At 36.9% G+C, this 142,818-nt stretch overlaps 14 protein-coding genes, 1 non-coding gene and 1 pseudogene across 19 annotated transcripts; 10 read left to right on the forward strand and 6 right to left on the reverse strand.

The window, feature by feature from the left end:
* Positions 1-2,827: 2,827 nt before the first annotated feature.
* On the forward strand, positions 2,828-4,378 carry LOC106373353. Its single transcript, XM_013813538.1, has one exon. It carries the CDS (start codon positions 2,828-2,830, stop codon positions 4,376-4,378), a length of 1,551 nt encoding a protein of 516 aa, XP_013668992.1.
* A 571-nt stretch (positions 4,379-4,949) lies between these two features.
* On the forward strand, positions 4,950-5,773 carry LOC106431144 (RING-H2 finger protein ATL80-like). Its single transcript, XM_013871958.3, has one exon. It carries the CDS (start codon positions 5,033-5,035, stop codon positions 5,624-5,626), a length of 594 nt encoding a protein of 197 aa, XP_013727412.2. The 5' UTR covers positions 4,950-5,032; the 3' UTR covers positions 5,627-5,773.
* A 14,261-nt stretch (positions 5,774-20,034) lies between these two features.
* TRNAW-CCA lies at positions 20,035-20,106 on the reverse strand. Its single transcript has one exon. It is a non-coding gene; the product is annotated as a tRNA-Trp (tRNA).
* Positions 20,107-20,618: 512 nt separating this feature from the next.
* Positions 20,619-21,275, forward strand: LOC106448355 (annotated as a pseudogene).
* A 55-nt stretch (positions 21,276-21,330) lies between these two features.
* LOC106446231 (monosaccharide-sensing protein 1) lies at positions 21,331-24,950 on the reverse strand. Of its 2 annotated transcripts, none has more exons than XM_013887938.3 (5): positions 24,393-24,950; positions 24,094-24,180; positions 23,449-24,009; positions 22,023-23,115; positions 21,331-21,927 (listed from the first exon to the last, which is right to left on the reverse strand). In XM_013887938.3, the coding sequence occupies exons 2-5, from the start codon at positions 24,170-24,172 to the stop codon at positions 21,477-21,479; spliced, it is 2,184 nt and encodes a 727-aa protein (XP_013743392.1). In that variant the 5' UTR covers positions 24,173-24,180; positions 24,393-24,950; the 3' UTR covers positions 21,331-21,476. The 2 variants fall into 2 exon arrangements, with proteins under 2 accessions (XP_013743392.1, XP_013743391.1); XM_013887937.3 differs by having other exon boundaries at positions 24,094-24,184.
* Positions 24,951-28,716: 3,766 nt separating this feature from the next.
* Positions 28,717-30,172, forward strand: LOC106446232 (cysteine protease XCP2). Its single transcript, XM_013887939.3, has 3 exons — positions 28,717-29,247; positions 29,333-29,709; positions 29,790-30,172. Exons 1-3 carry the CDS (start codon positions 28,764-28,766, stop codon positions 30,003-30,005), a joined length of 1,077 nt encoding a protein of 358 aa, XP_013743393.1. The 5' UTR covers positions 28,717-28,763; the 3' UTR covers positions 30,006-30,172.
* A 157-nt stretch (positions 30,173-30,329) lies between these two features.
* Positions 30,330-33,706, reverse strand: LOC106449663 (probable inorganic phosphate transporter 1-8). The gene is made up of 2 exons (XM_013891394.3): positions 32,619-33,706; positions 30,330-31,294 (listed from the first exon to the last, which is right to left on the reverse strand). Exons 1-2 carry the CDS (start codon positions 33,305-33,307, stop codon positions 30,370-30,372), a joined length of 1,614 nt encoding a protein of 537 aa, XP_013746848.2. The 5' UTR covers positions 33,308-33,706; the 3' UTR covers positions 30,330-30,369.
* Positions 33,707-33,894: 188 nt separating this feature from the next.
* LOC106446233 (RNA-binding protein 24) lies at positions 33,895-36,047 on the reverse strand. Its single transcript, XM_013887940.3, has 5 exons — positions 35,390-36,047; positions 35,027-35,159; positions 34,819-34,936; positions 34,597-34,639; positions 33,895-34,489 (listed from the first exon to the last, which is right to left on the reverse strand). The coding sequence occupies exons 1-5, from the start codon at positions 35,597-35,599 to the stop codon at positions 34,232-34,234; spliced, it is 762 nt and encodes a 253-aa protein (XP_013743394.1). The 5' UTR covers positions 35,600-36,047; the 3' UTR covers positions 33,895-34,231.
* A 13,486-nt stretch (positions 36,048-49,533) lies between these two features.
* Positions 49,534-51,505, forward strand: LOC106448357 (glutathione S-transferase T3-like). The gene is made up of 3 exons (XM_013890253.1): positions 49,534-49,709; positions 49,814-49,861; positions 50,773-51,505. Exons 1-3 carry the CDS (start codon positions 49,534-49,536, stop codon positions 51,503-51,505), a joined length of 957 nt encoding a protein of 318 aa, XP_013745707.1.
* A 20,906-nt stretch (positions 51,506-72,411) lies between these two features.
* LOC106421316 (AT-hook motif nuclear-localized protein 27-like) lies at positions 72,412-74,079 on the forward strand. Its single transcript, XM_013862156.3, has one exon. It carries the CDS (start codon positions 72,959-72,961, stop codon positions 73,907-73,909), a length of 951 nt encoding a protein of 316 aa, XP_013717610.2. The 5' UTR covers positions 72,412-72,958; the 3' UTR covers positions 73,910-74,079.
* Positions 74,080-83,191: 9,112 nt separating this feature from the next.
* On the reverse strand, positions 83,192-86,990 carry LOC111212451 (AT-rich interactive domain-containing protein 6). Of its 3 annotated transcripts, XM_048766484.1 has the most exons (15): positions 86,842-86,990; positions 86,406-86,711; positions 86,138-86,271; positions 86,016-86,055; positions 85,564-85,616; positions 85,430-85,475; positions 85,158-85,250; positions 84,772-84,873; positions 84,617-84,665; positions 84,475-84,538; positions 84,221-84,287; positions 84,021-84,071; positions 83,811-83,903; positions 83,647-83,707; positions 83,192-83,575 (listed from the first exon to the last, which is right to left on the reverse strand). In XM_048766484.1, exons 2-15 carry the CDS (start codon positions 86,688-86,690, stop codon positions 83,568-83,570), a joined length of 1,146 nt encoding a protein of 381 aa, XP_048622441.1. In that variant the 5' UTR covers positions 86,691-86,711; positions 86,842-86,990; the 3' UTR covers positions 83,192-83,567. The 3 variants fall into 3 exon arrangements, with proteins under 3 accessions (XP_048622441.1, XP_022569715.1, XP_022569714.1); XM_022713994.2 differs by having other exon boundaries at positions 83,192-83,707; XM_022713993.2 differs by having other exon boundaries at positions 83,192-83,707; positions 86,406-86,758.
* Positions 86,991-87,132: 142 nt separating this feature from the next.
* Positions 87,133-91,036, reverse strand: LOC111212453 (pyrophosphate--fructose 6-phosphate 1-phosphotransferase subunit alpha 1). The gene is made up of 18 exons (XM_022713997.2): positions 90,780-91,036; positions 90,166-90,451; positions 90,000-90,074; positions 89,812-89,925; positions 89,641-89,708; positions 89,458-89,541; positions 89,327-89,380; positions 89,146-89,226; positions 88,955-89,048; positions 88,801-88,874; positions 88,625-88,735; positions 88,501-88,545; positions 88,339-88,395; positions 88,159-88,263; positions 87,967-88,083; positions 87,790-87,899; positions 87,529-87,694; positions 87,133-87,447 (listed from the first exon to the last, which is right to left on the reverse strand). Exons 1-18 carry the CDS (start codon positions 90,867-90,869, stop codon positions 87,319-87,321), a joined length of 1,860 nt encoding a protein of 619 aa, XP_022569718.1. The 5' UTR covers positions 90,870-91,036; the 3' UTR covers positions 87,133-87,318.
* A 3,314-nt stretch (positions 91,037-94,350) lies between these two features.
* Positions 94,351-95,973, forward strand: LOC111212448 (protein RGF1 INDUCIBLE TRANSCRIPTION FACTOR 1). The gene is made up of 4 exons (XM_022713990.2): positions 94,351-94,520; positions 94,593-94,796; positions 94,888-95,103; positions 95,233-95,973. The coding sequence occupies exons 1-4, from the start codon at positions 94,518-94,520 to the stop codon at positions 95,548-95,550; spliced, it is 741 nt and encodes a 246-aa protein (XP_022569711.1). The 5' UTR covers positions 94,351-94,517; the 3' UTR covers positions 95,551-95,973.
* A 5,695-nt stretch (positions 95,974-101,668) lies between these two features.
* On the forward strand, positions 101,669-106,533 carry LOC111212449. 2 transcript variants are annotated; one of them, XM_048766485.1, is made up of 3 exons: positions 101,669-102,159; positions 104,047-104,296; positions 104,377-106,533. In XM_048766485.1, the coding sequence occupies exons 2-3, from the start codon at positions 104,059-104,061 to the stop codon at positions 104,655-104,657; spliced, it is 519 nt and encodes a 172-aa protein (XP_048622442.1). In that variant the 5' UTR covers positions 101,669-102,159; positions 104,047-104,058; the 3' UTR covers positions 104,658-106,533. The 2 variants fall into 2 exon arrangements, with proteins under 2 accessions (XP_048622442.1, XP_022569712.1); XM_022713991.2 differs by having other exon boundaries at positions 101,920-102,159.
* Positions 102,945-103,798, forward strand: LOC111212452 (glutathione S-transferase T3-like). The gene is made up of 3 exons (XM_022713996.1): positions 102,945-103,006; positions 103,060-103,504; positions 103,559-103,798. The coding sequence occupies exons 1-3, from the start codon at positions 102,945-102,947 to the stop codon at positions 103,796-103,798; spliced, it is 747 nt and encodes a 248-aa protein (XP_022569717.1).
* Positions 106,534-126,477: 19,944 nt separating the features above from the next.
* LOC111212075 lies at positions 126,478-127,453 on the forward strand. Its single transcript, XM_022713483.2, has one exon. It carries the CDS (start codon positions 126,561-126,563, stop codon positions 127,182-127,184), a length of 624 nt encoding a protein of 207 aa, XP_022569204.1. The 5' UTR covers positions 126,478-126,560; the 3' UTR covers positions 127,185-127,453.
* Positions 127,454-142,818: the final 15,365 nt, after the last annotated feature.

The following is a 142,818-nucleotide window of genomic DNA, read 5'->3' on the forward strand; positions in this document are numbered from 1 at the left end:
CGACGAAACACATTTTTCTCGGAAAAACCACGTCAACTTACGACGATTTTACGAGGAAACGCATTACTCGGTATTTTACAAGGCCGTTACGAGGAAACTTTATTTCCTCGCAATTTCATCGTTAAGTCAACGTAATTTCACGAGGATTAGTTTTCATCGTTAAATTTCCTTGCTAAAATTGTGTTTTCTTGTAGTGGAAGACCGTTACACGGTGAGCCACATGGTGACGCCCTGGCAGCGTCCATGCTCATTTCGGTCTCTAGTCTGAACCACTTCGGTGGGGCCAGGATACTCAGTTAAAAAAAAAAAAAAAAAAAAATCAACTTTCTTTTTGGACATCAGACTCTATTATTAAACTTTTAATTAGTATTTTTCATTGTTGCATGCATTTTACAACCATCCATGGATTTTTATTTATTTTTCGGTCAAGAGAACAATCACCTTTTCAGTTTGAATGGACCATGTGAAGAGAAAAAATATATACCCAAATTCGGTCTTAATAAATATAAATGAGGTGTTTCCATATATTATAACTGTCTAAGCTTAGTTTAGTTCAAAAAGCAATGAACAAAATACACTTAAGTTACGTTTAACTTAATCAAACGCGATAATTAACAATTACTTTGTCACGTTTCTCTGTGACAATATGAGTGTTTCTACGAGTAAAAGGCAGGAAATTATAGAAATTAGAGAAATTGACTAAAGAATCTTCGGACGTTATTGTTCCTGTGCGCCATCATCCATGAACCGAACTTGTTACAATAAACATGGGTTACACACCACATGCATACGGTATCTAGTACAAAGAAAATCCGTACAGCATTTTTCTGAGACCTTCGAAAACATTTACTTATGTCAAATATTTCATTTTCTGTTCTACAAAAGATTATGATATAATATTTAAAACGAACATTCACGACCAAATTCAGTAATTCACCATTCGTTCGAATTAATGGATTTGAGCTTAATTAATTAATACAGTTAATAATCATAAATGATCAACTTATCAGTACGGATAAGTAGATTATGAAAAAGATTTCAAAGCCAAAAATAAATAAACACTAACTATATTCATTAAACTTGAACAGAACGTAACAAATGTAAACTATCAAAGTAATAATTATTTTAAATAAAAAAAAGAGAAAAAGACAAAAATAGCACTAAATCAAGTTTTTGTTCCCAAACTAGCACTCAAGGTCAAAAGTCATAAAAATAACACTTAATGTTTTATCCAAAGTCACAAACTTAGGGTTTAGAGTTAAAGGGTGGAGTTTAGGATTTAAGATTTAGGGTTTAGGGTTTAGGGTTTAAAGTTTAGGGTTTAGGGTTTAGGGTTTCGGGTTTAGGGTTTAGGGTTTAGAGTTTAGAGTTTAGGGTTTAGGGTTTAGAGTTTAGGGTTTAGAGTTGAGAAATGAGGTTTTGGGGATAAGATTTCAAATTTTGAAAAATAAAAAAATTAAAATTTTCAAAAGATAAAATGTTATTTTGGTCATTTTAGTTTTTGAGTGCTATTTTTGTGATATAAACTTAGAAATGTACTATTTTAGAGATTTGCCCTAAAAAAAAGGCTCTATTGTATTGTAAACTACCGAAATAACCTTACCCGGTCGCTCTATAAAGCTATGGGCCTCTTGGCCTCTCCAAAAACCTCTCAGACTCAAATCAAATCTTTCTTTTTTTTCAAAATTCTAATTTTTAAACAACGAAACTAAACAAAACAAAAAAATGGCGCGCCTTCTCTTCCGTCTACTCGGAGAATCTAATACTCCGTCGTCCGTGGCGGACACCTCCACCATCACGTTGAATTCCGATCTCGTCATCATCCTCGCTGCTCTCCTCTGCGCCCTGATCTGCGTTCTCGGTCTAATCGCTGTTTCTCGATGCGTCTGGCTCTGTCGTCTCGCCGCCGGTAACAGATTCTCCTCCGGCGGTTCCGGTCAATCTCCGGGTAGAGCGATATCAGATAATGTGCTCATCACACATGAAACATTACACTATCTCAAGACCTCCAATGCCATAAAGAACTGTTCAATGGCGGTGAAGACAGATATGAGCAAGGCTTATGATCGCTTGGAATGGAACTTCATCCAACTTGTACTCGAGAGATTGGGTTTTCATTATGTATGGGTGGCGAGGATCATGACATGTATCCGGACAGTGTCATACTCCTACCTAGTGAATGACTCCGTCCAAGGTTCAGTACTGCCATCTCGAGGAATTAGGCAGGGAGACCCGCTTTCACCGTACCTCTTTATCCTCTGTAGTGAGGTCCTATCGGGCCTGTGCAAGAGAGCTCAGCAAGCGGGGCTGTTATCCGGTATTAGAGTGGCTAGAGGATCTCCTCGAGTCAATCATCTTTTGTTTGCTGATGATACGATGTTCTTCATAAGGACGGATGAGTTGAGCTGCAGCACACTGCACCGGATATTACAGCAGTACAAGACTGCATCGGGACAGACTATCAACACGACTAAATCCGCTATTACCTTCTCTGCGAAAATAACCCAAGAGACTCGAACTAGAGTCAAATCTCACCTTGGTATAGCAAAAGAATGAGGAGTTGGAAATTATCTTGGACTCCCCGAGCACTTCGGCCGGAAGAAGAGAGACCTCTTCGCTTCAATCGTGGATAGGATCAGACAACAAGCTAGCTGCTGGACGAACCGTTTTCTGTCGAGTGCTGGGAAAATGACGATGCTGAAGGCGGTTCTGTCCGCCTCTCCAACACACGCTATGTCCTGTTTTGAGCTCCTGGTGAGCTTATGCAAGCGGATACAGTCAATGCTAACACGTTTTTTGGTGGGATGGAAATGATAACAAGAAAAAGATGTGCATGACATCTTGGGCAAAACTCTCAAAACCGAAGAAGCTTGGAGGGTTAGGTTTTCGCGATATACAACTCTTCAACAAAGCCCTCCTAGCAAAGCAATCTTGGCGGGTCCTCACAAACCCGGACTGTCTCCTCTCACGAGTGTTGCGTGGTAAATATTGCCACAACGCTTCTTTCCTCACTGTCAAAGCACAGGCTTCATGCTCCCATGGTTGGAGGGGGATTCTACATGGCCGAGACCTACTTGCTCCGAATATAGGCAAAGCTATAGGTGATGGTATGTGCACGAGAGTCTGGAAGGATGCTTGGATCAGAACAGACACCCTCAGTTGCCCAATGGGACCAGCTAATGAGGAAGTAATTGACCTCTTTGTCTCTGACTTGTTATTGCGGGGCTCTGGTGAATGGAATAAACCGAAGATCAGACAGCTACTCCCAGGATACGCGGAGACCATCTTATGTATGAGACCAAGCCGGTTAGGCGCTGAGGACAAGTGGGTGTGGACACTTAACAACTCAGGAGCCTACTCAACAAAGTCTGGATACTATGAGGCTGTTAAACAACAAAACCAAGAGGGAGAACAACATGGCATAATCCAAGGCAATCAACAAAACCGACTACACAACTTCAACTGGAACAAGCATATCTGGTCGGTAAAAACGGCGCCAAAAATACAGGTCTTTCTTTGGAAGATTATACAGGATGCATTACCTTTAGGAATGGCGCTGCAGAGGAGGGGAATCTTAACACATCCAGTGACTTGTGCGCGATGTGGAGCTCCGGAGTCAGCCGATCACTTGTTCTTACACTGTAGGTTTGCGAGACAAGTTTGGGATAATATCCCACTCACGAGAACTATAGACATCGGAACGAACTCCACTTTTGACCAATGCCTGGCAGCCTCACATGATCTGGTATGCCTCCCTCCGACGGGAGTGTCGGGCAACATTTTCTCTTGGGTATGCTGGTGCATATGGACAGCAAGGAACCTCCTGGTCTTCGAGGACAGAACACTAGACGCTAAGGACATCAGCTGCACCTCCATTAAACTTGCGCGAGAATGGCAGGAGGCCCAAGCACACAAACCTCTCCCGGCACACAACTTAGGAGGCAACAACTCTCATATACGGGAGCTCACATCGATGACTGTTTCTACTCTGTTCACAGACGCGGCATGGAAAGCCCAAGATAGAACTGCAGGATGCGGCTGGATTATACATAATCCACAAGAGAGAGAAACAACGAGTGGCACATCGACTGAACTCTGTGTCGCATCACCTTTGATGGCGGAAGCCTTGGCTGTTCGCGAAGCCCTGCTGCACGCAAAGGCCCTCCATCTCTCCAATATCTGCCTTAAATCAGATAACCAAGTGCTTGTCAAAGCACTAAACTCGAAGCAACATCCGGTGGAACTCTACGGAATCAACTTGGATATCGAGAACCTATCCTCCTCGTTTTGTTCTATTTCTTTTGTCCATGTCTCTAGGAATTTGAATTCTGCTGCAGATGCTTTAGCAAAGTCTGCCATGTACTACTTGAACCCTTAGCTTTGAGCTTTTATGAAATATTTGGTTGAACAAAAAAAAAAAAAAGAGAAATTGACTAAAGAATCTTCGGACGTTATTGTTCCAGTGCGCCATCATCCATGAACCGAACTTGTTACAATAAACATGGGTTACACACCACATGCATACGGTATCTAGTACAAAGAAAATCCGTACAGCATTTTTCTGAGACCTTCGAAAACATTTACTTATGTCAAATATTTCATTTTCTGTTCTACAAAAGATTATGATATAATATTTAAAATGAACACTCACGACCAAATTCAGTAATTCACCATTCGTTCGAATTAATGGATTTGAGGTTAATTAATTAATACAGTTAATAATCATAAATGATCAACTTATCAGTACGTATAAGTAGATTATGAAAAAGATTTCAAAGCCAAAAATAAATAAACACTAACTATATTCATTAAACTTGGACAGAACGTAACAAATGTAAACTATCAAAGTAATAATTATTTTAAATCAAAAAAAGGCTCTATTGTATTGTAAATTATCGAAATAACCTTACCCGGTCGCTCTATAAAGCTATGGGCCTCTTGGCCTCTCCAAAAACCTCTCAGACTCAAATCAAATCTTTCTTTTTTTTCAAAATTCTAATTTTTAAACAACGAAACTAAACAAAACAAAAAAATGGTGCGCCTTCTCTTCCGTCTACTCGGAGAATCTAATACTCCGTCGTCCGTGGCGGCCACCTCCACCGTCACGTTGAATTCCGATCTCGTCATCATCCTCGCTGCTCTCCTCTGCGCCCTGATCTGTGTTCTCGGTCTAATCGCTGTTTCTCGATGCGTCTGGCTCCGTCGTCTCGCCGCCGGTAACAGATCCTCCTCCGGCGGTTCCGGTCAATCTCCACCACCGCAGGTAGCAGCGGCGAACAAAGGACTGAAGAAGAAAGTGCTCCAGTCTCTCCCCAAGCTGACTTTCTCGCCGGAATCACCCTCGTCGGAGAAATTCGCCGAGTGCGCGATCTGTCTGACGGAGTTCACCGCCGGCGACGAGCTCCGGGTTTTGCCGCAGTGTGGTCACGGGTTCCACTTGTCTTGCATTGACACGTGGCTCGGGTCTCACTCGTCTTGCCCTTCTTGCCGTCAGATCTTGGTGGTTGCCAGGTGTCATAAGTGTGGCGGTTTGCCCGGTAGCTCTAGCTCCCGACCTGAACCCGAACCCGAAATTGTGATCCGAATTAAGCAAGGCGAAGATGATCCTAACTCCTCCTTGCCCTAAATTTCTTTTTAGTTTCTTCGTGTGTTAGATAACTCCATAATTTAAAGCAGGTCATTTTTAGTGGACACTGTTTACTCCCTTAATGTATAATGTTTATTGTAACTTGTAAATGTTGTATGAAATTAAAATTTTACGATTTGAATTTAACATTTTTATTTAAGAGTTTGATTGGTTGGATACAAATACAAGTGATTAAACATTTGATAACGATCACACAATATGTTTCTACTCTTTTTGTATCGTTTTAAACTTTTCAAAATCACAAGATTTTCAAAAAAGTCATGTCTCCCTTTATAAATAACCTTCGAGCGTTTCTTCCTAACTATGGGAGTATACCCTGAAAATGGGAAAGAAAATCTGGCCAATATGCATGATACAAATGGTATGTAATGTTTTGGCTAAGTTTCACCTCCATGCTATTATAAAGCAGAAATCAAATAACTATCGTATTTCTTTAACTTTTTCAAAAGTTTTAGGGGTTATATAGTCTTATGAAATTTCGGGAGCACGAGCCTGTGATCCACTAAATAAGATGAATCTTATAAATTGTGTATTACTGCAGTGAATTTTGAACAAGAAAAACGTTAAAAATGTAAATCCAAACCATCCCTCATACTTGACGTCTCCTTGCTTCTACAACTATATCGTATTATAGAATTAGTCAAAATGACAATTGAAATATAATACAACTGAATATACTTAACTATAAGGATAGTATATATAACTGAAAGAATCAATATGACTCCAAGAAATCCTTTTATTTGTCTTCTAGCTTTTTGAATTCTGACCTAACAAATAGATTGCAATATTATCCCACATATATTTAGAGTTTAGGTATAATGCTTAAAATTTTTGTAGATTTATAAATTGATGGTTTAGTTTACATTATTTTTTGTAACACTGATTCAATTACTTAGATTGAATATTATTCGTTTCTTATGTGAGCCATTGAATTAAATACGGCAAATGGTCCACCATGTAATCCCATCACAAGCATTTCCACTACGGAAAAAGTGCGCCCTTGTGCTTGGTGCTGTTAACCATATTATATACATATTTATATTGTAATTTAATCCATTTTTATTTCAACAAAAACTACGACCATTAACCAGAGGTGCAACAAAAATTTACGACCATTAACCTAAAGTTCAATTTATAGTGGAAACTGAGAAAAATATATTTTATTGAATAGTCATGCATGAGAATAATTAATTAAATTTACTAAAAATCATACGTTATCACAAACATAAAATAATCAGTATAATAAACAAATTATTGACATGGCCATTTTTTGTAGGGGATTAGAAATTGGGCTTTTTGCAAAAGTGACTCAAAACTTGGAGTCAAACAGAAAACTAACATTTTCTTTTGACTCCTTTTTTTTTTGAGATTTTAACCCCACACCTGTATTTTATCTACGAAAATGCCATTAACATTTTTTTTTTTTTTTCGAAAATGGCTTCTTTACTGTCTCAACCTCATCTTCTTCAAGTATTTACAATATTGCCACTGCAATGAATAGTGACAACAACCTTGTACGAACTGTTTGGAGCTTTTAATGCCCTTTAATGCACGTAAATCTCTTTACACTCTCTCTGTTTCAATTGTTATGAACTAAAAACAACATTTCTTTCACTTTCTCTCTATATTCATCCAAAAAACTCAAGCTTTTGATTCAAAATATGGGCTATGGTTGACAGAGCCATATTTCTTTCGTTTTTACTTACGGTTGCTTTCGTTTGAGGTTCTGGGTGGTTGGAGAAGACCCTGTGTGCAAACGAAGTCATCTCACCTAGTTTAAGGTACGAATTTGAATTTTTTTTCAAGATCTGTTCGCGTAGAAGACTTACTAGTAAGTCATCTGTATGTAGAAGACTTACTGATGAGTCTTCTGGTCAAACGGACGACTTAAATTAAGTCGTCCAGCTTTGTTTGTTAAAAAAAACACTCCAGACGACTTATATATACGTCGTCTACGAGAAACGGGCTAGTTTTGCATTTGACCGAATCGTGTCAGATCTTTGACTATTTCTGGACGACTTATAATTCAGTCGTCTCTGGGAAAGTTAAAATTTTAATATTTTATGAAAACTTGACGACTTACGTGTAAGTCGTCCTAGGTTAGTTTTGTAATTGAAAAATAAAACTTCATAATTTAACTTTAACCAGACGACTTAATATAAAGTCGTCCCTCCAGAAGACTTAATTTAAAGTCGTCCGGGGAAAGCAAAGTCGTCCAGAATTTTTCCCAATTTTCTGGTCAAACCTTGCTTATCCCGGACGACCTTAAATTAAGTCGTTTAGCTGGACGACTTTCATCTAAGTCGTCTGGAGAAAGTTAAATTTCAAGTTTTATTTTTCAATTACAAAACTAACCTAGGACGACTTACACGTAAGTCGTCAAGTTTTCATAAAATATTGAAATTTTAACTTTCCCAGAGACGACTGAATTATAAGTCGTCCAGAAATAGTCAAAGATCTGACACGATTCGGTCAAATGCAAAACTAGCCCGTTTCTCGTAGACGACTTATATATAAGTCGTCTGAAGTTTTTTTTTTAACAAACAAAGCCGGACGACTTAGAATTAAGTCGTCCCTTTTAATTTTCAATTGCAAAAGTGACCTCTTTAGACGACTTACCTTTAAGTCTTCTGGACGACTTAATGCTAAGTCGTCTGCGGCAATGTTTATTGAACTTCTTCATTTTCTCTATGTTTACTAATGTGTTTTATTTTGAATATTTGCAGATGATTTTTCAGTTACATGCAGTGTATGGAGAATGGTTGTTGAGAGATTTCCGTTGGGATTTTGTGGTTGATGATCTCAAAGGAGCAAGATTGTTTTTATTGAATGAAGATTCAACACATGCTGAACTTGTTGCAATGGCTCAAGAAGATTATAACCTGGACATGAGAACAGTGAGTGTGGAGATTAGCTACTCATTACCAGCAGAAATGATGATGGCTCCAGGCAGTCTTCCCATTCATGTTACAAGTGATAGACAAGTTCGAAACTTGCTGGAGATACTCAAAACCCATAGAGTATGTCTTTGTGTATCAAGCCGCAGCAAGGTCGAAACGGTTTCAGAGAAAAGGGATATTGATGAAGCTGGTGAATGGGAAAAAGATGTTGGTGATAATGATGAAGCTGGTGAATGGGAAGAAGATGTTGGTGGTGATGATGAAGATGTTGGTGATAATGAGTTTGTTGAAGATGAAAATCAAGATGGGGAGGAGGAAAATGGGGAGGAGGATGCTGATAATTCTATTGTTGGTGAAACGGATCAGAATGGTGGGGATTACAGTCTTTATGGAAAGGTTCCAGATGAGGACGAGGAAGATGATGATAATATTTGTTTTGAAGAAATCCAAAAGGCATATGCTAAGACAAATGCTATTGAAGGAGGAAAATCGAATGGTACCATCTATGTCAACCATAGTTTTGTTAGCAAGGGTGCACTGCTTTCAGAGCTGCGGTTGGCAGCAGTGAGGGGTAAGTTTTCTTTCAGATTATACAAATCAACGAAAACTCTCGTTGTGGCAACATGTCCGGTTAGCTATTGTGGATGGAAGGTCAGAGCGAGTGTCAAACATGGGACAAACACGTTTTGGGTAACAAAGTATGTGGAAAACATTTATGCTCAGCGGGAGACCGAATCGCTCAGCGGAGACACTGTACTCCGAAGTATGTAGGTAGTCTTTTCATTGATCGTGTTGGAATCATTGATGGGATAACTCCGCAGCATATCACTGATGCAATGAGGAACATGTTTGGCATGGCGCTTGATTACACCACTTCATACAGAGCACTGTTATATGCACAAAGATTGGTGAGAGGATCAGCAGAAGAAGGGTATTCGCGTCTGGCATCATATCTCGAGCAAATCTCCATTGCAAATCCTGATTCTATCACGGCGATAGAACTTGATTCTATGAAAAGATTTAAGTATCTATTTCTCTCTTTTGGAGCTTCTATCAAAGGTTTTAAGTATCAGAGAAGGGTCATTGTGGTGGATGGAACTCACCTAAGTGGAAAGTATGGAGGAACTATGTTAGTTGCAGCCGCACAAGATGGCAATTTTCAGATATTCCCATTGGCTTTTGGGATCGTGGATGAGGAAGATATACCTTCTTGGGAATGGTTTTTCACAAAATTGGCTAGTTGTATATCTCATGACAAGCCTCTGGTGATAGTCTCCGACCGGCACAAGGCCATTAAAAGTGCGTGTGATAAGGTGTTTCCTTGGGCAACCCGAGGAATATGTTATTATCACCTTCAAGATAACATTGTCAAAAAGTTTAAAGGGAAACATCTCATGTACTTGGTGAAAGGGGCTGCTTATGCTCACACGGTTTACGATTTTGACCGGTACATGGCTGAGATACGGAGTGCAAACCCGGAACTTGCAACGTATTTGGAGAAAGCCGACGTCAGGCTATGGTCAAGGGTTTATTGTAAGGGGAACAGGTTCAACATAAAAACAAGCAACATTGCTGAATCTATTAATTCCGCACTGAAGCGAGCAAGAGGATTTCCGATTACGTTCCTGCTGGAGTTCATAAGGCAGAAGTTAGGAAAATGGTATTGGAAAAGGAGACAAGATGCTTTGAGTCTCACAACTGAACATAGCCGGGCTGTTGAATACTTGCTTGCTGTTCGAGAAGAGATAGCGGGTATGATGACGGTCGAACCAATTGATGGATGGCATTTCTTTGTCAAAGGTGGCAAAATGGACTGTGTGGTTGATTTGGAACATGCAAAGTGTGATTGTGGTGTCTATGGAGTGGAGAAAATACCTTGCTCTCATGCTATAGCTGCTGGAATACATGCTGGTTTGCATATCTCCACACTTGTATGTCCACTGTACTCAAAGAATTATCTGTATGCAGGATACTCAGAGAATATATATCCTATCGTGTCACAACATATTGAGGAACGAGAATGCTTTCCTCCAGAACTAAAGCGTGGTCGGGGGAGACCGAAGAAATCAAGATGGCAATCTTGGTTGGAGCTATCTAGGATGAGAGGACACAAACCCAGGAAGAAACACAGGGCACGGAGATGCTCAAACTGCAAGGAAACTGGCCATACGAAACCACAATGTACACAACCAGTTGACTAGTTGTCCAGACGACCTAAATTTAAGTCGTCCCGTCTTGATTACCCGTCCAGACGACTAAATATTTAGTCGTCCAGTGTATTTTATTTTTAGACGACCTTCTACTAAGTCGTCCAGTGTATTTTATTTTTAGACGACCTTCTACTATCCCTTCAAGTGTATTTTATTTTTAGACGACCTTCTACTAAGTCGTCCAGTGTATTTTATTTTTAGACGACCTTCTACTATCCCTTCAAGTGTATTTTATTTTTAGACTACCTTCTACTATCCCTTCAAGTCGTCCAAACCTTCTAGACGACTTATTTGTAAGTCGTCCAGTTGGAAAACCTTCCAGACGACTTATAATAAGTCGTCCAAACCTTCTAGACGACTTATTTGTAAGTCGTCCAGTTGGAAAACCTTCCAGACGACTTATAATAAGTCGTCCAAACCTTCTAGACGACTTATTTGTAAGTCGTCCAGTTGGAAAACCTTCCAGACGACTTATTTGTAAGTCGTCCAGTTGGAAAACCTTCCAGACGACTTATTTCTTCCAGACAACTTATATCATGTTCAAATACAAAAATCATGTTAAAAAATCATGTTCAAATACAAAAATCATGTTAAAAAATCATGTTCAAATACAAAAATCATGTTAAAAAATCATGTTCAAATACAAATCTAATCATACATGCCCACGAACTTATCACCATCCACATTTTCTTTCAGATGCTGATCAACAAGCTCCTTCCATATATCCACCGCCATATTATCCCTCATTTTCTTCGCGTTGCACCTAGCAAAGTCTTTAGGGTCAAAGGAGCCCCCGAGCGCATGACATTCAATGTACTTTACAGTGTACACGCCACAATCACCATTGTTGGCCGTGGGTACACCTTTCAGCGGTCTCTCATATGTGTATGGCTCCAACCCGTATTTGACCCGCATTTCGTCGGTGGCTGCGCACTCAACAAGCAGATAAGGGACCATCTGGAGAAAAGGCTCCATTATCGCATCCCATGCGTCTGGTACACTAGATGAAGGTATGCTGTCCCAGACGACTATGTGCCTCTTAGGGATCGATATCCAAATAGCAACCCAATGCTTGTCGTCCAAGTTCACTGGCGCATAGATATCATCAATGTCCTCCCCCCACTTCTTGTTTGATTGGCAAAATGAAGGTATTGATCCGTCATAAAAATACGACGCCCCACCAGGTAGAACTCTTCCTAAACCTTTGTGATCAGGTTCCGATGTTTTGAAGAGCTGATACTGCTCTCTCCAAGACTGAGAAAAGTTGTGATCCAGGAAGCACATTCGCTCGCTCCTGAAAGCTTGTGGGTTCTCCTGATACCTCTGCCTTAGCACATTAATCCAAGCATCTATATGCTGCATATTAAATATAACAAGTTAGAAGTTACCAGACGAAGACGACTTATATTTAAGTCGTCTACGTGGTCGTCCAAGTAGACGACTTTCCAGACGATTTATCTTTAAGTCGTCTGGAAAGTAGTCTACTTGGACGACTTTGTAGACGACTTAAATCGTGTGCAGAAGACTTACGCAGTCTTCCAGCCATCCTCTGGCTGTCCGGAGGAAGTGGTACCACCTTGTTGGTGATGTACGTGGTTTGTCCTCGATCTTAGTTAAATAATGACTGCAAACAAAAAAGCAATCAGTTTTGGACGACTAAATCAAGCTATTATGGGTAAAGCAATCACTTACGGATCAGTTTTCAACCAATCAGCGAGTTCCTTCAACTTTTCTTTGTTTACTGGCGGAAATGGATTATAGGCTGCCACTTTATCTTTTTTTTTCTCTGCCATATAAGGAGATCTCACAGTAGGAGCAGGTTTCTTCGCTCGTTTACTCTTTGCACGCTTGTCCAATACAACCAGGCTCGGTTGTGAAACTGGATCGCTTGGCTCGGTGGAAGCGAGGCTCGGTTGTTGATCTGTGGAAGCGAGGCTCGGTTGGTGATCGGTGGAAGTGACAGCAACAATCTCTTTGGAGGTGACACCATCTGCTTTATTTACCGAGTTCGCCTCGGTTGCTGTATCCTCCGGCAACCATCTCTGCAATAAAAGTTGCACACAAGTTAACCCTGGACGACTTAAATAAAAGTTGTCTGGACGACTAGTTGACCCTGGACGACTTAAATAAAAGTTGTCTGGACGACTAGTTGACCCTGGACGACTTAAAATTAAGTCTTCCGTGGTCAACTAGTCGTCCAGACAACTTACGTTTAAGTCGTCCAGGGTCAACTAGTCGTCCAGACAACTTTTACAGTCGTCTGGACAACTAGTTAACCCTGGATTTGATACTAACATCTTTGATTTGAGGAGGCTGTTTCTTTTGAGGAGGAGGCTGTTTCTTTTGAAGAGGAGGAGGCTGCTGCTGTTTCTTTTGAGGAGGAGGAGGCTGCTGTTTGGTTTGATGAGGAGGAGGCTGGTTACTAACCACGGTTTCATTGGCATGAGGGGTAGCCTGTTTGTTTCTACCCCCGGTTTCTTTGGCAAGAGGGGTAGGCTGTTTATCTTGAGGGGTAGCCTGATTGGTTAGAGGTGGAGGGGTAGCCTGATTGGTGACACCAACCTTCTTCTCCACAGCTTCCAATCTATCAGACAACTTCCTAAACTCCCTCATGCACTTATTAAACCCTTTTTTCATAGCCTCAGCTACGCCCTTGAACATAATTTCCAACTCCTCTCTGGTCACCCCTCTAGCCTCTTCTCTAGCCTCTTCTCTAGCCTCTTCAGGAGCCTCTTTACGAGCTTTCTTCCGAGGTCTTGGATTGTCTTCCTCCTCCTCCTCCTCCTCCAACACAACCATCTCTTTGGCCTTCTTCGATGGAGTCACAACCTTAGGTTTTGTATTGACCTTAGTACCAGTGACTTCCCAGCAATCCATGGTCCACTTCCACGGTCTCCGCTCATACATGACTTTAATGATGTTCTCCGCGGGCAGGTCCTCAACCTCAGAGTCCCATTTTGGCCACATTTCACTAATGTCCTTCTCAACAAAGTTGATCACGCGGGTCTGCAGTAAATAGAAGAATCGAGTTAGATATTTGAAAAAAAATACTAAATAGACGACTTAATTATAAGTCGTCTACTAAGTCGTCCAGCTGGAAGACCTTCCAGACGACTTATAATAAGTCGTCTAATAAGTCGTCCAGATGGAAGACTTTCCAGACGACTTAATTAAGTCGTCCGATAAGTCGTCCAGCTGGGAAGACTTTCCAGACGCCTTATTATAAGTCGTCTAATAAGTCGTCCAGATGGAAGACCTTCCAGACGACTTATAATAAGTCGTCTAATAAGTCGTCCAGATGGAAGACTTTCCAGACGACTTAATTAAGTCGTCCGATAAGTCGTCCAGCTGGGAAGACTTTCCAGACGCCTTATTATAAGTCGTCTAATAAGTCGTCCAGATGGAAGACTTTCCAGACGACTTAATTAAGTCGTCCGATAAGTCGTCCAGCTGGGAAGACTTTCCAGACGACTTATTATAAGTCGTCCGATAAGTCGTCAAGCTGGACGACCTTCCAGACGACTTATAATAAGTCGTCTGCGCAGTCTTTTGGATTGAAGTAAATACCTGACTCAAGATAGCAGCTTTCATTGATCTGCGGCCTCTGCTGCCCTCGTAAGCCAGTATCGGTGGAGACGGACTGTCTGCTCTGGGACCACCAATACTAGCACCCAATTCCGGCATAGCTGTGTACGTCCAGACTTGAAGAACTTGTATAAACCCATCCACGGTGTAACAGCCAGCAATTTCTTTGTTCCACAAAGAGTCCATCAGCACCTTAAACGCGACTCTCCCCCATGGATAATTCTCAAACCGTTCTAAATCCATCACTAGCCTTGCCAGAGTAGATCGTGTAGCGGTTGAAAACTTTCTCCCTTCAATGAATCCAGTGAAGATGGAGAGGTACGCGAGCCGCTTGCGATCTTCCCTGGACCAATCCCCGCATCTCTTCAGTGCTGCTATTATCTGATCAGTAGTTGGCCCAGCTTCCAGATGAACTCCCAGCATCCCCCAGAAAGAAACCATCTCTGGGGTAACGTCACATTTTGGTGTCTCAAGGTCCTCGATGTACTCGCAGTTTAGACCAGTGAGGTTTTCAAACTCTAACAGTGAAAACCTCAAAGGTTCTGGACCAACGAGAGACCACATCTCATACTTCTTCTTAATGTCCAGCTTGAAACTGAGCATGTAGTGAACCAGCCTTGAAGCCCAACCAAATCCCTGCTCCTTGAACTTGATGAAAACTCCCAAACTCGACTCCTTGAGCTCTTCAAATTCGTCATCAGTAAGAGCTTTCCTAAGAGCAGTATGCAACTTGCTGTTATCCGTATGATACGAAATGCTATTGTGGGCTTCTGGCTCTTCCCCTGATGTGTATAACCTACGGGGGAGTTCTGGAATATCCATCCTTTTTGTCTGCAAAATAATCAAAGACAACAATATAAGTCCAGACGACTTAGTAGACGACTTATAATTAAGTCGTCTGGAAAGTCTTCCAAATGGACGACTTATATTTAAGTCATCTACTAAGTCGTCCAGTTGGAAGACAAAGCCGGACGACTTAAATTACTTACAAGTCTTCCAGTCGCAGAAGGAGTTGGAGTACTCGTCATTGCGGTTATAGATCTGAAAAAATAAACGTGAAACGGTGAGAATGAGTAAATTGATAGAGACAACGTTTTATGTTCATCTTTTCCTCGAGATTGATGACTTAGCGGCGTTAGGGTTTACAGAGAAACGGCGCTAAGGTTTACAGAGAAGAAGCGGCGGCGCTAGGGTTTAGAAGAAGCGGCGGCGCTAGTGTTTAGAGGAAGCGGCGGTGAGAACGTTGGTGACCACGGTGGCGAGGGCGACGGTTTGTTCGGAAATAGTGGAAGCGGCGGCGCTAGGGTTTAGAGGAATCGGCGGCGCTAGGGTTTAGAGGAATCGGCGGCGCTAGGGTTAGAAGAAGCTGCGGCGACAACGGTGAGAATGAAGTGAGATAGATAGCCGACGTTGAGAACGATGGTTTGTTCGGAAATCGTGGGAATTCGAAATCGCCTTTGAGAGAGAACTGTTAGGGTTTTGAGAGAGAACTGTTAGGGTTTCTGAATTTCGCGAAAAATGAAAAAAAAAAAAAATCACCTTATATATTGGGTAAATAATCCGGTTAGCTTTAAAAGTACATTGGTAAACTTTAAGGTTTGGTCCGGTTTAGACGACTTATTCTGGCTGATAATGTACAACAGACGACTTAATATTTAGTCGTCTGTTTTCAGACGACAAAATATTAAGTCGTCCTAGACCCTAAAATGAACCCCTAAACTAAAATGACTAGATTAACTAACTAACCACGTTATAAAATCAAATTATACTTAAATAGTGTTTACTATACACAGAAATGAACACGCATAAGTAATTTTAAAAATTTTCAAAAACGGTTTTAATGCTTTCCAAAATCTAACCCTAAGAACACATACAATACTACAACATATGTTGATGAAACATAAACTAAAGAATATCATGACTCACTACTTTCACTCATAAAACAATTGAAATTTGTTATATCTTAATTTATACCTCCTAAGACATATGTTAATTACATAATTCCCATTTTTCACTTATCAAAATATTTTTTACAAAATTTTTAAATTATATTTAAGACTAACTGTCCAGACGACTTTCAGTTAAGTCGTCTGGACGACTTATTTTCAAGTCGTCTAAACAGACGACTTGCGAGGGGTAGAAACGTAAAAAAAATTCCGTTTTTTTGTTTGGTCACAAGGGGATAGTTGTAATTTCAATAGCCTTTTAGGTTACTTTTGACTTTGACCCAAGTTGGGGTATTGTTTTGGGTTTGACTCCAAGTTTTGAGTCACACTTGGCAATTCTCCCTTAGAAATTACACTCTTCTCACTGTTTTATTTCTAGCATTATAAAGTATAACTAATGTGTTAGAAGTGACATGAAAGTGTAATCTCATCGTCTGGAGGCTTTCAGCTGTACCAATGCCACAAAGAGTCGCAACAAATTTAAAATGATCTCATGACCAACAAAGAGAAGTAGAAACTGTAAAGTGAAGAGGAGGTGTGCTTTTTGTTTTGTTGAAGGACTATAAATTCGCAGACTAAAATGATGAGTGGGAAAGTTCACCAATTAGGCCGAAGATTCCCACATTTATGTTCTGCACTAGTTTGTGCATTACCGAATATTGTGTCTGTTCACTTCTTGAATGATTAATACAACTTTTTAAAATGGGTTTTGCGAAATAAATCTGTGCAAATATTGGAACCGTATTTCATTTTCATGTCTAGCTAATATTCTTATACCATTGATTGCTTGTGAATTTAGGTGTCTTAATTTGCTATAGAAAATATAAAATGTTGCGAAGGGTATAAACTGAATATAAATGTGATTCCTAATTTCATATTCCAAGTGTTAATTATTTACATAATACAATACGTTGTTAATGGATTCAAACATATTATAGCTTATCTATTACTCCATCCGTTTCATGATACTTGATGTTTTGTAGTATGCACAAAGATTAAAAAAAATTACATTTTTCTAAAAACATATTTTAAAGATATAATTTTAAAATCAGTTAACCAATTATAAAAGAGACAGTAAAATCTAATTAGTTGAACAGTTTCTAATAAAGTTAAAGTTAACCTTAAAATCTCAAAACTTCGTGTAAATTGAAAAAAAAATAGTTCTTCTAAAACATTATCTATATTGAAACGGAGGGAGTATAAAATTAGTATGCTTCCTTCCATTTTTTGGAAAATAAACACTAAATCTTTGTAAACTATTATTATTTGGCATGTAAACGCAGTTTGTAAACAATATATATTTTTCTGTTTACACTTATGACTTATCAAACAATTTGTAACAAGCTAAAAATATGTGTATGCGTGTATACAAACATAAATATAAAATAAAAATAGCAAAGACAAAGAATCCATCAAACTTCAGCAGTTTGTACTGAGTGTCGACCTTTTTTAGTACACAACTAGAAGATCCATTCCTAGTGGATGGTTCGACAATTTCGCCATATATACATATACACACTTAATTGATCCCCTATGTATGATTGATTATTAAAGTGCATGTTAAAAAATGATCATAGAAGTTTTTGCGAATATTGATGATAGTGGGGTGAAGCAAAAGCATCAGTGAGAGAATTCGATGTGTCAGGGCATTTTGACTGAGGAATATATTTGGCTCTTAGAATTGAGATTCTCTTAACACCCCAAACCTTTGTAACCAAGTGGACCACTTCCTTTGTTTAATTGGATTCTCCTAACGGCCATGGACACGCGTGCCGTTCTGCGTATTTCTACTCTTCTTCATGCCGTTTCCGTATATTATAAACTACAAAAAGGCCGTTTCCGTTTATTAGTGATGTAAACCTCCAACTATTTTCAAATCGGATGAAAAATCTCCAACTAAAATTTTATGTTTTTCAACCTCCAACTATTAAACCGTTAATACCGTTAACCTTCCGTTAACAAAATCGTTTTTCTTAACTGAGATCCGTTAAATCTAAACGCGGCGTTTCATGTAATCCCGAAAATGACATGAGGTTCGTATAATCAATGGATATTTTAGTGATTTAAACCTCCAACTATTTTAAATCAGATGAAAAACCCACAACTAAAACTGTATATTTTTAAACCTTCAACTATTAAATATTTAATGCTTTTAACCCTCTGTAAACAAAGTCATCTTGTATAAACGGGAACCGTTACATAAACGACACGAAACGCTTAAAACCTCCATATATCAATGGGTAATGATGATAAGATTAAATTAACCCTAGAGTCAACCCTCTCAAATAAGAGATCGGATGTAACACTTGGGAATCGAATCCACAGAGAGCTGAGAACATAATAGAACATATTAAATATAAGATTAAGCTAGGTATGTAATTGGTAAAGACAGTAAATAATGATAAGCAGTAAATAAGATAGATTGGTTGAGTTCACAAAATAAGATATAAGCTAGACTTTCATGCTAAGGGAATCCTAATTATGATGTAGTTGTTAAGTGCATGTGATAATCAATCCTAGAACTCGAATGCTAATGCAAGATGTCCAGCTCTCGCTGCGATTCTACGAGTCTGAATCTATATCCACACTCTCGCGTGTCACATGGAACGAGTGTTGATCGATATACCTATAGGGTGTCTACAGCTCGTGTTTAACAACATAACTCAACAGAATTACTATCAGGTATGAGCATATTCTCGTCGTTGTCAACTCCTAATTCATGATTCTAGTTAGCTATTATAGAATGCAAGCAGTAAGTCGTAACTCTGTGAATGATTCTTAATTAATCACCTTAACAGTTCTAACATCAATAATTCATTAATATCATACAAACCCTAAGTCTAACAAGGTTACTACTCAGCCAATCAAACAAAACACAAAGATAAACTGAATGAATTGCATGATAGATTAGAGATAGATAAACCGGAGTTCTAATATAATACATTGAATGAGTTCTTGATCTTCTCTCTAAAACCTTAAGCTTCTAAATAAACCCTAATATATTGTCTGTGTTTGTTTTGCCTAAATAGTGGCACAAAATATATATCTAGGTAATATATTCTTGTAATGTGGACAGGGATGTAGTCCATCCTATTTTGATATCAATTTAATAGTTCTCTTCAAAAAATATGACTTTATATACACTAACGTGTGTTGTGCACTATTAGTCTATTATTATAAATGTATTTGTTAATGTCACACACTGAAGGTTAGCCAAATAAAAATGTCACACGGTTAAACCATTTTGTAACGGTTTCTCGCTTTTAATGAATAATTATATATATATCATAAGAATCAAAACAATCGGTAATGTTTTGTTTGAATTAATTGTAGGACCAAAATAATAACTAATAATAATAGATAGACCAAACAACTTTTTTAAGTAGATTTATTAAAACTGCTTCTATTTTAATAGTATTTATAGTTAAGGGTTTAAAAACATAAAGTTTTAGTTGAGAGTTTTCCATCCGATTTATAAATAGTTGGAAGTTTAAATCACTAAAATATATATTGATTATAAGAACCTCCTGTCATTTTCGGGATTACATGAAACGCCGCGTTTAGATTTAACAGTTCTCAGTTAAGAAAAACGATTTTGTTAACGGAAGGTTAACGACATTAACGGTTTAATAGTTAGAGGTTTAAAAACATAAAATTTTAGTTGGAGGTTTAAATCACTAATAACCCTATTATAAACTACAAAAAGAATAAAAAAAATTGGAGAATTCCGAAATATTTCGGGAGTTTGAACCCGACGTGAATCGAACACGCAACCTTCTGATCTGGAGTCAGACGCGCTACCATTGCGCCACGGATCCCCATGCTAAATGGTTACACTTATATATATAAATAAAGAATACTAAACCGGTCGAATAAGAACGCGAATGCTGTTGGTTCTTCCCTGAGGCATGAAATGGCTGCATCCATTGATTCTCTCCAATTCAACTCTCTCTGCAATCGCCAGGTATAGTCGATCCATCTCTTCTCCATCCTCACTTTACCGATACTAACTTCTCTTCTTCCATTGATTGAAATCTCAAAGCTCGCAATTAAATGAAAAACCCAAAAAGAGGTAGACTATTCTACCCAAAACTACAATTGTTTACGTTCTTTATTTCATGCTTTGACTGGGAGACCAACAGAAACCAACACAAGGTTCTTGTGCAAATCGATTGCTGATGATTCCTCGTCTCCAGGTGAAGAAACTCAGAACACTCATAACGATGATGATGAAGAAGTTGATGTTACCACGACTCAGAGTAGCACCGCTCGTGATTCCGAGAGTTCGATTTCGAGATTCAGGAGTATGATTACGAACAAAGGCTCTTAACTACGAAGACCCCCATTCAACAACCCTTTTGTTAAACTTGGTAAAGGAAGCTCAACGGTAGAGACGTGTGGGAAAGTTTATAAGTTAGCTCCAGTCACGCTTACAGAGAGAGAACAAAGTGTTCATCAAGAAAAGAAGGTCAAGAGCTTACCAATGAAAAAGACCAACGGTTTTCCTCAGAGAAGGAGACTCAATACCTCCTGATGTTGATCCTGATACAGTCAGATGGATCCCTGCCAATCATCCGTTTGCGACTACAGTCAGCGATATAGATCAAGATCTTGCTCAGAACAATGTGAAGCTATGCAGAAACAGCTTGAAGCTTTACAGAACGTAAGCTCTAACTGTTGTATTTCGAAGGTAATCAACAAGCTCCAAGAAACAATGAGTGTTGGATTGTGTTTCTTACAGGAGGAGAAGTTGAATAATCTGGGTATTGACAGTCAAAATGCCAGAGACTTTCAGAGGCCATACAAGTTCTCAGGAGAATCATACTGGCAGCAATTCATCCTCTGAAGAGACCCACAAGTCCTGAGACACACTGAGCTTTGTAAATATATAGCCTTGAGAATCACACTTGCATCCCAAGAAACTCGAGATAATTTGTAGTGAACCTTCAAAAACCCTAAATCTATCTTTTCATTTGCTTTCAAGAGTTCAAATCACAATTCTCAAAGCTTCAAGATTATCATCATGTTAGGTTTCAAAGAAAGAGAGAAAATTGAGTAATTATTAGATTAATTTCAATAACAAAAACAAAGGAAACAAAAACTAAAGGAAGGTATCTCACAACCAACAAAAAGAGATGAAGAAATCTTTAAGTACATAGAGCAAATGAAGAAGAATCAAGGATACAAACTATATATCTTTGGAAGGAGCAGAAGCTTGAGCTTGAGCACCAAAGGCAAAGTAGTCTGTGATAACCTCCAAGGGCATACCTTTAGTCTCCGGGACCTTCATGTAAACAAAGATCCACGAGATAACGCAAACCGCACCGTAGATGATGAACACACCAACGAGTCCGATCGAGCTGAGAAGAACAGGAAGCGAGTAAGTGACGATAATGTCTCCGATCCAGAACACCATAGCGCAGATAGCAATGCAGAGACCACGGACTCTCGTTGGGAAGATTTCAGAACAGAGGATGTTCGGAATGGGACCGTAACCCATCACGAAGAAGCAGAAGTAGAGTATCACACAGGCCGTGGAGAGCGCTGCGTTTACAACTTTGCTGATGTGGACAAGCTCGCTGATGACCAGGACGATGAGCGAGACGATGAGAACAGGGATTGTCCACAGAAGTAATGCCCTGCAAACAAAAACAGAGTATGGTTTCAGAAAACAGAGGATTAGTTTGAAAACAGAGGATCTTGAGCACAAAGGTTATAGCTTTTTGAGTAGTACCTTCTTCCAGAGACATCCATGAGTCTCATGGCGACGACAATAGATGGAAGCATGAGTAAAGTCGTTAACCCACTGATGAGGAACGACGCGGAGATGGAGCTTAGTCCAAAGCTCGAAAGAAGAATGTCTACACCAGCACGTTCAAGAATCTGAGGAGTGTAGTAAAGAACACCATTGATACCCGAAAACTGCTGAAGTATCTGAATCCCCACACCAACAACCAACGCGCGCTTGACACCAGGCTCAAGAAGAGCAGACCAGAGAGGTCCTGTAGGAGCGGTTTTCTCTGGAGGAACCATGGCTGATCCATGGATTGATTTGGGACCAAGAACTGATTTGCTCACAAGAGCAGAAGCGTGAATGTAGCTGCCGCCTCCATCTTGACCACCAGGAAGAGAAATGATCGAGCCGCGGCGAGACTCTGCATTGTCTTCCTTAAGGTAATACCTTTTGTACTCTCCGTTGTCGTATCTATACCCCATATGCCAACCATTACCAATCCCCATGTTGGTTTCGCCCGTAAGCGTGCTGTGTCGCCTCATGCTGAGCGTGCTTCCCCCTGTGGGGTGAGGGATCATGTCCTTGTCCATGCTCGTCGTCTGGCGAGACATCAACGGGCTGCGAAGATCGTTGTCCGAGTCATCAGCAGCCGCATTATCATCGGTCGCGTAGTCATCGTGGTCTTTGTTGAATTGGCTCTCTACGTCTTTCTCCCAGTGAGGCGGCTTCCCGTCTGCGTTGGTGCTGAACATGCTTCCGAAGTGAGGGAAGATCCCGCTCCTCGTGTTTCCGCCTGCTGCTTCAGGCATCATCTTCTCGTGGAGGCTGTCGAAGAGACCCACGAGGGGGTCTTTGAGGATCATGCTTTGGTTTGCTGCTAAGCTGCCGTGTCGAGAGCGTAGGAACATTGAGCTCTGTTGTTCAGGGACGGGTCGAGCGATGTAGGATTGGTTCTCGTGGGTGCCAATAAGCCTCATCTGTCCGTCTTCGTTAACGGTTTCGAGTGTTTCATGATCGTCTAAAGTTACTAAGAGATCCTCTAGTGTTTTCTCTCCTCCTATGTCTAGTCCTTCGACAAGCAAAGCCATCTCATCTGCAAGAACATATAAACAACATTTAACAGCAGTAACCAAGTGACGAGAACCCAATAAAACATTGACCTGTTATCTAAAAATTTGAAGGTCAGAACACTTCCAAGAAGGTTCTAGTTTATGGGTTCTACAAATATATATATATATATGTATGTAATTGCGAGGTTTTAAACTTTACTAGAAACCCAACCCAACCCAAAATATTTTTGTGGGGTGCTCTTATATATATAGACATAGGTCCTCAAATTATATAAAAAAAATTTATTAAAATTTTTAGTAAATATTTACGGTCCCTAAATCTCAGAGCCCGCCCATATAGTGAGAAGAAACCTTACCGGTAACATCTTCTCTGCCACACAACTGTTGAAGCACCCTCTTAGCCTCATCCATTCTCCCTTTACTAACCAGCCAACGAGGAGACTCAGGCAAATAAAACACAGTGAAAAACAAATACACAAGAGAAGGTATCGAGAGGACACCAAGCATCCCTCTCCAGCTAGGAGCCTCGCTAAGTGACATAGTGAAAACCATACAGTAAGACAAGAACATTCCACCAGAGCCAAGAAACTGAGGAAGAGTGTTGAGCTGTCCTCTGATCTCCGGAGGAGCTGTTTCAGAGATGTAAACAGGGACAAGGGTAACCGCAAGCCCGGCACCAAACCCATCAAGAAGCCTAGCTAAACACAGGACATAGACGTTTGGAGACCACCACATTATCAAACCGCTGAGGAAATACATAACGGATGATAAAATGAGCATGGGGCGTCTCCCGAGCCAGTCAGAGATGGGTCCAGAGCAAGTGGTGATGACCGTTGCACCTATCAATGACATAGCTACCACAAGACCTTGAACAGAGGTTGGTAGATTCATGTCTTTGTTGATATAGACCATAGCTCCTGCAACCAAATCTCAAATGAGAAATTGCTCTGATTGAGACAAACAAACTCAAATCCAGACAAGAGCTAAAAAGAACAACAAACCAGCAATGGTGGCATTGTCCCATCCTTGCAAGAAATTGCCGATAGTGGCGGCGAGAGCAACAAGCGTCGCTCCCTTCATTGTTCAACCTACCTTAAACACCAAATCAACATTCAAAGTTTCAAACTTTTAGTCAAAATTTTAGATCTAAACCACAAATATGATAAACCCACAAGATTCAGTTCGAGAAAACTAAAAGACCCTTCATCAGTGGAGGTGAAAAGGATTGATTTTTAGCTAAACAGAGTAAAGGAAGCTTATGTGAAAGCAGAGAGATAAGAACCCAAAAGGTGTTTTTTACCTTTTTCTTCTACAATTCTCCGACAGTAACGAGGAACTGGAGCTCTTTCTTTTTGCTTTGCCTTTTCGCTTCTGATTTTATAAAGCAAAGAGGCGTTGAAATAGGGATGAACGATTTGGACTCCTTTGATATTTTCCGAGTTTAGAGATTTAATTTTTATGTACAAACAGAGAGGCACCGGTGATGGAATCTACAAATACGGACAAGAGGTAATGGTTTATTGCTACAAAATGAAGTTAAAATTATTGATTTTTTTTTTTGGTGAAAATGAATTGAAATTATTGCTACCAAACAAAAGTTTTGTTACTCTTTTCTTTTTGTTCCCAAGAGAATATTCTCACCGCCGGGATCTAACTTTTATGTTCTTGGGAAAGTGAAAGAAAGACAATAATTGAATTTACATCACAAGTTCTTCTGGTGGCTAAACGTCTGTGGGGGTGAGAGCTATTTAAGAGGATTCTGTAATGTTTTCAAAACTAATGATAAAGTACATAAAATAGATTGAAAGTGCAGGATGGTTCAAAAAATATATATTTTTAGAGTCTTATTTGTATTTTTTTTTTCAAAAAATTTGTGGGCTTGAAACGAATGTTTCATCCAGCTTGGTCCAAGATCGGTCATGGTTATATATACAGAAAAACACAAGAAATTTGAAATTTTTTAGTTAGACTGTAAATGATAATAATAAAATTAAATTAATGGAATGAATATGGATAGAATAAGATGAATAACATTGGTAAAAAATGGAAATACAATCATTCCATTTATTCCTTATCAAAATTATAAATGAGTATTTATAAATAGTTTTATTTGTATTATTTTGAAATAATTGTAGAATTGATTAAATGATTATTCCATTACATTCATGTTAATGGTAAAAAAATTTTATGGAATAATAGAATTAATCATTTCACATCATTTTATTCCAAATTAACAATCCAGTTGGAACATTAGCTAAAGTGACTTTGATATAAAGCACATATTTAATTGATAAAATGTAGTTACAGTAAATAGATGATAAATATAGTGATCACAAATATTTACTTTATTATATCACTAAAATTAAGTAACAAATCATGTTTATGTTAAAATTCAGTATCATTTTTAAAGTAACAAATCATATTTGTGTGGAGTCTATATCTCCCAATTACTTTGGCTTTATATCCTCTTTATGACCCTGTATTTATTTCAACAAACATTACTTCATAAATAACCTTTATCAAAACGTTATGACCAATAATTTAAAAAATTTATTAGTCATTTGTTTGCTAAATAATTCATGAACTCATCTATACTATTAAAGGAGGATCATATTGTCATTTTTACCTTAGTCTGCTTTTTTTTACTAACATTGCATGTTTCATTAAGGGCAATCAAGTAATATTAATAACACATCTATATTGGGCCATTTTTTCGGATCCAGCCCACTGTCCACATCAGATCTCTCTTGGGCCATTTGGGCCGATTAAGAAATCAGATCAAATTCTCACATTTTTTTTTCCTTTGGGCCATTTAGTCCAAGTTCAAAAAAAAAAAATTTCAACCATTCTTAATTATTATTTTTTCTTTTCTTAATATAATTTAAGCATTCATAAAAAAAAATTGATTTTTTCATTGAAAAGTATAAATCTTTATTAAAAGTATATAATTATTTTTATTAAAAATATTAACCACATAATAAAATTAATTTATCAGAGTTATACCAATTTAATTCATTAAAAAAATAAAGTTTAATTTTTTTTAACATAAATAGTCATTTAAAATGAAACACGATAAAGAAAGATAAAAAATTTAAGTCTTTTATAAAATAAAACACAAATATACGAAATATGACATTTACTAAATATTTCTCAATTGAAAAAAAAAAAGAAAATAAACCGGCGCTTTGAAAGCGCGGATCAAAATCTAGTACTCATTAATCACAAGACTTATTGATATTATATTTTTATCACATACTATTTTTATTTTAAGCTTATTTTATTCTAATTATTGATTTCCAATTATATAAATATGATATATTATACTGCAGTCCATGTTTACTAGAAAGTACAGAATGTGCTGGATTTTTCTCTAAAATAATTTTTAATTAATAGTTTCGAACTCTAGTAATTATCTGCCAACATTAGTAGTACATTGGTTTATATTACGATTGAAAGTTCAAATCCACATAATGTATATATTGTTAAAGAACAAATTTACTCATCATATAGGTTTCCAGCGTTCAATTCCCATAGAAACAATTCCGATAGTTTACACCAAAAAAAAAAAAACAATTCCGATAGTCAACATACTTATATAGCACCGCTTACAGACTGATTATCACTAATTGGAATCCTTTTCCATATCACGAATTGGAACCTTAAGAAGTTGACACAATTACCTACATATATAATTGAAGTATTATTTTATGCGATCCCAATGGCAGAAGAGACCAAAAATAAACAGCAATGAAGGTGAAAAAAAATTTCTAATACATTACGACCAGATCAATGTGGAACATGCAAATACAGAGGATCCACGTTATAGATCAACGCTTCATTTGTTGTCCAAGTTAAAATCAATACGCAATAAACAAAAAAGATTTACAGCTTTTCTGTCACATCGAATGTAATATTTTAGTTTTCAGATGTCACACTCTGATGAGTCGTACATTGTTGGGAGCTAACAATTCATACAAATAATGATTCTTTAAAAAAATGAATCATTTATCTGTATGAATTGTTCCCCACCAATGTACATGAATTCACAAGTGATCATGTGGCTTAATTATATATTAGCTCATACTTTTTACATAGAACGTACGCACAATGGTTGGATGTACAGCAAAATTGGGGTAATAAGATGAAGACATTTAGGAGAAATTTGCTATAAAATAACGTTAAATCACTATTAAAAAGAAAAAGGGTTATAATCAAGAGACAGATGGGGTAAGTGCAACGGGAGATGAACATGGCGTTGTGAGAGGGCACGTGATAGTTTACTATTAGTGCTTTGTCACTTCCTCACGCATCTTTTTGTGCCCTACCAATTACTTCTCCTCTACTACTACTCCACTGCTCCCTCTGTATTTTAATGTTACATATTCTAGATTTTTCACACATTTTAATAAAACACATTAAATTTGCATATTTTTTTGTGTTTATCTTTGTTTCGTAATTTTAAGCCAATAACAATTCAGTAAATGCAATTAAGTTTTTTGAAATTTGCAATTAGTTAATAAAACATGTCTTGAAAATGTAAAAAATAGATTTTTTTAAAACAATTTTTTTTCCTAAAATATGTAATATTAAGGAACAGGGGGAGTATATTACAAATAAATACTCCATTAATTTTTTTCAAAAATTCAATAATCATTACATTTATCCATGTTTTTTCTAGTTTTGTTACAAGCTGGTAATTTTATTTTTCTTTGCGCAAAGCAAGTTGAGAAATAATATATAACGTTCTTTCTTTTAATACTAATAGATAGATCTATATATAAGACCTAAAGAAACATAGACAACGGTCTTATTCTTGGTAGAGTTCGTGCTCCCAAATCATTCAACATCTCCGACCACGTGTATCCACCTCAAACGGATCTTAAGACATGCTTTTTGTTTTTGTTATTCATTTTTATAGTATTTGTTTTTGTATTTTGTCCCAAGTACAAACTAACTACCAACTATTATTTTTATACCAAGTATTTATTTCGTTTATACAAGTAGCTAGATGTTCTGTAAAGATAGATCCAGTGATTTTTCAATTTGAACTTTCATATGATTCATGTTTTAAATGATCAACTTTATGATATACATGGTGTGTTCATAGTGCTTGGTGGTCATCAAAATAAAGTAAGGTTTAGGTAAGAAGATCTGATCCTCCTGACATTGTTATCAGATATCTTGGTGGATTGACAGGTCAAACTTTGTTCTTTACAGCATAATAATTTTAAAAAGACAAAAGAAACACTTCACTATAATCTCATGTTTTATGAAGTATAGATAGCCTGATTAAATAATTCTTGGGGACCAAATATCATTCCAAAGGCCCATCTCCAAATATGTGGGCATAGAATGGACTTGATTAAGAGCATGACCATTTATCATTCCAAGGGCCTATCTTATTTATTCAACCTCTAGCCCAAGTAGAGGGTTCTGGTGCTGCACAGAACTTGCTAAACAAACATATATACATATTACTTGGAGTCAAAGTTTCTTCAGGGGACACAATACTAAGCTTAAAGACACAGACTGTATACAAGATCCAGATTCAGACAACTTTACTCTAAAGCAAAAAGATCAACATCTATCTATAACTTCAGCCTATATAAACTAAACCCTTCTCTTCCAAATACTCCATCAACTAACAAAGTACAAACTTCTAGTTACCCTAATGGCTCTCTCTTCTCCTACAAGAATCCTCTGTTTTGCTCTTGCCTTATCTGCTGCATCTATCTCCCTCTGTTTCGCTGCTTCCAACGACTTCTCCATCGTTGGATACTCCCCCGAGGATTTGGAGTCTCATGACAAACTCATCGAACTCTTCGAAAACTGGATCTCCAACTTCGAGAAAGCTTACGAGACCGTTGAAGAGAAGTTGCGTAGGTTCGAAGTTTTCAAAGATAACCTGAAGCACATCGATGAGACTAACAAGAAAGCGAAAAGCTATTGGCTTGGTCTCAACGAGTTTGCGGATTTGAGCCACGAAGAATTCAAGAATAAGTACTTGGGGCTCAAGACTGATATAGCGAGACGCCAAGAAGAAAGATCTTACCAAGAGTTTGTTTATAAGGACGTTGACGTTGAGGCTTTTCCTAAATCAGTTGACTGGAGAAAGAAAGGAGCTGTGAGCTATGTCAAGAACCAGGGCTCTTGCGGTAACTCACATCTTGGACTCTGATGTGTTATAGTTTTAAAATTTTCATTTAAATTTTAATATTTTTTTTTTGAATTGTTACGCAGGAAGTTGTTGGGCGTTTTCGACAGTAGCTGCAGTGGAAGGTATAAACAAGATTGTGACAGGGAACTTGACAACATTGTCTGAACAAGAACTCATAGACTGTGACACAACCTACAACAATGGCTGCAACGGTGGTCTCATGGACTATGCTTTTGAATACATTGTCAAGAACGGGGGCCTTCGCAAGGAAGAGGATTATCCTTACTCCATGGAAGAAGGAACTTGCGAGACTCAAAAGGATGAATCTGAAATGGTGACTATCAGTGGGCACCAAGATGTACCTATAAACGATGAGAAAAGTCTCTTGAAGGCATTGGCTCATCAACCTCTCAGTGTGGCCATTGATGCCTCTGGTAGAGAGTTCCAGTTCTACAGCGGTGTAAGTACATTATTAAACACATGATCAAGTAAATAATTAATCTTCTTGATGTTTGAATCATTTTGTTTTGGTATATTAAGGGTGTCTTTGATGGACGGTGCGGGGTTGATTTGGACCACGGTGTGGCTGCGGTTGGGTATGGATCAAGCAAGGGTTCGGATTACATCATTGTCAAGAATTCTTGGGGACCAACATGGGGAGAGAAGGGCTACATCAGGATGAAGAGGAACACTGGTAAACCAGAGGGGCTCTGTGGAATCAACAAGATGGCTTCTTTCCCCACCAAAACTAAGTGATGAAATCATTTTATCTTATCTGCATTTGATCATTATCTTCATATCAATATGAATATTCATTGTCATGAAATTGTCAATTTATTTGTGTTTCCTTTTGAATTATGAATAGAAATGTTGTAAGAACTATGAGAAATAATAAACTGAATATAATAGTATGATTTAAAAAATAGAAACCATAATCAAACTGAAGAAAAACAAAGGAAGACTAGGTTGAACAGTTTCATGGGTAGAAAGTACATAAAGAAAACAAAAGAAACGTACATTAAACAGTTTCCTGGGTCAGAAGTAATTGTAAAAATAAATACAAAAGTGGTTTCCTTTGTCTACTAAACTTGAACCGAACATGAGTTTGGTATCTCGGTCATCATTGTGTCTGAAGCAAAGTGCTTTCCGATGATTGTCCGTCAACAATATGTGGCTCATCTTCACTCTCATCATTGTTAACTTGTTCTTGTTGGTGCTCATTCTCCTCTAACGATCTTCCCATAGTTTCCTTGGTGAAGAAATACGTCACGAATATTCCAGCAATGCAAACTCCACCAAGTATCAAGAAAGCAGCTCTCATACGGTTCATATTATCGCCATCGTCTGCCTTCTCCGTAGCCCACAAGAACCCAACAGTGCCCACAATAGCCCCAAGCTTACCCGCGGCTCCAGATATCCCGTGACATGTCGACCTAAACCTAGCCGGAAAAAGCTCAGCGGGTATGATAAAAGTTGTAGTGTTGGGACCAAAGTTAGAAAAGAAAAAAACCAAACCGTAGAGAACCATAAAGCCTTTCTTTGTCTGCTCATGCTTCGACCAGTACCAAGTGTACGGTATCCCTGCGACCAAATACACAACGGCCATGAAGAAAAACCCCATCATCTGGATTTTAACCCGACCTATCTTGTCGATGAAGTAAACTGTGAACCAATAACCGGGAATGGTGGAGCAAGCGGCTATGATGGCTCCTAGTTCCGCCACTCTGAAGGCTGCGTCGTAGACATTCTCAGCGGTGGAGGAAGAAGGTTTATCCGAGTAGTGACTGAAGATTTGGGAGAGGAGGAGGTTGCTTGTGTAGAAAACAACGTCTACTAGGAACCAATTAACAGATGCGGCAAAGAGGTCGCGGCCGTGGAGGCGGAGGAAGCGAAGGGAGAAGAGTGTGTATGAAGGCGGCAAAGGAGGAGGAGGAGGTGGTGGTGTCTCCGTCGTTGTTTCATCAGAGATATCATCAGTTATTGACATGACTCTTTCCATGTCTTTTGCTGCTTGGACTATGTTGTTTTCCACAAGTGCTGTGTATCTGCATGCATCAGTACAACTTTTAATTAATAACCCATAATTTATGTAAGATTTTCTATACTTTCAAAATCTAGTTTTTGTTATTTTGACTTTTTATTTATTTTCTAATGAATGCCGTAGAGACTAGAGTGTTGGAAGAACTGGAGTACGTGTGGGGATAATTTTAAATACTTGAAATGAAAACTAATCAATGGATTAGCTGGATCTTATACCTGAGGTATATAAAAATATTAGATGAAAGAAATAATAGAGGATTTATAAATAGTGTAAATATATGATTGGTGAAGACTTTTTTAGTTAAAATGATTGGTGGAGACTTGGAATAGCCAATCTTGAATACGCAAGGATAAGATGTATACTAGCTGGTAAGGTATATACCACAGTATTTGGTATCCATCCGAGTATCCCTTGCAAAGTCAATGAATCATTTGAAACAAATCACTAATTTGCAACCTTCTAAATCATTGATCTATCAGTACCCTAGCGGTTAAAATATACATATAGCTACACTTTTTTAAGGAATCTGATATTTTATAGAAAAAATATCTAAAATACCATCAAGCTATGGTTCCAAACCTACCACTTACTCTAACATTTTTTTATAGAATAGAAAACCTTTTCTATCTTCAATTAATTAAAAATCCACTGAAAGCTCTTGAATTCGATCATAAGTCAGGTATATATATCTGTGACTGATCGGAAAACTTGTATAAGAATAGTCAATTACAAGAAAATATTCGTTAATGACAAACAAATGATTTTCTTTTGAAATACAATGTATCTAGCCAGAGAAGCTTTCACAAAAAAGATGATTGGTTCTACTTCTAATAACTCGTATAACAACTCATAAAAATTTATTAGGATAACACTTTTTAAGTTTTTGTTGTAAAATATATATTTTTGTTTTTATATTTTTATTTTTATGGTTAACTAATCTAGATTTAAAGTTTAAAGTTAAAAGGTGGAATTTTGGGATAAGATTTCAAATTAAAAAAATTAAAAAAAAATATTAAAAAAATAAAAATAAAAATAAACTATTTTGGTCATTTTTATAGTTATTTTGTGATAAAAACTTAAAAAGTGTTATTTGAGAGAATTGTTTATAATTTAATCCTACAGAATGATATTAGAAAATCTAGTAGCTTTTAAAATTTTAAATGCGAGTCAAGTAGCCAATAAAAATATATAGTGAGACGAGAACGTTCTGCATTACGTCCATTCTGATTTGTGATTGGATACATAAAATATATTAATGCAAGTAAAAGGAAAATATTGAAAATAATTTAACTAGTTTATTAGTGAAAAAAGATAAGTTCTGGACGGACCTTGCGGTCTCAGGCATCAGCATTCGCCAGTAAAACGTCAATGCAGCGGGAAGAGCACCTATCATTAGTATAAGCCTCCACGCCACGTCAGCTTCAGGCGGAGCCTCCTCCTCGTCCAATGAACCACCGCCGCCACCTCTTTTAAACGCCACACAAACAGCCATCGTCACGGCTGAGCTCACAAGAATCCCCAACCCTTGCATCGAGAACACCGCAGCTATAAACGCGCCACGCGTCCTCTTATTAGCGAACTCGGACATTATAGTAGCCGAGAGCGGGTAATCACCACCGATACCCAAACCGAGAATAAACCGGAAAAAACCGAGACTAACCATAACACAAGACCTCCGAGTGGTGCACACAGAGAAGCCACAACCGAAGGAGCTTATGATCATGATGACGAGACAAAGGCCGTAGACTCGGCGACGACCGACCCGGTCGCCGAGGTAACCGAACACGAGTTGACCCGTCGCTGTCCCGAGGAGAGCGATGGCGTAAGAAGTGGAGAGAACGGCCGTGTTGATGGAGTCGCCGTGGTAGTAAACGTGGCTGATCATTTTCATGACGGGCGCGATGCAGAAGAGGTCGTAAGCGTCGGTGAATAGTCCCATGCCTGCGACTATGATGGCTTTGAAATGGTACCATTGTATTCGAGCTGCGTCTAGGGATGACAATACCTTTATTGGCATCGTCTTTTTCTTGATCTGTGATTCTGAATCCAGAGCTTTTGTTTTATCGTTTTTCTTTTTTGGAGTTTTTTTTGTTGGGAGATGAAAGTGAAGACAGGACAAAGACTACTCTTTATAACAAACATGTTGCTGTCTTTGTTTTGCTGTATTTTTATAACTATGAGCATGGAATATGCTTGTTATTTGACTCCGAGGAAGACTTGGTCAGTTCTTCCTATTGCCTTTTGTGTTGTCACGATGGACACAGCATTACATTACATTACATTGTTTGAAATCTTCCAGCAGATTAAACCGGAGTTAGTCGAGTTCCATTTGGTTTCGGTTTGATTCACTGATGACAAGAAGTAACTAGTAACAGCAAGTAGTGCTTCCGTGAGTTTACTCTCACTTTTAGTAGCATTTATCCAAGCAATTTTTTTTTCTGTAACGTGAATTGATAACTGTATCTTAAAAAATGATTTAAATGATGCTCGGTTTAACTAGTTCTTGAATCTTTAGAAACCAAAACAAGTAGTTAACGAAAATATACAAGAAAGATGGAGTTAACAACAGAGGATGATGGTAAGCAGAAGATGGAACCGGAGACAGAAACAATAAGAAGATCCTGATATAACAATTTATCATTTTAGTAACTGTACAGACGTGTAAAAGAGAAGAGTACAATATATGCAAAGATATGAAGCTAAGTGAGCTCAATACACATTAACAAGGACATTAAAAAAAAGCTACCTAACAATCTTCTTACTAACACACACACTCCTATGCCTTGAGAAAGTGTGAAGTAAGAAGACTACTTTAACTACCAAAAGAATCAGATTTTGTGATTCCACCATTCTATATATGCATCTGTACATCTTTTAAATTTATATACATATATATGCTATATCTTTGTCTACCAAGCTTGTTACGTTGATTGAGTTTTTTTCACCCTGTTGTTTGATCAGAACCGCTACTCTGCATATACTGAGGATGGGACTGCGTTGGGGAAGGACCTGCTACAGCTGAAGGGTAGGGAGATTGCATATGACTTCCTGGAACTGAATAGCCCTGTACCGCTGTATAGCCATGACCAACAGGGATGTTTTGACTCAGTTGCCCGTATTGGTAGCTCGGTGAGTTAATTCCCCCAGGCGCTCCATAAACCTGAAGGTACTGTTGCCCAGTGTAAGGACCATATAAGCCCTAAAACAACATGAAGAGAACGACATGTGTTATATATAACCGAAGTCGAAACAGTTTTAAATGCTTAAATAAACCAAGAAGAGGCTGCAACAACTTTAGAATCCTACCTGAGATTGTGAGTACATGTACTCAGGTCCATATGGTGTAACCCTGAGAGAACACCAAAAGGAAAAAAATAAAATTAGAGACAGGTTAGTAAAGTTTTTGCTAGGTACTCAAAGAGTAGCAGTTACACAACCATGGCTAAAAATACATATCCTAGGAAAAGAAGACACTAAATTTGGAGAAAACTTCAGATCATTTTGTAAACTCCGAAATGTGTAACTCACCCATAAGGGTACATCACTCCTTGCTGGTAGCTATAAGCAGGCGTTTGTTGATACGGATGGCTTCCAAAGAGTGAACCGCGAGGAGCCTGCACACTTCCAACGTACGGAGAAGCAGGTCCTAACAAACAAAAAACCAACGTAATATGAAAAGGTCTAAGCAAGTAATGCAAGAAAAAAGGTACAGATAAAACAGAGAAGCAAGACCAACCAGGAATATTGGGTAGTGGAAGACGAGGAGGCCTCCCAAGAGAAGCGAGATTACAATTCGCACGTCTGCCATCTATAATAGGTGTTGGATCAACACAGGCTCTCCTAGCAGCCTCTGGATCTCGGAAAGTCACCTAAGAAAATCCTCCATACAAATCAATAACAGAGCATTTTTAAGTCATTCAACAATCTTGAAAATGGCGTAACGAAACAGTTTGTAATCTGCAAGCCCCTAAGATGGCATTTACCAAAACTATTAACTCTAAAGCAAAACTCACAACCCATTTATCTCTAAAGCACACTATGGAAGCAGAGGGAACAAATAAAGCAATGAAGGAAATCACACAAAGGATAGGAAACTCACAAAGCCGTAACCTTTGGATCGACCAGTGTTCTTATCGGTAATAACGACGGCCTCGAGGATCTCACCGTAAGGTTCGAAATGACGACGAAGAGTGTGGCTTTGAGTCTCCCAGGCAAGGCCACCAACGAAGACCTTGGTGAAGGTCGTATCACCAAAAGGAGAATTCAAGTAGTGAAACCCCGAGGAGCCCGGAATCGAATGATACGCCATGACTAGAGGTATGCACAAGAACCGATTCTAACTAAGTGGACCCGGTAAACCCTATACGTTAAATTTGTATTCTTGGAGCTTAAGAGAGAGTAAAGGTGAAGAAGAAGAAACAGAATAGATCGAATTGTAATCGGAGATTCTAGGGTTTACTTTGATCATGAGAGAACAAGTGGGGGAGAGAGGGAAGAATCAGTGTGAAAGGAAAGTAAGGTAAGGATTGTTTCTGGGAATTTTACATTGATGATGATGATGATGTTGGTGTGATGATGCGTGATTACGATTCATGAATTGTTATTAGAGAGAGTTTTTAGTTCTTCTTCTTTGCGAATGGGTCCCGCTCAAATCATCTCATTTACGCTATGTAATAATTACTGCAAAGATTGCGTGTTCTGAAATGTGCAATGTACAGCTACTAAACTGTAATGTTTCTCTCCTTGAAATTAACATACGTTTTCACTTTTTCATGTATTTTTGTTTCTGTTTATTACTCCTTCGGTTCCCGAGATTAATACTACCTTCATTCCTAAATATATAATGTTTTAAAGAATTTTGATGTTGTAATATATAAAAGATGTTTTTATTTTTCTAAGTAACATTTTACTTTATTAAAAACTGCGCAACCAATTATATTTGATAATCTATTTTGTAATTGGTTGAATAACATTGATTTTCTATACAAAACAATGATTTTTTTAATATGCGTGTTTTACCTAAATATCTTATATTTAGAAACTGATGGAGTATTTTCTAGAGTATGCACGTTGAACTGATGGAGTATTTTCTAGAGTATGCACGTTTATTAAGAATTTAATCAATGTTTATAATTTAATTTATTCTATACTTTTCAATAACTTTTCACCAATAAAATTTAATCAATTCAAATATTTTTAATTAATGTTCCTTAAAAATATAGAAAATCTATCTTCGTTGAATAAATTTTTTTTAAAAAAAATCTCACTTTCGGAAAAAACGGGAGTAGTTTATTTAAAAATTGTTCAATCTCTTTCTTTTGAATCTCCCAACTCCTTCAAAAGGTTATATACCGTGTTGTACTTTAGAATTTTTATTTTTTTTGCTGGATAGAAACTGAAATGGATAAGCCTTGTGAGACCATCTACCTACTAAATTATAATATACAATCAAATCAATTAAGTTAGGAAAAGGACTTTCCTCGGCAATGGTTATGTGTACCCGTAATTTTTTTTAGATCCTTTACGCTTTTTTGGCATATAGTTGTCGTAGGAGTCTAGACATATACATATATTGTCCAATAGTCAAGTTCGAGAAAAAGAATTACACCAGAGTTTCAAAGAAACATAAATATCCAAAATACCCAACTCAAATTCACATGATACAACTTGATCAAAACCGAACTGGATGAACAAACATCAAGCAGCTAGCAGAGTAACAAAACAGAAATGCGAGAGAAAAAGACATATCTGTTAATAGACCATATGCTTCTTCTTGATATTAACTTGGGAGGGGCCTTTTAACGGCCACGATCAACATCTTTGGTTAGAGGATAAGATGGGAGAAACCGAGGAAGAATCAGCGCGACCACGAGACACAATACTATTACAACCACCCATGACCAGAATGAGCATGAACAAAGCTCGAGACACAATTAAAACCACCAGTTGTGAGCAGCATGAGAGTATGAATCCTTAAATAAACAAAGCTCGCGAAGCCCATGGCCATTTTATTAATAAAGTTGACCCGTAACATTAAGAAGAAGAACAACAATTACGAATGGTGGTTGGAAGGTGGAATATATATTATATAGTTTTTATTGTATTTATTAAGAGCACGATAAGATTATCGCAGGAGATTAGTGGGTTTCTTAACAAACTTTATGGTCTGGGTTCCACAAAAATCTTTAAAATCGGTTCTACAAGTTGTGAAATAAGGATCGACTTTGGTCTGTTTCTTGCACTGTCCGCGGATCTCATTGACACGTGGCGCCCACAAATGGTGCGTTTGTTAATTTTTTTTAATCAAACAAAAAAAAATAAAAAAGTAAATAAAAAAATTGAGTCTTTTTTTTTGTTCAACTAAGGATTTCATTAAACTTAATAAAACGGCAGTTTAGCCCACTAGGGGCCCATTACAAACTGAAAGTAAAGATAAACGGAGAATTCTTTTAGCTAACTCGTCGGCTTCCTGGTTCTGAGTTCGTGGCAGAAACGTGAAGGAGATTGAGTTAAACGCAGAGGAGAGTTGATGGATGTCGGTGATGATTCCATAAATTTCCTATGGTTATAGTGATAATCACGGTCTAAGAGCATGATTATTGAGGGGTTCTTAGAGTGAAGTTCTTAGCGGAATATAAGAATCTGTCTCTTAACTTTTAACTAAAAAAGCTAAGAACCGGTTCTTAAATAAAGATTTCTCATAAAGATTATGAGGTCCAAAAGAGTAAAAGGGTGGGAAAGTGGTTTGCAGTTTTGGTTTCGTACTAGAATTTAAAATTTTTCTAAGGTTGGAGGTTTTAGAAGGTTTATCTCAAATTTAAAGGTATACACTTGATGTAAGAAGGGTTTTTTTTTATGAATAAATTTAGCATTCATTCAAAAAAAAAGATAATGGAAACTTCTGGTTTACCGAGTTTTGACTCTCTCTATCTCTCTGTTCTCTCACTTAAATATTTCACACAGAGAGAAGAGAAAAAATCAAAAGTTTTTCTTTTGGTCTTCTGATCATTAGATCAGATATTTACTTCGGCTTTGTCCATTAGCTTTTCCGGTTGCGGATATAAGTTCGGCTTGTCCAATTTTGTTGTGTTTTTAGCTCTTCTTTTGTTCTTCACTCATAATCCTCTTGATCTAAAAATTTGATTTTCATCTCATTAGATAAGCCCAACTCTTGATACTGAGTTGGAATCAACCTTGCGTATGTGAAGAAGCGAAGTATCCATGACGGTCAAGATTAGAGAGTCAGAATAAACTGGTGAGATTCGATGCATGGATAGAAGAGTCGGAGCTGCCGTATCGGTTTGCGTTCTGACAAATTTCTGTCTCGGTTCTTATTGAAGCTCTTCGCCGGAATAACTCTAGAGGATGGAGAATAATATCTTGTTGATTGGGCGGTGACTGAAGGAGAGTGGAGCGAACAAGCAACTCAAGCGAGCCGGATATGGTGAGCTATGTTCGACCGGCGTGAAGTTTCTGGCCTGGGCTGAATGTATTTTAAGTTTAACTTGAATTGCTTGTACGGTTTAGCATGTGGGCTTAATATAAATGGGTTGACGAAAAAAAACTCCTGGTCTACGCCGATGATTTTGTTTGGACGCCTCGTGTACCCATCAGTGGCAATCTGCTTACTTGCAATATAACTATAGTTTCATATCTATTGAAAAAATATTAGTTAAACACTAATATTAATATAAGACTTTGATCTATACCTCTGCGCGAGTGTTTAGTTATTTTGTAAGGAATATTATTTACGATTGTGGCCAATTTTTAATACTCTATCTTATGGGTGGGTAAATAAAACGAATTCAAAAAACATGTATAGAATCTGACCCAATAAAAATAAATTGAACTGAACTGAATCCAACATAAATATCAAATGGATATAGTTTTATTATATTTTGGATTATGAGTTTTATCTAAACCAAATCTCAATCTGAATAAATATCTTGAAAAACTTTTTTAAAAAAAAGAATCTCAATAGATACTTGTACCATACCTTAATTTAGTCTCCAATAAGTATCTAAAATACTTTAAAATAATAGACAAGTAGTATTGAAGTTGAGTTGCAATATGTATTACAATTTGACGTAACTTGCAATAAAAATTATGAGATAAAAACTATAAATTTATGTGGTAAATTTTGCAGTAGAAATCATACTTACCATTTTAATAAAACTGATGGCTGGTAATCTTTTTGATGTATAAGTTGCAGTATAGCTTTTAATAAAATAAATATAAATGTAAATATAAAAATATAATAATGAATTATTCTTATTAATAACAAAAAATTATTAACCTATTTAAAAATAAAAAAAAAATATTTTTAATATGTATAAAAATAAATTTTAACAAAAAAATAAGTTGCAATATATATTTATCTAAGAACTGTACTTACTAATGATATTGTTTATCCGATGTCAATAACAAAATAATTTATAAATTTCCAATCCAAATAAAATTTACAACTAATAAGATTATGTATAATAATAATGTAAAAATTAATAATTCAAAAATAGGAACAAGAAAGAGAATACAAACATTTGACTAACACAAAATTAAGAGAAGTTGTATAATATTGTTAAAAATATTTCCAGAAATAAGAATAGGATATTGCTATGATGGTTTTGGAAATATAAATAATAGTTTATTTACAAACAAAAAAATTCCATAACGTATAACATAAAGCGTTTCGTCCGTGGAGTGTTTAGGATTTTATTATTTTCACTTGTATTTTTGATAGAAACTTTAATTATAACTATAACTCAAATCTTAAAACATAGGATTGGTCATTATGTTGCATTAAGTTTTGATCTAACAATTTTATGAAGAACGTAAATCAAAATTGTAACTCAACCATAATACATGATAACTCAAACTTAAGATCAAAAAATTAAATTTAATGCATGATTGGTAACATTTTTGAATTATATATGAGTAACACCTTTAACTCAAACTAAATCAATGTTACTACATCTTACCAATCAATGCCTAAAGTATTTATTACATAAATAATTAACACATATACTTAATTTAATATATATATTTTGGTATTTGGTCAAAGATTAAAGTTTATATATTTTGACATGTTTATAGTTTCATTAAAGTTATTTTCATCCTATTAAGTATTAATTGGTCTCAAAATAATAAACCTTTAACTATTACTTAAGTAAAAAGATAGTCTTATTAAAATTATGTAATGAAATAATTTCATAAATATTATTGAATTCTATTATAAATTAGTATTAATTTAATTTTTATTGATATTAAAAAGAAATATTATAATAAATATTATCGTACATAGTAATTAATATTGTTAATAACTTAATATTTTTTGGGGAAGTTTACTTTTGCTGTCAACTTGAAGAGGTGAGAAGGCTCTCTACACCCATTCGATCTCATAAAACATATTTGCAAAGGAATTTTTGTGGCTTCTTCTCCTCTCTATGGCGTCGAGAATCTTTCTTCACCTTCATGGTACCTTTTCTTCAAACATAAAGGCTCCACCATTCGCACTCTTCTCTCTTGCCCATTTTTTTACTTGAGTTTCCATAATCAATTTGTTTATTTACTATTGGTTTCTCAGGCCCACAACAATGTCTTCCTAGGGTTCCCCAAGTTTCTTCTCTTACTCATCTTTCTCCAGGTTATGTTATTTCTCAATAAACTCTTCTTTGAGTTAACTCGTGTACACTTATGAAGTTTCAGTAGAAGGAAACAATGATACCATCGCTCCTTTTGTTAGAAAAATAACAAAGAGAGTGACTTTGGGGGTTAATATGTTTTTTACTCTGCAAATTTCTCGCCTTTACTATAGGGGGTTTGCTTGTGTTCTTCCGGATGGCTCTTAGTTCTTGTGGGTTTTCTTATGTTAATTCGGAGGGCTAAAGCAATAATTAATTGTATTGTGTTGGTGGATGCATGCAGGTGTGTATGTTGTGAGAACGATTGATCTTCTATTAAAAGGAAGACGCATAGAAGGAGAACGTTCTTGGTTCCTGCAAAAAAAGGTTTGGATGTATTAAAACAGTGGATGTTCCAGCCCACACCCCTTTCAGTTGACAGTGTAGAAAATAGAGAACAGTTAACATAAAGCTATGGATTCAAACGAATTGGATAAGATCTTCCTGATAATGCCTCTTTAATGGATACACTACCCAAAGAGGTATATAGATTTTTAATAAGTATTGACATTTAACTTCTTCTTTTTGTTACTCACTATTTTAAACATGATTCTTCTTCAGGTGTTTGAGATTGGATGATGTTAAAGCTGAAAGTCTGTGTTGATATCTGTGATTTCCTACACTTTGGCGCACTTCATGATTGTAAAAGTGCCATGGTATTTGCTGCCGTTGGCTTGCCATGGTATCTACAATCTGGACATTTCAAGCAAAATCCTCCAACACTTGTTCTTCCCTTCTAAACTTGTGCAGAGGTCTCTCTCTCATTTTCACTTCAAACAGAGTGATCAAAGCAAATTGGGGAAGAAAGGAGCATCTGCCACAATTTGGTGGCGGTATGTGATTTATTAGTTTTGTACGTATTTAACAATTTTAAATCCATCACCCTAAAAACCCCCGGTAATCATCCTCTAAGAAGTTAACGTTTTAAAAACGTCCCACTTGAACTATTTATTCATGAGGCTAAAAATGATATTTATAGTGGACGAAAGGCATCTTCTCAAATCTCAATGTACTTAATATACAAAGTTGCATGTGCATGTATACACATCCGTGTATATATCGTCACATGAAAGTTTATTCATTCATTAACATTCAAATCTAATCAACCACACAAACACAAAAATAATGAATCCTATGTTTTACTTCCTTCTTGCCTTAACCACTGTTTTGGCCGTGACCGCCGGACCAGTTCTCGACACTGATGGTGATATCATATTCCATGGCAGTTACTACGCGATCCCGCTCCCCGCCGACATTAAACGTGGCGGCCTGGATCTATTGCCCGACCTTGATCACCAATGTCCCCTCTATGTGACTATGTCGGGCAGACTTTTTAAGAAACTGACAAGGGCATGTAAGATATACTTTTATGATTTCTATAATGAAATTTACCCAAGACTGAATTCTAGATTTAGATTAATTCAACCCTAACACATTTCTAAAGAAAATAGAAGGACTAACCTTTCAATCCATGCTTAATGAAGATAAATTGAAATCAATGCACCAATTGATTTTCTCCTCCCTTAGACCTCCAAGTCCTTATGATTCTCTTTGATGGATAAGAGAATCCGAATCCTTTCTTCCTTTCCTTGTAATGATCACCGTACGTCTTTCCTTTGATCACCACCGTATGTCACTCCTCTTTCATTTACGTTTGTTTGTATTAGTTATGACAAAAGGAAGAGACTCCTTTTTTTGATCAAAATTACGTACACCCATTACACACATATATATATGTATATTGCACCCTTTCAAATATATAGTCACGTCTCTTTTATTAACTATACATATAATACACACATATATATATATATATATATATGCACATATGAAAAGGATATTATATAATTTAAATAGGCAAGCGAGGAGGGTTATCATTACACCCAAATTCTAATGACATTAATCGAAACCGATCCATCGCGGTATCATCTTTTATATTAGAATCTTACAACATTATTATGATTTTGAACTTTATATTAAACCAATAGACACATAGGTCACATAGAATATAAAATATTCTTACATTCTCCCACTTGACCTTTGTGTCGTCTTAAGAGTTCAATAACTTTAATGTGCACTTTTTATCAAGTTCGTTTGATCTTTACTAAAATTAGAACTGATCGAATCATGGCGGTTGTATGTCATTTAACCGGCATAGTCCCTTCCATGTATTACAAACAAATTCTAACTTTATATCATCCTTACATGAGAAGAACCTTTATTCTCAAAACTTTACTATATGTTATCTTTGAACCATAAATGTGTACACATACTTTAATGACAACATATCTAACAAATCAGAAACTTAACTTTAATTGAATTCCTAGGTGTCAAAAACTTAATAAGCATTCCATAACTATAATAGCAAGGCTTTATCTATGATACCCATACGCTCTAAACGGCCGTTGAACGCCTTGGGTGATAAACCTTTAGTTTGCGGATCCGCTATTATTATATCATTTCTTATGTGCTCAAATGACACTCTATATGTCTGAATTTCTTCTTTAATAAACAATTACTTTAACTTAATGTGCTTAGCACCTTCCAACACTTTCATCTTTTCAAAAGAAGACAGCTGCAAAATAATCACCATAAACTCTCAGCCACTTGGTTTTAATGTCGACAATCCAAAACCTTGAGATAAATTTCCGCAGCCTCCATACATGAATTGTGGCTTCAAAGCATACAACAATTCGACCTTCATAGTGGAAGTAGCAATGACAGACTACTTTCCACTTTCTTTTATATTGTTTCCTCAATTTATAGGAACAATAGCCAAACGTTGATTTTTACCATCAACACATCCGGCATAATCTGAATCTGAATATCCAGTGACCTTTAACTGATTGGATCTCTTTTATGTAAGCATGTTCTCGTTGGTGCCTTGCAAGTACCAGGGACCTTTCTTTGCAGCATTCTAGTGGTTCATTCCAGTATTACATTCATATCGGCCCAACTTTCCAATATCAAAACTGATGTCAAGCTGAATACATATCCGATATAGTTCAAACTCCCAACCACTAATGTCTAAGAATTTTTTTTTATTTCTTTACGCTCCAATTCACTCTTAAGACATACTAAACTTATCACCCTTCTGAATTGGAGCTATTCCTACAGAGCATTTTTCCATTTTATATATCTCTAAGATCTTACAGATATATCCTTTCTGAGACAAACTCAACACTCTTGTGATCTATCTCAAAAGATTTCTATTCCGATCACATAAGATGCTTCACCCCTATCTTTCATTTTAAAATTCATAGAGAGATACTACTTTACATCATGTAACATGCCTATGTTATTTGCAGCAAGCAAAAATTACATCAACATATAAGACTAACACCACAAATCTGCTCCCACTGACTTTAACGCAGATACATAGATCAACGATCATCTCTACAAAACCAAATAACGTGATGGTATTATTAAATTTAAAATACCATTGTTTGGAAGCTTGTTTTAGTCTATATATTGACTTTTTCAGCTTCCACACCATATTTTATTTTCATGCGGTCATGAAACTTTTCATGCGGCCATGAACATGTTACTACTTCCTCAAGCTCTACATTCAGAAAAAAACGGTCAAACAACTATCTGGTGAAACTCAAGATCATAATGAGCCACCAAAGCCAAAACAATTCTAAGAGAAACTGGAGAGAATGTCCCTTTATAGTTAATATTATCTTTTCTGGGTGAATCCTTTAGCAGGAAGGCGAGCTTTGTATCTTTCAATATTACCTTTCGAGTTGTGTTTGGTCTTGAAGACCCATTTACAACCAATGGTATTGAAACCATCAAGCAACGCTACTAAGTACCAAACTTCATTTCATTTCGGATTTGACTAAGTTTTTTTTTCAGGAAAGAATTGTTATTCCTTTTGTTCTTTCTGCTTAGGATTCTTTTGCTGCTACTGATACTTCCAAGACCTACGAGGTTAGCAACTTGGTCTTTCATCTTCCTTGATCTCCTCTCCTCTTGAATAAACATAGCCTTTAATTCTCTAATGTTTCATTATCTTTACTGGTGTTGTAATTCACCTGAAACTGACTAATCTCAAGAGGTATAGAGCTGATGATGAATTGGACCAGAAACTGCTTGTGCACCTCCATTTCCAAGGTCTTTAACTTTATAGCCAGATTAGACATGTGAGTCACATGATCACGGATTAGTTGGTACCAATCAACCATTTTCATAGTTAGCTCATTTATGAGACTTTCTACATTCGACTTACAACATAATCCGACTATAAACACTCCTTAAATCTACTCTATAAATTCCTTTTTTTTTTCTTAGGCATCAATGACAACTCTTTCTACAACGAGAACATTCTCATAAAGTTCAAACTCAGCCTATTAGTTTGCTCTCATCTCTTACACACGAGACTTTTCACAGTCGGAGATATCTATCGTAATGGCTGAGGACTCTTCATTTACTATGGTGAATTCCCATTCTATTACATCTAATGTAACCCAGATCTTTTCGGACCATTCACCAAAATTGAGTTCATTGAACTTCACGATAGAGTTAGCAAATGCAAACACATTTGATGAAGCTGCAAGCTTTTATACATGCTTACCCCTTAGTGCTTTGAAACTTTATTTCAGATTCTAGACTTAATATAAACTTTTAAGTTTGTATTTAAGTAACCTTTGGGCAATACTTAAACACAAACACTTTCAGTGGCGCTAAAATACACTTTAATAACTAATCATTTAAAACTCAAGTCAAATGGTATATTATCTTTAGGTATATATACTACCAACTATAGTAAAAAAAATGACTAGTTCTTTTCATATTATTAACTATATTCAATGATCCACATTTGGGTGATCTCCAAGAATATAGAAAATAAAATAATTGATCACTAAAACTTTAATGTCATTTAGCATCTCTTTTATCATGATCAATTATACTACTATTAATTTTAATATTTGTAAGTAAATAACATGGTCACTTTGGTGACAAACATGTTATAAACTATACAAACGATCAAAATATTAATAGGTAAATTTATCCTAATATTATGCTATATTTCATAACATAATTTTATATAATGTGTTAATATTTCATAACACAAGTTACCTATTAATAAAATGCCGCGGAAGCATTTTTCAAAACTTATAACTTTATGCATACAATATTTTAAATTAATAAAATATTATATAGCTCATTTTGTGTCTATGTATGTCCAATACTCTTTAGCATAATGGTGTAGTAGAGAGGTAAAATCGTACTATAATAGAGATGGTTAGAAGCATGTTAAGTAATTCTTCTTTACTTCTTTAGTTGTGGGTATATATATGCATTAAGAACTGCAACGTATGTGTTGAACCAGGTTCCCAGTTAGGAAGTTCCTAAGATCCCTTACGAACTATGAATGGAAAGAAACCTAGTTTGAACCAACTGCGCGTATGGGGTTGCTCATCAGAAATAAAGCTATATAACCCACATGAAAAGAAACTTGATCCTAGGGCTGTCAATGTATTATTTTTTATTGGCTATCCTAAAAGAATCAAAGGGGTATGATTTTTTATTGTTTTAACCATAGTACGAGAATAGTTGAATCGGGTAATCTTGGGTACATTGAGAATGGTGAAACTAGTGGGAGTTGTGAACTGCGAAAGGGTGGACATTAATGAAATTCGGGTTGAAAGTTCTTTCACCTGAAGTTGCACCTGAGGCAGTTGTTTCTTCACAATCGAACAACATGCAAATGCACTGATCTCACTAGCTAAAATATATAGTCAATGAACTTGTCACAATTCAATTAGAGGCTAGTGAACCACAAGTACCTTTACAGCGCTCTGATACCAAATGTAAGATATACTTTTATGATTTCTATAATGAAATCTACCCAAGACTGAATTCTAGATTTAGATTAATTCAACCCTAACACATTTCTAAAGAAAATAGAAGGACTAACCTTTCAATCCATACTTAATGAAGATAAATTGAAATCAATGCACCAATTGATTTTCTCCTCCCTTAGACCTCCAAGTCCTTATGATTCTCTTTGATGGATAAGAGAATCCGAATCCTTTCTTCCTTTCCTTGTAATGATCACCGTACGTCTTTCCTTTGATCACCACCGTATGTCACTCCTCTTTCATTTACGTTTGTTTGTATTAGTTATGACAAAAGGAAGAGACTCCTTTTTTTGATCAAAATTACGTACACTCATTACACACATATATATATGTATATTGCACCCCCTTTTTTTTGTCATCTTATAAATATTAAACTTGGACAGAAGTCCAACAACACAAATAATTATAAGGTGAGGCCCAGAACAAGAAGTCCCAGACAAAGCTAAGGAAATAAATGAGACCTAGACAAGGGCCCAAAAAACCAAGGCATAGCAGCCTTCGCAGAGGAAAACGACACGCCGATGATAGGCGAGACACGTGTATAGACGCAGAGCTGATGGGGACACGTGCTTTGAAGGTCATCACCTTAATCGCTGGGAAAAGATCCTCGCCGGAGCTCCGACCACCGGAAGACGAAGCCGTCAACACGACGAGGGGAGTAAGCTCAGAACGAGCACCGTAGCGAAGAATTTCCAAGCCGATTGAGAACCAAAAGATCAACGCTCCAAAAGATGGATGAATCGATTGTCTTCAATCGATCTGAATAATTGGACTCACCTGAACACGAGAAACAGACATCTTTAAAGATGTAGAAGAGCTCGAATATGAAGCGACCCTATCCAAGGGGAGGAGGAAACAGTTCGATCTTCTTATCGAGAGTCAATCGCCGCAGATACAACCAGGAAGCGGTGGTCAAAAAGTAAAACAAAGGAACCGGAGAACCGGAACCAAGCTCACCATCACCATCGCAGACAGACGATGAATCGAGAAGAAAGCCGGCTAAGAAGGTGTTTTGAGAACCACCTCTTACCAGAGTCAGAAGCCCGAACTACGGGAGTCAAAACCGGATAAGAACCGGTGATAGAGAAGAAGACGAAGCCGGAATGAAGCCGGCGACGATTCAAGTTCTCTCTCTCTAAAAGATTTTTATATTGCACTCTTTCAAATATATAGTCATGTCTCTTTTATTAACTATACATATATCGTACGAATAATATATATATATATATATATGCACATATGAAAAGGATATTATATAATTTAAATAGGCAAGCGAGGAGGGTTATCATTACACCCATATTCTAATGACATTAATCGAAACTGATCCATCGCGGTATCATCTTTTATATTAGAATCTTACAACATTATTATGAACTTGAACTTTATATTAAACCAATAGACACATAGGTCACATAGAATATAAAATATTCTTACAGGGCATTCCCGTGATATTCTCAAACTGGAAGTCTAAAGTTGGGTTCGTTCCCGAATCAGGGAACCTTAACATCCAGATGGACACCAATGACACGACCTGCGGTGTCCCAATCTATTGGCTGATCTCTGCCGACGACATGGACGATGGTACGTCATACGTAACGGGTGGTCCTAAGCCAGAATCGGGAGAAGATTTGTCCAAGAGTTTCTTCAAAATCAAGAAAGCTGGAGAAAATCTTAGCAGTAGCTAGATTGTGTATTGTCTTGACGATGACGGGTGCGTGGATGTCGGGATAGTTCATAAACCACATCATTTTCCATGTTTGGGTTTTAGCAACTGGGCTGGGTATTCAACATTACAGGTTGTGTCCGTGAAAGCTAATGGGGCAGAGACTTCGTCCAAGCCTATGTCTATTATATGAGAGAATAAATACTACAAAACTATTTGTGTTTCCTGTTTTCTTTGTTCATCAATCCTCACATATGGAATAAAAATATATATATATCCTTTTGTTTCTTTGATTCTTTTTAAATTCACTCTCTAGTATTGTGTAATATAAAAGTTTTAAATCTCCTCATCTGGTATAGCTTCAAACCTATTTCATTGTTCCTCAATAGTTGCAGCAAGAACAGAGCCTGGAACAAAAGATGAAACTTTCAACAAGCACTAAAGATCTTGGAACCACATACAGAAACTGGGAACCAAGATCTTGACTTAAGCCCTTCTAATTTGTTGACTCGAGATCCAGCATCTATGAAGTTTTTACATCACCTCATAACTTCATTTCTTCTATCGCGTAACATGAAGCATCTTAGAGCATCATTAACCGGAACGCTTAAAGGGGTGCTTAATGTTTTTAGTAATTAAAAAAAAGGAAATGATGTAATTAGGGAAGACTCGGTGCTTAAATAAGCCTCACAAGACCCACTGCTTGTGGGACACGTGTTGGGCGCTCATCTCACCGCGTCTCTTTCTCTTTCTCTCACGAAACGCAAGCGGCTGTTGGGTTTCATTCTCGACGACTCCGCCTCTATCTCCTCTTCTCTCTCGCGAAAGCGACGACTCCGTGATCTCTCCTCGTCGTCTCTCCTCCAAGATTATCTCTCGTCGACCGAATCAGTCGAAGATGAGGCCTCCTCCTGTCGCTCGTTCTCCTAGCAATCTCTCGGCGACTCTCTGTCTCGATCTCCTCGACGCCTCCGTGATCTCTCCTCCTCATCTCTCCTCGAAGATTATATCCCCTCAACCGAATTAGTCGAGGATGAGGCCTCCTCGTGTCTCTCGCTCTCCTAGCAAATTCTCGGCGACTCTCTGGGACGATCTCCTCGACGCCTCCGTGATCTCTTCTCCTAATCTCTCGTCGAAGATAATCTCTCCTCGACGGCTCACCTCGATGAAGAAAGCCTTCGCCTCTGTCTCCGAAATTCAAAATGAAAGGTAAAGCTAAGAATTTTTCTTTGCATGTATGAATCCTTCTCTGTTATTTTGATTAGTTGTGTTTGTTTCTGTATCATGATTTGTCTCTGTCTTTGTTGCTTCAGATGGAGTGATGAAGAGACGAATGTTCGTCAAACAAGAAGCGTCTCACTGTATTGATTATGAATCTAGTCCGCAATACATGTAAAATTGCAAGACAATGTGATCTGTTACTTAGGTTCAGGTAGAATGTATTGATTATGTTGTGGATTCAGGTAGAATGAAATGAACTCTGATCTGAAATGATATAATTTATCATCTGCTCTGAATCGAGTGTCATGATTTAGCTTCTTGCCTGAATTGAATTGTGTATGAGTTCAATTATATGATTTAGATTCTTGCCTGGATTGAATCGTGTGTCATGTATTTGATTTGTTGCTCTGTTACTCATTTTTGTTTTGCTTCTGTGTGTTTGTATGTTGAGCTACACGGATCAAGGTAGATGAGGAGGGATCACCAAAGCAGAGGAGTGCATTTCTTTCAAAAATACAGGTAAATGTCTTCATCCTTTAGGTCTGTCTTCATTGAAAGCTTTGTGGTTGAGAACAATAGTTAATGTTTAGGTCTGTTGGCATAAATGTTGGTAATAAATAGAAATGATGATCTATTTGATCTTTTGAAATGAAAAAAAGGATATTGTGTGGTTGAGTTAGGTACCGAAATGAATTGCTTTGCGTGTGAAAAAGAATTGAATCGTTGTTAATAAATTACTTGTTTTGTAGTTGATTGTGGTTGTGAAAGGGTCATTAATAGAAGTTAGATATGTGTCAACTCTGAATTTGTTTTGAGTGTTTCTCTCTTCCCTCTTAAAACGCTTTCTTTCTCTTCCAACTTCAACAGATTCCTATCTGTTGTTTCTCTCCTCCCTCTTAAAACGCTTTCTTTCTCTTCCAACTCCTCTTAGACTTATGCAATGGATTTTAATCCATTTAGCGAGTCTGCAAACTTTGTTGACTTACTTAACAGTCGTCTTAGGCAGTTAAGGCAACAAAGATTTTAACTTTGCTGAAGACAATGGAGGCAGCCGTAAAGAAAGAAGAACCTGGACGCCAACAGACGATGTCGTTCTCATCAGCTTGTGCTTAAACACGAGCAAAGATGCAGTAATTTGGAATGAGCAAAGGTCGCTTACCTTCTGGAAAAGAATTGTTGGGTACTACAATGCTAGTCCTAAGCTTGCTGGCTGTGAAAAGAGAGAGGCGACTCACTGTAAGAATCGTTGGCAGAAGATCAATGACGTTGTTTGCAAGTTTTGCGGTGCATATGAAGCAGCTACCAGAGAGAAAACCAGTGGACAAAATGAGAATGATGTTCTGAAGCTAGCACACGAAATCTTCTTCACCAACTATAAAAAAAAATTCACTCTTGACCATGCTTGGAAAGAGTTGCGTAATGACCAAAAGTGGTGTGAGTTGTCGACAGCTAAAAATGATGGAAGCTCCAGAAAGAGGAAGTGTGGGGATGTATCACATTCAGCAAGCTCTAAATGTCCTGAAGCCAATTCCACTGATGATGATGAAGCTACAAATCGACCCCTGGGAGTCAAGGCAGCAAAGGCCGGTTCTAAGAAAACAATGGGAGATGGGAAAGATCTGTCTAAGTTTCAGACAATATGGAGCATCAAAAAGGAAGATTTGGCTTTGAAAGAAAAACTGTCTAAAATTAAGCTTCTCGAGGCTCTCATTGCTAAACAAGGACCACTTGCGGATTATGAAGAAACTTTGAAGCAGAAACTCATTACTGAGTTGATGCAGTAATTAGTTTAAGTCTGGGTTAGTTTAAGTCTCGGTTACTGATATCTACTGAGTTGCTTGTTGCTTAAGTTATATGTTGATGTTCTCGGGTTGTTCTATCTTGTTGTTCTTGGTTTCTCTTTAATATATGTTTTTGCTTGCTGTTTAATATATATGTTGTTGTTGTACTTTGTTTCAGGTCTCTTTCACGGACCAAGTAGCATGTGTAGTCACGGACCAAGTAGCATGTGGAGTCATGGGCCAAGTATCATGTTGTTATGTCGTGTACTTTGTAGTGTTGTGTATGTCGCATTTGTAGTCACGGACTTGTGTATGTTGCGTAGGGTAATCATGTTGTAGTGTTGTGTCACAGACTTGTGTATGTCGTCTATGCTCCACTTGTTGTGTCACTGTCTTAATGTAGATGCTTCTTTCTATTTAAAATGCTCCCTCGATTTGTATGCAAAAACAACACCAAGACTCTCATCTTCTCTCCCGCTTTCTAACACCACCAAAACTCAAAAACAACACCAAGACTCTCATCCTCTCTCTCGCTTTCTAACACCACCAATCTTTGTCAAACTCATCTTCCTCTCTTTAATCATATCAACAACCACTAACCTTTTAATTTCACCATTTTAAACTCATTTTTCTGCTTGCGTTTTCTCTCTATCTCACCATTTTAATCTCTTGTTCTATCCTTCTCATAATTTCACAATTTCTATATGGCTTCTTCTTCTTAAAATCTTTTAGATGAATCATTTGATGATGAATTTGATGAAATCTTTGATCAGCAGTTTGATATGCATTTTGATCAAACTTTTGAGAATTTGACCATTCAAATTGATCAAGAAGAACGATGAAAAAAAAGAAAAAAAGAGCTTATATCGAAAGAAATCGTGAAGAAGGCAATGTACGTTTATGGAATGATTATTTCAGTGAAATGCTAACGTATCCTGAAAATTATTTCCGACGACGTTTTAGGATGAGCAAGCCATTGTTCATGCACATTGTTGATAGACTCTCGAGCGAAGTTGACTTCTTTTGCCAAAAGAAAGATGGTCTTGGAAGGCTTGGTCTCTCAGCACTCCAATTGTGTACAACAGCTATCAGTGTCTTGGCATATGGTACTGCGGCTGATACGGTCGACGAATACCTCCGGCTCGGTGAAACGACAACTCGGTCATGTGTGGAGAATTTTGTGGAGGGAATCATTTATTTGTTCCGCGATGAGTACCTACGAAGACCAACACCAGCTGATCTTCAACATCTACTTGATGTTGGAGAGTATCGTGGATTTCCCGGGATGATAGGAAGCATCGATTGTATGCATTGGGAGTGGAAGAATTGTCCCACCGCATGGAAAGAGCAATATTCTCGTGGTTCGGGCAAACCAACAATCGTTTTAGAGGTGGTGGCTTCATATGATCTCTGGATACGGCATGCGTTTTTCGGACCTCCAGGTACCTTAAATGATATTAATGTTCTTGATCGCTCACCTGTTTTTGACGACATAATAAATGGTCAAGCTCCCCAAGTGACTTACTCTGTCAATGGAAGAGAGTACCACTTGACTTACAATCTCACCGATGGTATTTATCCGAAATGGGCAACTTTTATCCAATTTATTTCACTACCACAAGGGCCGAAAGCGGTGTTATTTGCTCAACGCCAAGAAGCTGTCCGAAAAGATGTCGAGCGTGCTTTTGGAGTCTTGCAAGCTCGCTTTGCCATCGTTAAAAATCTAGCATCTTTTTGGGATAAAGTCAAAATTGGTAAGATTATGAGAGCATGTATCATAGTCCATAATATGATAGTAGAAGACGAACGAGATGGAAACACTCAATTTGATGTTTCCGAGTTCCAACAAGGAGAAGACAACGGAAGTTCACATGTCGATCTCACGTATTCTACAGATATCCCTACAAATATCGCCAATATGATGGGTGTTCGGACTAGAATTCGTGATCGACAAATGCATGAACAACTCAAAGGTGATTTGGTTGAACATGTATGGCGTAAATTTGGACGTGATGAAGACAACCAATTATCTCGCATGTTTTTTCAAATTACTCTCGTTTATTATACTAATCTTTATTTTTATGTTTTTCTTTTTGTAATCTATGTTTAAAATGTTATCTTTTAATATGTTTTACTTAATAAATAAATTTTATCTAAAATAAGACAATGTTTAGTATTTTATTTTATTAAGCACCCCAAAATAAGCACCTTGCATTGGAGGATCAAAATATAGAAATTTCTTAATCAAATGCTTAACACATATTTAATACTAAAAAGTGATTAAGCATCCCATTAAGAGTGCTATGGATAATGTTGCTCTTACGAGGGATGACTCATATAACCAGAAGTCCAGTAAGAAGAATCGATTCAGTTGTTGTTATTGGGCTTACACTTATTAATAGACTTTATTTGAGTGGACATCTAGGTCTAAAACTACCATATAAAAAACTTGGACAAATGAAGTAGGAAATTTGCATCTAATAAACAAAAACGCAAAATTAACTAACTAACTAATTTTACACTCTCTTTCCTCTTTTCTGTTTTTTTTTGTCAACTTATTACTGGACCACAACGGGCCGGCCCAGTTGACCCCCATCAGCCTTACCGCAGGAGGTACGGATCGAATCCGAGATGCCTGGGAGATTGACGTGTCTTAGAAGCTCCGGGTCCTCTTTTCTGTTCCTATCGCTCTATCTTTTTTCCACAAAACTTTTTTTTTTTTTTGTTATTTCACAAATAACCCCCAATAAAGTAACAAGATACTTGGCCGTCCGCGTCACAGGTACACGTTGTCCGATACCAATGTCTACGTGGACGATTTCAAAGACTTTTTGTCTTGTCTTGTGCGGGGTCATCTTTATTGAATGATGGCCCAAAGCATTCGACACACTCAGAAAGTCCAAAACCGTCACGTGGGCATGTGGGCCACTTATCAAACCAATTTGGCAATTTGCCCATGTTGCCAAACCAATTTAGTAATGTCTAATCAATAAATCACCTTTAATTTCACTATATACAAATCACATTATAATCAAAATTTTGTAACTTAAAAAGCTTTTATCTTGACGGCAGCGTAAAATAATTTATCGTTTCTACAGTTTAATAGATTTCCTCGCTTAAAAAAAAATTAGATATGTAGATAGTATAAACTATGAAGGCTTGCTCAGATACAAAACGAGTAGGAACATAATGAAAGAGACTTTAAAAGTTTAAAAAGACATTTGGTTTTGTTTTATTTTCTTGCTTAATAATTTATATTTTAAAACTTGGTGGATGGGGTGGTGGCAGATCACAAGTCGCCAAAGATATGAGAATGGGATTGGGCATTATTGGAAAGGTGACCCGTAATTTCTGATTAATCACAACTGCTTTTGAATTTGTTTATACAATGTAGTGGAGACCACTAATTTAATTGACTTTTACTAGCTTCTCTTGGACCATAATTATCGCAGGTCCTATGTGGACGAGGGGTTTAAACAAAATTTGTGATTTAATTAACTCAAAAGAAAAGAAAAGGAGAATTACCAATCTTTAACGGACTGTTTTGAAAACCGATTTTAGGGGAGTTTTATAATCACGTGTCAGTATCTCGTTTTTTTGTTTTTGTTTTTGTTTTTCTTTTCTCTCTTCCTTTCCTTTTCTCACCGTTTCTCGACTTCTTGTGTTCTCCGTCAGAGGAGAAGAATCCAAACCGACGACGGACGAAGACTGTGTCGGTCCAATCGACGTCTCCTCCGTCTTCTCCGTCAAAAGGAGCGAAACTCACCGCCGACTCTCTCGGTGCTCACCACGTCTCAAATTTAAACAAAATTTGTGATTTAATTAAATCAAAAGAAAAGAAAAGGAGAATTACCAATCTTTAATGGGCTGTTTTGGAAACCGATTTTTAGGGGAGTTTTATAACCACGTGTGAGTATCTCGTTTTTTTGTTTTTTTTAAAAAAAAATTTCTCTCTTCCTTTCCTTTTCTCATCGTTTCTCGACTTCTTGTGTTCTCCGTAAGAGGAGAAGAATCCAAACCGACGACGGACGAGGACTGTGTCGGTCCAATTGACGTCTCCTCCGTCATAATTTTTAGGGGGGGGGGGGGGTTTAAACAAAATTTTTGATTTAATTAAATCAAAAGAAAAGAAAAGGAGAATTACCAATCTTTAATGGGCTGTTTTGGAAACTGATTTTTAGGGAAGTTTTATAACCACGTGTCAGTATCTCGTTTTTTTGGTTTTTTTTTCTTTTTCGTTTCTCTCTTCCTTTCCTTTTCTCACCGTTTCTCGACTTCTTGTGTTCTCCGTCAGAGGAGAAGAATCCAAACCGACGACGGACGAGGACTGTGTCGGTCCAATCGACGTCTCCTCCGTCTTCTCCGTCAGAAGGAGCGAAACTCACCGCCGACTCTCTCGGTGCTCACCACGTCTCAAATTTAAACAAAATTTTTGATTTAATTAAATCAAAAGAAAAGAAAAGAAGAATTACCAATCTTTAATGGGCTGTTTTGGAAACCGATTTTTAGGGGAGTTTTATAACCACGTGTCAGTATCTCGTTTTTTGGTTTTTTTTTCTTTTCTCTCTTCCTTTCCTTTTCTCACCGTTTCTCGACTTCTTGTGTTCTCCGTCAGAGGAGAAGAATCCAAACCGACGACGGACGAGGACTGTGTCAGTCCAATTGATGTCTCCTCCGTCTTCTCCGTCAGAAGGAGCAAAACTCACCGCCGACTATCTCGGTGCTCACCACGTCTCCTCCGTCTTCTCTCATCTACTCCGTCAGAAGAAGGATCGAAATCCACCACCAATCGACGAATCTCTCGGTACTGATGGCGCCTCCTCCGACTTGTCTCGTTTTCCACCTCATAAGAAGGATCGAAATCCATCACAATCGACGACTCTCTCGGTTATCACAGCGTCTCGTTCGTCTGTTCTCGTCTTCTCTGACGTACGACGACTCTATCAGTCCTCAAAGCGTCTCCTCCTCCGGCGAGCGATGTCTTCAGTTTGGAGATCAGCTTCTGGTAAGTATGTAACTTTCTCACCTTTATCCTATGGATTAGTGATGCATATGCTTATATGTAGTTGTCTCGGGGTATTGATAGTCATGAATCAAGATTTTAGTGTGCTTAAATGTTGCCCTTTGATTCATGTAACCGAGGAATTGATTTACATTTTGAAGCTTTTAGTTAATTAACTTGAAGATTTCCTAGTTTTGATAATTATCATATATTGGTGATAGTCATGCGTGTTTATTTCTTCATAGTTTGTGGTCTTTCGGATTTCACTTCCTTTTCTATGTGTCAATGGTGAATATTGTTGTGATTGAAGGTGTTTTGCGTTTGAATTTTCAAGTTAAGGTTTGCCTCTTTAGAATTTCAATTTTGTTAGATATGTGACTGGAGAAAGCATGGTATCAATTTTAAATTGTTTTGTGTTTGAATTTCATATGAAGGAGGTTATCATATGTATTGTCTACTTAAGTTATGTGCTCCAATGTAATATGAAGTTATTTTTGGATTTCAGTGCTAGTGGTGGTTGAGGGCGAAGTGAACAGGCTAGTCTAACACATCCAGTTCTGTGAGACTGTCGGTGAGGTAAGTCTGCAAAACTCTATATCATTTTCTTGCTTTCGTTGTGGATAGTAGGTAGGTTAATGAATGCAACTGATGAAAGCTTGTTAGAGTTAGGATATGGTTAGTCAATGCTTGTGATGAATATGCATGTTCTGTTTCAAATGGAAGTCACGTAGCATGTTCTATTTCAAACGGATACAATACGTGACACTGTTCCCGCTATCATATTGAGATTTTCTTCTAAGAATGGCATTGGCATTGGCATTGAGACGATCAAGTAAGGTTTTCTTGTTTATTTTTCTTCTTTTTAAGTAAGTGAACTTCCTCAATTCTTCTAAAAATTTTAATTTTGTTTTTTAAGAACTTTTAATTAAGAAACTCTCATTGGACCACTCAAAATGAGAGTTTCTTAACTAGAGTTCTTAAGTCTACTTAAATATATTTATATAATTAAATAATCATTAAGAAACCCAAGCGGGTTTGATGGGATAATCATGCTCTTATGTTGTGACCATCATTACCTTAGTAAAAAAGTATTGCACACTAAATTATTTGTATAGTAACATGGGTATATTGGGATACCAAGTTCTCCAAATTGATTGGAGCAATACAATACAGTTCACGTTCATCCTATAAATTATCTAACAGAATGTCAAGTCAGAGTCGATTGTAAAAATTAATTTCTTTATGTTTTCTTTTGTTAAATATAATAAAAGTGAAGTACGTGCAGGAGAATAGAGAGAATCAAAGAGAGTACTTCGGGTAAGGATTACGCAATCTTGCCGACATCGGAGGGCTCCTTTAGCCTCGATGTCGGTCGAATCTTTGTTTTGTTTCGTCGTTCTTCTCCGGTTTCGGTGTTATCCAACCGGCTCTGACTCTGGCGTCGCGCCTTACTTTCGGTGGTCGTCCGACTTTTGTCTTTGGCGTCCTTGCCTTCTTCTCTGGGGATGGGCGGCCAGCTTTTCCTACGCGTCACACTTTTCTTAGGTGTTGACAGCGGTTTTGTATGGGGATCTTCTTGGTTGTGTTCGACCTGCGTTTCTTGTACCTACTCTGTCCGATTGACTCTTGTTTCTCCATCTTTCTGAAAGACGAAGGCTGAGGAATCGATTGTAGGCGATTGTGTTTCTTTGATGAAGCCTAGCTCTGGTGGGTTTCGATTAGGGTGTGTATAAAGTTGGATCCGGTTGTTCGGCTCCTTCACTGTTTTATTTTCGCTGACGGCGGAGTTCCTACGTGCCTCTTTCCTGCTTCCGGCGTGACCTTCATCTTGACATGTGTGAACATGCAGCGAAAAGCGGCTGTAAGCGTTGAGGAAGACATGTCTATCTCTTTCACGTCTAATGTTTTTGGGTTTGTTTGTATATTTGTTGGGCTTCGCTTGTCTGGGCTTTGACCCATTTAACAAAACTCAGTTGGCAAAAAAGCAAGCGGTTATTCTCGTGTATAGTAATAATATATCCTCATTTATACTAGCTTATTAATATTATTTAACCAATCATTCATTTCTATAATTCTATTCATACAAAAGCAACGAAGCGGGACATGTTAGATTCCGTGCGACAAAACCAAATAAAGTATGATTTCACTGATATAATTTGATTACCAGCTGGATTTGACTTGTCGATTGATCTTTTTGTTCTAAAAAGCATATAATCAAATGTAGATTACTAGATTTAGTATAGTATCGATATATAATGATCACTTGATGGCTACGGCAGCGTTAAAGAAGATGATTGAAAAAAGGATCCGTAAAAAACTTAGCCTATTGAGAATGAAGTATGTTAAGGGTATGGAGTGTACATTGCAGTTTTGGTTCACAACGAGGGTATAAAATTGTGTTTGAGTCTTTGATACGAAGGTTTGGAAAGTATTTTGTAATTCTTCTTAAACACGGGATGCACTTAGATGTAATAAAGTTTTTTTTATGAATAAAATTTAACATTCATTCAACAAAAAAAAATGATCACTGTCTAAAAAATTCTTAAACCGAAAGGTTGAATTATCAATACAAATATTTTTGGTTTTAAGATTTTTTTCCCCTCTGTCTGAACTCCCAACCTCAAAATTATAGTATATAAATTATAATACCAAAAAACCTCAAAATATATATTTGAATTATTTGCATATTTAATCTTTATCACCTTAAATGATGTTTTTATCACAGTTTATGTCGGAATATCTTTGAACTGATAAATGTTTGTTGATATAAATAACTCTTGCGGTAATAAGGAACACAAGGGATCAAGTTATCTTATGACACATATGTATTGATTTTTTATTTATTTAAATGAGTGTGAGATAAATTTCTGATTCTTTAACTCCACGAACCAGATCATTGATATATATTATATGTGACTGATTAGAAAGAAATGGTTTGATTCTAGACCAGTAGCCAGTAGGGTCATAAGTCATATATTCCCTCTGTTCCTAAAGTAAGATTTTCTAGAATATGCACGTTTATTAAAAATTTAATAAATGTTTATAATTTAATTTATTTTTTATTTTATTATACACTTTCCAATAATTTTCCACCAATGAAATTTAACCAATTCAAATATTCTCAATTAATATTCCTCAAAAGTATAAAAAAGTACCTTAACAATATAAAAAATCTATCTTTGTGGAATAAGAAAAAAATCTAAAACATTTTACTTTGTAATAACTTTACTCTGGACCGTCTCATATATAGACTTAATTATAGTTATGGAGACATGTATTGTACTAAATTTGGCACGTAGCTCCAGGGCTTAAATAACGGCTTCACAAAGTAACTATAAAGTATCCACCCATTTGAATCGGCTGAGTTATATGGAAGTACTAAAGAACAAAAAGATGGTGGATGTCCACCATGGTGAATCGTCCACTCACAACAACGACAATCAAGTTTACTTGTGCTTGAATTGATCTTCTGTCCGGGACTCGACGATGCTCAGAAGGTAAAATTTTATCCACAACTTGGTTTCCAATTTTTTTAGTTAACCACACTTCCAAATCGATTTTGCTCTCACCTTTAGTAATTAAGCATTCACTGTCTTTTATAATTTTCAGTAATGCTTTGTAACTCTTTGACTGCGTTTGTACAGTTCAACTTTTCAAGTAATATTAGAAAGGTGGCGAATATAATATATGCTGTTACAAAAAGGGGGCTGGTATATGCATGTTAAACAGCTTCCACTTGCGTTCATTTTTTCTTTCAGTATCCATATTACAGTCAAATCTTGTTGTAACTTTTTTATTTGTTCAATTAAACACGTAAAAACACATTTTATTTTGAAAATTGTAAAATACGGCAGAAGTGAGCCCAAGTACAAAACCTTAAGGAAAGTGATTGATAAACTGGATAGATTCGGGATAGGTGCGATTGGATAAAGATTTGGACTACCGATGTTTCCGACCGCCTCCACGTGGTCACATAGCTTACCTTTTGACTGCACGTGATTTTTGCCTGTGCACGTGCGGATTAAGCTAACGTGTCCGATACAAGTACGTTGCACTGCACCCTGACTTGGCAGGTTCCGCCGATGAAAACGACGGTCCGTGGGCCCCGCACACCATGAGTCTAGACAGTTCCGATCTGTTTTTAGAAGGGTCCTATATGGTTCAGCGCACATGCGTCCACGTTGAGAAGCTTTAGGTGTTACTATATGGGTGCAGTATGAAGTTAAAACTAGGACAGCCAGTCACGATCCAAAGAGGTCCAAGCATTAATAGGTCGGACCCAGTTTAGTCACTTCAATAAATTTGCAATTATTTCGATGGGTTATATAAATATCAAATTATTTGAAGAAAGTGTAAATTAGTGGTCTAGTAATTTTTGCTGATATTACTACGTAATGAAAATGAAGATCAAATTAGTAACTAAACCTTTGTTGGCTCCCGGATGTTCCTTCTCTGAACTCGGCTTTGGTTTCTGGTAGGCCTGGACATTTTAACCTGGACCCGAAAATCCGAACCGGAACCGACTCAAAAATACCCGATCTAGATCCAGACCGAAAATTTATAAGTACCTTTTGGGTCAAAACTGTTTTTACCCGAATAAACCCGAAACCGAAAGGAACCGATCCGAATAGATCCGGATCCGAAAAGAACCGACCCGAATAGACTCGATAAGAACCGATTTGTATCCGACTTGAAAACATGTATATCTAAAACTATGATGTTTTGTGTTATATTTTATATATATTATTTTATGATTTAGTTGAAACTAGTATCATCACCCCATGCATAGCACAAGGCAGTTTTTGTTTACACTAAAATTATTTTCACTACAAGAAAACACGCCGAATTCCGACGGACTTCAATATCGTCGGACATTTGTGACGGATTTCCGACCAATTTCCGACGAAAACCAAAAAATTGAAGTCGTCGGAATTCCGTCGGCCATTTCCGACGAATATCCGAGGAAACATGGCTCGTCGGAATTTTCCGAAGACTTTTCGACGATATTCCGATAAAACATATAACCGTTGTAGTCATCGGAAATTCGTCGGAATATACTGACGAACTTCCGACGACATTCCGATTAACAAATATAACCGTTACCGTCGTCGGTATTCTGTTGGAATTTTCCGACGAATTTCCGACGAACCATGTGACCGTTGCCGACAAATATATATGACCGTTTATAGCCGTTTGAGATTGGAAAATACAGACGGTATTCCGACGGACTGCTTTACATCCGTCGGAATTCCGTCGGAAAGTCGTCGGATGGCCGTAAGCAATTTCCTATAAATGCAACCCCTCCTCATTCAACTCATTCACACTTCATTCTCTCTTCATTCTCTTTAGTCATAATAATTCTGTGAAAATTATGTCTTCAGGAGCTTATTATCGTTCGTGGATGGATAAACTTCATTTGGATCCCAACACCAATTTGCTTACGAAAGAATACGTTCAAGGGATTGGAGAATTCGTGAGGCTTGTTCAACAGCAACCGGATGCAAAAAGTAGTATGTTAAGATGTCTCTGCTCTACTTGCAATAATAATAAGGTTATAAAAGAATTTGATGTTTGGACTCATTTGTATATGAAAGGGTTTTCACGTAATTATAAAGTTTGGTACCTTCGTGGGGAAACTGGTTATGAATATGGTAGTACTAGCGAACCTCAGCCTGTTAGTGAACTTCAGCCAGATATTAGGTTAGAAGAATCTAGAACGGATATAGATTATGGTGTAGGTACTGAGCAGATGGTACATGATCATTATAGAGGGGAAGAACCAAATCCTGAATCTAGGAGATTTTTTGACATGTTGGATGCAGGAAAACAGCCTTTGTATCAAAATTGTAGAGATGGTCATTCAGCCTTATCATCTGCAACTAGATTAATGGGTATTAAGACAGACTATAATTTGGCTGAAAAATGTATAGATGCGATTACTGATTTTGTCAAAGGTATTCTACCTGAGGATAACCTTGCACCGGGTTCATACTACGAGGTTCAGAAACTTGTTGTCGGTCTTCAACTACCGTACGAAGTGACAGATGTATGTATTGACAACTGCATGATCTACTGGAGAGCGGATGAGACACGAAATGTATGTAAATTTTGTGGGAAACCTCGTTATCAGGAGACGAGGGGAAGAATTCTGATCCCGTTCAAAAGAATGTGGTATTTGCCTTTGACGAAAAGATTGAAGAGGTTGTATCAGTGTGAACGCACAGCAAAAGCAATGAGATGGCATGCAGAGCATTCCACAAATGGTGAGATTAGACATCCTTCAGATGCGAAGGCTTGGAAACATTTCCAGTCAACATATCCGGAATTTGCGGAAGAGAGAAAAAATGTTTATCTTGGATTATCTACTGATGGTTTCAGCCCATTTGGATAGCATGGAAGATAGTATTCTCTATGGCCAGTTATTGTGACACCGTACAACTTACGGCCGAGCTTGTGCATGCGACGAGAGTTTTTGTTTCTCTCAATTCTCGTCCCCGGGCCAGACCATCCTAAAAGATCACTAGATGTGTTTCTTCAACCACAAATATATGAGTTGCAACAACTATGGGCGCATGGTTTTGAGACATACGATGTTTCGTGCAAAAAAAACTTTCAGATGCGGGCAGTACTTATGTGGACAATAAGTGACTTTCCAGGATATGGTATGTTATCTAGATGGACAACACATGGGAGGCTATCATGTTCATATTGTCAAGATGACACATATGCTTTCCAACTAAAGAACGGAAGGAAAACGTGTTGGTTTGACTGTCACAGACGATTTCTACCACCTGATCATCCATACCGTAGGAGTAAGACTTCGTTTACGAAGAACAAGCAGGTGTTTGATGGTCCACCTGAGGAAGTTAGTGGGAAAGATTTGTTGAAGCAGTTTAGGTATTTTGATGCAGAAAGGACACCAGATGTAGGTGGACATGAAAATATTCGAGTCAGTGCGGTTGGAGAGCTACATAACTGGCACAAAAAGAGTATTTTCTAGGATCTGCTATATTGGGAGAGTCATCTATTGCGGCATAATTTAGATGTCATGCATATTGAGAAGAACTTCTTCGACAATCTGATGAACACAGTCCTTAACATCCAAGGTAAAACGAAGGTTAATTTGAAGTCAAGGTTGGATTTAGTCGATATCTGTGATCGTTCTGAACTTCACGTTGATGAGAACGGTACGGCTCCTTTTCCCATTTATCGGCTGGATGGTGCTAGAAAAGAAGAGTTATTTGATTGGATTACAGATAAAGTGAAATTTCCTGACGGATATGCATCAAATTTGGGGAACTGCGTTGGTAGAAGCGAAGGAAAGTTTACTGGCTTGAAGAGTCATGATTGTCATGTAATTATGCAGCGCCTCCTTCCATTTGCTTTTTCAGCATTATTGCCACATAATGTTCATGAAGCAACTGCAGATATCTTATATTTTTACAATTTAATTTATTTTTATATTTAACAATTATGCTTATATAAACTTAATACTTATGAAAATTATGTCTTTTATCTATGTAGGGATAAGTGTTTTCTTCCGCGACTTATGCAGCAGAGTAGTGACTGAAGAAGGTATTAATAATTTGAAGACAAACGCACCAGTCAGCATGTGCAACCTTGAGAAGATATTTCCTCCATCATTCTTTGATGTAATGGAACATCTTGCTATTCATCTCGCAAGAGAATTGAAACTTGGTGGTCCTGTGCAGTACAGATGGATGTATATTTTTTAGCGTTATATGCATCATCTGAAGAAGATGGTCAAAAATCAAAGCAGGGTGGAAGGATCTATAGTGGCACAAGTGATCAATGAAGAAACTGCAATCTTTGCTGAAAATTATTTTCCACCAGAAGTGCATACAAAACACCGAAGACCTGCTCGACATGATGACAGAGGGGAGAGAGCAACATATCATGTTACTGTCCCAAGCATGTTTAAGGAAATATGACAACTTAGTGGAAAATTCACTAAGCGGAGACTTACGGACACTGAGCACGCTCATTTGGAAACATATTTGCTCACCAACTGTGAAAATGTTCTACAATATGAGAGGTAAAAATATTTATTCATTTATTGTTAGATTAATATTCAATAAATTTATTTCATATTGATAATATTTTATATATAGTGTATATATGGCGGAGTTGCGTATGACTCATAAGTATGCAACAGAAGATGAGATTCAACAACTTAGAGATAATGGATTTGCTGCGTGGCTTCGTAGTTATGTGAGTCATATATCATATTACCCTATGCAAATGAGTAGTTTAAATTTAATATAAACTAATTAACTTTTCAATCATATATGTTTTTAATTTATAGGTGAATGATGGTTTGGCCAGAGGTTTTGTGTTCGATGATTGGAAACGCGAATTTGTGCAGGAACCAAACTATGTGGTCAAATCATATCCAAAATTTTGTACGCAAGGATGTCATTCTAAGACAACATATGATGCTGGTGTTTCATCTTCTTCCGGTGACGATGTCTACTACGGCAACATAAAATAAATATTGGAAATCCAATTTCCTGGAATGGTTGGATTGCGTCGTGTAGTATTCTATTGTGATTGGTATGACACCACCCCAGATAGAGGAGTGAAGATTGATGCATTTGGTGTTACATCAGTTCATTCGCGGCGGAAACTTTAATATTATGATCCATTCATTCTTGGTTCGCAAGCTGATCAGGTATGTCAATCTATTCATAATTTTTTTACCAATATAATTAATTAATGTTATATATTTTACTAATACATGTATAATTGATATTTATAGGTGTGCTACATCAGTTACCCTCGGGTGACGTATAGAGACGATCCATGGGTTACTGTAACGTAAATCAACCCAAGAGAACGAGTGGATGGAACTTCTGATGATGATGAACCATTGCAACCAGAGTCTACCAGCAACGCCCAGGCAGTTGAAGATTTGGCAAATTTTGAACTCGTTGAGAATTTGACTTTGTTTGGACTTGATGCTGTTGTACATTCGGAGCCAGAAGCTGAGGTTGGGGAGTTTGATGAAGATTCAGAAGATTCTGATTAGTTTTTTTTTATTATAGGTCCGTCGGAAATTCCTCTCAAAATACCGACGACATAGCGACGGCCAAGGGTTTCATTGAAGTTTGGAAATGTCCTCGGTAATTCGTCGGAATATACCGACGACATTCCGACGAACTTGTCTAGTTCGTCGGAATGTCGTCGGTATATTCCGACGAATTACCGAGGACATGTGTTTCTAAAAAATTTCAAACATAAAAATCTATAAATTTAGATGCCAAAACTATGAAAATAACACATAATAAGTGTTTAGTATAGTATTAGATCGCAACCGTTCAAATATAACAACTCATTAAAATATTTATGTATGCATATCATTGTTTTCATAACATCTCATCTTAACACTCATATACTTATACAATCATATTCATCTAATCTTACACTAGAAAAAATATTGTTGTGTAAAATCGTGTTATAAAAACATTTTTATTGTTAAATCTTTATGCAAATACTATATATATTATCAAAGATTTGGATTTTGCATTTAGATACTTGTAATCAACACCCTAAACACTAAGTCGTCGGAATTCCGTCGGAAAAGGTCGTCAGTATTCCGTCGGAATATACTGACGGACACCAATTCCGTCGGAATTTCAATTTACCCGGGAAAACCAAACCGCGTGAAAATTTACGCGAATCGCCAATTGGTATATATTTAATTACCCTTCTTCTTACTTCTTCGTTATTTCTGCCTCTCTCTCAGTCCTCTCTGCGATTTCTCTCTCTCTCACGGTGATTCCGGCCATTCTCGACCTCCCATCACCGGTGAATCCTCTTCTCACCCTCATATCTCTTCCCCAAACCCCAAATCATGTAAGAATCATCCCAACTTTGTTTTATCTCAATTGTCTAGGGTTTTGGAAGTTAGATCTCGGATTTAAGGTTGTTTGATTGAAATTTTTAGGATTGAATGGATAGTTTAGGATATATAAGTTAGGATTGTTGTTTGGATTGTTGTTTTAGTTTTTTTTTTGGAATTATTTTTTGTTTTTGTTAAAATTCAAAACATTTTACTATTTTTAAAACGTTTTTTTTATTTTTAAAAACGTTTTTCAAGTTTCCAGTAATAAACTATGTATAATAAAACGTTTTTGAAAATTTTTAAAAATATTTAACAACATTTTTCTATATTTATAAATTTTTTATAATTTTGTATACATATATATATATATATCATGTATGATAAAAAAATTTAAAATTTTTATAATTTTTTATAAGTTTCCAGTAATAAACTATGTATAATAAAAGGTTTAATAATTTTTTTTTAAACGTTTATAAAACCTTTTGTAAATATATAAATGAAAATATTAAAAATAGAAATATTAATTTTTTTTTTAGGTCCGAGGATGAACCCCGCCCCGCAGCCCGTCTTCGACGTAGTTCGGAGAGCAGTTCCCGTGCATCGGGATCGTCTCACGAACAAAACTCGATTCCCGCATATATTCCCGCTCCAGCTCCCGTTACTGCTCAACAGGATCCGGGGGTCATGCCAGTTGAACTATTGGTTCAACAACCAGGTCGAGAGCATCTCCCGGTTCTCCAACCCAACCCACGACGAGGACATAGCACTTGGTTAGTATTTTTTTTATTTGTAGCATTATGTTTTTTTCCGTTAATTAACTTGCTAACTTGTATTTTATTTAAAGGTTCACCAAGTCGAGAAAATGCATTAGCAGGAGCATCAACCAGATGATGTACTCCATGCTCCGTTTTGGATATTTAAAGTGGAGTGTGATCCCTTCCGACGAACGAGAGTTGTGGTTTCGTCAGTTTGCGGTAGTAACTCTTCATTTTTTTAAGTATTTACATTTTTTAATATATTTACTTATTAAATTATGTTTGTTTTGTAGCAAGAGTTCAACTGGCACTCCGATCTCACGGAAACAGTCCGTAGGAAATTCAACGAAAAGGCCATGGACTCTTATACGTAGCAGATGAACGCGTGGAAGACAATTTGGTAGAAGAACAAGAGGCCACGGTTCATCAACGGGACGGTGTGGGAGCAGTTGATAGCTCATTGGGAGAAGGAAAAAACTGCAGAGACGTCTTCTAGGAACTCCAAGAACCGGAAGAGCGATCGTGGCGGAAAAGGTATGTATGTGCACAACCTCGGCGTTTGCTCTATGTCTACTAAGGAGGATGAACTTGTAATTTTTTTATTATTATTTATCTTTATATTTTTTAAATAAATATTTTATATATTCCTTGGCTAATAATAGCGGTTTTTTAGATCGAAGCAAATGACGGTAATCCCGTTGATCGTCTCCAACTCATTAAGGTGGCTTACACTAACAAGAAGACGGGTCAAATTCAGGACCTCGTGATCAAAGGTGTCGTTGATTTGGTGGAAGCTGAAATAGCATCTCAATCTCAGCCTCTCTCTGATGACGGCGATTCTACGGGAACTTCAACCAACTTGTCCCTATTGCAAATAAATGAGATGGTTGAAAAGGTAATTTTTTTTATTAATATATGTTTTTTATAATGTCGATTACTAACTTGTCCCTATTTACTAACTTTAAATAGTTTTTTAGGCGGTTCCTAAAAGGAAAGGAGGCTGTTTAGTTGGGTTGGCCCGCCGTGCTTCTTTGTATCCGGCATCTTCTTCGCAAGCTCCGTATGCCGATCCCATGATTCTCGAGGAGCTACATGACAAAGATGAACGGATTGCGGCATTGGAGGAGCAGAACACCACTATCCTTTCTGAGAATGCCACGATCCGTTCGGAGAATGCCACTATCCTTGCTGAGCTGGCATCCCAGAAGAAGTTCAACGCCGAGATAATGCATAAGCTAGATCGTTTGATGTCTTCGAGTTCTTAGTTTTTTCTGCTTTTTAAAACTTTCTGAATGTTTTTTTTCTATTTCGGTTTGTATGAATTTTAAACTTTATGAATGTTTTTTTTCTATTTCGGTTTGTATGAATTTAAATTCTATAATATTATTAGTTTTAAATTTCAGATTTTATTTATTTATTAATTAATTTTTAGTATAAAAAAATATATAAAAATGCAAAATTAATTCGTTTTTAAAATTGATATATTGCGACGAATTGTGGGCGTCGGACTATACCGACGAACCATAGTCCGTCGGTATTTTCCGACTGAGGGGGTTCCTCGAAATATTCCGACGAACCATTGTCCGTCGGTATCTTCTGACGCCCCATAGTCCGTCAGTATTTTCCGAGGACTACATTCGTCGGTATAATCCAAGGAACGTTTTCCGTCGGTACATAGTTTTTCCGATGAACTCTGGTCTCGTGTGTCAGCATCGGAATATTGTCGGAAGTTCGTCAGAATGAAGTTTCTCGGTATTCGTTAGAAAGTCGTCGGAAGGTCTGACGAAATTCCGACGAATACTTTTTTCCGACAAAATGATACCGATGAATTGGTTCGTCAAAAATTCGTCGGAATCGGTCTATTATGACGAATTTCTGACGATTTCGGCCATTAGAATCCCCATGTTTTCTTGTACTGTTTGTTTTAATCAAATTCTAGTGTTCTGAAAAATATAATTTTTATTTTAATATTAAAAAATTGAAACTAAAATAAAATATAAAAATCAAACTTTTATTGATACTTTTTGTTTGAAAATTTTCTTAGAATCTGAAGCCTTTATAAAGATCAATTAGATAAATACCGGTTAAAGAAAACACATTCTGGATTTTTTTGGTTGAATTTGTATTTTGACATACTTCTCCATCGCCTCTTTTTGTAGTCAACACCAACTTTGAGATTTAAATGGTAACACAAAAACAGATATACAATACTCTTAACATATTTTTTAAATAGTTGAATATTAGTGTTATAACAAAAACGTATTCCCTCCGTTTCTAAATGATCCTTGTTTTAGAAAAATATTTTGTTTTTAAAAGATCAATATTTTACATTTTCAATGTATGTAATAATGTCAAATTGTAAACTTCAAAAACATTAATTGTGTTTATTAAATTCTGATTGGTTAAAAATCATAGAAAAGAGCTAAACACGGAAAGTAATACATTTATTATCAAAAATTTACGTGTTTTTTAATAAGTGTGTAAACTCTAAAACATGGATCATTCTGAAACGTAGGGAGTATTTGTAAAAATGGTTAAACCATAACAAACCGAGACACTTGAGAAGGGAAGTTCGTGGGTGATGGGTTTTTTTCCAGCAACCGTTGCCTACAGTTATTTTGACTTTTAACACTTTTTAATTTTAATTTTGTAAATATAATTACATGTGTCAAAATTTGATTAGCTAGGTGACTTGTGCTTATTATATAAGGGATATTTTTTGTTAACAACATTTATTATTATTTTGTAATATTTTTTAAGTAATATGAAGCTTTAAAATGTAAAATTTAGAGTTAAAAATATTTTATTTTAATTATTAATAGTTTCATTTAAGCTGCTTTGTAAAATTTTAGATATATATGACAAATATCAACTAAATTTGATTGAATTAAGTATGTCATGTCTTTTTCAGATCCTAAATACCCGAACCCTATCCGGACTCGATATAGACCCGAAAAATTATATGTATTTTAATTATAGACCCGAACCGATCCGGACCCGAGAAGAACCGATCCGAACCCGAACCCAAATTTTCTAAATACCTATTGGATCTAACTATTTAGGACCCGAAAAAACCGGATCCGAAAGAAACATGTTTGAACCCGACCCGAATATCCGAACGCCTAGACCTAGTTTCTGGAAGAGTTACGATTGTTGTAACGATTGGTTTCATGTTTAAATAAATTTATAGAAAACAAAAAATAGTAGTACACCAGACTCGAAATCAATTATTTTTGAAAACCAAAAATATCAACGTAATTTGACATTGTGATAACGACAATTATTAGTTAAAATCTCAGATTAATGGACTATTAATATTCTCCAAATTTCACTAAAAAGGGCCCAGTCCATTTTATGATATTTAAAATAGTATACATCCTTGATATAGTAAAAGGACCATTATCTTCTTCTTTTCTCTTTTAACAAAGGGACTATGGCGAGAAAAAATATCCGGATCTAAAGAACCGACGCAAAATTGATCTGAAATTAGGGTTCGAATCTGATCAAACCTGGAGTAAATAACTGAATGGATCCTAAATTGCTATATCCAAAGAAACGATGTCAAACCTGATCCAAACCAAAAACCAAAGGAGTATCCAAAAATATCTGAAATGTAAATATATATCTAAACTATTATATATTATTGTACTTATATTTATTTTAATAATTTAAATTAAATTCATAAATTAAATATATTAGTTATTTTTAATACTTTTATGTATTGAATATAAATACTAAAACAAAACCGTTTCTAATGAGTGTTTTTGGTTATTTTGGTATATTTAGATAATTAAATATAAAATATTCGAATCGAATCGGTTAACTAATAATTGTCGTTATCACAATGAATCCATTGCAAATACATTAGTTATTTGGTTATTTTAGTTTCTACACATCGGAATCGAATCCACCCGGTTTCGGGAAGATTCGGCTCGAACCTGACCTCAAAAATTTTAATATCTGAATGAGACTTAGTTTCAAAACTCAAAAAATCCAATACTTGAAAAACAGACCCGTACTGGAATAGATATATGAATGTCCATGCTTAGAAAGGACCATTATCTTGAGTTCTAGTTATGCGGCTTAGAACATGTTTATTGCAGATCTCTTAGGTTGGGGTTTTTAGCGTAATATAAGATACGGTCTCTTAGCTTTTAACTAAAAAAAACTAAGAGACATCTCTTAAATAAGAGATATAAGAAACGTTTCTTAGTTTTTTTAGTTAAAAACTAAGATACCGTATCTTATATTACGTTAAAAACCCTAATCTAAAAGACCTGCAATAAACATGATCTTGTGCCCTCTCACACACGACAATAAAAGCGGATTCACATATATATATATATATATATATATATATATATATATATATATATATATATATATATATATATATATATATATTAAATGTAACAAATGGGAACTTCTTAGTAACAAAAGAAAAGAAAAGAAAAGAGAAACTTTGATAACGCTAACACACTACATCCATGTAAATATATAAAGAGAACGGTAGAATTTAAATATTGCATCATTCATATATTACCTTAGTGTCACTAGAGATTTGTAGGCAAGTATTTTCTTGGTGCTGAGCAATATATCAGCATTTAAAACTAGCCTAAAAATCTCTAATGACACTAAGATAACTTTAAAAGATAAGATTAGCACAAAAGATAATCTAAATCTTAAATATGTTAAGTTTATAACAAAACCTAAAAAAACATTTGATATAATATTTTCTCAAGTAAAAGGAAGATTCAATAATTTTACTCATTTTTCCTTTTACCAAAAACACGTTGTTAATAACATTAAAGCTAAACAATTAGCTTATAAGCAACATGATAAAGTTGATTTGATCAATTTTGTTTAAAGGTAATTTCAACGCGCCTTAAAGTCTTCTTTGTGGCCTTGTAGTATTCGTTTATTAGCTTTGTACCCAACTTCCACTTGACATTTTGTGTTGAAAATTAAATAAATGATGCGTTTTCTATATTTCGTCTATAGTTTCCGATAAACAAATCGTCCTTTTATCTTCTTTTTTTTCCATGTCCTTATCTCAGGCTTTCAATTTATAAAACTTCTTCACAATATTTCCTTCTTTTATTGTACCCGATTGGAGCCAAATACTGAAGCCCTAGTTATCTTTGGGGATCTCATGTAAGGATAACTATTTACGCACATATTTTTTGTCGGATTGTGTTCGTAATATATAGTATTTTTTCTATTCATATATTCATAATATTATACTAATAAGTAATAACGTTAATATAAAGCTAGTATATTATTAAATATAATATAGGGACTGCTTCACTAAATTCTCGGTGTATGTCTTTGCTTTTACTTTCCTCGTTCAATGAGAGGACCAAAATTTTATATTGCAGAGTCGCACATGAATCTCAACCTTCTCTCTCCTTCAAGAGCACATCAGAACAACGACGTGGTCTCGCAGACGAGGAGGAGCTGCTTCTTCCTCTTGCCCTAATTAAGCTACATAACTAGGGTTTCCTCTTACCTTTCCCTCACCAGAGATCATTTTTCATAAGTGACCCTTTTCTCTTTGCTTTAGTCTTTAGTCTAGTTCTGTTCTTGGTCTGTTTTCGTTTTGTCGGCTTGTGTAACTAATCACCCCTTTTTTAGCTAGTGGCTCCTCAAAATCCTGAGTTTTGACTTCTCTATCTGAGTTATTTTTTCTCTCTCTCTCTTCATGCTCTTCCTCACCTCTCAATATATCAGCCAGAAGAACCAAGTATCAAGATTCAAGAACTAAGAATCAAGAAAATTTATTTGAGCTGGCGAATAAACAGTGGTGGGATAGGGAACTAGTAGATGCGGCGGCGATGGAAGGCGGTTACGAGCAAGGCGGTGGAGCTTCTAGATACTTTTATAACCTCTTCAGACCAGAGATTCACCACCAACAACAGCTTCAACCGCAAGGCGGAATCAATCTTTTTGACCAGCACCATCACCAGCAACAACAACACCAGCAACAGGAGCAGCAGCAACCGTCCCATGATTCAAGAGAATCTGATCACTCAAACAAGGATCATCATCACCAAACGGGGCGACCCGATTCAGATCCAGCTACATCAAGCTCAGCACCTGGGAAACGTCCACGTGGACGTCCACCAGGATCTAAGAACAAACCTAAAGCACCGATCATAGTGACGCGTGATAGCCCGAACACGCTTAGATCTCACGTTCTTGAAGTATCTCCTGGAGCTGACATAGTTGAGAGTCTTTCCACTTACGCTAGGCGGAGAGGGAGAGGAATCTCCGTTTTAGGGGGAAACGGCACCGTTTCTAACGTCACTCTCCGTCAGCCAGTCACGCCCGGTAACGGCGGTGGTGTTGGGGCTGGAGCCGGTGGAGTTGTGACTTTACATGGAAGGTTTGAGATTCTTTCGCTAACGGGAACCGTTTTGCCACCACCTGCACCCCCTGGTGCTGGTGGTTTGTCAATATTTTTATCCGGAGGGCAAGGTCAGGTGGTTGGAGGAAGCGTCGTGGCTCCGCTTGTTGCGTCTGCTCCGGTTATACTAATGGCTGCTTCGTTCTCAAATGCGGTTTTCGAGAGATTGCCTATTGAGGAGGAGGAAGAAGAAGGCGGTGGTGGCGGCGGCGGAGGAGGAGAACCACCGCAGATGCAGCAAGCCCCATCAGCTTCTCCACCATCGGGAGTGACGGGTCAGGGACAGTTAGGAGGTAATGTGGGTGGCTATGGTTTTTCCGGTGATCCTCATTTGCTAGGATGGAGAGCTGGTACACCTTCAAGACCACCTTTTAATTGAATTTACATGTGTGTTTAAATCATTTGTGGAGTCCTCTTTCATTTGGGATCTTTGGTATTTATTTTGCAGTTAATATGCATATTTGAGCGTTCGTGTTTTTTTTTCTTTCCTCTCTCATCTTGATAGATCGATCCTAGACATTAGAGGAATGCATATTAATTTGTCTTTCATACGGTTACTTAGCAAAACCTCTCCATATATGTATTTCTTTTATTCGTTGCTAGGGTTTCGTGATGTACGGTATAACTATTATCATACTTAGCTCGATTTGATAGATATATCATGTATAGTTTTTAATTAACGGTTTCGAATTCTTTTAAGAAATTTTGAGGTTTTACCACATATTCTTGATGGATATATAAAATATATATGGACATCTCAGAAGTTGCTCTATATGAATATTTTATACAATACGTTTTCAGTCATAGTCTAATATAACACTTTTTGATGTTTATATCAACGTATATAGGCCGAAAGTAATTACCCATACCTATCTGTCGTATAATGCACATTCATTCCAAGTTTTTCTCAAAACTTCAATGTACTACATCTATAAGGATAAACACTAACTTACATATATAGAGATTGATCAAAACGTTTATTGCTCAATTAGACAGTCCTCGTTTATGCAGCCTTTTTTGAACTTTAATTATTTATGCAGCCTTCTAAACTGTGGGTTTAAGTAAAAAAACAATCGGATACTTGGAGGGGCCATGTTATAATGATGTCCATTCCAACACTCAAATTAATTCCATGCATAAAATATATGCATTATAACGCTCCAATTAGAGCTATCCTTTCTATGAGAGTTGTAAATTCAACACCATTAAGAATTTAAGACAGGTTGGCAATAAGTAGCTTGGGACATATTGTTGGCCACATACATGCGGTCAAACACCCTAATATTGGCATGTATGGAGAGTTTAACTATGTGTCAACCAACAATTCAAAATGTATTCTGGTTTTGTATAAGTTTAGAGCACCTCACATGGGGGTTTTACCGGAAAGGTTTTCATAATACATATACATGTATATATAAATATTAGTATTTAATTATATGTATTTTAATTTTACCGAAAATCCAATTCAAAGTATCTGAAAAAAGAAGTTTTGGCGTCAAATTAAGATACACATAATTAAATACTAATAGTTATATATATGCATTTTGAGAACCCCAGTCGTAATTCTCGGAATGCTCATAATAATACTTTTGTTGTAAACTTAAGGATAAGTTCTTCTCATTATTACTCAATCATAAAGTATCCTTATTTATGTGAATTACAAAGAGATAAATGGAAAGACATAAATATGAAAAGTGTACAAATAAAAGGAATAGGAAACTAGGGTTTCCCCTTCTCTCTAAGTCCAAGCCGCCTCTCTCTCTCTATCTCTCTCCTGATGCGGCCGCCTCTCTCTCTCTCTAGATATTAGGCTGGTTATGGACCAGGCCGGTTATGGACATCGACAATATGAGTTATAACACTCCCCCTTGGACGCCATAACCATACAGGGATTGTAATACGCTTTGGATGTTGCCTCATTAAAACCTTACAAGGAAAACCCAGTGGGACAAAACCATGGTGAAGGAAAAATAGTACAACACGTATACTCCCCCTGATTTGTACCTCCGTATATGTTCTTCAAGTTGGCGCATCCCAACCTGATGGTTGAGCTTCATGGACGCCAATGACTAATGGTCTCAATACCAAGGTAAAGTAGTGCTACCGCGTTGCAAAGACATAACTTGCTTGTGATCTATCATTGTGGATCAGAGAGATAACCTTATCAATCAAAAACATATTAACCCTTATTTGGGTTTTGGTTAGTATAATGTAATCTCAAATTTTAGTTCCTTATAGGTAACATAGAATGTATTTTATCCTGTCCTAGTCCCTTATGTTCGGACATGACCTAAACCTAGACAATAGGTTTACATCAATAGTCATGTCCGAATGTGTATGACATGACAAATACATCAAGGCAAGGCGCCAATATTACTTAAGGTAAGGGACGTGTATGTCTTTATTTCTAGTGCCTCATGGTCGAACATGAGCTAAACATATATAAGAGATTCACGGCAAGAACACATGTCCGGTCTAGTATGGCTTGCCTATTACATCAAGGCGCCAACGACACTTGGGTAAGGGACTTTACCGGACCAAGGACATATTTCTTGTCCTTCTTGGGACCAAAGGATCCGTGTCCAAGTCAGGGGTACTCACGACCATGTCCTTCTTGGGACTTACAATGGGTTTGTGTCCGGACCAAGGGACCTTATGGGACAACTTAATGGGCGAGCTTTTGTCCATGTTAAAACCGTTTGAATACCTTTCTATAAGTCTTTTGATGCACAAGGATTCCATCTTTTAAGATGTTCAATTTGTAATCCTAAACAAAACTTTGTTTGTCCCAAATTTTCATTTCAATCTCTTTCTTTAGATAATCGTTTGAAAGTCTCTCCAGAGGTTCCTAGGATATTTTAGATCATTAACATATGCTTGTATACTTTAGTTCTCGAGAATCTGTTGCATTTGACAACTCAATACCCTCTGGGACGTTTATATATATCTCATTATCCAGTGGACCATACAAGTAGGCGGTTTCTACATCCTTTAACCGCAAGTCTATTTTTCTTCTTTTATGGCCAGACTTGTTAGGAATCTAAATGTTTGTTGTATCCACCACAGGGGAGTATGTCTCCTCATAATTGATTCATGGTCTTTGTGGAATCCTTGTGCATATGGCTGTGCCTTATATCTTGCTATCTCGCCATGTATCATTTCTTTCACAAAGACTCATTTTTGTCCAACTGGTTTCACATCTAGAGGTGTCCGAACTATGGGACCAAAATCTCTCTTTTTTTAATGAACTTAACTCCACGTCCCCTTTCCATTTGATCTAATCTGATTTGTTGAGTGCACTCATGTATGGACGTGGGTTCATGATCCTCATTCATTTCAAAATCTCAAGTGCTACACTGCATGCAAATATATCATCAATGTCGATATTCTTTATCTTGTTCCATTTGTGTCCCGGACATGACATAATTTATTGAGGTTTCATTATGACCTTCAGTACCCTGAAGCTTGGCGTCCCAAGCCTCATTGTTAGGCACCTTAGGTACAACCATGTTTATGATTTCCTCATCCACGGCTGTGGCTTTTAAGTTTGTCCATCTTAGGATCGACCATGTCTAGGATTCCCTCGTCCACGAATTTATTAGCACCTTTCTTTAATATCCGAGGGATCTTATCTTTGGAACTTATTGGTCTACCACGTTTCAAACGTGCCTTAGACTCAGTAGCAACTTGATTGTGTCCTTCTTGAACATCAATTCGAATTTGGTGCATTTACAACTGGTATATATGACTTAGTCATTCTATTCGAGTCAGTAACGGAATCTGGCAATTGTTTAAGCTAGATTTTGTATAATATTTTGGACTTCTAAATCTCATTCTTGAGTCCGAGGATCTTGCCAATATAAGGATGTATGATTCCATGTAATTTCTTTTACTCTTTTACCAGCTTATTACTTTCTCCCCCTAATCCGTGTACCTGGCCTCAAACTGATCACCCATATTTGGCTCAAGGCACTTAATAATCGTGGAAGAATCATATCCAACATATATCCCCATCCTCGTTTGAGGTCCCATCTTAGTTCTCTGTGGTGGAGTAATTTGTATATAGACGGCACATCCAAATATCTTACGATGGGATATGTCTGGCTCTTGACCCGTTATCTAATAGATGGGGAATATCTATGTTCACTAAATGGCCTGATGCGTATTAACTTAGATGCATGTAAATTTCGTGTGACCCAAGCTGTGACTGAGAGTTTTGACCTCATAAGTAATGGTCTAGCAATCAGCTGTATGTGTTTAATAAAAGATTTTGGCCAAGCCGCACTTGGTATGGACATGTATCACGGAATTGTCCACACTTACTCCCATGGACATACCATAATCATTTATATGCTTGAGACATGTATTCACCAGTTTATTATTTACTTAGTCTCTTTGACTGGTGATGGCCTATCAATGAGTTTCCCTTGTGTACATGCTACATATGTGAGATTCTTTGGGATAACTCTTTCTTTCTTTCAATGTGTGCTCATTTGCATATCAATTTCACATCATGTTTGAACCAGGATGGCCAATCCGGTTATGCCATAAAGTGAATATTTTTCGCAGGCATTTAGCATCTATCATCCTGATCTTGGCATAGTAAAGACCAGTAGAGAATGCATGTATAGTTTCGACCATTTTTCTATGGTCTTGGGCGAATTTTATATATCTAAAAGAAAATGAACTTTTTATTTCCTTTGCCCATTGTTTCAATATGGAAACCACTCTTATATCTTTTAAACTCAATGGGCTTCTATGAGTGAATATAAATCATTAAATTTCTTTAGTCTGGTCGTAGCTTATCATGAGAATGGCTATACCCGCAACTATATTTCTTATAAACTTATATATTTGAAAAATCATGCATTCCTTTTATTAAGTTCGGAGCAAACAAAATAATAAAATAAATTCAAAGTGATAAAACAAAGCAAGTATAAAAGCAAAACAAACACAGAAGTCGAAATCAACATTATTCTTTTATGCAATCAGAAGTTTCATATTCCGCATCTCTTTCATGATCAAAATCATCTTTATCATCTTTATATACCAATTGGGCTTCAAGATTCTTTCCTTTCAGACTCTCTTGATAGAGGTCACAAAGATGTTTGGGAGTCCTACATATCTTAGCCCAATGGTTCCCCATTCCACATCTATGGCACACTGATTTGGTCGAGCTTTGTGGTTTAAAGGATATACCACGGTTTCCGCCTCGACCATGGCATCAAATTAGGTTGACACCCACGGCCTTTGCCATAGTGGTTCCCACGGCCAAATGTATAATAGTGGTCATGGCCACGTCCTTTCTACCCTTCACGGCCATGGTCGTGTGGTCTATCATCCTGGACGTGGTAAGATTCTTTGGATTCTTTTTTTTTCTTTTGCGGCCTTATTGGCTTCAGGTAATGGGGTTGATCCAGGAGGTCTCAATTCATTGTTTCTCATCAGTATTGGAGGCTTAGCTAGCAATAGACTCATCCATGAACTTGTAGTCCTGGATTCTGAGATTCCTCCATAGTTTTTGCTAATAACACCTTTCTTTGGTGTCATATCTCGATTTGAATTCTGTCCAAAGGTCTAGAGGATTCTCAATTGTCAAATACTGATCTTTGAGACTCTCAATAAGATGATGGCAAATAATTAATATTGCCATGTATCAATCTTTCTCATTTGGTATTATTGCCTTCTATGATACATTCACCAAGTCTTTTTGACTTTAGGATAATCTTTGTAACCAATGCCCACTGTAAATAATTATCTCCAGAGAGATTTAGGGCAGCAAAATCCAGGTTGATTTTCGACATCTCAAATCATAGATTACATAATTTAGCAATTCTAATGATCAAAAAAAGCAATAAGCCTTAACGGCCAACGAGGAAGCCTCACGGCCAACAATGAAGCCTCTTGGCCAAGATAGATAACAAGCCGCACGGCTATGAATGCAATCAGTTCGGTTTAATGCATTAAGTTCATTGCAATCCTAGCATAGATGATTTCTATCAGTTCATGATGCAATCAAAACTTCTGCCAAGTCAAAGAACAATCACACGGCTTATTTGATTTCAATTCAATATCATCCTAGCATAAGGTTCTAAGTGTAATTGCAATCAATCAATGTGATCAAGTTAGGTATGAATGCAACAAGGCTGCATGGCCACGAGATGATATGGTCTTAGTGATTTTAATTTAAAACAACCAAAGCTATCAATATTAGGGTTTCAATCAATTCAATACCAAATTCGAGTTTAAATAATCTTAGCAACAGTTCTAGGTGATCAAAACAATCAATTAAGATTCAAATTCAAATATTCAAAACCGATTTTCAAATTAGGGTTTAGGGTTTTGATTTTGATCTTAGATCAAAGGAGATTGTTTTGAGATTCAAAATCATCAAATATTTTTATTTTAATTGATCAATAGATCAATCTCGATTTAGGGTTTGGGGTATCGAACTTTTGAGCTTCGATTTACTCATTAGGGTTTGATCTATTATTCTATGGCTTTTATAAAGATTAGGATTTTAGGGTTTCATTCTTTATCAAACAATCCAAATTCGATCATAGGTTCTTAGATTTTGAATTACCTTTTAACCTAGATGATTGTTGAAACCGGACCACCAAGAAGGATGAACCGCGAGCTGCAATACGAACATGAACGAACGCGAGCTATCCGCGAGCTGGACACGAGCTGATCAGGAACGCCTTGATCGTCGGATGCGTGCTGACTGTGAGCTGGACACACGCGGATTGAAGTTGATCGGAGACACGAGCTGGAATGGGTCGAGTCGCTCCTATCGAGTCGCGAACGTCGGATCGGGAACCCGGGCCGTCCGGGATGCGAGTTGAGGCTGAGGTCATCTAAGTGCTGAGCTGAGACGGATCGTGAGGCTATCGGATCGGGAACGCCTCGGTTGGGATGCAAGAGACGCGATCGGGAATTAGGGTTCGTCGGGTTGCGGCTAGGGTTAGGGTTTTAGGGGTTTTTCGATTTGGTTTCTTAGCTCAGGGATTTAGAGTTTTGTGCTGATAACGTGTTGTAAACTATAAGGATTGGAATCTATAAGTTTTTCTCATTATTACTCAATCATAAGGTGCCCTTATATATGAGAATTACAAAGAGATAAATGGAAAGACATAAATATGGAAAGTGTACAAATACAAGGAATAGGAAACTAGGGTTTCCCCTTCTCTCTAAGTCTAAGCCGCCTCTCTCTCTCTCCTGCTGCGGCCGCCTCTCTCTCTCTAGGTATTAGGCCGGTTATGGACCAGGCCGGTTATGGATATCCACAATATGATTTATAACAACTTTAGTTTTATCTTTTATCCTATGAAAATGTGATTTTTCTTGTTAAGCATCGGTACGAAAAGGGAAGTCGTGATGACATCATATACTTCCTTACCGATCTATATATCAATTAAGAACTACCTCCAAAAAGACTCTCTATTTTAAAGTTTTCAAAATTCTATATTTGAAGTTTAAAGGTGTTTTTTTTCCAAAAGCAAAACTTCAAATTTAACTTCAAAATTATTTGTAATTTTCACTATGATCATTATATTTATCATAATTAATATAAATCCATAAAACTTTTATAAATAACTAGCTTATATATAAAAATATTACAGTAATATTAATTAATAAAATCTTACACTAAAATATAAAGTTATAAACATAAATAAATAATTAAATATTAAAATACAAGCAAAATACCAAATTATTCCATAAAATTATTTCCGCAATGCTCCATCTTCGGTTACACAAAATTTGTTTGGAAAATATCTAAAGGTTCCGGAGCAAATTTACTAGACTACTAGTGTTGTTGTAATATTTAAATATGTTTTCATGTATCTTTTTTAAAAGTTTTTTTTTTAATTTTCTTTTGTAATTTTCTTGTTTAAATCTAGTTTTAAAATATTATAAATCTTATTTTAAAATTTTTGTTTAATTTTATGTGTAAAATTTGAATTTATAAAATAAATTTGAAACATTTATGATATATAAAAGTTTTAAGGATTAAAATGATAAATGAGAAAATACATAAGAATCATAAATGTGATGTATAATTAATTATAAAGACCAAAATGCAAATAAACATATGAAACTTCAAATTTAGAGTTTTAAGTAGTGAAACTTCACTCCTTAAACTCTAAATTTAAAGTTTTGAAAAAAAAATTTAGAGAGCAAAAAACTCTATTTTCGAAGTTATAGAGTTTCTTTTGGAGATTCTCTAAAAACATAAAATGATTATGGTGACAAGAGCATGAGAAGAGTGTTGCTTTCGAATTTAAGCCAATGACTAAGGTAATGGTTAAAGCAACTGTTACAGCAAAGCATAGAAACATGAAGTACATGGTGTTCCACGTCAGTTACATATGAATTTGTGAACTTAGCATGGGAATATCAACCAAGAACATGAACCATTTGTAGTGTCAGTTCAGAGTCTCTGTTGCAAGATAACAAAAGGAGTTTTGATTACCAAGATATGTGAAAAAGAGGAATGTTCCAATTCCCTAGGCAAACTTATAGACTAGGAACAAAAGAGGAGAAGCTCATTTTAGATGATACCAATATACTAACACAAATACTGTCAGATAACCAATATAACTCCTAAAGAGAAATTTTTTATTTTATTTATACATGTATGTATAATGATTGATTATTAACATAACAGACATGCTCATGACCAAAGTCAATGTTTTACGAAGCATATCACAACGAATGCAAACACTAGCTTACATTTAAGATTGTGAGTCTTTTGGTCAAAGTTACTGTGAATCTAAGAGCATGATTAACGGGGTTTTTAGCGTAATATAAGAAACCATCTCTTAACTTTAAATATATTTAAAAGTCGGTTCTTTGATTTTTTAGTTAAAAATTAAGAGATATTATTATATTCCGTTAAGACCGACCCTAAGAACTTCCCAATTATCATGTTCTAAAACCTGAAATTTCTTCTTGGATACGTCTCATGGAAATTGGAGCTCTTATAAATACTAGGGGTGATAATATATACATTCAGCAAGAAATGTGTTGCCAAAATAAATAAAATAAAATATCAATACCTACTTTTGTTATTTCATGTGGCTTTTTTGGAACTTTGGAACATGTTACGGAAAAAGCGTTTGTAGCTATGTTTGCATACATTAGCAAATTCCCATGTGGTCATGTCATTTGCCTTACATGCAATTAAGCTACACCAAGTTGAGAATAAGCAACTGGGTTTCATCTTTCCAGATACCATTTTGTATGTGTCTGCATGATAAAGACATATATACACACAACATACATCTATATATGTGATTATTTAGTTTTTTTTAATAACCATTATCTTCTAATCTAGTTAAGAAATTAGTGATGCTGTCGTATCCGTAAACTGAACATTGTTTAGACCAAACTGACGTCTCCTGGTCCTTAAAAAATTGAAAGACATTAAATCTAATTCATCAAATAATACCCTGCAATATTTTCTGATATCTAAAAAATAGCCTGGACTTGACGAGTTTGAACCTTAAATGAACTTCATGATAGAAATATTGAAATATATCATGAACTTTATATTCTTTTCATCATGTCCCCCAAGGAATAATCATGAACCTTTTAGATTCATGAACATGTCAAATAAGTTTTCTGTTACTATTGTTTTCCCTTAAAACTTTACTTTCACTTTTCGAAAACAAATCATACCAGTACTTAACGAATACCGAAAAAGGGCATGAGAAAGTCGAAAATCATTACAAAACCTATACATAGTAGATGGGATAGGTAAAAATGTAAATCTATTCATATCTATAAAAAACATAAACAAGAAAAGCTTAACATTCCAGAGTTTGAACAAACACATATCATTGTTGGTTGCATCCTATAAAGGCTTTAAACTATAAGATCTGGAGCAGCTTCTCCAACTAGTCTCAACTTCTACATAAAAACCTTGCAGCAAGATACAATGTCTGATTGTCTGCTCTTCACTTCGGTCTTCAGACTAGAACTACAGTAACGCTTCAGCAGCCTTAGCAGTTTTGTTCTGGTACGATTGCATTCCTTTAAGAAACTAAAAACAGACAACAGAGTTCACTGTTGAGATCAGTCACTGCGCAAAGGGAACTCGTATGAACAACCGACCGTGCATGCTCATGACCGCAGATGTGTGAAGCGGATCGATTCTTGCTGATAAGCCAACAATCTGATTTTATCATAATCACAGTGACATGACGAATCTCAGTGAGATAACAACAAGTCTATGTCTTGGTTAATGGCAATATTTGAGAGATATAAGAAAGTTTTACCTTTTTGAATGGTGTAATGCCCCAAGGATTGTCAAGCTGCTCAGGCTCTCCTGTTATAATCAGTCGTCCAGCCGGATCTGATTGAATTCGAATCTGAGAACAAAAAAAATCAAACAAATGATGTTCAGGACTATGAACTCTGTTATGATCTGCTGTGCTTGCTATCATACGAAAGTGAAAGAGTTAATAAGGGTTCAAGGGAGTGATCACCTCTTTGCGAAGAAGTCCAGGTACCAAAGCATATATCTCAAAGGACTCCTTCTGTGAGTTAAAAAAACAAAACAAAACAGATTTGGTAAGATTCAGATTGAAAACAATTAATCCAGTTTGCAATTTTCTTTTTGGCGTTTCTCAAAGCGGCCTTTTGATCACTAGTTACAACAAGGAAAAAGATGGCAGAAGTAACTCACAGTTTCTTTGACAGTTATCTTCACCCAGTCAGCAAGGGGTCCATCATCAACAACATCAGCAATCGACCTAAGGAGCCAAAACCATATTATTTTTGTTAACATCTTGAATTGATTAGGGACAAGATAGAAAAATGAAAGTTACAGTAACATGTAAAGGTCAAGAAATGCTTAGAGGGTTTGAAAGAAAGAAACAAAAAATTAAAATAACTATCAAAGGGTTGCAAATAAACAGGAGAGGATTAGCTTTCCGTAACTGTTTTTCTGCTTCTTGGGACATAACATGGTCCATGCAAGTTTGTGTTTTGGGTTTATGGAAACCTGAAAAAACCCGTTCGAAACACAAAGTTAAGCAACTCTTGTAGAAAAGAACAGCAATGCCTTGAGAAATGATTTTACCAATGCTTTTGAGTTTCTTATGCTTTGGGGTTGAGCTTAAGCCCTTATCCTGAAACAAAAGGAGAACATCGTTATGATACAGAGGAAATTTCTGCAGGCGAAGTCACAAAGTGCAGTAAGATTTGAAGTGAAATCTTAGCAATAGTCTCAGTAACCTCTCCAGATCCGACAAGGCGCTGTGTATGCCAGCCTTGCATAGCACGAGCTGCAGAATCTCTCCGAGCCCTTCCTGATCCTGAACCTTGATGACTAATAACCTACATCAAAACATGGTTATGCACATAGGTTTCTTAGCAGCTTTCCTATCAGACATAAAAGGCTATAACTTGTATTCAGTTAGATTGCAGATGGTGCCGGTGGGGCTTAACATGTTTATAGCTGGTATTGCTCATTCAAGAAATTCCTTTATGCATAAAATAATTTCTCAAAAGAAACTTTAAGCTGTCATTTTCTCAGTTTCAACATGTTCTCCGTACATGACCATTGAACCAGTTCCCACAATATATTAACAAAAGCTACCATTTTAGGGGAATTCTTTTACCTCTTTCTCGAGGCCTGAAGACAGACTGTGTGTTGAATTAGGAAAGTTAAGCTCACCATTTTTCCTTAAACTCTTTTCGTACTCCAAAAGTGCCTACAATTGAAGCAAATATTCAAATCACTATGTACCTATATCTATATGATAAGACAGAAAGAAAAAAACATTCAGTGCATCCAACGTGCTAACAGAAGTAGTCAGAACTTTCTGAAGTGGATAAGTAAAAAGGTAGAAAAGATAAATACATGGTACTTATGCACAACAACAAAACTCACCTTCTCATAGAAATTGCGGAATGTGTAGGAGATTGTTGTGCACGTCCTGGAAAAGATAATTAAACCAAATGTATAACAAGTTACCATCATGAAAATTAGACTAACGGCGAGTCTAAGGGCAACATCAGCCATACTTTGGAGGATTGAAGGATTCTCCAACTTGCCGCCATAGCTTAGACGTGGTGACCTAAATTACATGAAAAAAAAAAACAAAAGAATCATGAAGACCAATAAACATTCAATTTTCAGTAGAAAATTCTGAGAAACATCGAATAAAAGCCCCAAATAATAGTAAAACCAATATACTTTCGGGACAACATATCAAACACTCTTTAACATATATGCATACTTAAAATCACTTATCTCCTCTCTGAAAATCTTTCACATGGCTATAGATACTCTTTATCATCAATAAGCTTACCGATTTAAAATATTACACGTTATACAGTTCATATGTTATCCATAAACTCAAACAAATCCAATATAACTAACAATCATACGAGTCAAACTCAAATGATATGGTTTCGGTGATCATAAAGTGGCGATGTTGGAGATTAATACTACACGAAAAGAAGTGGATAATTACCACGTCATGGCCACCTAGTTTAACGACTGCTCGCCATAGCCTACAATGCATAGTAAAAACATGCATAAGTCAGACACTCATTTAAAATAGAATATGAGTTTGTTTAAGAACCAAAAGCTAACTTGAGAGTGTTTAAAGGCTGGCCATAAAACTTAAGAGGTTTGTAATCCAGGTAGTTCTCTCTGTGAAATGTCGCCAACTCTTTCAGAAACGCCTGCTGTTCTTCTAGCGTCCCTGCTTCATCAACTTCCCCTGCCTGTAGAGAAACGTGAACTTGTAAGAAGAAGAAGATAACAAAACATTGATATTCAATTCAGCGAATTGCTCAGAAAGATCAGCCCTTTTTAAACCAAATGTAGTAGAAACATAGTCTATTATTATTATTATTACCTCAGAATCACTCAGCAACCAATTTTTGCGCTTTTTGCCATTTCCATCTCCAGCCTTGGGACTCGAAACCTGCACCTTAGCATCTGTCTTGTTCTCAGAGTGAAGAGAAACTCCAACATCCTCATGACCATTTTCATCTCCCTTATCCACGGGAAGAATGGGCTGGGGGGTTTCACTAGTGTTTAGGTTATTTTCTGGCTCCGAAGGTTCTTCCTTAAGGACATCATCATCATCAGTAGCAACACAAGGCGGCACGTCTCCTAATTGCATCTCGGTATCCTCCATCAAAAAAGCTTCCCTTTCTTTCTGTCACAGCATTGAAAAACCTCTACTTGGTGGGTTTCGAGTAAACACTACTTACAAGGAAACGCAATTGAGAATTAGAGCTCACTCTATTGCTGCGATTCACAGCAAAATGGAAAAAGAAATGGTTTACCTGTTTCTACAGCGACGGCGCCGGCGACGAAAACACGGGAAGGATAGTAGAGAGATGGACTAACGGTGGCGCGAGCTGAGAACAATCCTTTGTCAATGGCCCAAGGTATTGGAAGATGGATGGGTTTGAAACGACGGCGTTTAACAGCTCCACAAGAGTTCCCACTCTTTGCATATAAACTAATTGGGCCTAAATAATTGGGCCGAAATAGATAATATGGGCTCAATATGGAACGAACCCAAAAGATGTATAAATATGGTAGGTAGATTTAGAAAGCAAATAAAGTCTGTTGATAACATAAATTCAAAACTTTTTGTTTTTCTCGATTTCTAAACTAAACCCACAACAAACGTTATACATCGTTTAAGAATTAAAAAAAAAAAACAAGAACACGAAATGTGGGATATTGAAAAAGTTTATGCAAAAAAAACATTGAAGCTTTTATAAAGAGTTGGCTGGCTCTCTTTCTTTTGCGTTCTAAGCAGTTTGTTGACCACCATTTGAAGATGAAGAAATGGTGGTGAGAACATCAGTCACTGAAGCCATCACGCTCAGTGCTGCTTTCAGTACGTCTTGAGAACACCCTGGCTTCACTATCGTCCTCACCTATTCCCCAAAATGTCAAAAAAAATTATGAATATATATACAATCATTTTGAAACATAGTCTCAAAAAAAAAGAGTTTTACCTGGTCTAGATATTCTTGCAGCTTCTTGATACGTCCCATGTAATCTTGATCTTCAACACAGAGACTCACTGCTTTAGCATCTGCGCCAGGTCCATCGTACTGAAGCGGTCCTGGGTTCCTGTACAGATCTTCCATCAAGAATTTCTCTGCGTTCTGTCTCAACAGCCTGAACAAAAAAACCATTTACATAACAACTTGAGAAACGCTTGAAGCAAGCAAGCAAGTGCCTTCATGTTCGTCTAGTTAAAAGAAAATGCTTACTCGTATGCTTTGCCTTTCAAATCCACCATTGCCGGATGAATTGCAGGTCTACCGATTGAAGTTGATGTAGAACCAGCGTTTTGGGACCAGTTCTTCACCGTCATCATTGCCTGCAAAGGTGTGAGATCAGTAGAGAACGCCAGCTTTACATTAAAAGAGAAGAAGACGAGACTCAACTGTAATAGGTGCAGCACCACATTTCCACTTGTTTACAGGACTCTTTAAGTTGGTCACTGTTGCCATGTAGCCATTCAGACCAGCTGCGAGTATGTGGTAACATATATGTCCAAGAACCTGACAGATTTTTTTCCATTCAATAATGTGAATATTCATCCAAAAGATTATTATCAGAGTGGCAGTGACACTTACGTAGGCATAGTCACAGTCGAATTTGGATGGGAGAGATCCACGAGCTTGGTAACCAAAGAAGTGACATATAGCATTGAACTTCTTGCCCTTGTATGTGCCTTCTTTCTGTCAAGTTTCATAGGCCAGAATGTTTCTAAGATTGCTGCAAACAACTTGAATATATAGAGAAGTGGAGCATACCAAGCGCTTGTTCATTTCAGTCTCCACGAGATACGCAAGAAGCTTCTCCGTCTCAATCTGAAGAAAGAAAGCAAAACAAACATTTAAGACTCCAACCCTTTTTTTTCTGTTGTTGTAACATATTGGCTCCAATCATCTTTTGTTTCATCTTCGTCATCTTACCTGGGATAGCTGAGCAGAATCATCAGACTCGGGGTGGAGAAGTAGCTGCAACAGCAAAAAATGAACTTCTTGTAAGCATCCATACTTATTTGCTTTTGGAGTAAAACAAAGAAAAGTCTCATGCCTGTTTCTTAATGAATGGAGGGAGAAATTCAAACAGAGCAGATGACCAAGGTGAGAGCTGAGTAGATATCTTATCAGCAGCTACACCCTCCCTAAGTAGCCCGTGAATTTCCTGCACATCACAAAAACTCAGCTTAGACATGAGAGATATAATGTTTACAAGTATCAAACCATTACCTTTAACAGAGCGTAGACTTCAGGAATGCTCTCTATGATCCCTTCCGGAATGAGGATGACTCCATGATTCTTGTCTGGTGCCAATCAATAGTATAGCAATCGAGTTAGTGAACTGTAAAATACATGACTGCATAATCTTTCATATTAATGAGACCTTGTCCTGCTCTTGCTTGAACTGCATCACAGATCTGTTTAGAAATGTCAAAAATGGTGAGCTTGGATGCTGCAACCTCCTCTCCCAGTATCACCTGAGAGAACGCATCAAATGCAAATGAGAATCTAGACATACAGGCACACAAAAAGATCAATTAGCTACGTTAAGAAACGGGATTAAAAATAACCAACCATGTTTGGATGAGACTGGAGGGTACACTCAAGTGCAACATGAGAGTGCTTCCGACCCATGAGACGGATGAAATAATAGTACTGCCAATAGAAAAACGAAGTGTAAGTTGGTATCAGAATCATAAAGTATTTATTATCATCATTGTATGATGAAAGTTTAGCAAGAAAATAGCATTTTTACCTTCTCTGCAGATAGAGCATCAGTGCATGCATTACTAATGAGCTGAGAATTCACCTGTACGAAGCAAAAAGATCATTAGCCAAACATAACATTATCTTTCTATATTAAAAAAGTTAAAGTTCAGATTTTACCTTGCATATGGTGTCAAAACCAACGTTTGCCTCCACAAACTGATTCTTGAGATCTCCATTTGTAGTAACTGGAACACCAACTACCTGAAATTTTTATCGGTAACTTATAGTATCAATAGAGGGATTGTAAATAAAACTATCTAAAAAAAGGAGAAGAAGGTGGTAAAAAGAACAAGTTAGGACCTTTGTGGAGCATTTTGCTTCAGCGAAAAACTCAGCAAGATGAGCAGCATCAGTGTTTGATGTCACACCTTCAGAAAAAAAAAAAAGCACAATATAAGACTCTTGGTTTAGTAGAAACTCACACCATAACTTCGCGAGTGAATATAAATTAAAAACGTTAGGTATATATACCTCCAATGATAACAAGGCCATCTAACTTCAGATCAGTGCAAGCTTTGAGTGCAGCGTTGACCTGCTCAGTGGTTCTGATCTGATCCTTGGTTCTTCCCAGCAAATCATAACCACCTTTTAAAACATACATTTAAGAATAAGGTAATGAAACAACAAGATTCTGCAATGCATGCATCAAACAAACCTACCTTGGTTCTTGTAAGTCTGGAGTATATCATCTGTGATCTCCAGAGTCTTTTGCGCAAATAGACCTTCTGAACCACCTATAGATACAAAGTATAGATTTTTATGAACTATAATCACAAAACAGGATCTTCTCTCACACCAATGAGCAATAGAGATGCTGAAGCTTACCCAAGAAGCCAAGCAAAGTGCTTTTAGCGTTGTGAACCTTAAGAGCCTCGTAGAGACCCCAGATAACATTGTGACCGCCCGGAGCTTGCCTTCCACAGAAGACGATTCCAACTCTGATAGATGGAAGCTGAGTAATGATGTGAGCATCAGAGACTTTGGCGGTTTCCCTGAGGAAGTGAGCCAAAGGCTGTCCTAATGTATGTGGGAAGGCGCGAGCTATGATGTGGGAATCAGAGGCCTCGGACACGGTGGTTCCATCACCAAGCTCCACGCGGACAGTAGTTCCCTGAAGCAGAGAAGTAGGAAAAAAAAAACGAGCAAGTTCAAGATAGTAATCCAAATAGAACCAAAGCTATGAGATCTGACAAGTTGAATAAAACAGGACAGCAAGTCCAGGACTAGATTGATAACTTGGGACAATACAGATTAGAGATTCATTACAAGGTGGAAACTTTAGATCTGATAATGTTCCTCGGAGTTACGGAAAGCACAGTTAACAAGCAGCAGAAGCTTGTTGGATTCATTGCACAATCAATGATAAATATATAAAACAAGAAAAGACAAGTCTTTAAAATAGATCCAATGAAACAGTAGAATGAATGAAGAAGAAGAACCTGGAGACAAGGAGGGAGCTCAGGTTGGTACTGAGAGCGGAGTTGCTGAAGAGGAGAGAGTTCTCTGGGGATTCCGAAGTCTGAATCCATGCGGCTTTGAGTGTGTTTGGTCAAATGTGTGTGTGTGAGAGAGAGAGAGAGAAGTGAAAAATAGAGAACGGCCCTGGTCTGGTCTTATTTAAAAGAGTACAAAGGTCACGTGTAGGTCAAGAGATATCCAAAACCAAAAAGGAAACAGTACGACGATATTCACAATGCTCTGAAAGATATGCTTTGCATATACATTACCTACCACTTGGGTTTTGGGTTCTTGGTTCGGATCATTCGGATTGAAATGTTTAAGACCTATTTAGAAAGCAAACATTTCTAGATCGGATCAAGTTTCGGTTGAGTTTCTATTTTTTTTTTCCATAAAACCAAAAAATAACTGAATAAAAATAGTTTGGATTTGATTCGAATTTAAAGCTGAAAAACCAAAAAAAACTCAAAAACTTAAGTTAAACACAAAAAGACAAAAAAAAAATATTCGCATAAATTGGTTTTTTGGATAGTTTTAGTTTATAAATTATATTACATATAATTAAATAATTATTTAATAAATTATATGACATGTAATTAAATAATTATAACTTGGTTTCTTTAAATAATTATTATATTTCATATATTCGGACAATCGTTTGGTTTCTATTGCATTCTAATTCAATATTCCGTTGTGGTTCTAATTCAATTTTGGTTTATTAGGTTTAAAGAAACATGAACCGTTCAATTTTTATAAATTTCGGTTTGGTTTTGATTTTATAGTGTTCGGCTTCGGTTCCGGTTCGATGTCTAGACAATATGCCAGGACAACCACCACCCAAGGACATGTAAAGCTATTTCTTGGTCTCGTCCTCGGTCTTTCTTTAGATTTTGACTAAATCTTGCCCTTGTCTTATTTGTTCTACTGTATCTCGACTATTTACGAAAGAGCCACTGGATCTCCCCTCGAGATTGTTCCCGCTATTAAGAATGTTGACCTTTTATGAATACAGCATCAACTCTGAGGACTCCACTCCACCCCACAGCCCATATTACTAGGACAAATGGTTTTGATGGGTTGCAGACTTTAATGAATTGGGCTTTTAGACAAATGTAATTTAAATTATTGTGATGGGCCTATAACATTTTCCATATTCTCAACGCGATATATAGCTGGGCTTATACATGTTCCAAGTATATACTAATAAAACAGAATTCACTACTTAATTCATAGGTGATTTTTTTTTTTTGGACCACCTTTAAAAAGTTATTTAAATGACTATTTTCTTATAAATATTTGAATTAATCAAATTATTATAAAACAAACAAATTAAATAGATATTCTTATATTTTCTCTGAAATTGTATCTGAATAAAATTTTTCATATCTTTTTATTTACAATATAAATATATATTTATTTTTCATTAAAATAAACATTTTAAATATTTAATTAAATTCGTGTTTATTATAACATATATGTACATTTCATTTTATACTAAAAAAACTTTTAAATATTTAGTTAATTTCGGGTTTATTTAAAAAAATTAATGTATGTTTCATTTTAACTAAAACAAACCTTTAAAATATCTAATTAATTTTGTAATTGTAATAAAACTAATGTACAATTTTGTACTAATATTTTGATATTAATTTAATATAATACTTTTCAATTAAATTTTTGATCTTTAACTAATAAGACTTTCAATTTAGAACTTTATATCACATGATTGAAAATATGCTATGGTTGACAATTCAAAACAAATAAATTAAATTATTGCATATAAACTATAAAATTGTCTTTTTTTTTAAATGTTATATTAAACAATTAGTAATATGGTATATATTAAAATTATGTACAATTAGTCATGTAAAACAATAGTTATGTGTGTAAAAATGAAAATAATCACTCGTACGGTTGTACCGATCAAAATCTAGTTCTGATTTAAATCAGATTATTTTTTGTTGTTAGTTTGGGATTTATATTTCTGCCGTGTTCGTTTGTTTAACGCTATGTTAGCAACCACCGGCTTTGATACATTTCTGTTACTCTTATGCAAATTTAATTTTCAACATGATGCATAACTCTTCGGTTACCATATATTAAAATTGAAATACATCGTTACGCATAATGACGTCTAAGTACAAAGAGATTCTCAAAGCCGACATGGTTTGACTTATACCAGAGAATCTAACAAATTAAAACGACGCATGCGGCATGCCACACAAATTACATTCACGGACTTTCTAAATTATTACCCTCCACTTTTAAAATTTAATTTGCTTCTCAATTAGTATAAACAAACTCCTAGTATTATTATTTCTTGGACCACGTTACATAACGTGGCAGCTAAACGCTGACCTATGGACCGGAAGCAGGTCCTACCCTACTATTAATTCGCCAGCTCTGGGTTCGCCACGACCGTTAAGTTTGAACCGGATGGGACAAAAGCGTCGGCCACGTCCCACCAAAAAAGGATGAGACGAGAAGGCTCTTCTCATCCAACGGCTCAGATGTCACTAGGCTAGTCTCTTCTCTTCTGTCTCTTGTCAGACCCGTCGATCTGTTTGGCTTTTCATCTATCGCCACCTCTGTTTCATTTTATGACAAAGAATTAGGATAACGTCTTTCTAATTGTGACCAATACTTAATTCCCATTTCTTATTTGACTTTTTCAAATTCAAGTGTGATTATTCCTTTATTTTTGTAGTTTCACTCTCAAGGCTTAACTAGACTTGACATCCACATGTGTTTGTCTGTTATAATACGTGAAAAGAAAAACATAAAAAAATGTTGTAAAATATCAATCATCATATAACACAAGTTCAGAAGTAGTAAAATTAGCATGAATTTTTTTTTTGTCAAGAGTAAAATTAGCATGAATATATGATATAAATATACTGAATACTAGACGCTGGATAATAGATGATGGAAATAGCAAGGAAACTTAATTATTTATGTCCATTTGGGGACAATAATATCACATTTTACGTTGTTAATTAACCTTTACAAATAAATCCTTTCAAGTCTTGTAGAAACACACTCAACAGACACGCATATTCATAGATACGTGTGCCTTTGGATGACTTAGAAAAAAAGAGAATGATTTCCCGAAATTAACTAAATAACAAAACAAATAAAAAATTCCCAAGTAGAGAAGTCAGTAAATACTAAATATTAAGGAGCAAACAGAAAAGACACCTTAAGGCTTTAACTAGTAACAAAAATATAAAACAACTAAACAATATTCAAAAATTGTTTTCTTATACGTAACTAGTGGTAGGGTAGTGGCAATCTTTTGAAGCTTAGTGTGTATCCACATTAGTTCTGGATTCGATTTTTCTTGGAAATTAAATTATCACTATTTGGCCAGTCTGTGCTTGGGCTACGACCCAAGTGGTTTACATGGTAGGCCATAACAGATGATTGGTCAACTCCTTAGCATTAGTCGGAAGGTATGGTACGCTTTCGGGCTAATCCACTCCGTAGCACTAAGTGCATTCCTCCCGACCGGACCAGCCGATGGAGTTCATCAAAAAAAAAAAATTGTTTTCCTATGAAATATAAACCTTATAAACTTATCGGGGCCGCCCCTTTCACTTACCTCTTCCTCTACCTTCTTCTCGTACGTTTTTTCTAATGTGGAGCTAGCAAATCTGGCTATCGAAAACCCTAACCACAAGCTCAACTTGAGAGCCTTCAAGGCCAATCACAAACAAGTCATGGTGATACTTCTTTTACCCTTTTGTTTCGTCTATCTTATTATTTTCTCCAGTTTCTGACTTCAAAAGTTTCAGGGTCCGATGATAAAAACAGAGGAGGAAGAAGACTATACGAGTCCACCGTGGCTAATGCCAATGCTACGAGGCAGCTACTTCATCCCATGTTCGATCCACGCCGACTCTAACAAAAACGAATGCAACATGTTCTGTCTCGATTGTGCTGGAACTGCTTTTTGCTCTTACTGTTTGGTCAAACATAAAGACCATCGTGTTGTTCAGGTCTAATATCTCGTTCCTTTTTTCTTTCCTTCAGAAAAAAAAATCGGGTTATTTATTTTCGTAATGAAAATGAAAATGAAATAAATTGCAGATAAGGAGATCTTCTTACCACAACGTGGTGAGAGTGAATGAGATACAAAAGTACTTAGACATCTCTTGCGTTCAGACATATATAATCAACAGTGCAAGGATCTTGTTCCTCAATGAAAGACCTCAGCCAAGAATCGGAAAAGGTGTTACAAACACTTGTGAAATATGTTGTAGAAGCCTTCTTGATTCTTTCCGCTTCTGCTCTCTTGGTTGCAAGGTATTAAAACATAAACCCATCACAAATGTCATTTCGTATATGATATATTATAGTTTCGTTCATGATTTATGTGGATACATATTACACGTGGAATGAACAGTATGTTCTTGGTTGTTTTTCCTGTTTCAGCTCGGGGGAATGAAGAGAGGAGATCAAAGTCTGACCTTCTCTATGAGAGGGAAACACGGGAGAGACTATCAAGGTGGGTTGGAATCAGATGAGGCTACCACACCAACTAAACTGCGTAAGACGAAAGCTTTCAACCGTCTGATGGATGGTCTCTCGATCTCTACCGTTAGGTTTGATGACTATGGTCCAGGTGGTGATCAACGGTCTCCAAGCTCTGGCGATGAAGGTGGTTTCAGTTTCTCTCCTGGAACACCTCCGATATATAATCACCGGAATTCAAGCAGACGAAAGGGGATTCCGCACCGTGCTCCTTTCTAAAAAGTTACTTAATTACAGCCCCGTATTAAGTATTAATAATTTTTAAAAAAGTATTAATAATTAATAAATTAATATTATAAATAGAAAATGGGGTAATAATACGCGTCAATATTATAATGTATAACTCTTGGGGTAAAATCTAGGATGTTGTCATAAAGTTGTACATGGGTAGTGTCTTCTTTTTTATAGTTTCTTTTCATAGAAGATAAAGGAAACAAGACTAAGCACATATATAAATACATTTTTATATAAATATAGAAGAATTTAGGTTATATAGTTTTGATGTTCGCTTTGCTTAAAAGCATATGGCTTTGTGTTGTGTTGTAATGTAATGTGTAACTTATTTTTGTTCATACTGTAATAATACGAAGTAAAACTGTAATAACAAGAGTATATATAAACGCTGATGTGTTGTCTAGTGCAGCTAATGTCTTCGCCATTGTGTATAGAATTTAAAGGGTGAGGTTCATACCTAATAGTCCACCTATCCTTACTTGATTTTAAACTATTTTAAGAGAGTATATAATTGAAATGGTGAGGTCATCATAAAGTTATATATGCATTTGGTGTCTGAAAGTCGTAAGAGTGACACAGAAATATATTGTTTTCAATAATGTTGATTGATTTGTTATAGCTTGACGTTATCAAGAAGAATATTCTAATAGTACGCCAAGGAATGTTATTTGTATCAACGATCAACATACGTTAAAAAAAGTAAGCTAGTGGATAGAGCCGTGGGGAATCTGAAAGGCTGTGATTCTCCGCCACCATGAAGATACGGGTGTTCATCACCTTTATATGGCATCTTATTCAATGTCATATTAGCTCTAGTAATCCACGAATCTATTTTGATTATTTTCACTATTCGATCATTTAATTATTCTGCTTGTTGGTGAGCTTGTCCTATTTGTAACTTATCAAAGAAAATAACTAAAATGATAAATTTTCGCGTCTTCAGAAAATTCAGAGGCCTAATTGAAACTGTGGAGGCCACCACAAGTATATGCATATTGGTTGATCGCTGTCCAAGTCTAAAAATAGAAAGAAGATTTTTTTTTCCATCTATAATATTTTAAAAGGCAGAAGCCCAAAGAAACCATGGCCCAAACCATATAAGCCCAAAAGCAAACGGGCCAAACAAAAGACAAAACCCTTAAACATGGCCTCCGGCCCAAACTACCAAGTCGGATAACCCGACGAAAACACACCTTAAGACACGCGTGTTGTTTTAACCGAAAGAGGAGAACATTTGTCATCACCTCAACAACAAGGAAAGACACGCGTCGCCCGAACATCACACCATCACCGATCGTGACCCAAACCGCGAAGTTACCGCCGGCGAAGACGAAAAGTGACCACGAAATTCGCCGGAACACGCCGGAATCACCACAACACCAGAATCAACCGAGACCATAACCAGGACCACCGAAACCACCTCCAACAACTGTATTGGAAGATAAATGGATTCAGTTTCTTCAATCGTACACGTTGGAGAGAATCAATCGAAAGAATCGAGATCTCATTCAAGCTCAGGCCCCCATCACCTCGAGAACTCCCGAGGAAACCAAACGAAACACCCAATCTTAGCACTCCCGACGATCACCGTCGAAGACGATCGCAACGCCATCAAAGTTTCTTCACCGGATACAAACGCCGGATAGTTCCGCCGAAGGAAGCGCGAACCACCAGAAGCAAAGCCGGCTACATGCCGTCGAGAAGACTGTCGTGTACCAGAATCGGTAATCGTAACATGTTGAGGGAACCACCGCGACTCTCATCTCTCAAAAAATCTCCGAGAGAGAAGAGAGAGAAAGTCTACCATTCCCTATAAATAGAAAGAACATATACGGACATAAATTTTCATTACTTTTTAATCGTATTTGAATAAAACCGTGACTATTTTTAAACTATCATTTACACAAAAACACGTACACAAGAGAGTATTGCGACCAATAACGGTGGCTCTAGCACGTAATCCTTCAGACGGCCTCGCTGAGCCAGCAGCGCTGGCTGAGGCAATGACCGAAGGGGTTATTTTTTAGAAAATATTACACTTAAAGACAGTTTTCATCTTTCTATTAACACAATAAAGCACATTCTGCTAATAAGACCCTTTCCTCTAACATATTCCCTTATTTCTAACTAAATGAGTTCATTTGTAACTAGGCTAATGAATGACCAAACTAATTTCCATTTTATCGATTTTTTTTTCATTTAATATCTTCTATCGTTCTCTTCCCTAATTCATAATTCCTTTTAAGTTCTACCAACACCAACCACCACCACTACCAATGATGACTCCACCACGAAAATCACCTGACCCAAACCACCGTCGGACCCAAAACCCACCTTCACCACCGATCAAAACACCACCGTCACCTGGTCCGCATCCACCATATCCCGGACCACCTCTGCCATATCCACCAGCTGCTGTGTGACCCGCGTAACAGTGAAAAGGGGGCAAGTCGATCCAATTTGGTTGATGCAACTAAACCTAAAAAAATTCAAATCTAATTTAGATTTGTAAAGTTTCATTTAAAATGACTAAAATAATGATGAAAACGAGTGAAAAACTAGAAAAAGATGTGGAGGCCGCCATTTTTTAGCTTGATAAATCGCAGGTAGGTTACAGGGAAAGAGAAGATGACATAATTACAATTATGCCCCTCATTGAAAAAAAACAGAAAAATAAACAAAAAGAGCTTGTAAGACCATCTCCAATGTATTTCTCTATTTTTTCCTCTATAATAGAGGAACTCTATAATAGAGGTGAGTTTCTCTTCAATGTATTCCTCTATTTTTTCCTCTAAAAAGGAATATTCTTGAAAGATTCTTTTTTTTTATTTTACATTTTACACCTCTAACTTGTAAATGTTGAAAATTAACCTATTCATTATACTTTTTGAGATTTTTTCATAATATTGCAAAAATATTTAGATTAAACATTTTATTACAAAAATACATTAGACAAAAAAAAAATATAGTACCATTATCTAACAATCATTATTACTAAATTTTTCTCATAAATGATCAATTAATGCATTACGAAGTGAGAAATGAGCTTCTTTATCTTTGATTTTTCTGAATCGACTTAGAAACTTTTGGAATCGGTTATCTTCATTATCTGGTATTTGGACTTCCGGAGGTGGAGCTTCTCTTCCAATTCCAATCGGTGCATCGAGATCACGCTCATCCTCAATAATCATATTATGTAAAATTATACATGTAGTCATTATATCATGTAGTACTTTTTTTTTCCAAAAACGTACCGGTCCTTTCACAATCGCAAAACGTGATTGTAAAACTCCGAATGCACGTTCTACATCTTTTCTACATGCTTCTTGTTGTGCTGCAAAATATTTTTTCTTTGGACCTACTGGCTCATGAATAGTTTGCACTATGGTTGACCATTTCGGATATATACCATCGGCCAAGTAATAACCCATATTAATATGTTGTATTGATTAATATTTAAATAAAAAGTCTTTGACTTTTAAATAAAATAATAATTTTTTATTTTATTTTAATTATAATTGACTTTTAAATAAATAATATTTTTTTATTTTAATTATAACTATAGTTATAAAAATTAATACTTAGTACGTAACCAAAAAGATGTGATTTTATATGTAAGAATTGTATTTCTTCATACATAAGTATTTTAGTTACAATCATAAAATATTAGAGGACTATTTTGTAAATAAAAAAGTTTGCCTCTATTATAGAGGAATGCTATTTTTTCCTCTAAATATAGAAGAAAAAATAGCAATCTCCATTTTAGGGGAAGAAATAGGAGTGGATTGGAGCTGATTTTACTCTATTATAGCATTTAGAGGTAAATATATGGAAGGGTTGAAGATGCTCTAAGTGATCAAACTCGGGTCTGTTGAATGAAAACACACTAACTTACCAACTGAGCCGACAAGTCTTACAGTCCACTATTAATACATTAAGTATATAACTAAATATTCACACAAAAGCTCCAAAAACTAGACCTAATTAATTCCCAATTAGTCGCGGCTAACATAATTTTGAACACTGATATTATGTACATTTATCAGTTTCTTATAAAGAAAAATGCAGTTCAAAACTAACATTCGATTAATCTATGATTTTTTTGTAAACCCGCTTTGGATAATATGATATAATCAAAACGAAAAGTATTCAAACCACCAATGTATTGGTTGTTCTAATATTCAAACCACCAATTTGGTTTACAAATCTTGTGGTGTACAGGTGAAGTTTTGTAAAATAGTGTACATGTGGACAGTGAAATATATGTGTACACACTGATATATTGGCTGTACAAATATTTAAACTTGCAAATTATGTAAAAAAATCTTTCGGTGTATATGTAAATCATTGTACAAGTGAAATGATGTAAATGTGAATCATTGTACATGTTGATAATTATTTTTTTTTTGTTTTGATTAAAAGGGATGTCAATATTTTAGATGTTTAAATAAAAAATATTTCACAATTTTGCCTAATATTATTATTTTGGCGGTTTAACTATAAATTTAGTAACATAATTAATGGGAAAACATGATTTTAGCGGTTTAGCGGAAAAAAAAATTTAACCACTTCTGAAAAGAAAATGTGGTTTGCGATTTTGAAACATGATTATATGGTTAGCCGTAAAAACGTGATTTTACGATACATTATTTTAGCAATATATAATTTGCACATGTGAAGATGTGCACATGTACACTGTTTAATTTTGTGTATATGTAATCATGTACACATGTACATATTTACAAAAGTCATACAGTTGTAGCTACAAACATTTTGCGGAGATGATGTACACATGAATATTTTAGGCTAAACTTTTTTTTTGTCTTAAACTCTCTGATTTGCATATACATCCTCTCTAATTGACCTTCAGATTTTCTAATACACAATTTAGTCCATGTTTTGATGTACATATTTTATCATTGTCTTTAAATCCGATATTTTACTATTAATATTCATCCATGTCTATTTCTATTTTATGTACATTCCTATGTGGACAAGGTTCTTCGTCCACGTGTACACATGATCCCATATAGAATAATATTGCACTCTCAACTAATATTCTTTTGATTCACATACGTGTACATGTGTGCACACCTCACACGATGCACATAACCAAATCGTATAGCCTTATACGTGCACAACAATCACCCAACCCAGGAACCTTGTTTAATATCAGTGTATCCATCACATTTCCTCAATTAAATATGTGCTCGAGTGTATAATCATGTTTTCAAAATATAGAAAATATTTGAATCAACTCAATAAAGCCCACTTATATCTACGTATGAGCTTGTATATGTTCTTCTTCAAAGACCTAAGCTTCTCCATGTTTAAATAATATGCGGTGATAGTGATGGTGGTGGGATTTTTAGAAACCGGTTTGGAAGGACTTGACTCCGAGCAACAAGAAACGGTGTGTGCTCATAGAGATTTTGGTTTCGTTGCAAGGAGAATGATGACAAGATTTATGAGATCGTCTTCTTCCTCTTTGACAGAGCCTCCATTTCATCTTCGTCTTCGTCGCTTGATGTACATACATACACGTTCCGTCGATCAGTGGCAAATAACCTCTCCGGCAAACGCTCGTTCGCTTCTTCAACCAGGGCCGCTTCTGGAAATAAATCAAATTGGAATTAGGGTTGGAGTTCAAGAAACAAAAAAAACTGCCAAAATCACAACCAACCTACGGGTATTTCCTTCCTAACTTTCTCCTCTCTCTCTTTCTAACATCGGTAATCGTAAACAAGAAAAAAAAATGGTGGAATATTAAATCCAGTTGAATTTTTCCTTCGGATCCACCACTCACCTTTTCATTTGAAATTTAAATTATAAAACAATAAAAAAAGAAAGAAACTAAAACGACTTGATCAGCTCAGTTACGCTTTTAAGGGTGAATTAAGTCATTTACCATAATTAGTTGCCAAAAACTACCTCAATACAAAAAAGTTTCTTATTCTGATATAAAAACTCAGAAAATGGCTATATATGTAAATCACTCTATTTTTTACTTATCAATTGGTCGAACTTCCAACTAGTTGACCGTCCTCGTCACTGTCAATACAACACGTGTCTAATAAAACCATTCAGTTCAGAACACGTACGTAGGAAGGGTATGAGGGCATCTGCATCGGGCGTCCCTTGGGCCGTCCCTTCTTCTTTATTGGATCGAAAATAATTCAAAATGAAATTAAAATGGGTGGGACGGGCCGTAAGTAAGGGACAATCGGGCTCGTCCCGAAGGAGACGTGGCAACACGGTATTGGGCGATGGAAACGACGAAGGGACGGTCGTATCGGTTCATTCGCATTCCGGAAATTGAAATCGCAAAATCCAAAAAGGAGAGCTCGATGGCGACGAAGTGAAGCATCGAATCGAAGATCGATCCTTTCCAAACGAAAGCGAGGACCTGATCTCCTCACTCCACCTGCGTCTTCTCTCTTCCACTGGAGTCTCCGTCGGCGCAATCGAGAGGTCGCAGCTTCCAATCGAGAGGTCGCAGCTTCGAAATCTCAATCCACTTCCGTTCGATTCCGGTCCTGTACGCAAGCTTCTTTCCTCTCCAAATCCTCGGTGAATCGTCCCAATCTTGTCAAGGTACCGTCTTCAACTCGTAGATGAAATGGTTAGATTCTAGGGTTTGGAATAGAATAAAGCTTATTGATTTACATGGTTCGATTGTATGATTTGTATCCTTGTAGGTTGAGAGATTGTTTTCTTTAGATTATATGCGTGATTCGTAGCTAAAAAACAGCCTCCGTTAAAAACTTTTGAGGTTAGATCCTGTAACAAAATAGGTTGAGTGATTGCTATATTTACAGTTTGATATTAACGAAATAGTTTGTGTCTCTTTGGTAGTCGGATTAGATCCTGCTCGTTTTGTTTTGTGCTGTAGTTTAGTTTTCTTTCTGCTATAGTCTGAATCTTGCTTCGTAATTCTTTTTGCCTTGCCATAGTTATGTTTCTGCTATCATCTATCTGCCTTGCCTGAGTTTGTAATTCTTTGAGTCTTAGTTTTGTGAAACTTAGCTTATTTGCTATTGTTAAAGACACTTGCGTGTATTTGAAAGACACAAGTTAGGAATTACTGCTTAGTTACAACTAGTCTAGTTAGTTTGAAACCAAATCTCATTATATTAATGATGTAGTTATGAATGTTAGATAGCTTTTCTCTTCTGTAATAAGTTTGGATTAGACACTTCTTGTTCGGAGTTAGCCATTTATTTGCGTTTGTACTTTGTAGTCTTCATTTCCTCCTATAAAATTCAATTTTCCCTTCTCACTTCTTTCATCTCACTCGCATTTCTCAAATATATCTCTTCTCTTTTCTCTAATATATTTCTTCTCTTTCTCGAATATATCTCCTATCTTCTCTTACTGCTATGGATCCAAATAATATTCATAGTCAGAGCTCTAGTTTATTCTTCACAGTCAACAAGGGAGCGTTTACCATGGTCGTATTAACTTTGGTGATTCTCAACATATCCCGTCATTCAGTTCACAACCAGTGGCCCGTGGTGTTAGACGCAAATGGGACCCGGCTGATGATGAGGTGTTGATCAGTGCGTGGCTCAACACTTCTAAAGATGCAATTGTAGCAAATGAGCAGAAGTCGGGGACCTTCTGGGATAGGGTTGCTCATCTCTATTCCTCAAGTCCTCATGGATTAGAAGATGGTGAGAGAGAACCCGGGCAATGCAAGAAAAGGTGGCATAGAATAAACGACGACGTTAACAAGTTTTGTGCCGCATACTCCGCAGCAGAGAGACAGCATAGAAGTGGTGAGAGTGACACTGATCTTCTAAAGAAGGAGCATGAGATCTTCTTTGCTGATCAAGCTAAGAAGTTTACTCTTGAACATGCGTGGTGTACGTTGAGATTTGAACAAAAGTGGATTTCCCTTAACGCACTTAAAGCTGGCAACAGTGAGAAGAGGAAGAATGTTGAGACAACGACACAACCTTCCACCACCGACGGTGTCGTTGATGTTGAGTAGAGGCCAGAAGGAATCAAGGCTGCTAAGGCTAGAAGAAATGGTGGTAAAGGAAAGTCAGTGTCTGACTATGCGAGTGTTTGGGAAATGAAGAAGGAGGACTGGGAAATGAAGAAGGAGGACTTGGAGAGGAAGGAGAGACTGTCGAAGTTGGCTATACTTGACACTCTCCTGGGCAGGACTCAACCATTGAGTGAGGCTGAAGAAGATGTGAAGAATAGGCTCTTAGCGGAGTGTTTCTGAACAATTAGAGCTTCTAAACATTAGTGGCTTAGCCTTTAAACCTTATTATTCTCTATGTAATGTTTAATGTATGGATCCTTTGCTGTGTGCTCAATGTTTCATGTTTTGTTATGTTGTTCGGTGTTAAGTTCCTCTATCTGCATTTTATTATTAATATTAATGTACTTTGATCACCTCAAATCCACGTATCTATTCTCTATGAATGATTAATATCTACATGTACTAAAAACGCTTGCTACTTTTTGCAGGTATACTAGAAAATGGGGCGCTACAGCTATAGCCAACCATCACAGTCGGAGGATATGTTTGGAAACAATTCAGACAGTGAATACTCCGAGACGGAGGATCTAATCCGACGTGATCAAGCTGAGCTAAGCTTAGGACGTCGTTCATCTGTCATATACCCTCCACAACCGGAGGTGGAGTTCGGGTTCTCGCAGGTTTGCTACTGTGGTTCTCCGCCACAACTTGTAGCGTCTAGAAGTATTAATGGTGAAGGTAAGACAACACACATTTCACAATGTAGCTAGTCATCAGTTAACAACGTAATGATAAGTTATCTTCCGTGTGTGATACAGGTCGCTTAGTATACACTTGCGCGAATAAAGACGACAGTGAGTGCCATGTATGGAAATGGTGGGACGTGGCGGTGATGGAGGAGATGAGAGCCAGAGATAGACGTGTCCTCCAGCTGGAGGAAAAGGTAGATAACCTGTCCCTTTTGAGTGACTATGATAAGTTATCTTCCGTGTGTGATAATGCTAAGGAGAGATCCGTTTGTAGTGATGGGTTTAAGTATGTGGTGGGTGCTATGGTCGTTGTACTAATTTTAACAGGCTTGGGGATTATGTATGTGTAATGGTTTAGGCAGGGATGGTTGTAGCGTTGGTTTAGGCAATGCGTGTTGTTGTTTTTTCTTAAGCCCTCTGATGTAATCATTTTCAGACATTGTAAACTTGTGTACCACCTTTGGACCGTCAAACATGATCATTGTACTTGTACTCGGATGTATGTTTTATATCTACATGTATGTTTTCTATTTTCCCATATTTCTGTAAAGTATGTTTTTTATCTCCCTAAAAATCACATGTATCTTTTCTATCTACCTAAAAATCACATGTATGTTTACTATCTACCTAAAAATCATACCTAAAAATCACATGTATGTTTACTATCTACCTAAAAATCATACCTAAAAATCACATGTGAGGATCCTAACTACCAAGACCTATAAATAAAAGACTTATTTTGATTAGAAAAATGCAAAGCCTTCTCTTCTCTTTAATTTCCATAGCATTTACTCTCTTGGAAAAAATTATCAATGGCTTCCTCCTCTCATTTTCATTACCACCAAGACGATCACCAACCTAATAATGAAGATATATTCGAAGACTTATTTGAAGACATTGACGATTTTCTAAAAGAAAATGAGAGTGTACCACGTAATTTTATCGACAGACATCGGGAGGAAGGTCAAGATATGCTATGGAATGATTATTTTAGCGATACTCCAACCTACCCGCACAATGTCTTCCGGCGACGGTTTCGAATGAACCGGACATTATTCATGCGTATTGTGCAGCGTCTCTCCACAGAAGTACGGTATTTTCAAGAAAGAGTTGATGCAACCGGGCGGTCTAGTCTTACTGCACTCCAAAAATGTACTGCAGCAATTCGTCAATTGGCTTATGGTGTTAGAGCTGATGCAGTGGACGAATATATCCGAATGGGTGAAACAACTGCTCGAGGATGTTTGCACAATTTTGCCGCCGGAATAATCCGCTTGTTTGGCAATGAATACCTAAGACGTCCCACACCGGAAGATCTGCAGAGACTACTATATTTTGGGGAGCAACGTGGGTTCCCAGGGATGATTGGAAGCATCGACTGTATGCATTGGGAGTGGAAGAATTGCCCCACTGCTTGGAAAGGAATGTATTCACGAGGAACCGGAAAACCAACGATTGTCTTAGAGGCGGTGGCATCATATGACCTCTGGATATGGCACTCCTTTGTTGGAGCTCCAGGTACTATGAACGATCTTAATATTCTCGATCGATCACCCGTTTTTGATGACGTAATTACCGGAATAGCACCACAAGTTAACTTCTATGTTAACAATGATCTGTACAATTTGGCTTATTATCTCACGGATGGTATTTATCCGAAATGGGCTACATTTATTCAATCTATCCGACTACCACAAACTCAGAAGCATTCTGTATTTGCTCAAACCCAAGAAGGTGTGCGAAAAGATGTCGAGCGTGCCTTCGGAGTCCTACAAGCTCGGTTTGCCATTGTTAGAAATCCATCTAACATATGGGATAAACGAAAAATAGGTAATATTATGCGAGCTTGTGTCATACTTCATAATATGATTGTCGAGGATGAACGATCGTCAAGAACTCAGTACAACATTGCTGAATTTCGAGAAAGAGAAGAGGCGGATACCTTTACCGTCAATAATCCGTCACCTCTCGGCACTACACTTGAACGTCGGACGAACCTTCGGAATCTAGAAACCCATCAACGTTTAAAAAATGATTTGATTGAAAATACATGGAATAAATTTGGACATCTACCAAATAACATATAGTTTCTAAGTTTCTATTTGTATTGGAATAAATGTTTGTTTGTTTTTTTAAATTATGATATTGTAATTTTCTTAATATTTCAATTTTAATGTTAAACTTCTATCATATAAGTTTTATTTAAAACTTTTTTAGATATGTTATCACTTATTCAAAAAAAAAATTAATTAAATAATAAATTTAGGGACAATCAAAATTCCACTAATAATTCACTTAGTCCCTTAGCTTAGATCCCTTAAGATAAAAATTTAATTAAAAATGCTAAGGGACTTAGAAACACAATCCCACCATTGTTGTTGCCATGAGGTGACCACGTGAGGCCTTGGGTGGAGTTATCTTGTTCAGTCTCCCAAGACGTTAAGTAATGCTCCTTGACTAGGATCGCTTACGACACTACAAGTGGTCCAATACGGATTGTGTCTTTTTTTAAAGCTATTTTGGCGTCGTTATGGAAACTGTGATATTTTGTTTTGTTTTTTCTTTTCCGTCTAGTATTTTATTACAAGACCAATTACCAGACCAAAAAATTACATCAGCCCAAAACAAGATTTTGGAAAAACTAAAGACCCATAGACAAGACAACATAACAACCATAGGCCTATACATGGTCCAACAACTAAACCACCCAAATAAAAAAGTGGTTCCAGCACCATCATCTTCCTGTCCACGTGTATTGAGAAGAAAAAATGGAATCGACATGCGTCAAGAACAGCAAACACCTCCTCCAAACCACCGCCGTCAAGCCGGAGCTTTCCATTCACCGGAGACGATCCACGCGTCAAAACTCGAACTGCTGAGGACACGTGTTGCTTAACCCACCACCAATCTCCACCGACGGAGAAGTCTTTCAACTGATAACTGTGATATTTTGTTTACTATTATAATTTGAATACACTAGTTTTAGTTAACATAAGCAACTATCAAGGAATAAACGGACGTTTATAATTGTGGGGCATCCGTGTCCGAAGATTGGGTGGTTCGAATAGCGAGTCCTCTCATCAGATTATGAAGTCTCATATTCTAGTGGTTTATAATAATTTCATGAGTAAGTTTTTTTTAGAAGTAATTTTATGAGTAGGTTTATTAAAACTATTCTTCATTATATTCAGTGACAGCTATTCTACAAGTTCACTGTTTCATCAACATACTAATCAAATATCCATTTTCCGTACACTACAAGAAAACATCGATATTCTGACGGACATTCCGACGGAAAATGAAATCCTCGGAATATACCGAGGAATTTCCGAGGAAACACAAAATTAGGTTTCCTCGGAATTTCCTCGGAATATACCGACGGAATTCCGAGGAAACTACAGTCCGTCGGAATATTCCGAGGAAATTCCGAGGAAAACTCTGTTCCTCGGAAAAAACCGATGAATTCCGAGGAAATATTATAGCCGTTGGAGAGCCGTTGGGGGGTTTTACAAAATTCCGAGGAAATTCCGACGAACTAGTTTTGTCCGTCGGAATTCCGTCGGAATTTCCTCGGTATGTCGGCAGGATTTAAACTATAAATACAAGCACTCCTCTTCCTCTTCATTCACTTCATATCTTCATCCTCCCTCTTACTCTATTTACACACGAATTTGATTCATAAAAAATATGTCTTCTTCAAATTATTTTCGTTCTTGGATCGATCGACCTCATTTGGATCCGAACACGAGATTGCTTACGGAAGAATACCAACGAGGTATAACTGAATTCATGGGGTTAGTTCACCGACAACCGGAAGCAAAAACAGGTATGTTAAGATGTCCTTGCTCTAATTGTAAAAATAGAAAGGTTATTAAAGAGTGGGATGTTTGGACTCATCTATATTTGAGTGGGTTTACACGAAGTTACAAAATTTGGTATCATCATGGGGAAACTGATTATGAACATGGTAGTACTAGTGAACCTCAGCCAGCGGTTAGATTAGAAGAACCAATTAGAACGGATGTAGATTATGGTGTAGGTACTGAGCAGATGGTAAATGATCATTTTAGAGGGGAAGATTTACCCAATGCAGAAGCTAGGAGATTTTATGATATGTTGGATGCTGGAAAGCAACCATTGTACGAAGGTTGCAGAGATGGTCATTCAGCTTTATCATCTGCTACAAGATTGATGGGCATTAAAACAGATTATAATTTGGCTGAAGACTGTGTGGATGCGATTGCTGATTTTGTAAAAGGTATTCTACCCGAGGATAATGTAGCTCCTGGTTCATACTACGAGGTTCAGAAACTCGTAGCTGGTCTTGGTTTATCGTATCAGGTAATAGATGTATGCAGCGACAACTGCATGATTTATTGGAGGGTGGATGAACAGCGGGTTACATGCAAATTTTGTGGAAAGCCTCGTTATAAAGATACAATTGGAAGAGTTCCAGTGCCATATAAAAGGATGTGGTATTTACCTTTGACGGAAAGGTTGCAGAGGTTGTATCTGTCTGAACGCACAGCGCAACCAATGAGATGGCATGCGGAGCACTCAACAGATGGTGAGATCAGACATCCTTCAGATGCAAAAGCGTGGAAGCATTTCCAATCAAAGTATCCCGACTTTGCGTATGAGAGAAGAAATGTCTACCTTGGATTATGTACTGATGGTTTCAGTCCGTTTGGCAAGAGTGGAAGACAGTATTCTCTATGGCCCGTCATTCTTACACCATACAACCTCCCCCCAAACTTGTGCTTGCGACGAGAGTTTTTGTTTCTCTCGATTCTCGTTCCCGGACCAGAGCATCCTAAGAGATCACTTGATGTGTTTCTTCAGCCACTAATATATGAGTTGCAACAACTATGGGCTCAAGGTGCTGAAACATACGATGTTTCGTGTAAAGAAAACTTTCAAATGCGGGCAGTACTAATGTGGACAATAAGTGATTTTCCAGCATATGGTATGTTGTCTGGATGGACAACGCATGGAAGGCTATCATGTCCATATTGTCAAGATAACACTGATGCTTTCCAACTAAAGCACGGAAGGAAAACGTGTTGGTTTGACTGTCACAGGAGATTCCTACCACCTGATCATCCATATCGTAGGAGTAGGAATTTGTTTACGAAGAACAAGAGGGTGTTTGACAGTCCACCTCCGGAAATTTGTGGGAAAGATTTGAAGATACAACTAAGAGATTTTGGTGCAGAAAGGACGCCAGAAGTCGGTGGACATGAGCGTTTTCCGGTAGATGCTGTTGGAGAACTACATAACTGGCACAAAAAAAGTATTTTCTGGGATCTGCCATACTGGGAGGATCATCTGCTAAGGCATAATTTAGATGTCATGCATATTGAGAAGAACTTTTTTGACAATCTCATGAACACGATCCTTAATGTTCAAGGTAAAACAAAGGATAATTTGAAGTCAAGACTGGATTTAGTCGATATATGTGCTCGTTCAGAACTTCATGTTGATGAGAATGGTAGGGCTCCTTTTCCCATATACCGACTTGATGCAGCGGGAAAAGATGCGTTCTTTGATTGGATTTCAAACGATGTGGAATTTCCAGACGGTTACGCATCAAATTTGCGTAACTGTATCGACAGAAAGGAAGGAAAGTTTACTGGCTTGAAAAGCCACGATTGCCATGTAATGATGCAGCGCCTCCTTCCGTTCGCCTTCAAGGAAATATTACCACGAAATGTTCATGAAGCAATTGCAGGGATAAGTGGTTTCTTCCGCGATTTATGCACGAGATCAGTGACTCTTGAAGGTATTGAAAATTTGAAGACTAACATAGCCGTGATTCAGTGCAACCTTGAGAAGATATTTCCTCCCTCATTTTTTGATGTTATGGAGCATCTTGTTATTCACCTGGCAAGAGAATTGGAACTTGGTGGTCCTGTGCAGTATAGATGGATGTATCTGTATGAGCGGTATATGTTCCATTTGAAGAAGATGGTGAAAAATTTAAGTAGGGTGGAAGGTTCTATAGTCGCACAGATGATCAATGAAGAAACTTCAAACTTTGCCGAGTACTACTTTCCAGCAGAAGTTCAGACCAAAAACAGAAGACCTGCTCGGCATGATGATAGAGGCGAACGGGCAACATATCATGTTACGGTTCCAGACATTTTCACAGACGTTGGACGACTTAGCGGAAAACCAAAGGACCGTCGACTTACTGAGCAGGAGCGCAGTCATTTGCAAACATATTTGCTCACCAACTGCGAAGACGTTCTTCAATATGAGAGGTAAATAAATGAGCTTACAAATTTTTATTTTAACAAGTTGAAATTTAAATCTTAATTAATTACATTATTGTCATCATATACAGGATTTTCATGGCAGAAAAGCGGTTCGAGTATAGATACGCCACAGAGGACGAACTAGAAGAAATGAAGCAGAGAGAATTTACTGGATGGATGTTTACTTATGTGAGTGCTTTAAACAAATTAAAATATATTTTATCACATATTTATACTAATTCACATTTATTGATATAATATATATATATGTGCTATTAATAGGTGTCTGCTGGTTTGGCCAGAGGTGAAACATTTGACGATTGGATACGTGAGATGGTCGTTGGACCAAACTTTGTTGTGAAGTCATATCCGAGATTTTGTACTCGAGGATATGCATTCACAACTCAGAAGAGGAGACGTTCGAGTACGACTTATGATGCTGGCGTTTGTTCTGCATCAGGAGATGATGTATACTACGGACACATACATGAGATTTTGGAAATCAAGTATTTGGGCATGGTTGGATTGCGCTGTACTGTTTTCTATTGTGATTGGCACGACAACACCCCAGATCGAGGTGTGAGAACAGATGCATTTGGTGTTACATCAGTAAATTCGAGGCGAAAGCTGCAATATTATGATCCTTTCATTCTTGCTTCCCAGGCCGATCAGGTAATTAAATGTTAATTATTCAGAATGATTCATCATCATGTAATAATTTATAATTTTTCTAAATGTTACAGGTTTGTTATATCAAGTACCCCCGGGTAAGGAACAGAGATGATCCATGGGTTACTGTTACAAGACTCAACCCGAGAGGCCGAGTTCAGGGAAGTTCTGAGCTGGAAGACCCACTACAACCAAGCACATCCGGAAACTGTAGTGCAGCAGAAGATTTAGCTGGAGTTGGCCTTGTAGTCGATTTAACCGACTTTGGAGAGGAAGCCGTCGTTCACGTAGAGGATGAACCAGTAATTGGAGAGTTTCACCAAGATCCAGATTCAGATTCATCTGGTGATGATGACTCGGAAACAGACTACCATTGAACTTATTATTTTTTTTTTAAGAAATACCGAGGAAATTCCGAGGAACACTTGATATAACCTCTTTCCTCGGATAATAGTTATTTGGTTTATCTAGCAAGGCAAAGCTGAATACGAATTAAAAGCTACACAAAACACAACCAAATAAAACAAAGAAACCATGTAAAAGAAATACGAACTCATAATTAAGAAACCTAAAAAAAAACTCAGTTCAAAATTAACAGAAAATAAGACCATAAAACGTTAGAATAGAAAAGAAAATAAAATAGCCGGTGATAGCTCCTACTCCTCGTCTCCTGCTCCAGATGTTCCTGCATCGTTGGGTCTCTTGGACCTCTTTCTTACCCTGTGTGTACCACTCGAACCCGAACCAGAGCTGGATGGAGAGTTGTCCCGATGAACTACATCATCCTTTTGGCAACGACACGGCCTGATACGTGAAATGGCAGCCCAGATCTTGTGTAGCATGTCGTTGTTTGTCTTTATGCTCTGATCTCTCCAATGTTGTTGCTGGCGCGAAGTGGCGTTCGGTGGAAGCTCTTGCAGCTTGTACTGGCTGGAGTCTGATGGGAGTAGCTGATGGGGTTGTGAATCATCTGGAATGGCTTGTGCAGCCTCATCTTGTCCTTCTTCATCAACCACGCCCTTGCCTTTGGTCTGATATTTTGGCGTGAAGAAGGATGGCTTGTCTACTAGTGCGGTAGCAGGGGGTAGGAACTCAACTGCAGCCTCTGAAAGTAGAGCAGTCAGGCCGATCTGAGGCAGGTGGCAGTAGAGTGTTTTCTTCGCTCGGTCCTGGAATACGTAGACGTAAGGACCATCCCGATCGATCCTCGAGTGGGGACCAGCTATGAACTCCTTACTTACTAGAGAAATGACATCCAGGTAGTTCCAAGCAATGTTGTTCGATCTGTCCAGTGCTACCTGGTGGTTCTCACAGTCTACACCCACATGTCTAAGGATCCGAGTAATCACTGCACCAAATCCACATGCATTGCTCTTGGATTTGGTTACTTTCCCCTTGTATCCTGCTAAGTTTGCGGCCAGCACCGCTCCCATGTTGAAGGCAGTAGCAGGTGGGAATGTAGAGTTTCCAAATGCCGGTAGCAAATGCCTCACACCTTGGTACAGGAGGCACAACTCCCATTGCGTGACTGATGCGGCTGTGGTTGTCCCGTATAGCAATGAGCCAATGAGGCGTGTCGCATATCTCAGTACTGGGCTCCGGATAAGTGACTCCTTTGCCTGAGAAGATCTATAAACCCCTGTGCCAATCGTTTCCCAGAAGTTCAACAGCTCTGAAGTCCAATAAAGACCATATGTCCTCTCCCCCGCACTCAATCCAAATAGTCCGCAGAGGTCTGTGAAAGATACCTCATAGTATACTTTCTGCACTACGAATGCCAGAAAACCTTCCTGATGGCTATCATCGGGACGGGTGACGTATGCGGATGCTATGAACTGGCGTACCAACTCCGGATAAGTGGGTTCCTTGAGGTTGCATAGTTGGCCTAGACCCATGTTCTGGAACAGTCCTTCAATGTCTGCTTTGATTCCCAATATTGTCATCGTCTCAGGACATGCTAGTTGTGTAGCCGGAACGGCTACCTTCTTCATGTTGTTGTAGTGGGTGGTATCAGACTTATCCCACTTCTTTGGCCTTTGCTTCTCCAGCTGTGACGAACCCGCTTCTTGTGTGTTTTTCTTTGCTGATGTTTTCGTGCGCTTCATTCTCTACAAAATAGAATCATTGCTCTCAACATGGTTATAATCAATTAAGAAGGCAAAGCTGAACATGAAAATGAAAAGCGAAATCGAGTTGTGATAAAAAAAACGAAATTGAAAAAAATTCTCTATCCCTAAATCATCTCAAATCATGTTCCAAACTCGTTGATCACAGACAATTGTGTTCTATTCCATGTTTAAACATCTGTTTCATGCATATTTGATCAAGGAATCAACACGGAAATAAGAAATTCACAAAACCCAAAAAATTGCTCAAGAACACGATTTCAGAATGTGGAGATTCGCGGAGTATACCTGTCTTAGGGTGAAGACGAGTGTAGGAATCAGGTAGAGCTCGAAAAATCAAGTGGAATAGAGCCCAAAATTGTTCAAATCGGATGATTATAGAGAGAGAAAGGGGGGGGGGGGGGGCGAATTATAGGGGAAATCGGAGGGGATGAGAGTTCTAAGGTTTAGATCCAAAAAAGGTCGGGTTTTGCCTTATAATTCTGTTTTCCGAACACGCATCGATCGATGCGTTTTGTTTCTATAACGCATCGATCGATCACATTCTTACGGCCCGGGCCATCTTGGTAATCGATCGATGCGTTTTTGTTCTATAACGCATCGATCGATGCGTTTTTAAAAAAACATACAAGATTTTCCGAGGAAATTCCGAGGAACAATTCAGATTGTCGATCGATCGATGGGATACTCTCATCGATCGATCACAATCTTACGGCCCGGTCCATCCTAGTAATCGATCGATGCGTTTTTGTTCTATAACGCATCGATCGATGCATTTTAAAAAAAACATACAAGATTTTCCGAGGAAATTCCGAGGAACAATTCAGATTGTCGATAGATCGATGGGTTACTCTCATCGATCGATCACAATCTTACGGCCCCGTCCATCCTAGTAATCGATCGATGCGTTTTTGTTCTATAACGCATCGATCGATGCATTTTTAAAAAAACATACAAGATTTTCCGATGAAATTCCGAGGAACAATTCAGATTGTCGATAGATCGATGGGTTAATCTCATCGATCGATCACAATCTTACGGCCCGGGCCATCTTAGTAATCGATCGATTTGTTTTTGTTCAAAAACGCATCGATCGATGCGTTTTTTTTAAAAAAATTACGTTTTGAAACCCCAAACACTAGTTCGTCGGAATTTCCTCGGAATATTCCGAGGAAATTCCGAGGAAGAAGAGGGTTTCCTCGGAGTTCCCTCGGAATAATCCGAGGAAATTCCGAGGAAATAGGGTTTTTAAACCGAAAACAACGTTTTGCCGTTTGAATAACACCTATATAACCCTTATTAAGTGTCTTACGTTCATTATGAAGTCAAAAATTTGTTCCTTACCGTATAATTAACACTTTTCCGATTGTATGAACGAAATCTCGCAACATAAGAGAAACACTTATACCTTTTAACGAACGGTAAAGGGAATACTTTCAATTAGTTTTGAAATTTGTTATTTCATGGTTTATGCTCATGTATACAAAGAATCCTCAATGGTATGCATTACAATTGTATAAGAAATGAAATACGGCAAAAAAAATTGATGTTTTGAAACCCCAAACACTAGTTCCTCGGTATTTCCTCGGAATATTCCGAGGAAATTCCGACGGATATTTTACTATCTGTCGGAATTTCCTCGGAATATTTTCATTTTACCGGGCAAATATTTCGCGAAAATTGAAATTAGAATTCCGACGGAATTCCGACGGATAATGTCCGTCGGACCCTAGGTTTTATAACCACGAGCCCCTTCTTCTTCCCCATTTCTCTCTTCTTCCTCTGCGCGACTCCTCTCTTTCTCTCCGGCGATTTCCCCCTGAAATCCGACGATATCTCCGGCGATCTCCCTCTTCTCTTACACAAATCATGTAAGGACCCTATCCCACTCTCTTAGGTTCTATTTGTTAGGTTTTTGTGTAGTTTTGATAGATTTTTGTTAGGGTGATTGGTTAGGATTGTGATTTGGTTGTATAATAGGTTTAGAATTGTGATTTGGTTGAATAATTTGTTTTGTTAAATTGATTTAGAATTTTTTTATAATTTTTTTTTATTTTTTGTATTTATAAAATCGATTTTTGTATATAAAATCGATTTTTGTATTTTACAAAACGATTTTTCTATATAAATTCGATTTTTTGGATTTTACAAAAAAAAATTTCTATATAAATTCGATTTTTTGGATTTTACAAAACATTTTAATTATTAAACAATTTTTATTTATTAAAACTATTTTTTGTTTATTAGAACTATTTTTATATATTTATTAAAAAATTTTAATATATATAAATCTTTTTCTGTGATTAAATTATTTGGGATTTTTTTTAATAAAAAAAATTAATTTATATATTTCTGTATTTATTAAATATATTTTTTTAATTTACAGGTCTCATGATGATCAGACCCGGCCTCGACAGCGTCGTGGTCGTGGTGGTACGGGGAGCCAGTCTCGGGATTCCAGCCATTTTCAGGATTCCCCTTCGCCCCACAGCTCCAACCATACATCTCCCTCTGCTGCACCCGCTCATGCTCCTCTCGCTCCCGCTGCTGCATCCGCTCCTGTTCCTCCGGGTCCTCCGGGAGTGATGAGGGTTGCGGAGTTGGTTCAACAGCCCGGTCGTGACCATCTTCCGTATCTCACTCCGTATCCACATGGACGGGGTCAAACATGGTAATTAAACATTTTTTTTCTTTAAATTTGGATTCATTATTAACCGTTTGTTCTTTTAATAAGGTTCAACCGATCCGGGAACGGGATCAGCGCATGGATCAACCGTATGATGTACTCGGCCCTCGACAGTGGACATCCGACTTTCACTCACTTCCCAACCGACAAGCAGGTTCTGTGGTTTCGTCAGTTTGCGGTAAGTATTCTAATTTTTTACTTATATTTTTAATCTTTAATATAAATTTTCTACTAATTGTGTTTTTTTTCAGCAAGAGTTCAACTGGAATTCCGATGAGACGCTCTTTATCTATCACCACTTCGTCCATAAAGTAATGGACAACTATGGGAAGCAGATCCACGAGTGGAAGAAGAAGTGGGAAATCAATAAGGTTCGATTTAATTTATTAAACAATTTTTTAATTTATTAAACTATTTTTTAATTTATTAAACTTTTTCTTTTTTTTTTAATTAAAAGGTCCCAAAGTCGATGAACGACACGGTCTGGAAGGAGTTGTGTGCGCATTGGGATAAGGAGGAGACGAAAGAAACTTCTTCCACCAACTCCACCAACCGCAGGAGCGACCGTAAAGGGAAGGGCATCTACAAGCATAACTTGGGTGCTCAATCTATTGCCACTCTCGGAGATCGCATGGTAAGTTCAACCGCTTTTTCTTCAATTATTTGAGTTTCAGAATTTAAATTTATTGTGCATTTCTTCTAATTTCTAATGTTTCTTTAATTTTATGTTTTTTTTCAAGGCGGAAGAAAATGATGGCGAGCCGGTCGATGATCTCGCCCTAATGAGGAGGGCGTATACCAACAAGAAGACCGGCCAGATTGATGACGGTCTTGTGAGGGACGTGGTCGACCTGGTCCAAACTCAGGTGGTAGACGAAGTGTCTCAGCTTCAAACCGAGGATGACGCTTCGACGGCTTCGACCAACTTGTCCCGGTTTCGAATCAACGAAATCGTTGAATCCGTAAGTTCTTTTTTTTTTAAAGTTCAATTCATTTATTTCTTGGTTTAAATTTCTAAATTTGGCTTTTTTCTATTCAGTCGGTTCCAAAGAAGAAGGGACGTTTGTTCGGTTTGGGTCGTCGCACCCGGTCGGTTCCTCCTTCTTCTGCACCACCGCCCTTTGTTGATCCAGAAGTACTTACGGCTCAGTTGAAGGACAAAGATGATCGAATATCTTTGTTGGAGACCCAGATGGCGGCTCAACAGGCGGGCTATGAGGCACAGAGGAGGCTGAACCAGCAAATGATGGAGATGATGCAGAGGATGTACCCGAACGAGGTGTTCCCGGACGTGCCAGACCCGTAGTTTTTTTTTCCCCAATCTCGGAATGTTTTATTTTTATTTGTGAAACTTTGAATATTAATTAGTATGATTTCAATTTTACTTTTAATTTCATATTTTCGAATTTAAATTTCAGAAATTTTATTTTTTTCAAAAAAATTAATATTTTTTACATTCCGAGGAAATTAATTATATTTTTCACTAGATCGATCGATGCGTTTTTGAACAAAAACGCATCGATCGATCCGTTTTTTTTTTAAATATAATGAGGGACATTTCCCTCGGAATTTTCCGAGGGACAACTCCCTCGGAAAATTCCGAGGAACGGATCCCTCGGAATATACCGAGGGAACAGTTCCTCGGAATAAACCGAGGAAAAAGTCCGTCGGTATACTCCTATCGATCGATGTATATATGTCCAAACACGCATCGATCGATGAACTTCCGAGGAATTATCCCGACGAAGTTCTACCTCGGTATATTCCGAGGACTTTTCCGACAAACAAGGGATCCTCGGAATTTCCTCGGAAATTTATTTCCTCGGAATTCCGTCGGAAAATTCCGAGGGATTTCAGAGGAAAAAAGAAATTCCGAGGAATTATTTCCGACGACGTGTTTCGTCGGAATTTTGTCGGAATAACGATATTCCGACGAAATTCCGACGATTTTTTCCCTCAGAATCCTTGATGTTTTCTTGTAGTGGTAAGGTAACTCGTGGTATCACTAAATTACGTATTGCTGCTCTTTTATTGTGTTTGACGCTATAATATTATCTGTTGCTCTTACATTTCATATTTTTATAAGTTACCCTAACAATTAAATCTAGTTAGCCACGCTTCTTCATACAGTATGGTACACTACAAAAGGTTGGCAAGGATAGCTTTCAGCTTCGCAATAGGACATATGCAAGACTGTACACTAACTTGCTAACGCCATTAATGATCCGTTGGTTTCTATCTTCTAATATTCACTATATCAACTCATTCTATAGATCAGACTTGAATTTATACGGAACAAGAATATATTCACTATATTAACTCATTCTTCGAGGACCGTATCTACTCCGACATGGAGATCATCACCGAGGCCATTACCGATGCACGAGAATGGCAGAGCTCTCAACGTTTATCAACATGAGTACCCAATGTGGCTCCCCCAAGGCAACTCCAAACACCATTCTCCCTTTCAATCCCGCCGTCTGAGGCTACTTGCCATGTTGATGCTGCATGGGATCCTCTCTCGGGTGATTGTGGATTAGGAGTGATTTACTCTGGTTTTCCTTGTGACAGTCGCTCTCCGGCTTATGCGAGTCCCGCAAACTTGTCTCTTTGGCGCTTATGGCTGAGGCCTTCGCCGTCCGCTTAGCAGTTATGACAGCTACGTTTTCAAATATGAGATCCCTTGGGATCCTGTCGGTTTCTCTCACCCTCGTCAAGCTCTTCTTGAAAGCAGGAGAGTCTAGATCAGCTTTGTTTGGTATTTTGTTTGATATTTATCATTTTAACTTTTATTTTGATTTAATTTTGCTTAGGTTTATCCTTTGTCTGTAAAATTTGGAGGCTGATTCAGTGCAAAATCTGCCCTCTCTTTTGTATTGCTCCCTCCTCTAATAGAGAGTAGAACCTTTTACGATTAATGAAAATGTGTGTTTGTTCAAAAAGAAAAAAAAACTAGTTTCAAATGGATGACTTGTACTTGAGGTTTGTGGGCAAAGAAATTTCAACTATTGACAAAACATATATAAATTTCAGAATAAATTCTGAAGATGTATCAATTTTCATGTATTTAGTTAATCTCTAGGGGAAGTATTTTGAATCTATGATCGGGTTGCAAAATAAATTATAGAAAAAACCCGGCCATAACTAAATGGATTTAACATCTATATATAGTTGAGTTTTTGTTCACTCTCCTGGCAGGGGCGAATCTAGAATTAATTTTTAATGGGTGTAAAAATTCAATAATTGACAAAAAAGTGAACGAAGACGAGACATAATGGGTGCACAACAACACTAAACCATCTCATCTTAGCTGATTTGTGTGAATTTTTACATGCAATATTGTTAATATTAATAAAATTATGGGGGCACTTGCCACCATAGTCATTGCCTTGGCTTCGCCCCTGCTCCTCAGTGTGCCACGTCGGTGTTTTGTGGACTCCACTTTTTAAAAGTGTGAAAAAATGTCAAGCTCATGGTTCGAATTCGGGTTATTAAGATATAAACACCGATATTTATACCACTTAGCTAAATGATACTTTGTACATTGATGGTCGAACCTAATATATGCTCCCTCTGTTCTGAAATGTAAGATGTTTAGAATAATTTTTGTGTTCTAATATATAAGATGTCCTCATCTTTCTAGGTAACTTTAACTTTATCAAAAACTGTGTAACCAATCAAATTTAATAATTCTATTTTGTAATTGGTTGTGTAGTTTTTAGTTTATAATTTTAATGATACTTTCTAGGTAAAAAGTAATTTTTTTAATAAGTGTGTAATACCCAAAACACCTTACATTTCAGAACAGAATGAGTATTTATGAAGGTCGGAAGCCCTTGCTTCTCCAGCTTCCACTGAGGGTCGGGCCTACAAGTGTATTATGAGTTTCATTTTTAAATGGGATTTGTTGGGGTCAAAACAGGTCACGACGGAATCAATGCATGAAAGTTCCCGGAAAACCAACTCTCGATCGATCCTTGAAAATTAGACATTCCCGGAAAACGGTTAATCAACTAAAAGACAGTTTTTTCGCGGATGCGAACTGAGGAACGTCGAGAAGAGGATCAGTCTGGATGAGGTCTCAATCGTAAGCAAGGACCGACCACCTCGCCCTAGGGCGAGGACCGTCTCAACACGGGTCACCTTGCCCATGGACGAGGACGACCCACACCGAGGTCACCTCCCCCATGCGCGAGGACGACCCGCACCAAGGTCACCTCGCCCATGGGCGAGGATGACCCACACCGAGTTCACCTCGCCCATGGGCGAGGACAACCCGCGCCGAGGTCACCTCGCCCGTAGACGAGGACGACCCGCGCCGAGGTCACCTCGCCCATGGGCGAGGACGACCCGCGCCGAGGTCACCTCACCCATGGGCGAGGACGACCCGCACCGAGGTCACCTCGCCCATGGGCGAGGACGACCCGCACCGAGGTCACCTCGCCCGTGGACGAGGACAACCCGCACCGAGGTCACCTCTCCCATGGGTTAGGACCGACCTCATGTCCCGAAACCGTGCATCCTCGTCTAAGTTCCCGTAACAGAATCCTCCGGCCCTTGGACATAATACCCATGTCTCGTCTCGCTTAGGATTATCAAAGAAAGACTTCGGGAAAAGTTATAAAGAACTTGGTCGTCGAAACGGATTCCTACCTGCCGTATAAAACAGGCTATGGTTAGCTTGAACACCAGTTGCCTTAACTATACGGGGTTACTCACAAGATAAGATGGTGGCAGGCTGCTAGCCTAAGAAAGAAAGTTTTCGGAGCTGTCCTCGATCTGCAGTCATAAGGCGTGTGTGACTATATGCATTGGAGTCTTGAGTTTCTTCATGTTCTGCAAGTTATTGGAACTGAAAGCATAGTGTAGCACAAGGGGTTTTCGCACTGTTTTTTCTATGGGATTGTCTGAAGATTCAGTGAGGGTTTTCACAGTGTTCTTGGATTGAATCTACATGGTATATCAGTTGCAGGTGGTGTTCTAATCTATGTGGGTATTTCAGCTCGGTATCTCATGGAATTCTTGAAACTAGGGGACACCTTGAAACCTTGAATGATATGAGTGTTTCATGGCTGTTTCAGATGGTATTCTTTAGTCAGCGTGAAGGGTGTTGCAGAAGGGTTGAAGGAGATCGATTCATGCGGGTTTGTCTATGTGTGATCATGAGAGTCTATAGTTGGGTAGAGGTTCAGAGAACAAGATACTACAAGGCTGCTATTTTCAGAGGGAACGCAGTGTGGTTTTCTAAGCAGATATGTGTTTGGCGTAACACATAGTTTTCTGCTGGAATTGATCTGCAAGGACGAGGAGTTACTTGTTTCAAGGCAGAGTTCGGCTGAACATGTGGCGGTGTCAAAGCAAGAAGGCTGCACATGTGGGCGTGTTCGTGATCAGCAGTGTTGGAGATTGACTTGAGTCTTTTGAGATGAAGGATATCTCAAGGAAAAACAGACTGACAGTAAGTCAAAGCTAGACTTAAGGAGATGGAATCAAAGGTCACCAATCTCACAGGGACTGAAGGTTTTTTCAGAGATCACAAGGAATGCAGGTTATCTTAGCGAAAGATGACCAACGGATCTTGCAGCTGCACAGGTTGGTTGTCGTGTAACAACAATATGATGAAACAAAGGTGATTTGTTTTGGGTCAGTTCAAGTTAGGCTCGTGGGTGCATGAGAGGAAAGGTTTCTCGCAAATAGATGAAAGCCAGAAGAGTCACCAAGTTAGTGTGACTGAAACAATGTGTATCTAGAGGAAACTAGAGCAAGGGAAAAGTGTGTAAAATCCTACACAAGTATATGCTGGAGGAAATGGCTATTTGTGGTAACAGCATGTAGCAGCTTTAGTGAGGTCTTGAGAGTGACACAGAAAGTTTTTGGTTGTAAGAAGAAAGCCAGAATAGTCACCAAGTCAGTGTGGCAGGAATAGGTTGTACCTCCACGAAGAAGCAACTACAGAAAGGACAAAGTGTATAAAAGCCTACACAAGGATATGTTGGAGCAAATGGCTATCTGTGGTAACAACATGTAGTAGCTTTACTGAGGTCGTGTGAGTGACATGAAGAACCTAAAGGGAAAAGGCGATTCAAGGTTAGACTTAGCTTGAAGATTCTGGTCAAAGGCAGAGAAAAATGTGCAGGCGGAATCGGGTTGAACAGATTGTTACGACTGGTTGTAATCCTGAGGATAAAGGGTATGAGACAACAGTCATCAACACTTGTTCAAGAAGCAAAAAGTCGCTACCACAACTAGTAAAAGCGTGTGTGAATTATACCTTAGTGGAATCGTCGTGGATGTCTGAGTCAGAAATTCAAAATGAATAGACTCAGAAGAGGAGTAAGGAACACCAGTCTGGTGTCACGACCATAAGTGTCAAGGTGGAGCTCTCAGACAATAATAGAAGCTCATAAGCAAAAGGAAAAATTTGCAGACTTGACCAGGTCGGAACTTCATGCTTGAATAAGTCAGGATTCATGTATGATTACAGCTTGAGAAACTCATCATGGGTTCGAGTTTGACACGAGAGAAGCTGTAAGGGAGTATCTCAGGAGCATCACAGGGTTGGATGATGAGAGATACAGTGAAAGGCTGACATGAACAACGAACAGTTGCAAAAACTTAGTTACAGAGACATGGTACTTCTAAAGGGTTATTTGATTCAAGTGGAGCCACTGAGATTAAATAAGGATTGATGCATCAAGGATATATATAATCTGATTCCAGGTGGAGTGAGTCACTGGTTTAGAAGATGTCTTGATTGGTTCAGCTGTAGGGTAAAAGTTTCAGTTAGCAACATGGTCAGCTCAAGGGAGTAAGAGCTGAAAGGAAAGGTTATTCCATGACAAGAGGGTCATGGATATGTTCAGTATGTCAAAGCCAGGAGTGTCAAGGTCAGTTAACAAGTACAAGGCACATCATAAGGAGATTTGTAAGAGGTGTCTTACATAAAGTAACTTGTAGGCAAAACAAGTGAAATCGGCATTTGTATCATGAGTACACTGCAGTGAGGTTGATACAGAGGACCACAAAATCATAGCTGAGTATGATGCAAGATAACACGTGGTGAGGTACTTGGTTAAACTGAAGGGAAGTAAATATCAAGAGATACTGAAATATTGAGCAATGAAGACGAAGAATAGTGAGATGAAGCGAAGTAAGAAACTGTTAGAAGACATTGCAGGGATTGCAGGGAATTGTCACATAGTTTGTCCATCTCAGGAAGGTAAGACTTGTTCTCCACAAGCAGGCTCATCTTAAGCTCAAGTCATGGAACAGAAAGAAGTTTTCATGAAGGTTTAAATGCAAGGAAAAGCCGATTGCATTTAAGGGAACAGAACAAGTGTGGTTATGGATATATGGTCGCATCACAGGGAATATTGAGGCAGTGTCCTCAGGAAAGTCCATTAGCAAATGGCCAGATACTCATCGATGGCCAGGTACTCATCAGGCTACTGGTTGGTTCAATGACTAACATGCGTGGTCAAGTCGTTGATGTGATGCACATGTTTTGGTGTTTGGAGACATCTTAATACAAGAAGGGTATTGAGATAATGATTTCACAGCTGAGTAAAGGAGGGATATCAGGGATTCTAGATAAGATATCACAGGCAGCTCGTGAGGAGAGCCAAGGCGTATCATGGATTTGATGGTATGAGGCTTAGTTCATTTAACTAGCAATGGGGTCTAAATCTGTCAGTGAGGTTCTGTTATTGCAGAACAGTTTGATCAAATGGTGGAGCAAAGATATTTGTGTCGATAGTCTTCCTAATCATGTGGTTTTAGGCGGTGTGTCCTGCTTAAGTGTGCAGCGGTACAAAGTGATGCTCAAGTGCAGTCTGTTCAAGAACATCAAGGTTAAGTCAAAGACTGTTCCAGAGATATGGAGCATGAGTGACTTCAAGGTTTGTGGTTGGTTCTAAAGGGTTCAGTGTGACATCAATGTTCTTCTACAGCATGAGGGTTTCACCAGGATTGTGTCGAAAGTCTGTTCAGCAAGGTGTTTAGCTGGATGGCAGGTTCTGTTAGAAATAATGGCGGTGCAAAAGTTGTTCAAGGCTGAAGTGGTTTAAACAAGTAGAGAATCATTAGTTGTTTCAGGACTGAAGCATATATGGTTCGAAGGATGTTTTTCAGAATTGAAGGACTTTGATTCAAGGCTCAATGTGCATGAGTGGAATCGAAAGGCCAAGGAGGAAATTAACTTGCAGAAAGATGTTCATGTTTCTGTTCAAGCACTTGAACAGGTTCGTGATTTCAACAACAAGGTTGTGTTGTTGATAAGTTCACGAGGAGTAACAGGATATGAAGTAACACGACGTCAATGAGGAGTTGAGCTTGACACTTGGAGTGTAGCAGATGGGTTCGCAACTCAAGACAATAGATGAAGTTGATGGATATCCAGAATGACAATGGGATTGTCACATACCTTTTATCAGGCTTGATGTCTATGTTCATTGATGGGGCTAAGTGGATTTAAGTGTTTTAATATACTTGAGCGGTTGTGGTGTATAAGCTGAAGCTTATGCATGTTTAAAGAAGATCATGAAGGAACTTCAAGTTTGGCTCAAGGTGGAGCTGAGAGAAGTGAGAAGAGATAAGAGAAGACAAGGAGATGCAGAAGATGAGCAGGCTTACTCAAGCATCAAGAAAGGTCGGCACAAAGGAAGGGTTATGGACTTGGAACAAACATGTGGAGTTTTGTGAGGTTTGGTCAAAACCCATCAGACATGTTCAATGTTGGGCCGGCTTGCACAAGTTACGCGCGGACAACATATGGGCCGAATCGTTGAAGCCCATTAGGTCAAGTGCTGATACAAAGAAGGAGAGATCACGACAGGGATCTCAAGCTGAGCCTCTAGAAGGCGGGAGTTTCCATGGCGTCTCTTGGAGAGATATAGTAAGCTAGTGATAGATATGTAATCCTAGGCTTAGATTTTAGTTATGTGCTTCTCTTGTAATCTCTTTATACTCTCTAGGGTTTGTATACCCACGATATAGAGAGTAATGATCTTGTAAACCACATTAGAGATGTTTTCCGATACTTCATAGTGGATGTTGTGGATTCTGGATCCACCCCAGATGTAGCGCGTTGCGGCCGTGAACTGGATGAACAATTCTTGAGTCATGAACAAGGATGAATCGTATGAGTAGTGAAAGAGATAGGGGTATTATGAGTTTGTATTTCGTAACAAGTGGGTATCATAACCCCTACAGAGACCTTTAAAGTATCTATATTTTGGTGAGGCCCGAGGCAAATGCCTTTCTAGTAACACATAAGGCACGACTCTGCTTACCTTCAATATTAACATGTTTAGAAAAATTTGGAACACGTACGTAACTAAGAGTGAGAAATCTAACACGAATTTGTATAAGGCAAAATTAGGAATACTTCTGGTAAAGGAACAAGACGACGTGCAAGGAGGTTCTGTCGACGCAAGCTGGTTTATATATGCCGTCTTACTTGAAATTTGTTTTAATAATTGTTTGTCTGATAATAAGGGTTGTTTTTTTTAATAGAGGAGATATATAGTTGTTGATAAACACGAACTTGTCGCGTTAACATGTGAACAACCATATTCATTTTCCTGGTCCCTAATTATGAACTTTTAATATCATGCATTTAATTTGATTCGTGTGAAGATCCTTTTCTCGTGCGTGTTTCTTGCGATCATTCATGCACACGAAGTTGCTGGAACAACGATATCAGAATTAGACTTATAGGCATCGGCTATGTGTGAGTATTGAGTCTGTTGACACACACGATTAAAAGCAAATTTACATACATGTGCCGACGTGCATGTTAGTATTACATATAAAATCAAATTATCAAACATATTAACATACACGTATTTCTCTTCCACACATGCTTCTTTACATAAATTATCCCGCTATAGGTTATTTGAGAAATTCCAAAGCCGAATTATAATTAAATTGTTTATGTGGTTGGCCATTATTTGCAGTTACAGTTGGATTTTTAAATTTAAGTCTTTGCTGATTATACGTTACATACGTGTTGATGATAAAATGATTTGCTTATCTAGGTCTTTGTTGATAGTTTATATACATGTTGATGATATATTAATATGCTTATCTACTAGGTCTTTGTTGATAGTTTACATACATGTTGATGATATATTGATATGCTTATTTAGGTCATCACTGATACTTTTCATACATGTTGATTATACACTGATATGTTGTAACTAATTCGTTAATTATAGAAATGTATAATAAACAAACACCGACAAAAAAAAAAAAAATCAAACATCGTGTGAAGACGAATGAATTCGATAAGTACGTTTAATTTAACCATCAATCAATATTTCCTCTGAACATTACCGAAAGTTATACCCGACAATAACCGGGTTATTAATTCGAATTTGATTAGCCGGTTTAGAATTCGTCTTACTTCTTCTTCTTCTTCTATATATAACCCAACTGTTCTTGAATCTTTCTTTCTTGTGCTTTACTCGTAACAATCGATTTCAAATCTCTTCTGAACTTTTCACATCCATTGACATGGGAAGCTGTGTATCGCTCAATCGGAGAGACTCCAATTCTCCCCCAACGGTGAAGATCGTCTCCGTCAACGGCGATCTACGGGAATACAATGTTCCGGTGCTAGCATCTCAGGTCCTTGAAGCTGAATCGGCGGCGTCGTCCTCCTCCTCTTATTTCATCTGCGATTCGGATTCTCTCCTCTACGACGATTTCATCCCGGCGGTCAAATCGGCAGAACCGCTTCACGCCGAGCAGATCTACTTCGTCCTTCCGATCTCCAAACGGCGGAACCGTCTAACGGCACCGGACATGGCGGCTCTCGCCGTCAAAGCAAGCGTCGCGATACAAAACTCCGTCGGGAAAGATTTTCGCCGGCGTAAAAAGGGGAGGATCTCGCCGATCATGACGCTTACTACTCAGCCTAACGGTTCCGTTGCTGCTGTTAACGGAAAAGCAAGCGAGTCAACGGATAGTAAGGGAAGACCGTTGGTGAAGAGAACGGCGACGTATAAGGCTTCGAGTGGTTATAACCGGTCCGGTTCGGTACGTAATTTGAGAAGGCATACTTCGAGGCGAGCAAAGTTGGCGGTTCGATCATTTAGGCTGAAGCTTTCAACGATCCACGAAGGCTCCGTCGTTTAGATTGGCTATATAACTCTTTTAAGTCGTATTTATTTTTGCGAGGCTCAAACAAATGAGAAATTAAAAAATGAAAACCAGTACTAGAATAAGCATAATATTATTCGCAATTTTGTTTTCGTTTGTTATAAACTGATGATATATTAAATATCAGATGAAGAAAGACTATGTAAGTATGTATATTTATTTCCTTTTACGTTCTTTGTTTGTTTGTTTGGTTGTATATATTGGTCACGTACCTCACGCTATAGAAAAGCATATATGTTACCAAATAATGTGTGTATATAAATGTGATTGGCGATGTTACTATAATAAGACAATCATAATTTATAACCATACTCAAGGTCAATACTAGCTAAGTTATAAACCTTTCAAGTGGTTCTTATATGGGTTCTTCCATAACTAAATGTACAAGTATAATCAATCTGAAACTAAACTCTACAAAGTTTTATAACAATTTAAATATAACTAAACTGAAATATATATCAAATGGGGAGACATGGAATATAAGCTTAGCCCAGGAGAGGAGACTAAGATAGCGACCAAGGAAATTTTATGTCAAAAAAAAACGACCAAGGAAATTTTAACTGCAATATTTCCAATGTACTTGCTCATCTAATTATATTTATCAGTTTTGTATGTTCAAAATTTAAACTCTGAATATATGTGCAATTCAAAGGATCTCTTGATATATTTTTTTTTATAGAAAATCAGGTTAGCTTATAAGAATTTAATTTATGTTATATGTAGTAGAAGAATTCTAGATATAACTTATATAGTAGTTATTTTTATCAGAATTTGCACTTCATATTGCTATAATTGGTCTAATTCAGCAGTTAGAAAGGTATTTGAAGTTTGAATGATACGTTTCTTATAATTCTAGGTCTAAGAATCAATCAAAAGCGTTATAAATGCTGCATTCATAGTAATTAATATTAATTGACTTTTAGGGTTTGATATTATATGTGGCATGTTAATAAGGTCGATTTTCCATTTAAAAAGTTGGTTAGAATTCCTGGATGTGGTAGGGGACGCGCTTATCACTCAAAACTTTTGTTGATTAGTGCCTTGATTAATACAAATTTAATATTGTCTTTATCATCATTGCATGAGATGTATATCAATTGCCAGTCAATTAGGCTTTTGGCTGGTAAAAATGTTGTATAACATAAGAATATTTGACTAATAAGTATGTAGAGTCCACCAATGCACATATAAACGCTTAATAATTCATGCCATCATTAGGGCATTATATAGTTAATAAACATTAACCTTATATTATTGTCCCCTAACCATGTGTAGCATATACTACATCTCTTTCTAGAATTTTACACAGAGGAGAGAGAAAGCTCTGATTTTTGGTTCGTCGGATTCTCTCCGGCTTAGTTTCCCGTTTCATCGGGTTTGATTCTGGGAAGAAGAAGCTTTTCTAGTTCTTCTTCGCCGGCTTATGGTTTTCGGGAGGCGGTGGCTCCTTCAGCACCGCCATCGCCGGCTTTGTCTTTGGGTGTAACTGATCTATGATTATGTGTTTTCTATTGTTACCGTGCCTCTCGATCTGAGTCTTGTGTCGCATGCTGTTATGTCGGCGCGGAAGGATCGATTGTATGCGGTTTAATCCTTGGTGATTTCGTAGATCGGAGTGTGTGCGACGGCTTGCTTTGTTTGAGCCTTAGGGTGAAATTCATTGGTTTGGGTGTGGTTTTAAATCGTCAATGGTGTTTCCGGTGGCTTTGGATGAGATCTCGGGACTGTCCTCGATGGAGCTCTCCGTTGGAATAGTTTGGTGATGAAGACGGGTACGGTGTTTTGATCCGGTGTGTTCCGGCGAAATTAGTGGCCGTTCTTCATCTTCTCCGGCTAACCTTGACGTTTTGGGTACCGATGTGGTGATCGGCTGACGCGTGTCTCCGTGAGGCGGGGGCCTCAACACGTGGGCGGGCAAGAGTTTTGCTGGACGCGTGTACAGTAATATCACCGTTCAGTTTATGGGTTTGGGCCTTGGGCTTGTTTTGTTTTGCCCTTGACGGGTTTTAGTATGTTTGTTTTGTCGGGTTTTATGCTCTTATGGGATTTCTGGGCTTGACCCATCAATAAAATTAAATAGAAGGAAAAAAAAAAAAGTGTAGCATATACTACATATATTCGAATTGTAATTAGCTCTATATGGTTCCAGTGATCAAGAATGTTGATAATTAATATTAAATGATAAATTTAATATACGCAGCCAAAAGATGGAGAAAGTAGAAATTAACACTTTTAAAGTGGTGTGATTAACTGATTACAATAATTTTAAAGCATGTTCCCTCTCTTCAAAGTGTGCCCTTAATTTGACTAAACCACTTAAATCTTACTTACCTCTCAGATTATAAACAGGCGTCTAAATAGAGGACAACAAATATGTAACAAAAACCGTTACAAATTAATAATGTATACCTAACAATGTAGTAAAAACATACGTGATGAGTCATGAGTGGTAGAGTCGGGGAATTGACATGTAAAAGGACTGGATATTTTTTTCCTGATCATTATTCGGTTCCTGTTTGGCAATTTTATGGCACATATGTGTAGTCGAAGCTGTGAGTAGCTAGCGTATGCATAAAAATATGATGTAATAGACATTGTTTCGTGTTGACTTGAAAAGATAATGAAAACAATACAATTCGTGAAATTTCTTGATTGTATGATTATTTTTGATGATATCTTAAGTTAGTAGAAATGTGTAACAAAACCTCTATTGATGTGGAGAGATTGGACAAACTACATTAACGAATGTAAGCCGACAATCTCCGAGCGAGGATAAAAAGTGATAATGCGAACAAAGCATTCACAAAAGCATTGGCTTTTCATGTTTTCCCCTTTTTCTAATGAGTACTTGTAATATTTTTGTAAGAACAAAAAACTTCCAAAGCCTAACTTAAATGTTTTATATGATACTACTAAAACAAAACTGAAGAAAAAGTTCGGTTGTAACGTAGCTTGTACAGCTGACATCAAATTCAACTCCCATTATCTGTTGCCAATCACCCATTGTGATTTTTTTTTTTTGTAACACAAACTTCATTAGCTAGAACTTAAAACCCCAAAGGGTACAAAACAGAATTTTCAGAAAACAGAGCATGTTTTGCCAACACATCGGCCTCACTGTTCCTACTACGAGGAATCCAAATAAAAGAACAGAATTTGAAAGAAACAGCACAATGGAGAATATCCGCAACTATTACATACAGTTCCGGAGGTGCCGACTGCGGCTTGAGCGCTGCTACCAGTTGAGTAGAGTCAGACTCGAAGATAACCTGCTGGATTCCCAACTCTTTACACTTCATAATCGCAGCTCGAAGGGCCAGGCCCTCAGCACTAAGCGGAGATCTGACTGATCTCGATGCAGTTTCAAACTGAACCTTACTACCTGTATGCTTCATAACCCAGCCGAATCCTGATGTATTCGAGTCACCCCTCCACGCCGCATCGACCGCAACTACTGTAGTTCCTTCCGGTAGCCTCAGAGGAAGGGGTATTGTCTTCTTACGTGGTGTCACCTTTTCCTGGGCCAGGAACCATTCTCGGGCCATAACCACCGCCTTGGTAATAGTTTTTTCTGGGGTTGATGTCTTGTTATTGAAAATCAGGTTGTTCCTGGCTATCCAGATCGCCCATAAAATCCATGGGACCAAAAACCCAGCTTGTAGGCCGACTGGGGGAAGTGAGACTACTCTACAAAGGTCGGGCCACAACTCTGCCAAATCTACCAATCCTCTAAGGTCAAAGCCTGTGCTAAGCGGAGCCAATTCCCAAACCTTCTTAGCAAACCTGCAATGAAGAAGAAGATGATTCGTAGATTCAATCTCATTACATCTTTTGCAGTGTTGATCAACGTTTATATGGCGTGCCACCAGTCTCTCTCCTACTGCTAGAGCTCCTTGAAAGATCTTCCATAGGAAGAGCTTAACCTTTGGCGCCACTGGTAGCCTCCACACATCTCTATGCCAGTTACTCAGAGTTGAGTTAGCAAACTGGCCATCATCACATTCTTCCAGGGCGGCGTAGTAACCTGACTTAGTAGTGAAAGCGCCAGATTTTGTCTTCAGCCAAACCAGCTTATCCGGAGCCCCGGTAGTACCCGATTTAATGAGCTTGATTCTCTCCTCTTCAAAGGGGATCCATCGTTGAATAGCTTCGCTGTCCCATTCCCGCGTGTTTGGCAGGAAAAGATCTGACACTGTAAGGGATAAGCTGTCTTCATTTTCTGGTCCCATTGGTCGCTCCTGTTGGGTGAGACTCAGCCATGCATCGTCCCAAACTCCAACTGAAGCACCGTCACCAATCACCCAACCCGCATGCTTAAGCGCCAAATTTCTCCCTACTAGGATCCCATGCCACCCGTGGGAGACCGATGAAGCTTGTTGCAATGTAAGGAAGCTTTCCTCATGACAATATTTGCCAAACAAAACTCTACTGAGCAGGCAAGAGGGGTTATTGATGAGCCGCCAGCTAAGCTTGGCGAGGAAAGCATCATTAAAACATTCAAAGTCTCTCACCCCCAGTCCACCCAGAGATTTAGGTTGTTTCATTTTGTCCCACGACACCCAAGCCATCTTCTTATTCCCATCCGGTCCATCCCACCAAAAGCGGGTGAGGGCCGATTGGATTCTTCTAATCAGTGATGCAGGAAGCTTAAAGCATGTCATGGAGTATGAAAGAATGGGTGAGAGGACACTCTGTAGCATCGTTAACTTTCCAGCGGTAGAGAGTTTCCGATTAGCCCAGCTCTTTGCCTTTTGTTCAATTCTACTAACTATTGAGTTGAAAAGATCTTTCTTTTTGCGCCCAAAGTGCTCGGGGAGGCCGAGATACTTGCCAACTCCTCCCTCACCATGAATTTGCAATATGTTTGCAACCCTTCCTTTCAGCGCATCCGGAGTTAGCTTGGAGTAGGTTACCGAAGATTTTGCTACATTTATGGACTGACCGGAAGCTGCTTCATATTTTTGCCAAATCTCCTTGAGGGCTAAACTGCTGGTCTCAGTTGCTCGAACGAAAAACATAGTATCGTCCGCAAAAAGTAGATGGTTTACTTGAGGACACCCTCGCGGAACCCGGATTCCTTTTAGACGACCATTTGCTTGGGCTTTGTTACATAGTACCGAGAGAACTTCACTACACAATATGAAGATGTATGGTGAGAGTGGGTCTCCTTGCCGGATTCCCCTACTCGGTTTAACTCTTCCTCTAGGCGAGCCGTTGATGAGGAAGGCGTATGTAACTGAAGTCACGCAAGCCATGATCAAAGTAACCCATCGGCGATGAAACCCCAATCTCAGCAGAACATGCTCAATAAAGTTCCACTCTAATCTGTCATAGGCTTTGCTCATGTCGGTCTTGACCGCCATTGAGCATCTCTTCTCAGCGTCAGAAGTCTTCAGATAATGCAAAACCTCATGCGTGATTAAGACATTATCTGAGATGGCTCTACCGGCAACAAAAGCGGACTGGTTTTCTGAGACAATAGATGGAAGCAGAGGCTGCAGTCTCTTGGATAGCAACTTAGAGATAATTTTGTAGTATACATTGCACAGGGCTATCAGTCGATAGTCAGCCACTGATTTCAGAGACTGTATCTTCGGTATCAATCGGATAAAGGTCTCATTTACTCTGTTCGGGAGAGAACCAGTAGTAAAGAAAGCTTGTATCTCCTCCACAATTTCCTTTCCAATGGAATCCCAATTGGAATGGAAAAAACTAGCTGAGAACCCATCGGGTCCGGGCGCTTTGTCGGAGTGAATCGAGAAGACTGCATCCTTAATCTCTTGCGACGTGGGGGGGGGGCTAATCAGTTGCTCATTCTCAGGATCAGAGATAATTGGCTGGAGTGCTTCCTCGACTATCTCTCTGCTGTCTCCGTGGCCAGTAGTGAATAATGTCTGGAAATAATTCACTATAGCTTTGCTGATTTTGTCCTCCGTGTAAACCAACTCTCCTGATGCATCCTCGAGAACAGAGAAGGCATTGATCCGCTTACGATTTATGGTAATAGCATGAAAGAAGCCTGAGTTTCTATCTCCCAATCGGAGCCACAGTAAGCGACTTCTCTGTTTCCAATACTCTTCTTCTTTCCTGTAGGCTTCTTGCAGTTCAGAGGTAATTTTCTGGATGAGGTTTGTATCATTTGCCATGTCCGTTTCGGCTGCTTCCAGAGCCTCCTTCATCTTATCGATAGCAAGTCTACTGTTACGTTGTTGCTTCTTACTCCAGTAGGAGATTGCGCTTCGGGTAAGGGCTATACGCTGGGTGACTGACTTATTACGAGCTTCCCTCCACGTGGTTTTGATCAGTTCTTGAACTTCAGGGTTATCTCGCAGTCGTCGATCAAAACGAAAGACGCCCCTTCTCCGTTTCTTCTCAGGTTCGAAAATGGAGGCAATAGGTTTATGATCACTTCCTTCGTATGTAAGATACACGCTTCTGGCTGTAAGGAAGCGCTCTGCCCAATTGGAGTTGGCAGCAGCTCTATCAAGCCTACATCGGACCAAATAATCACCTCGCTGCCCTCGCCAAGAGAGAGGATCCCCCGAGTACTGAAAATCATATAGGTCTCCTTCTGAGTAAAAGGTTCGAAGATCATTGTAGGAGCTTTCAGGTCGTTGTAGTCCCCCCTCTTTCTCAGTTTCATTTAAAATGTCATTAAAATCTCCTGTAATGAACCAGGGGGCATCTCTAGCATCTGATACTGATATCAAATAAGTCCACAACTCGCGGCGCTTAATATAGTCTGTGTCAGCATACACAAACGAGGAGAAGAAGCTCTTGCCCTCATATTCCACTACCGTATCGATCAGGTTAGCATTTGCTTCAATGACTTCCACTTTAACTCTTTCCTTCCAGAGTAAAGCTAAACCTCCCGCACCATGCCCCATTGGGGAAACGATCTCAAAAAAATCAAAGCCTAGCTGCTCAAGTTTCTTCATTACAAACTCGTTGGGATTTTTTTGTTTCAGAGAGAAAGAGGATATCCGGATCAATATCACGCTTGATATCCTTCAGATGTTGGACCGTCGAGGGATTCCCTAACCCTCGAACGTTCCAACTTACAATTTTTAAGGACCGAGAGTTGACGGATTGTGAAAATCCGTCTTCCTCTTGCGGGCTGGTGGAATGAGATTGCAGAGGGGTTGGTTATCTGAACTTCGCGTTCCTGATCTTTGCGGTTCATCCCTGCGAGAAGCTTTACCCACTGCCCCGGTACCACCGCTGCCACGAGCTGTACTCAGCTTTCTTCTAGCCAAAGGCGGTTTGGTCTGTTGGGTCTTCCTCTTCTTTGAGCAGGAGCCCTGAGCGTTTTTGGACTACTCTGAATTCTTCTTGGCCCTGGTGGTCGACCAGGTTTGCGTTTTAAGATCGGTTCTGCCATCTCAGGTGGAGCAGTCTCTATCGAGGGCCCGAGCCGTTGGAGAGCCGGAACCCGGGGGCTTATAGTTGTTGGTTCCTCTAAAGGGGTCATCTCATGGCTAGCTAACTCCGCCAGGAGCATATTTGTAGCTGTTTCCTCAACCTCCCCTTCTTCTTCTGCTAGTCTAAATCTCTCTTGACGCGCCGCTCTTTCGGTAGGATCAACACAATTGGTGTACTTTGTCATGACATCTCTAACTTCTTCCATAGCTCCCTCAAGGGCTTCGTGAGGGATTTGTTGCAGTACTATGATGCTTACCTAGCCAATAATTAAATCTCATGATTAAGTAAGACTAGAGCATCTACCTTAGCTTGTTACATTATAGATGTAGAGATTAGACTGTATGCTGTCTTACTAATACTGATCATATGCTTTTTTTTAACGACTTATGCTTTTATGTACTTTTGTGTATGTAGTTATCTATAATTCCTCTATTACATCCATCATCTTCGTTCGTGATTAACAAATACAATCGCATTATTTATTGAAAGTTTGATTATGAACGAGAGATGCAGTAAATTAAACATGTAATAAACTGTATCATCAACAGTAGCAGTCCTGACTAGTAGCAGTCCTGACTATTTAAAGACCACAAGCTAACTAAGAAAAAAAAGCTGAGATTGGCATATACAAGTTTCAAACCCAGATTGCTGTGTAAAGATATATGATTTACACTACTATACTAAGAAGATTTTTAGAAAAAATGGCTAAATTTAGTTATATTATTTGAGAGCCGGAAGCCCATGCTTCCTCCGCTTCCCTTCAAAGCCGGGCCTGATCATCAATATATATTATATATATAACTAAGATACTAATAGTAAGTGAAATATATAGTGCAATATGACAGAACAACAATGTATCATGTTTCGTATGATTTTGCAACTTAATTCCATCATTCTAGTGACAAATTAAATGACTATTTCCAGAAATAAATCAGGTTTATTTAGAATGATTATCAAGTACAGTAGATTGTGTGCATATTGTATTACCAGTTAGTACACGAGATTACAAATGCTACTAGTGAACAAGTTAATAAAAAGTATTGTCGTTATATATGAATATCAAATTTCACGACAAATTTCACGATGTCGATATATGAAGCCTCCTACAAATAAATTAGACATTAGTCAACAACTTAATAATTAGGTTGTACGAAATTAGTAGTTATATAAAACAAAAGCTAAAGATGATGTTGAACATTATTTTTGAAATTTAATTTCTCAAGGTAACATACTATGATGCTTTTTTTTACAAATTAGATTAAAATAATGTATTATCATAAATTCATTCATTATGCAAAACTATCATGAGTCGATATTTGAACTTTAGAAGAAATGATTAAATAAAGAACAAAACTTGGGTTCACCCCTAAGGTGATCCTTTACATTCACATCTCATTTTATTACCAATTAAAATGTCACATAAATTAGTAATAAAATACATTATATTTTTTAAAAAAATCTAAAATAATTGAAAAAAAGTAATGACGCTCATTAAAATGACGCTAATGCCACTAACTAAACCCTAAACCTTAAATCTAAACCCTAAACCCTAAATTCTAAACTCTAAGCTCAAACCCTATATCTTAGACCCAAATCCTAAACCCTAAATCCAAACCGTAAACTCTAAACTCAAACCCTAGATCTTAAATCCAAACCTAGACACTAAAACCAAATCTTAAACCCTAAAGAAACAACATCAACATTAACCCAAACCTTTAGGATATAGGATTTGGGTTCAGGGTTTACGATCTTAGTTTAAGGTGTAAGGATTAAGTTTGGATATATGGTTTGAGTTTATAGTCTATGATTTGGGTTTAGGGTTTACGGTTTGGGTTTAGGGTTTACGGTTTGAGTTTAGGGTTTAGGATTTGGGTTTATGATATAGGGTTTGGGTTTACGGTTTACGGTTTGGGTTTAGGGTTTAGGATTTGGGTTTAGGGTTTAGGGTATAGATTTAAAGTTTATGGTTTAGTTAGTGGTGTTAAGATCATTAAAATTGACGTCATTATTTTTTTCAATTATTTCAGATTTTTTAAATAAAATTAACCTATCTTATATATTAAAATAGAAGTCATGACTTCTTTCATGTGTGATTTTTTAATTTGGACCATCACTTAGAAATCTTATCAAATGTATTTTATTAAGACTAATAATACATAAAATCTTTAAAATATTTTAATCATAATATCTTTTGATATCTTTTCATTTTAAATATAAATATATTTATTTTAAAATTCTAACAAATCTGTTTTAAAAGATTTGTACAAGATCTTCATTTTCAAAATTATTTTTAAATATTTTCACTAATTTTGAAATTAGTTTGAAAAATTATTATACGTTAATATATTAAGTTATCGTTTATCAAATGAAAAATTAAAAATTCTATAATATTTTATCTATTATATAATCATAATCAATCATATTAAAAAATTATTATATTGAGCTAAATATAATAAAATTATACTAAATTTTTAAATTTATAAATTTTGTATATTTTATTTTCGTAAGTATAGAATATTTATGTTCAAAAATAAAATCTAATATGTTGGTAAGATGGGTAAACATTAGCAAACTATATAATAGATGTATAAAAATTAACATGTATTGTTTTCAAGCTAATAATATAAAATCTTTGCAACTACTTTAATCATAATATATTTTTATTTTAAATATAATACATATTTATATATTATATTTTAAGAATTCTAATAAATCTGTGTGAAAATATTTTATCAATAACTTAATGTGTTTTAAGTTATAGTTTATAAAATGAAAAATAAATAAATTATGTCCTATTATATCTACTTTATAGTCATGATCATGTACAATTATTATACTTAAATAAATATGGTAAAAGTATATTCAATTGATAAATTTTTAAGTTTTATTTTCATAAATATAAATCTTATATATTAAAACATAAGTCACAACCTTGATTCATGTGTGATTTTTTAAAAAATGGACCTAATGGACATGTTCCTAGAAAGTCATGTTACATTAATTTCTAATCTTATCATTTAAATTTTGGGCCTACCAGAATTTTTTATTGGGCTATCAATAATTTGATTTAAAGAATAAATGATCCATTGGATTTATAGATAGTATAAATTAAATAGATATAATTTAATGCTATAATACTATACCTCCATATGTTAAATATTTAAATATTTGTCGATGTTAACTTTTAAAATTATAAAGATTTTTTTTTAAATAACAAAAATCATATTATCTAACAATTATTAATCTTTACTAACTTAAACCAATGAAAAAAAAATTTAAACTATATAGTTTATTTTAAAAATTAAACAAAAACTAAATGTTTAATTATTTACTCAATAATATAAATCTATGAAGCAAAAATTTTAATTTTTAAAAACTTTCTAAATTTGTGAAATGTTACAATATCTTTGAATATGACAGTAAAACAATATTTTGCTAATCTTTATATATATAGTTACAATTTTAATAATGGAATAATAATCCGAAAATATATATATATATATATATATATATATATATATATATATATATATATATATATAGAAGATACAAATACATGTGAAAGTTTAAAACAATCTATTCAATAAAAAAATATAGCATAAACTTATTATGTTTTAAAAATTGATAGACACATATATTATAATATATACCAATTTAGAATTGAAAACAAAGTATTTATATAAAATAAATGAAAACAAAAACCCGCGCGGTTGCACGGATCGAGATCTAATTTTACTATTAATCTAAATGATATTTTGATTAGTAATAAGAGGAGAGGTGAATTTAAAGGTTCACCCGTCTTCTTCTTAAATAAAGCATCTTACGAAATGCTATAAAAATACCGGATCCTGATTTGGTTTTAATCATTGCTCTAGCCATGCTTGTTCTTAAGCCCTCACGCCCTACATCATTATTTTCATGTTACACCCCTTTTACATGTTACATTTTCTTGGTAAAGGCATGTATATATTCTAGTGTCGACAGTATATTTCGAGAGCATTACATTCCATGTTTTTTTTTTTTTTTTTTAATAATATGGAGTACATGTCGATCACACATACAAAAAGGTGAGTAATTAAGAAGTATATAATAATTTCTACAAAGAATGACACAAGGCGTGTGATTCCAACGTCAAGAAAATGATGTAAAGCAAATAAAGCCCGAGTTTTAGGGTGATTATCTTCTTGATATGGTTGAATCTCCTATATATTAATTGAGAAGAATTTGAAAAATTAGAATCTTAATTTTGTATTAATTAAAAAAAACCTCAAATCTTAGGTGGCACTCTAAATGCATTCTAAATTCAATTTCAAAGAATTTTAGAACATCTTATTATGTAAAGTTTGGTTCTTCAAAGTTGATAATTAACGCGATTGTGACATGTGGAAATTATATATTTAAGATTGTGACATATGTTAAACTATCTTCTAATTAAAAATATATATAAATAAATAATAACAAAATAAACGATTTATAAAAAAAGTAACTATATATATTGTTTAAAATAATTTTCCTTTTTTAAAAATATTAAGCAAATAATTATATGAGAGTGATTTTCCTTTTAATATATCGGCATGTGTTAAAATCTCTCATGATTAAATATATATATATATATATATATATACATATGCTAAGATAATAAAAACGAAATTTTAAAATTATTTAATAGCAAGAATTAATTTCAAAAGTTATTTAATAGTAGCTGTTTCTATAACTGATGTTGATTTTTAAAGTGATGTTGATTTTTTTTTGTCATAATTGTCATGTTGCTGTACCCTATACGTTAGTTAATGCCACAATTATACTTTGGCGTTTGTACATATAGCCAAATAGATTTATGCAGTTATGTTGTTGTACTAAAGTTAATGTGACTATTATGCTTATATGTGTTTGTTCTTATCCACAATATAAATTGGTTTTATTGTTGTAGTTAAGTTAATGTCAATGTCAATTTATTTATGAATAATGGATTTTTCTATCTAGGTGAATTTTTCTGCATGTCCTTTCACATCTAAACTGATGTTCACATAATTTACCTTCCGAGATAAGACAACAAATTGCTCTTGAAAAACAATGAAGCTCCTTCTGAATGCATTACAACATCTATATATCAAGATTTTCAGATTCACTTTTAAAGGCAAGAATTATCTCATCGAAAAAGAAATGTTTACTCCAAAGAATAAGGAATGAAACGGTTGGTAAAGTGAATAACTATATGTTAATTTTCTTAGACGGTGAGCAAAAGAAATATTTGAGTTCTGATAGTATCGGTAACGACAAAGAAGAAATTACAAATTAGCATATTCTATATTCCACAGATTTTTAAATACGTTAAAATTTTCAGGGATTCCAAATCACAAACTTGATCTCAAAATAGATGTTCCAGTCATGTTATTAAGAAATTTAAATCAATGAAAGAAATTTGCAATGGAACAATTTTACTAATAACCAGCCTAGACAACATGATTACTAAAGCAGAAATCCAAACCGAGATCAAATAATCAACAGATTCTTATTCATAAAATAAGTCTCACACCAACCAACAGATGCAAGATGATCTCTCATGGATAATTGTACACTTCACTATCAAAGAGTCACTACACCTACATGACTTTAGAATTCTTAAAGTAGACACAAAACATATAGACAATAGTGTCCTACAAAATATTGTATATCAAAACATTTTCAATAATATATGATATAGTCACACTATTGATGCTAAGGTAGGGCAGAAGAAAAAGAATTTGATGTTTATCAAGCAATATATTTGATATTTAGCCGAATATCAATGATACATATTGATTGATTTCGTTTGACATCAATTTTGATTTTTTTTTTTGAATTTTCTTGCACAATATAAATAATATAGATAGTTTACAAAAATTCTATATTTTTCAATTAACTGCAATATTAAAAATAATTTAAAGTGAATTATTTATAGGAAAAAACATTATATACTATTTTAAAACACCATGATTATTGAAGTAGAAATACTAATCAAAGTTTATGTAGGAAAATTAATTATTATACTAAAATAAGTCTTACACCAATATATACTGAAAATTTCAAGAACTAATGTGAAAAATATTTTCATTCTTTTTATGTTTTTCGTAAAATTAAAACATCAAATAAAACCCATGCAAAGCACAGATCCATATATAGTATAATATAAAGTATAGTTTAATTCTAATGGTGTCACATTATTCCATAATTATATAACACTAGAGAACATTATATTAACCTAAAATATAGGAAGTGTGTGTTATTTCCTTAAATAAAAGCTACATAATTACCTAATATAATTTACATATATATGGCAATTAATGATTATGAATAATAAAGATTTGATACTAATTTTTGCATTCTTCTTCATTTTTGTTTAAATTTATATTATTAAAAACAATTAAACAATCACATTAACCATATAATAAAAAAATTATATTTTTTCTTATATGTTATATTTTGAATTTTTTAAAATGACTTTAAATTAAAAAAATGAGGAAACCTTATATGTTATATATATTTTTTTTAAACGCCTTTAAAATAAAAAAAAATGAGGACACCTTATATGTTATATTTTTTTATATGTTAGAATTTTTGTATATGTTATATTTTGAATTTTTTTAAAACGACTTTAAATTACAAAAATGTAAGTTTTCCTTAAGTATACGACTAAAAACATTAAAATGACATGTATCAATTCGATGGTTGATTTGAAAGATTTCAAAACCATATGGAAGATAAAAGTCAAAATAATTTAACTGTGGAAACAATACTTTTTACTTTTTTCAAGAATGTGTTCGATGGAAAAAATATGTTTTTTTTCATCAAAAAAAAATAAGGTTTTTTGTCATAATTTGTTTAATGTCCACTAGAAAACATTATATTAACCTAAAATATAAGAAATGTGTATTCTTTTCTTAAATAAAAGCTACATAATTACCTAATATGATTTACATATATATGACAATTAATGATTATGAATAATAAAATTTGATAATAATTTTTGCATCCTTCTACATTTTTGTTTAATTTTATATTATTAAAAATAAATAAACAGTCACATTAACCATATAATAAAAATTAGATTTTTTCTTATATGTTATATTTTGAATTTTTTAAAATGACTTTAAATTACAAAAATGAAGAAACCTTATATGTTATATATTTTTTAAAACGACTTTAAAATACAAAAATGAGGACACCTTATATGTTATATTTTTCTTATATGTTAGATTTTTCCTTATATGTTATATTTTGAATTTTTTAAAACGACTTTAAATTACAAAAATGTAAGTTTTCCTTAAGTATACGAATAAAAACATTAAAATGACATGTATTAATTCGATGGTTGATTTGAAAGCTTTCAAAACCGTATGGAAGATAAAAGTCAAAATAATTTAACTGTGGAAACAATATTGTTCACTTTTTTTCAAGAATGTGTTCGATGGAAAAAATAAGGTTTTTATGTCATAATTTGTTTAATATCCACTAGAGAACATTATATTAACCTAAAATATAAGAAGTGTGTATTCTTTCCTTAAATAAAAGCTACAGAATTACCTAATATGATTTACATATATATGACAATTAATGATTATGAATAATAAACATTTGATAAAAAATTTTGCATCCTTCTTCATTTTTGTTTAATTTTATATTATTAAAAAAATAAACAATCACATTAACCATATAATTAAAAAATTATTTTTTTCTTATATGTTATATTTTGAATTTTTTGAAATGACTTTAAATAACAAAAATGAGGAAACCTTATATGTTATAGGGGTTTTTGCCAAAACTAACCCACAACTTGATTTTAATCTCAAACCTATACCCAAACTTGAATCAAATGCAAAACTAACCTAAAATCCTAGTGAAATTACAGCTCAACCCCTTGTGACCAAACAAAAAAACAGAAGCCATTTTTACGAATATAGCCCCAGTAAATCGTCTGAGTCGTCTGAGATGTTGGAAGTCGTCTGGACGACTGAAGTATAAGTCGTCTGGTACCAGTTTATTTTAAAAATAATTTATAAATCTTGTAAAAAAATATTTTGATGCGTGAAAAATAAAAATCAAGTAATTATAAACAGTTTTAAGTGATATAAATTAAGATATGATAAAATTGATTTGTTTTGAAGATAGACGAGTGGAAGTAGTGAATCATGAAATACTTTGGTTTAGG

The sequence above is a fragment of the Brassica napus genome, chromosome C8 (genome assembly GCF_020379485.1).
Source record: "Brassica napus cultivar Da-Ae chromosome C8, Da-Ae, whole genome shotgun sequence".
NCBI lineage: Eukaryota > Viridiplantae > Streptophyta > Magnoliopsida > Brassicales > Brassicaceae > Brassica > Brassica napus.

What these genes read in the sequence shown, in the direction of transcription:
- LOC106448357 (XM_013890253.1), top strand. Translation starts at nt 49,534, where the DNA reads ATGAGGCCTCCTCGTGTCTCTCGCTCTCCTAGCAAATTCTCGGCGACT. An exon ending in TCCGAAATTCAAAATGAAAG is followed by an intron (nt 49,710 to 49,813) that starts GTAAAGCTAAGA and finishes TTGTTGCTTCAG; the next exon opens with ATGGAGTGATGAAGAGACGA. An exon ending in CAAACAAGAAGCGTCTCACT is followed by an intron (nt 49,862 to 50,772) that starts GTATTGATTATG and finishes CAATGGAGGCAG; the next exon opens with CCGTAAAGAAAGAAGAACCT.
- LOC106446232 (XM_013887939.3), top strand. Translation starts at nt 28,764, where the DNA reads ATGGCTCTCTCTTCTCCTACAAGAATCCTCTGTTTTGCTCTTGCCTTA. An exon ending in CAAGAACCAGGGCTCTTGCG is followed by an intron (nt 29,248 to 29,332) that starts GTAACTCACATC and finishes ATTGTTACGCAG; the next exon opens with GAAGTTGTTGGGCGTTTTCG. An exon ending in AGTTCCAGTTCTACAGCGGT is followed by an intron (nt 29,710 to 29,789) that starts GTAAGTACATTA and finishes TGGTATATTAAG; the next exon opens with GGTGTCTTTGATGGACGGTG.
- LOC111212451 (XM_022713994.2), bottom strand. Translation starts at nt 86,690, where the DNA reads ATGGAGGATACCGAGATGCAATTAGGAGACGTGCCGCCTTGTGTTGCT. An exon ending in AACTAGGTGGCCATGACGTG is followed by an intron (nt 85,617 to 86,015) that starts GTAATTATCCAC and finishes CATGTAATTTAG; the next exon opens with GTCACCACGTCTAAGCTATG. An exon ending in TCCCAAGAAGCAGAAAAACA is followed by an intron (nt 84,288 to 84,474) that starts GTTACGGAAAGC and finishes TTGGCTCCTTAG; the next exon opens with GTCGATTGCTGATGTTGTTG.
- LOC111212448 (XM_022713990.2), top strand. An exon ending in AAGACCATCGTGTTGTTCAG is followed by an intron (nt 94,797 to 94,887) that starts GTCTAATATCTC and finishes AATAAATTGCAG; the next exon opens with ATAAGGAGATCTTCTTACCA. An exon ending in TCTGCTCTCTTGGTTGCAAG is followed by an intron (nt 95,104 to 95,232) that starts GTATTAAAACAT and finishes TTCCTGTTTCAG; the next exon opens with CTCGGGGGAATGAAGAGAGG.
- LOC106421316 (XM_013862156.3), top strand. Translation starts at nt 72,959, where the DNA reads ATGGAAGGCGGTTACGAGCAAGGCGGTGGAGCTTCTAGATACTTTTAT.
- LOC106373353 (XM_013813538.1), top strand. Translation starts at nt 2,828, where the DNA reads ATGTGCATGACATCTTGGGCAAAACTCTCAAAACCGAAGAAGCTTGGA.
- LOC106449663 (XM_013891394.3), bottom strand. Translation starts at nt 33,307, where the DNA reads ATGCCAATAAAGGTATTGTCATCCCTAGACGCAGCTCGAATACAATGG. An exon ending in CTGATGCCTGAGACCGCAAG is followed by an intron (nt 31,295 to 32,618) that starts GTCCGTCCAGAA and finishes TGATGCATGCAG; the next exon opens with ATACACAGCACTTGTGGAAA.
- LOC106431144 (XM_013871958.3), top strand. Translation starts at nt 5,033, where the DNA reads ATGGTGCGCCTTCTCTTCCGTCTACTCGGAGAATCTAATACTCCGTCG.
- LOC106446233 (XM_013887940.3), bottom strand. Translation starts at nt 35,599, where the DNA reads ATGGCGTATCATTCGATTCCGGGCTCCTCGGGGTTTCACTACTTGAAT. An exon ending in GATCCAAAGGTTACGGCTTT is followed by an intron (nt 35,160 to 35,389) that starts GTGAGTTTCCTA and finishes GGATTTTCTTAG; the next exon opens with GTGACTTTCCGAGATCCAGA. An exon ending in GGAGTGATGTACCCTTATGG is followed by an intron (nt 34,640 to 34,818) that starts GTGAGTTACACA and finishes GTGTTCTCTCAG; the next exon opens with GGTTACACCATATGGACCTG.
- LOC111212449 (XM_022713991.2), top strand. Translation starts at nt 105,120, where the DNA reads ATGGCTTCCTCCTCTCATTTTCATTACCACCAAGACGATCACCAACCT.
- LOC106446231 (XM_013887938.3), bottom strand. Translation starts at nt 24,172, where the DNA reads ATGAAGGGAGCGACGCTTGTTGCTCTCGCCGCCACTATCGGCAATTTC. An exon ending in TGGCAGAGAAGATGTTACCG is followed by an intron (nt 23,116 to 23,448) that starts GTAAGGTTTCTT and finishes ATGTTCTTGCAG; the next exon opens with ATGAGATGGCTTTGCTTGTC. An exon ending in ATGGATGTCTCTGGAAGAAG is followed by an intron (nt 21,928 to 22,022) that starts GTACTACTCAAA and finishes TTTTGTTTGCAG; the next exon opens with GGCATTACTTCTGTGGACAA.
- LOC111212452 (XM_022713996.1), top strand. Translation starts at nt 102,945, where the DNA reads ATGGATCCAAATAATATTCATAGTCAGAGCTCTAGTTTATTCTTCACA. An exon ending in TTCACAGTCAACAAGGGAGC is followed by an intron (nt 103,007 to 103,059) that starts GTTTACCATGGT and finishes CCCGTCATTCAG; the next exon opens with TTCACAACCAGTGGCCCGTG. An exon ending in ACAGTGAGAAGAGGAAGAAT is followed by an intron (nt 103,505 to 103,558) that starts GTTGAGACAACG and finishes GATGTTGAGTAG; the next exon opens with AGGCCAGAAGGAATCAAGGC.
- LOC111212075 (XM_022713483.2), top strand. Translation starts at nt 126,561, where the DNA reads ATGGGAAGCTGTGTATCGCTCAATCGGAGAGACTCCAATTCTCCCCCA.
- LOC111212453 (XM_022713997.2), bottom strand. Translation starts at nt 90,869, where the DNA reads ATGGATTCAGACTTCGGAATCCCCAGAGAACTCTCTCCTCTTCAGCAA. An exon ending in GTTTTGACACCATATGCAAG is followed by an intron (nt 89,381 to 89,457) that starts GTAAAATCTGAA and finishes TGCTTCGTACAG; the next exon opens with GTGAATTCTCAGCTCATTAG. An exon ending in ATGCTCTATCTGCAGAGAAG is followed by an intron (nt 89,227 to 89,326) that starts GTAAAAATGCTA and finishes TTCTATTGGCAG; the next exon opens with TACTATTATTTCATCCGTCT.